At 40.0% G+C, this 144,179-nt stretch overlaps 5 protein-coding genes across 6 annotated transcripts; 2 read left to right on the top strand and 3 right to left on the bottom strand.

Annotated features, from left to right (window-relative positions):
• Nucleotides 1–7,980: 7,980 nt before the first annotated feature.
• LOC133530260 (vacuolar protein sorting-associated protein 35) lies at nt 7,981–32,271 on the bottom strand. 2 transcript variants are annotated; one of them, XM_061868136.1, is made up of 18 exons: nt 32,011–32,271; nt 31,762–31,842; nt 30,396–30,516; nt 28,989–29,182; nt 28,568–28,696; nt 27,231–27,316; nt 26,090–26,282; nt 24,582–24,710; nt 23,414–23,515; nt 21,933–22,081; nt 18,608–19,367; nt 18,270–18,376; nt 16,915–17,083; nt 15,492–15,589; nt 14,822–15,000; nt 12,827–14,265; nt 11,315–11,488; nt 7,981–9,520 (listed from the first exon to the last, which is right to left on the bottom strand). In XM_061868136.1, the coding sequence occupies exons 2-18, from the start codon at nt 31,834–31,836 to the stop codon at nt 9,374–9,376; spliced, it is 4,251 nt and encodes a 1,416-aa protein (XP_061724120.1). In that variant the 5' UTR covers nt 31,837–31,842; nt 32,011–32,271; the 3' UTR covers nt 7,981–9,373. The 2 variants fall into 2 exon arrangements, with proteins under 2 accessions (XP_061724120.1, XP_061724119.1); XM_061868135.1 differs by having other exon boundaries at nt 31,921–32,271.
• Nucleotides 32,272–32,384: 113 nt separating this feature from the next.
• On the top strand, nt 32,385–50,392 carry LOC133530271 (trafficking protein particle complex subunit 12). Its single transcript, XM_061868150.1, has 11 exons — nt 32,385–32,608; nt 32,703–32,944; nt 33,258–33,338; nt 34,291–34,371; nt 36,966–37,143; nt 39,649–39,812; nt 40,559–40,702; nt 42,658–42,804; nt 45,557–45,723; nt 48,210–48,333; nt 50,126–50,392. The coding sequence occupies exons 1-11, from the start codon at nt 32,479–32,481 to the stop codon at nt 50,372–50,374; spliced, it is 1,707 nt and encodes a 568-aa protein (XP_061724134.1). The 5' UTR covers nt 32,385–32,478; the 3' UTR covers nt 50,375–50,392.
• Nucleotides 50,393–52,025: 1,633 nt separating this feature from the next.
• On the bottom strand, nt 52,026–62,984 carry LOC133530262 (histone-arginine methyltransferase CARMER). Its single transcript, XM_061868138.1, has one exon. The coding sequence runs from the start codon at nt 62,613–62,615 to the stop codon at nt 61,032–61,034; it is 1,584 nt and encodes a 527-aa protein (XP_061724122.1). The 5' UTR covers nt 62,616–62,984; the 3' UTR covers nt 52,026–61,031.
• Nucleotides 62,985–63,052: 68 nt separating this feature from the next.
• LOC133530270 (ATP-dependent RNA helicase DDX24) lies at nt 63,053–87,824 on the top strand. The gene is made up of 14 exons (XM_061868149.1): nt 63,053–63,284; nt 63,497–63,884; nt 65,933–66,511; nt 69,351–69,503; nt 73,392–73,545; nt 75,238–75,415; nt 77,314–77,443; nt 78,459–78,591; nt 80,697–80,786; nt 81,989–82,100; nt 85,021–85,138; nt 85,999–86,176; nt 86,734–86,899; nt 87,704–87,824. Exons 1-14 carry the CDS (start codon nt 63,138–63,140, stop codon nt 87,803–87,805), a joined length of 2,628 nt encoding a protein of 875 aa, XP_061724133.1. The 5' UTR covers nt 63,053–63,137; the 3' UTR covers nt 87,806–87,824.
• Nucleotides 87,825–104,739: 16,915 nt separating this feature from the next.
• Nucleotides 104,740–128,682, bottom strand: LOC133530267 (uncharacterized). The gene is made up of 10 exons (XM_061868142.1): nt 127,219–128,682; nt 125,538–125,644; nt 121,186–121,305; nt 119,281–119,355; nt 118,890–119,000; nt 117,316–117,491; nt 116,034–116,191; nt 108,324–108,377; nt 107,020–107,115; nt 104,740–104,838 (listed from the first exon to the last, which is right to left on the bottom strand). The coding sequence occupies exons 1-10, from the start codon at nt 127,360–127,362 to the stop codon at nt 104,791–104,793; spliced, it is 1,089 nt and encodes a 362-aa protein (XP_061724126.1). The 5' UTR covers nt 127,363–128,682; the 3' UTR covers nt 104,740–104,790.
• Nucleotides 128,683–144,179: the final 15,497 nt, after the last annotated feature.

Below are 144,179 nucleotides of genomic sequence, written 5' to 3' on the forward strand. Positions count from 1 at the left end.
AGATGCCTAACAGGATACCTATCTGGTATGGTGCGGGCGTTCAATGCGCGATAGTCGCCGCAAGGCCGCCAGCCGTTGTTCTTTTTGGGGACCATGTGAAGAGGCGACGACCAGGGGCTATCGGAGCGACGTGCTATACCTGTACGCACCATATCGTCGAACTCCTGCTTGGCTATTTTGAGCCGCTCTGCGTCCAACCGTCTAGGACGACAGTACACCGGCGGACCAGGGGTGGTACGGATATAGTGAACCGTATTGTGCTTCACGGTTCGCTCCGTCGGGTCACCCACAGGTCTCGTAATTTCAGGAAACTGCTGCAGTATTTCGTGATACGCCGTTGTACCTGCAATCGACTTAATGCTGCTCACAGAGCAAGAAGAGGCTGAATAAGCACGAGCAGTAAGCAGAGTACAATAATCTATAAGCCGTTTATGCCTTACATCTATTACCAGATTATAGAAAGCTAAAAAATCTACGCCGATAATAGGCTTTGTCACTTCGGCCAAAATAAAACGCCAATGAAAAGCACGGCGTAAGCCAAAATCAAGCGTAAGACTAATTGAGCCATAAGTAGGTATAGGGGTACCATTAGCAGCAAACAATTGGTATTTATCTTTAGTGCGGTACTGAGGATTTACAGAAGTAAAAGGAAAAACACAAAGATCAGAACCACTATCTACTAAAAATGTCAGTTTAGTGTTCTTATCGGTGACGAAGAGACGACCTGGGGAAACCTGGCAATCACTCGTCGTCATTAGTGACCGCCGCTGGCATTTCCCTCGGTCCAGCTGCACGGCGCGCGACACTTAGTTGCACGGGGACCGAATCTGTCATGGTACCAGCATCTGCCGTTGTCCCCCGCGCGACTCCTTGAGCGAGAGCTGAGACGTCCCCTGGAGCGCGAGCGCGATGTAGCTCGCCCACGGGAATTTCCAGTCGTTAAGGCAGCTACTTGTCGCACAAGGTCATCTATACGGCGGTTGAGACGTTCCTCCATAGGGCTCGGTGCAGATGACGGCACGGGAACAGGAACAGCTGACCCAGAAGCTTCCGCAACGTGAGGTGTGTGTACCACAATGTCATTCACTCGGTCGGCCAGCGCGGCAACCTTGTCCAAACTGGCATCTGACATCGTAGCAATAACGGTTTGCACATGCGGCGGTAAACGTTTAGCCCATATGCTGCGCAAAAAGTCGTCCGATAAGTCGGTACCGGCCAGGTCACGTAGGTGTCGTAAAAACTGCGAGGGCTTACGATTACCCAGTTCAGCTTGAGACACCAACTCCTCCACTCGCTTGTCCTTGGACACGGACAATCGGTAAACTAGCTCAGATTTTAGTTTGTCGTATTTTTCCGTCGCCGGCGGCTTGGTAATTATGTCCTTGACCTCCGCTGCATATTTATGCTCGAGGTTGCTGACGACATGATAAAACTTAGTCGAGTCGGACACAATATTCGCCAAACTAAACTGTCCCTCCAACTGGGCAAACCACAAAGCCGGTTCCTCGGCCCAAAATGGCGGAACTTTAACGCCAACTGCACTAACGGTCGAATCCAATGTCCTCGGCAAACTAACAACCGGTGGAGTAGACGTAGTATTAGTATCACTTGCCGTCGTTGGCATGATAACTTATTCCGCACTTTATTATAGCGACCAAAGTTCACACAGATACTATAACACTGCACTGCACTCAGTTCTAACGTCGGAAAGTCACCAAATTTGTAGCTATGGGGCTATTAAATAATATGCCGTAGTTTAACATTTATAAAGTTTATTATAGGTTAAACACAGTCCACAGAAGATAGTCAGTACAGTACGGAAGAAAGAAAATAGCACAGAACACCGTAAAAGAAGAAATACAGAAAAGTACACATAAAACGTAATTAAAATGCAAGCGAGAGCGATCGGCCTGCGCGCAGCCTCCCGGCGTCAAGTATCGGATATGACTGAGTTGGCTAGGAAAACCGAGCGCGCACGAATGCGCCCGAAGATTGGACCGTTACTTTTGGGTACAACGCGCGGCGCGGAAGCGCGGCGCGCAGGCAACTAACATTGACAACAAAAACGATTTAAACATACATAATATGTGTTGCTACACTGTCTTTGCGTTCGAGCACCAAATGACCTCGACAGAAATGAGTGCCTTTCATCCCTTGGTTAACAATCTACTATTCCCCTAATGAGGGCGCCACTGGACGGTCTTATGAGTTTTCCTGGCTTAGACCATCGATATTATTTTATTCGGATTCTTAGGGAAATATTACTCAGGCATTTATAGTATAAATAAATAAATAATATAAATAAATAATACATAAATATTATAGGACATTATTACACAAATTGACTAAGTCCCACAGTAAGCTCAATAAGGCTTGTGTTGAGTGTACATCGACAACGATATATATAATATATATATATGTCGGCGTAATTGCTATTAGCGCCATCTGTGATTGCTTACTGTCATGTTTTTCTGCGCCATCTAGCGGCGGACGGTGAAATTATAGTAGATGATTTACGGTGACAAGCGGCTTAGCTTGTTACCTGTGTTTGTGCGCCATCTATTGGCGACTTTTTTAACCTTTCTGTGAATCAGGTGACCGTTGCCAGACCGGTTGGCTTGTTTTTGAACGGAGGAAGATTTACTTTCGCTCGAGCCGCCGGCCTGTCCACGCGTCCTAAGGGTGAGCTGTATCACACCTGAATCACTTTGTTTTGTCGCTCAGATTATGTGCTATTTTGTGTTTATGTATTTTGATTAAATAATTGCGTGATAATTGTATAAATAAATAGTGAGTTGTAAAATTAACTCAGCTACAACATGGAGAGCCAGAGCGAGCCAGATGATGACGGCTCGGCTTCTCCTATAATATCAACTTATAAATCCGACATCGGAAGTGGAAAAAGATTGCTTTACGCGTCCGCGACTCAGCGATACCCTGACATAAACCATCGTGACTTATCGATTTGTGCCCCGATAAATAACATGAATTTTTTTAATTATTATTTTTATCTATGTTTACAATAGCTCAAACTTTGTATATGGAATGTTATTTAATTGTTTTATGTTTTATTTACTATTATAATGTTATTATTATTATTCGAATTTTATATACACGAGACATATTATGTAGAAATGTTTTAATAGGTATTAGATATTTAGTTAAATTTAATATTGTGTGCCCTAACAGGGTGTCATGAACTGACTAAATTAATGTAACATCTTATTATGTAACTTCATGACTGCAATAAATAAATGATATGATATGATATGATATGAACCTGACGATATCGACTAACAATAATAACGAAAATAACGTTTTGGTGCCTGCTGTAACTATTCAAAATAACTTGCCGATTCCTACCGCAATAATCAATGAGCGCCTGATAATTTCAACGAGCAATAGCAACGTCTCGACACCTGCTAATACAATTCAAAATAACATACCGATTTCCGGTGCGATCATGCAAAATAATGTGCAATTTCCTATCGCAACAAATTACAATAACGTGTCGAATCCTGGCGCTATAAATGGCGAGAATATCGTGTCGTCTTTTGCTGCAATAAATAACCACGTACCAGTTTCGACCGTGATAAACAATAACGACGTGCAAACTTCTACCGCGACCAACGCTTCTAACAATGAATCCAGTCGAATATTATCGTCGTTAGCGGATATATTAGATAGGTTAACAAACCAAAATCAAACAAACATGAATACAAATAATCAACTGTTAGCTGGCATTTTGTCAAAAGCTGTTACTTCGTCACAACGCCCAAGGCTAAGCGATATTTATATTGCGCCATTCAACCCGGATGGTGAAGTTCCAGTGAGAGACTGGTGCGAGCACGTAGATAGGGCTAAACAACATTGGAATCTAACGGATTACGAGATTTGTACTAAAATTGCGGGACTATTACAGGGTCGAGCGAAGACCCTCGGAGATACGTGGCTTGTAAAATCCTCACTTTGGAGCGACATGCGAGATGCTTTAGTGCAGACGTTTGAACCTGAAGCACGGTATTCAAATGATATAGTGAAATTACGTAACTTCAAATTCGATGCGTCAAATCCATCAGAATCTATTACACGGGCGTGGACTATTTGGAAGAGAATTATGAGCGGTGATAGGGAAAAAGATGCTGTCGAAGCAATTATAGGTTGTATTGATAATGAATACCTGCGATTACGCCTGATATCGAGTAAATGCATAACCGTGCCCGAATTGATCTCTGTTGTGTCAACTACAAAAACCCGCGAACCCAAGAGTGTTGAACCACCAGCCAAACGGCCTAGGCTTCGTAACAGTCGAGACGAATCGCTCCTGTCTTGTTTCAAATGCGGCAAGGTTGGCCATGTGCAATCAAATTGTTTCAATAGTAAAGTTAGTGAACCTAAGCCTCTGTTAACCATTGATGACTCAACAGTGAGCACGAAACCCGTAGAAAAGCAACCATCAAAATGTACTTATTGTGGGAAATTAGGTCACACAGAAATGGTTTGCTTCAAAAAACTCAAGGACGATGGTGACAAAATAGCTTAGATTACAGTTAAGTCTGTCGTATACATTTCAATGCATATTGAAGCCAATGATCATAATCTTATAGTATGCATAATCAATAAATGCAATGCATAATCTGACAGCGGAGCAGATCGTTCCTTAGCAAGAAGACCATTAGACCAAACTTTACGCGAAAACGAGAAGATTACTTTTTAATGCCATTTGGAAGCGATCCCATTTTGTTTAGTCACTGTACAATAGTCGTGTGCGTTATCAACGTACTCATTAGTTTTGCAGCAGAACCTCACAAAACGCCATGTGAGCTTATAATTGGATCCGATCTGATGAGATGGACCGGTTTATATGTCAACATTACTGAAAGTATTACTATGTTAATGGGAACTGCTCAAGTACTAGTAACGGCGAGTTAAGACTTTATACAATTCATTAATACAGATTTGACTAACGTAAATGAATATCGGCAATTAAAAGCGGAATACCAAGACTTTAGTATCTCTTTGATTATATTGCATAGCACCTATAGAGTGACAAAAAAAAAACAGATTAGCTGATGACTCTTGTTTCATTTGTCATGATATGGCTCAGTATGGTTCAGTCAACACGTACGAGTATTAGCATACACTGCATACATGGACATGAGAATGATAAAACCGAAAAGTCAGTATCGAATCTTCTCGTCATTCTCGTCACTAGACTATCGTCAACGAAGCACACAGAATTCTTCAGTCGCGAGTTTAATAACTGTGGAGTGTCATAGTGCTGAAACGTGAGCATGACTTAGCCGCAATAATAAAGAAGTCAGAACCACGTTAAAGAAGTGAACGAATACAGCTCATATTCAAATATACTCCAAAGGTATGACCCAAAGGAGTATAATAAATAGCTACTACACCCTGTTTACGATCCAGAAGCATTTTGGACGGGAGAAGACACTGGTAAAATTATGTCAAGTTTATTTATTTGCCGCGATATCCAATACTGTCATGCAACTTGTGGATAACTGTGTCAAATGGAAAACCAGTAAAGGATCTTCAGGAGCAAAACAAGTACAAATGTAGGTAAATCAACGCCATTCCAAACAATAAGTGCAAAGATAAACATGAATATGTTGTGGTACCTATGTACATGCATGTTTCGAATACCTAATCAAATAATAAGTCATTAGGACACTGGTTTCGAAACTGAATTTAAGACGTACAGTAAAGAGAACGGCATTCAACAATATTTCATAGCGCCTAGAGTAAGTCGATTCAACGATCAAGTGGAGCGAATGATGGCAGTTTTGACAAGGCAATCCGAAATTATGAGTCTAATGGTTGGAAGAAAGGTCTTGATGCTCTCCAATTAGCCATAAAATGAAAAAAAAAATAAGACTACTCTTACTTCTTTAAAAGCCCTTACAGATATGTCATGTGCTGTACCCGCTAAACTAGTGTGCTTTATGAATGATGCTGAAAGTATCGTTGATCGCAACCAACCTGTACTTGAATAAAATAATTGAAGATCGTGGTGTTAAGAACAAACAGACATTTAACAAAGGAAAACACGGAAATAGTAACAGCTGTCAGGAACCCATGTCGGCGATAAGTCAAGAACCAATAAATAAATAAAATCTAACAACACAAAAAAAAAAGGATTTAAAGCCTGAGATTAATTTCGATTTTACTGAAAATTTAATAGTAACACTGTTGCAATTAACTCTTTTGATTTAAATTCAACGTTAAGTGGATGTGTAATCATTAACAACTTATTCAACATTAGTGTTTGTGTAATCAATAATTAATAACTCCTTCAACGTTAAGTGAATGTGTAATAATTGATAACTATTCAACATTAAGTCAATGTGTAATCATTACTAATTGCAGTAATTCTGATTAAAAATTAAGGTAATTGTTCATTCTAATGTTTAGCAATAAATATAATGTACAGGTCACTATGTAGGCCAAGTAAATGTACTTAAAATCACCTGTAAACGAGTCATTGTTTGTATTTGTCCAGTTGTTATATCTAGCAAGATTTCTTTTTTATGAAATATTTTATTCTAACATATTCACTGGAATATCAAGTAAATGATTAATGTTATATCTGATACTGTGTTACCGTTGTTACATAGTTGTCGAGGACAGGGGCCTCCACCTATGATAGTTTGTCAGTGGAACATAGTTGTAGAGGACAGGGGCCTCCATCTATGAGTTCGAATGCTTGAAAATGTAGAAGGACAGGGGCCTCCATTTTTAAGATTCGATGCTATCGCATAGTCGTTGAGGACAGGGGCCTCCTTCTATGAGATTTCTTACTGATGCATAGTTGTTGAGGACAGGGGCCTCCTTCTATGAGAATTTTGCTGATGCATAGTTGTAGAGGACAGGGGCCTCCATCTATGAGCTCGAATGCTTGAAAATGTAGAAGGACAGGGGCCTCCATTTTTAAGATTCGATGCTATCGCATAGTCGTTGAGGACAGGGGCCTCCTTCTATGAGATTTCTTACTGATGCATAGTTGTTGAGGACAGGGGCCTCCTTCTATGAGATTTTTGCTGTTGCATAGTTGTTGAGGACAGGGGCCTCCTTCTATGAGAATTTTGCTGATGCATAGTTGTGGAGGACAGGGGCCTCCTTCTATGAGATCTTATATTGTTGCATAGTCGTTGAGGACAGGGGCCTCCTTCTATGAGATTACTTATTTTTGCATAGTCGTTGAAGATAGGGGCCTCCTTCTGAGATTACTTGTTGTTGCATAGTCGTTGAGTACAGGGGCCTCCTTCTATGAACACTAGCTTACAATGTCGAATTGGCCGAGTGGCTGATGATTGGTTTTGTGTGATAGCTCCTGTAGAGCATGTCGAGCGCGACCTGCAGCAGGATGGTCGTGTCGGCGTAATTGCTATTAGCGCCATCTGTGATTGCTTACTGTCATGTTTTTCTGCGCCATCTAGCGGCGGACGGTGAAATTATAGTAGATGATTTACGGTGACAAGCGGCTTAGCTTGTTACCTGTGTTTGTGCGCCATCTATTGGCGACTTTTTTAACCTTTCTGTGAATCAGGTGACCGTTGCCAGACCGGTTGGCTTGTTTTTGAACGGAGGAAGATTTACTTTCGCTCGAGCCGCCGGCCTGTCCACGCGTCCTAAGGGTGAGCTGTATCACACCTGAATCACTTTGTTTTGTCGCTCAGATTATGTGCTATTTTGTGTTTATGTATTTTGATTAAATAATTGCGTGATAATTGTATAAATAAATAGTGAGTTGTAAAATTAACTCGGCTACAACATGGAGAGCCAGAGCGAGCCAGATGATGACGGCTCGGCTTCTCCTATAATATCAACTTATAAATCCGACATATATGTATAAATACTTAAATACAAAAAACGCAAAATTGAATTGATTTGACACCTGTCAGTGTACCCATCCCGCTTGAAAAATACTGTAGTACTTAATATAAAAAAAAAAAAAAAACATTTTTTAAATAAATTGTGTTTATTCCATTAACATTACAATATTGCTTTTACAAAACCATTTACATATATTTCTAACGTAATAATATTAATTACAGGTCAAATGCTTATTCTTATAAAATATTAGTCGATGTTATCCATGCCAAGGAAAACTGAATAATATAGACTAATATTTTCTCTCAAACCAGCTACAGATCTAAGGCTATTCACACATTGAGAACGCAATCTGACACGGCGGGCGGAGCGACATCCTGTCCCGCACGCCATGTCCCCAGTGTGTTTAACAAAATTAAATTATTGACAAACTAATGGAGCATACATTGCTAAATCTGTCGGTCCGCTCAGTGTGTGAACCGCCTAAACTTTGCCAAACGCATTGGCCTATTTTAGTCAGCTACATCTTAAGGCGAGGTATGCCCTGACCAGTTTTTGATATTTCCCATTAGATTTTCTAGAATACCTAGAAAATATAATCAAAAGCAACCAGAAATCTTGGGCATACGCATACATAATAATAATAATCTTCCAAAATACTGTTTAATAATAACTTGATCGTCAACAATCAAAGCATTTTATAAAATGTATAGTTTATTTAATTAATTAATATTGACATATTTCTATATACATAATTAGATTTTTTTATTTTTTATACTATGTCGGTGGCAAGCATACGGCCCGCCTGATGGTAAGCAGTCTCCGTAGCCTATGTACGCCTGCAACTCCAGAGGAGTTACATGCGCGTTGCCCCTAAACCCCCCTCCCCCTTGTTGAGCTCTGGCAACCTTACTCACCGGCAGGAACACAACACTATGAGTAGGGTCTAGTGTTATTTGGCTGCGGTTTTCTGTAAGGTGGAGGTACTTCCCCAGTTGGGCTTCCCCAGTATTTTCAAACTCGATGGGCAGGGTGACTGGTGTCATTTCCACCATTTAGTTTATTAAATTAATTAATATTGACATATTTCTATATACATAATTAGATATTTTTTAATGACAATGTAAAATGAAAAGCTCATGTCGACGTTGGTTACGAAAGTAGGATAAATATGTTGCTTTGCGTGAAAAATAAGCAGGACGCAGTTTATGGATGTCGCAGCGTGTTGTCTAAGGGTCTCGCTCTGCTCGGCCGCTAGCTCATCCCACTGTCTGGGTCTAAAATAAATATCTGTCTACTGTGTGGGTCAAAAACGAGTTACCGGTGTATCATATCGTTAACGGACTTCAAAGCCAAATTTTTCGTACTTTATGTTTATTTACAGGCATGTTAAAATCATAAATTATTAACTTTTGTAATGTGGAAAGGATCCTGTAAGAACGTAGAATATTGGGTATATCGCAGCGTGTTGTGACGACCTCGCTTCTTGCTCGGCCGCTAGCTCGTATCTCTATGTTTCTGTCTACTGTAAGAGCGCGTCGTCCAAGGCCGGCAAGTCGGGGGCCGAGCGCCGCAGGTGCCGCAGCGTGTTGTGGAAGTGCCTCGCTATCTGCTCGGCCTCCTCACTCGCCTCCACGTTGCCTAGTTCTTCGCGAATCTTCGCGATCACCTGAAAATACAAATGTAGGTAAAAACGTGGGCGTCAGGATGACGGGTCCATAATAGCTATTTCTAACGAGAGTTAGTCCAATTTTACTACCTTTTTTGTACGATTTGGTATGATCACGTCTGAAAATATAGATATACGGACGATAAAGTGCCAAAAATATGTATACACCTTAATATATGGGCCCTAAGGTCGTGAATACATATTTTTTTTGGACTTTGTATCGACATTTTCAGACGTGACATCAAAAAATTAGTACCTCGCTAAAAATAGAGAAATATTGAAAATAAAGTGGCCAGCCATTCTGACGTCAGGTTGACAGGACCAAGTCCAGTTCTCTTCATTGTAGACTGTATGTCAACCAGCTAGCTCGCAAAGGATCTCTACATTCTTCCAGAACTGATGGGAACTTGCATTTTATCCACAGGAGTAGCAAAGTTACAATCAAATTTTGAATTGTTTCCTCATGTATCTTACAATCAGAAGGATTTCATAAGAAATAACAACAATCTAATGATAGATAGATGAGAAACGAATAAATCGCTTGCCACAATACACATATGTACCCGTCCCGGACCCGGGTACGTCCTTACTACTACGTCCAAAAGAGAGGTATGGGCACTGTGAATGTCATCTCGCTTTGTGTGGTAGGGCACAGCACAGCGGATGTCGTCCCAGATCTAGAGCAGAGCCCAACTGGGGAAGTACCTCCACCTTACAGAAAACCGCAGCCCAATAACACTAGATCCTACTCATAGTGTTGTGTTGCTGCCGGTGAGTAAGGTTGCCAGAGCTCAACGAGGGGAGGGGGGGGGGGGGGTGTTAGGGTCGGCAACGCACATGTAACTCCTCTCGAGTTGCAGGCGTACATAGGCTACGAAGACACTTACCATCAGGCGGGCCGTATGCTTGTTTGTAACCGGCGTAGTATAAAAAATATATATAAACAAAAAATAATAGAAAGAATAGCAACACTAAAATAAAAATAAAGAACAAAGAGTATCATTAAAAGGTAGGCAGGTTTGCTGAGTGCGTCGCAGCAAAACAAAAGGGTTCTGGCTCAGTAATTGATAATATGCTCCACTCTTTCGGGTGAAGCACTGATAATTCTGCTAGAACCCAGATCACGAACAGATTATCGATGTACCAAAAGAATATAAATAAACAAAAATAATTAGTAGCTTGCCTATTAAATAATAATAATAAATGTCGTAGTATGAAGTATAAAAAACCGTGTTGGTGTATAGTACTATATCAGATATGGAGGATAAACGACCTACAATAATATAAAGTATTTGTACACATAGACTAGATTCGGTAATTTGCAACCAAGCACCCGTGCGGAATTCCTGCAATTTGTTTATTTAAAAGGTACATTTTAAAATGATACTTAAACGATTGTTTTGTTTTAAGGCATCTTAATGGTGGAGGGATATTATTCCAGCACTTGGTTGCGCCATACCGGAAGCAGCTCGTAAAAGCGACGGTTTTGTGTGGGTGTGTTTCTAAAAGACAACGCCTGGTGGATATAGTACCATGCCGTCTGTGGAATGAAAAAAAACCGGAATATTTATACTTAAAAATACATATTTCCATATTTTTGAGTATAAACCTTCCGGTTTCTTGTCATTCAGGACACCAAACAGAATACTTGCAAGGCGTAGGTGTCTGCGAGACGTCATATTAAGTATCGAAGCTTTATTTGAATGTGGGGTAATGTGATTTCTAGGCGGGACTGAATAACAGAAACGGCTACGGTCATATAAGGCACAGTATGTACGGTGAATGACATATTACCGTATGTATGAGTTGCGGGGTGAGGCCGGGATGCCTCCGGGTCCTGAGCAGCGCGTACCGGCCCAGCAGCTCGGCGAGCAGCTGCGCCTGCACGGCGCCGTCCATGCACTGCGCGGCCACGCGCGCCGCCTTGCGCAGGCACTCCAGCGCGCGCGCCGCGTCGCTCAGCGCCCACTGCAACCAGCACCACGGTCACTCCCGCCCGCGCGACGGCCCCTACCACCCACTACTGACTAACCCGACCGACGGCAGTCGAGTACTAAGTCGTATTTTTAACTCAAAAATTATCTAGGTCCGAAAGCGTTAAGGCGTGTCTCGATATCGCGTTGCGAGCGTTGTTCGACCGCGGCAAATATGTATTTTGGCTCGAGGGCCATTATTGAATCTTGAATTATACCGCGACGGCCGCGCGCGGCGAACGATCCGACGGTCGACCAGTTTTTTTTAAGGACATTATTACACAAATTGACTAAGTCCCACAGTAAGCTCAATAAGGCTTGTGTTGAGGGTACTTAGACCACTATATATTTAAGTATTTATAAATATTTATATAATATATAAATATTTATAAATACTTAAATACATAGAAAACACCCATGACTCGGGAACAAATATTCATGGTCATCACATGAATAAATGCCCTTACCAGAATTTGAGCCCGGGACCATCAGTTTCACTACCCACTAGGCCAAACTGGTCGTCAAAAGTTTACAGGCAGACCCATTGCTGCATTAATAGCATTCCATGCATCATTTCTTAATGATATGTTGCGATAATCACCACATATACTATTCCATATAAACTGTTTATAGCCGTGTAATTTCATTAAATTACGACACTTTCCATTATCCATGTCTGCGGCCGCGCGAACCAACTGAAATATATACACATCCGTCCCATCTGCGCGAACAAAACGCTGCGAGCGCTCGATTTTTTCGCCGCGCGATATCGAGACATGGATTTACACGATTTAAAAAAATACTGTCATTACAAGCTTTTATTTGGTTTCACCTGTCCCGTTGTCTGTGGGTCTGTAATCAAATTTTGCAAGTTAAATTTGATCCACTTCCCGGTTTCCGATTGAGCTCAAAATTTGTATACATATGTAAGTCGGGTGACAGCGCAATATTATGATACCATCGAGCTGATCTGATGATGGAGACAGATGGACATAGGAACTCTGTGATACTGATAAAACAATGCAACCTAATTGTGTTTGGGGTTTTTTTAGAATTGGCTCGATGAGTATTAGTTGCCTGTAGAAAGAAAAGTAGTCAGCGATAAAAGCTTGTACCAAAAATGAATTTTTTGCCAAAAACTTTTTTTTTAAAAATTTATTTAGGAAACAAACAGTTACATATATAAGCTTAAGCTTAGCTTAAGTGATAACAAACAGACCTTTAGTTCCATTGAAAATAAAAGAATCATTAACTACGCCTCCAGTTTTTGGCACGTCTATGTCAGCTTCGTAGAGCAGTCAAAGATAAACGTTATTAATAGTAGTATACCCACCGGGCCGCCGTCCTTGTCCCTCTTCCAGTAGAGGTGCGCGCACAGCGCGGCGGCGCGCGCCTGGTCGGGCTTCTTGAGCAGCTTGCCGGCCGCCAGCGCGCACGACGAGCGCAGCGGCTCCATGCTCTCCGCGCCTGGGGGGGGGGACATGTAGTATACCCACCGGGCCGCCGTCCTTGTCCCTCTTCCAGTAGAGGTGCGCGCACAGCGCGGCGGCGCGCGCCTGGTCGGGCTTCTTGAGCAGCTTGCCGGCCGCCAGCGCGCACGACGAGCGCAGCGGCTCCATGCTCTCCGCGCCTGGGGGGGGGGACATGTAGTATACCCACCGGGCCGCCGTCCTTGTCCCTCTTCCAGTAGAGGTGCGCGCACAGCGCGGCGGCGCGCGCCTGGTCGGGCTTCTTGAGCAGCTTGCCGGCCGCCAGCGCGCACGACGAGCGCAGCGGCTCCATGCTCTCCGCGCCTGGGGGGGGGGACATGTAGTATACCCACCGGGCCGCCGTCCTTGTCCCTCTTCCAGTAGAGGTGCGCGCACAGCGCGGCGGCGCGCGCCTGGTCGGGCTTCTTGAGCAGCTTGCCGGCCGCCAGCGCGCACGACGAGCGCAGCGGCTCCATGCTCTCCGCGCCTGGGGGGGGGGACATGTAGTATACCCACCGGGCCGCCGTCCTTGTCCCTCTTCCAGTAGAGGTGCGCGCACAGCGCGGCGGCGCGCGCCTGGTCGGGCTTCTTGAGCAGCTTGCCGGCCGCCAGCGCGCACGACGAGCGCAGCGGCTCCATGCTCTCCGCGCCTGGGGGGGGGGACATGTAGTATACCCACCGGGCCGCCGTCCTTGTCCCTCTTCCAGTAGAGGTGCGCGCACAGCGCGGCGGCGCGCGCCTGGTCGGGCTTCTTGAGCAGCTTGCCGGCCGCCAGCGCGCACGACGAGCGCAGCGGCTCCATGCTCTCCGCGCCTGGGGGGGGGGGACATGTAGTATACCCACCGGGCCGCCGTCCTTGTCCCTCTTCCAGTAGAGGTGCGCGCACAGCGCGGCGGCGCGCGCCTGGTCGGGCTTCTTGAGCAGCTTGCCGGCCGCCAGCGCGCACGACGAGCGCAGCGGCTCCATGCTCTCCGCGCCTGGGGGGGGGGACATGTAGTATACCCACCGGGCCGCCGTCCTTGTCCCTCTTCCAGTAGAGGTGCGCGCACAGCGCGGCGGCGCGCGCCTGGTCGGGCTTCTTGAGCAGCTTGCCGGCCGCCAGCGCGCACGACGAGCGCAGCGGCTCCATGCTCTCCGCGCCTGGGGGGGGGGACATGTAGTATACCCACCGGGCCGCCGTCCTTGTCCCTCTTCCAGTAGAGGTGCGCGCACAGCGCGGCGGCGCGCGCCTGGTCGGGCTTCTTGAGCAGCTTGCCGGCCGCCAGCGCGCACGACGAGCGCAGCGGCTCCATGCTCTCCGCGCCTGGGGGGGGGGACATGTAGTATGCACCTGGCTTTATAATTTTGAGTTGTTGTTTATGGTCATTTTAGATTGCATACAGAACTGTCAAGATTTGGCGGGATGCCGTCGCCCGATGTTATATTCCATTTGATGTTTCTAATCTTATTTAATACTTTGTATCGATATAATAAAAGGAATGTTACTGGAAGCTGTGATTTGTGTGCTAACCCCCCTTTCCTGCGCACTAAATCAATGGAAGATATTAACCATCAAAACTTACACCGTTAACTAGCCGTTCGAATGCCCATAAAAAGGTTCCTTTCCTTTGCATTTTGAACCTTCTCGTCCTCGTAGAGCGAGAAAACTTGCCCGAAATGAAATAAAAGGGATCATTAACTGTCAAAATATACATGTATTTCAGACACATTTTCATTGTTTATAAGTGTGACTAGTTTTGCAATAGCTAAGGTTTCAAAATAACAGCTGAAACCATCGCCAGCGATAATGTCTTTACAAATTGGTGCCTTGACCAGGATTTTTTCAAACTATCTTTTTTTTTAATAATTTTTTTAAATACCTAAGCAGCGGGCCTGTTCAGCCGTGGCAATGAGTAACGTTAAAGCCTGTAGCTGCGCCCGGGAGTCCGGGATCTCGTCCTCGTAGAGAGAGAAAGCCTGCGCGATGAACTCGTAGGCGAGCGTTTCGTGATTCGCGAAGCCTATCTCGCTGATCGCTAGAGCTCCTTGTAGGTACAACCTGAGAAATAAGAAAATACGAACTGTACAGCCTGGTACTGTCCACGAACCCCGAAATCATGTTTTTTCGTAAGGCCTCGTAGGGTCATGTTCTTCTCTCACTCTCACAGCGAAAGCGAGACGGATGTGCGTGCTAGAAACCGCAGATAACATGTTTATGAATTTTAATTTGTTGTACATTTTAAGAATAAATAAATCGATGAGGAACCTTAAACTTTAAATTGCGCATGTTTAGAAACAATTTTCATATTTTTAGCATTTGTGCATAAATTGTTACACATTTTAAAAGCGCGTTTTAGACCTATGTCCGTGATTTTTTTTTATCGAGCGAAAGTAAAAAAAACAGGATTCGAATAGATGTGGTCACTACAGAAAGGCCTCAAGATTGCTAATTAAATTTTTGGCAACTGTATATTGTGATCTAAAAAGTTTTCTGTACTTTTTTTCCGTAAATTGGTAGCAAAAGTTAAACGTATAAGATATTAAGCTCACCGCAGAGGCAACTCCGCCAGCTCGGCCTTCACCAACATGCTGATGCTCTGGTGGCAGAACTGGAAGATCTTTTGACACTTCTTCTCCCACATCTCGTCCTGCACAGAAACAGCATCCAGAACGTAGGATTTTAAATCGACAAAGGAATCCACTCTTACAGCCACCACACACTAGCGTCTCCTGAGCGTGGTGTGTATAGAAATTATTCTAGTTTTGTATGCCATCGGGTAGGGTATGATGATAATCATATTTATTTACCGTTACTGTAATCAGTTTGATACATACTCACAAATAAAAACCCGGCCAAATGCGAGTCGGAGTCGCGCACCGAGGGTTCGGGCACGCGTTCCTGAGATAAAGGGTCTTGACAGACAGACGGACGGACAACAAAGTGATCCTATAGGGACCGTGCGCGTTGGAAGATCTGCCATCTTGTGGCCTGAATCGGAACCATAAACATGCACATTTACACGTCACGTGTTTTCTTGTGCATAGTAGGTTCTGCCATCTTGTGGGCTACATCGGAACAATAAACATCACATTTACGCCTCGCGCCAAAAATCTGACGGCTCCTGTGCTGCCTCCTACAGTTCAGGCACGCTCCCTATAAGGGTTCCGTTTTTCCCTTTCGAGGTACGGTACTCTAAAAATGAAGTTTGATAGTCAAGCGTCCAAGAAACATATGGCTCAGTAAAACGTCTATTTCAGCTGTCGAACTCGGGGCGCGTGTTATTCTTAGACCTAACATCTCTGCTAAAATTAATAATTCTTTGTTTTCAGTATGGTGCCGTGACCAGGATTTCCTATAAGTTTTTTCACGAAAACATGTCGTTTCATTCTTTTTACGGTTCCGTTCCTCAAAAGGAAAGACTGAACCCTTTTAGGATCACTTTGTTTTCCGTCCGTCTTTCTGTCTGTCAAAATCCTTTAGCTAAAAAATTATAGCATACTTCCCGTCGACCTAGAACTATGAAACTTGGCTAGTAACATTATCATGCACCACAAATACAGGAAAATATCCAAAAAATTATAAACTTGTGTAAAATAAATAAATAAGTTGAATTAGTACGGAACCCTCGACGGAACGACTTTTTTTTTTAATACTACGTCGGTGGCAAACAAGCATACGGCCCGCCTGATGGTAAGCAGTCTCCGTAGCCTATGTACGCCTGCAACTCCAGAGGAGTTACATGCGCGTTGCCGACCCTAAACCCGGGGGCCTCGTTGAGCTCTAACGCGACGCGACTTTCACTTGTACAGTTATTTATTTATTCATTGTTCGGAGAACCAACAGCTATAAATTGCACAATAGTTATATATAGATAACAAAGAGCCAATTATAGGTTCCCACAGGTAGCAACAGGTTAACAGATAATTGGTGGTTAGCACTAGATTTTTTTTTTGTAGTTTTTTGAGTAGGAACCTGATCTTTCTCGTCTTTGTACTGCTCAGCCAGTCTGTACGCGTGGAACAGCAGCGGCGGGAAGGTGTGCTGGAGCCGCGCCGCGCCGCCGCCCTGCAGCGCGCGGCGGCTCGCGCTCAGGATCAGGTACTGCTGGTCCGCGCCCGGCGACTTGAACTGGTGGATCAACCTGTCAACACACTTTATCATAGAGACGGACCGAGATCATTTGCCAGAAATTTTAAATATTAAATATTACAGGACATTATTACACAAATTGACTAAGTCCCACAGTAAGCTCAATAAGGCTCGTGTTGAGGGTACTTAGACAACGATATATATAATATATAATAGTACATTACGATACAAGTGCGAAAAATAGGAAATTCGAAACGAGTGGCGATAAATTAAAACACGACTGAAGGGAGTGTTTTAAATCGACACGAGTTGCGAATTACCTATTCGCACATGTATCGTACAACGTTTTACAGTACATATGGCCCTTTAAATGTTCGATACAGTAACGTAATATGCTACTTCTCGCACTAGTGCTATAAAGTAGCCCCATATGTACTGTAAATATTTATAAATACTTAAATACATAGAAAACTCAGGAACAAATATCCATGCTCATCACACGAATAAATGCCCTTACCAGGATTTGAACCCGGAACCATCAGCTTCGTAGGCAGGGTCACTGCCCACTAGGCCAAACCGGTCGTCAAATCACGTCGATTTTGACAGCCCAGACGGTGAAAGTGTTATTTTAAACGTCAGACTTCTACGAAATTATAACGTTTACTAAACACTTGCACAAGCTCGTTAACCCTTTGACGGCCAAGAACACCTAAATGCGTCGTAAATAGTCGTGACCACGGCGCCAGACATCCGTAGGTGTTATGGCGGACGCTGTCAAAGTAACCTTCACATTTTCAAGTAAAATTTACATTAGCTCGCTTACGCCCGTGGCCTTGGCGTAGTAGTAAAATTTTTGTTTATAACGTAAAGCGTATAACGTGCTTAGATTCTAAAACGATATTGATGACATATTTAATAGTGTGAATCAACTTTACCCTTTCCCTTAGGCAACTTATAACACTTTATAGTATTTTAATTTAATAAGCATGCATTTTCGAGATAGTTATAGGCATGTCAGGCTAGTAGAATGCTCACACAACAATCGACGTTTAGAAATGCGACCAGGAGAGAATATGAAAGTGTTTTTACCCAATTTGAAACAGAGACGCTTAGCTCACACTTCGCACTCACTCGGTCAATAAATGTAACATAGCTATAAATGTATAATAACATATCTATGACTCTAAAAGATACTTGAATTTAATGGTTTTATTTATCATTTATTAATATTGTGTTACCTCGCTAGGAGCCACTGTTCCTCGGCAAAATCATCCGGGTCCGGGTTGGCGGGCTGGTCGGGCTGGTCGTGGACCAGCACGTCCAACATGGACAACACGGACTCCACCTGGGATAACATCAAGATAGGTATAGACAAGTTATAGAGTTATTGCCCACTATGACAAGTTACCCAATATGACAAGTAACCATTTAAATTAATTGATAATTTTAATTTCGGTTTAATTTAATGAATAATTTGAAGTAAGTGCGCGATGAGCGGCCGGTAGTGCTGCAGCTTGGTGAGGGTCAGCACGTCCTTGTGCTGCTCGCCGGGCAGCTGCAGGATCCTCGTACTTACGTCTTCAGGTGTGGACACGATGGTCCCAGCATCAATGAGCAGCGAGGCCAGGTGCGCCGCCAGACTGGCGCGGCCCGCGTGCGGCAGGTGCGCGATGAGCGGCCGGTAGTGCTGCAGCTTGGTGAGGGTCAGCACGTCCTTGTACTGCTCGCCGGGCAGCTGCAGGATCCTCGTACTTACGTCTTCAGGTGTGGACACGATGGTCCCAGCATCAATGAGCAGCGAGGCCAGGTGCGCCGCCAGACTGGCGCGGCCCGCGTGCGGCAGGTGCGCGATGAGCGGCCGGTAGTGCTGCAGCTTGGTGAGGGTCAGCACGTCCTTGTACTGCTCGCCGGGCAGCTGCAGGATCCTCGTACTTACGTCTTCAGGTGTGGACACGATGGTCCCAGCATCAATGAGCAGCGAGGCCAGGTGCGCCGCCAGACTGGCGCGGCCCGCGTGCGGCAGGTGCGCGATGAGCGGCCGGTAGTGCTGCAGCTTGGTGAGGGTCAGCACGTCCTTGTGCTGCTCGCCGGGCAGCTGCAGGATCCTCGTACTTACGTCTTCAGGTGTGGACACGATGGTCCCAGCATCAATGAGCAGCGAGGCCAGGTGCGCCGCCAGACTGGCGCGGCCCGCGTGCGGCAGGTGCGCGATGAGCGGCCGGTAGTGCTGCAGCTTGGTGAGGGTCAGCACGTCCTTGTACTGCTCGCCGGGCAGCTTCAGGATCTTCATCAGCTCTTTGAACACTGGGGTGTTCTGTTCCATGTGCGTTTTGCCGCTGGAAAAACAATATGTCTTAATAATTTATCCAATTATGATATAGTAAATACACTGAAATTATGCTGTACAGCGCTATAGAGACCGTGCGTGTTGAAGTTTCTGCCATCTCGTGACACGAATCAAAAGCGAAAACAATTGGCGCTTCTAAGCAGGTGCTGCCCCCTACACTTCACGCTGGTCTATTTCGCAGTAGGGTCTGCCATCTTACTAACTCAAATCTAAAAATGGAAACTTGACATAATGCTTCGCGCCAATGAAGGGCTTCTGTGCTGCCGTCTACAATTCATGCACACTCTCTATATGTGTTCTGGTCACTGAATTGAGAAACGTTAAGTTACCGCATTATGGACACGTACGGTCGGCAATACTATTCGACAAGCACCTTTGCATATAAACTTCTATGCAGGGGGGTCACTAGCTTCGGTCTGAAGCTGACTGCACAATGAATTTTCAGTGAAAATATAATAAAATTCCTTGTTACAATTTGGTGCCATGACCAGGATAATTTCTTCTTCTTCTTCTTCACTGGCTCAGTGACCCAAACAGGATCTTGGCCTCTGACACAAGAGAGCGCCAGTCTGCCCTATCCTGCGCCACTTCACGCCAGTTGGGTATTCCGAGGGCGAACAGGTCTTTTAGGATTTCGTCGCTCCAGCGGTATCTGGGACGCCCAGACGGACGTTTTCCACCCGGATGCCCCACATACGCTCTTCTTACGGCACGATCCTCTACCATCCTCGCTAGGTGACCGAGCCAGCGGAGTCGTGTGGCTTTGATTTCGCCAATTATATTGGGCATCGCAACCAGCTCCTCTAGCTCCCTATTCTTTCTACGCCAAGTTCCATCTTCATCTCTGATAGGTCCCAGAATCTTCCGCCAGATTTTCCTCTCCGCCACTAAGAGCTTGCTCTCTTCTTTCTGAGTCATAGTCCAAGCTTCACACCCATACATCAAAATTGGCCTAATTACAGTCTTGTAGACACGAATCTTGGTTGGTCTACTGATCAGCTTTGACACTAAAACTCGATGGAGCGCTGCCGAGCATCTTAAAGCGTTTTGGATTCGTAGATCTATCTCTTCCTCCCTTCGGTTGGTATCGGTTACTGTGCAACCAAGATACCTAAAATGATCCACACCTTTGTAGGTGGTTGCTCCGACTACTAGGTCTTCTCTATCAGCTCTGGTGTTCTTGTACCTTTTCATTTGGGTATATTCTGTTTTCTGGTGGTTGATTCTGAGACCTATCTTCTCCCCTTCCTGCTCCACAATTCTAGCCATGGCCCCCTGGTCCCCTTTGTTTTGCGCCAATAGCCCCAGATCATCAGCATATCCAATGACCTTATGCCTGCCGTTCAACTCTATACCCCCATCATGCATAAGGGGGCGTCCATAAATTACGTGAGATGATTAAAGGGGGGAGGGGGTCGAGTCAAATCTCATCTAATCTCACGTTGGGGAGAGGGGGGGTCTCGACAAATATCACGCAATTTATGCACTGATTGAAACAAAAAAAATATATACTATTTTGGTCCATTTAATCCAAATTGTATGTACATGCTTAAACTAGTCGTAAATAAAAGCACGAACCAAATTGTTTTTTCTTTTTACAATAAACAATCCAACGCGTTTACGTAATAAACCCACATTCTGAAAAATCTCACGTGAGATTGGGGGACGGGGGAGGGGGTTGAATAAAATCTCACGACATCTCACCAAGGGGGGAGGGAGGGTCAGAAAATTGAAAAAAACACCTCACGTAATTTATGGACGCCCCCTAAGTAATTTTCGGACGACGTATTCGAGTGCCAAGTTGAACCACCAAGTTGAAGATGACCAGGATAATTTAAAACAACAAAACGAAATCAACCTTACTTCCTTTCTAAATAGATTCTAATTTCATTGTCAACTATTGTCTTCGGTTACCATCATCTTCTTCGCGTTGTCCCGGCATTTTGCCACGGCTCATGGGAGCCTGGGGTCCGCTTGGCAACTAATTCCAAGGATTGGCGTAGGCACCAATTTTTAAGAAAGCGGCTGCCATCTAACCTTCCAACCTAGAGGGTAAACTAGGCGTTATTGGAATTTGTCCGGTTTCCTCACGATGTTTTCCTATTGTCTTCGGTTACCGCGATTAGTTTCGGTTATAGCGATTATACTTATTCATGAAATTAAGGAATTAACACGCAATACATCGCGTATAATGAATTTAAAATACATCTCGACGTTTCGAGCCCTTTACATTGCTCGTGATTCGTGATCCACGATCTATTTACTTCATTTCAAGTCTATAGGTATGTTTTAGAGATAAATTTACTTACTTTACTGCTGTGGCGCAGCGACCCGAAGTGGGTCTTGGCCTCCGAGACCAAAGACTGCACAATCTTCACCCCTCCGGACTGGCGGCTTTCATTTCTCCAATGATGTTCGGCTCGGACATCAGGTCTTCAATGTCCTGGTTCCAGCAGATACTGGGTCTTCGGTAGATCTTCCAGCTACCAGTAGCGCGCGCTCTTCTTTTTGTGTTAGGAAGAAGGAAGAGACAAATTAAGTCACAAAGAATTACCTGTTTTGTAAAATGTCTTTGCAGATGGTATCCGTATGTGCCAGAACTTTGTCGACGTAGTTGAGCCGGTCCGGGTGGCAGCGCTGAGCGAGCTTCAGCAGTGCCAGTTGGAGACTTAACGTGTCCTCTGGAGGCATGTCCGTGCGGCTCTGTTGGAGAGACGTATTGTTTAAACAAATTGACAACTTTATAACAAAATTATTGTAACACTTTAAACTCTCGCGTTGTACACATATTTAATGTTATTAACGGTTGTAATGCGATTTAATGTCATTATTTGACCTTTTATCCGACGTTTCAGCCACGTGGCACTAGCTGTGGTCACGGAAGACGGCCCAGCAAAATGGCAATGGAGATATTGGTAAGAGCTTGTGCACAAATCACGCGAGGTTTTTACGGCTACTATTGACCCCCCCCCCCCCCCCTGATGAGGTTCTTGGCTATCCTCCCCCCCCCCCCCCCCACATAAACCCACGTGTATTTAGAGAATTTTTTTATTAGACCTAATGTTAAGATAAATAGTATTGTGTATAGTAAATCTTGTTTATTTTACTATTTTCGTTATGAATGTGATATTTATTATAGGCGCTTCAAAATGTTATCTACTCATGTGTTAGTTATTTTTTCTTAGTTTCCTTCACTGTAGAAAAATACACGTGAGATCTTATACCGCCCCTCCCCCAACGTGATCTATCATGATTTTTTCGTGACCGATGGTTCTAGGAGACGAAGCCCGCGTTGTTGATCACAAACTGATTATAATAAAGTTAATTTCGTACTAAAATGGCAAACTGGTCGGACACACAGGTCATTTAGTATACGGTATATAAGAAAAGGGCTAAATAAAAGTTTTAACTCAAAAATAGTTAGATTACAAAATACAATAAAGAAAAAATACACAAAAAATTGTTTTCTCTCCCGTGCGCCTGAAATGTGTAATAATCAATTTTTGCATATAAACCCTTTTAATGTATCCACTTTAACTTTTAAAAACGAAATACGTAATTGCTTATTGAAATCCCCGATAATTTTAACGTTGAATGTTGTAAAACCTAATGATATACATATATATGTGTGTGTGTGAGTGTGTTGTATCAGAAGGATAAAGATTGTAAGAAATCATTTAATATTTCCTATTTACTGTCATTTAATTACACTGTTAACCGGATTACTTCGGCAACTTAACTGACAGCGGAAGGTTTCCAATATAAATATATTATATACATATGTGTATATAAAGTAAAGGATCAGTTTAAATGCTGTAAACCTATCTGTTGTGTTGCACGATGAATCTATTTACCACTCAGTATCAACTCCTATGTTTTCACAATATAACTTGAAAAATGTTTCGGCACTGATTGTCTTCTCCGTAATCCATTTATTGTATCTTTTCATGTAATGACTGTTATAAATAAAAATAAAAATAAAATAAAATAATGTTAGACAATAATTAGACAATGGTAGCGACGGTAAGGCGGTACCTGCGTGATGGCGGCCACCTGGTCGGAGAACACCTCGAACAGCTGCACCTGCTGCTCCTGCCCGTCCTCCGTCACCACGAAGTTCACTCCGTTCTCGCTCCGCTGCAAAATCATTTGTAACGTGCTTGTATAATTTGTAGCGCTGGTGGCCTAGCGGTAAGAGCGTGCGACTTGCAATCCGGAGGTCGCGGGTTCAAACCCCGGCTCGCGTACCAATGAGTTATTCGGAACTTATATACGAAATATCATTTGATATTTACCAGTCGCTTTTCGGTGAAGGAAAACATCGTGAGGAAACCGGATTAATCCCAATAAGGCCTAGTTTACCCTCTGGGTTGGAAGGTCAGATGGCAGTCGCTTTGGTAAAAACTTATGCCTACGCCTATTCCCGGGATTAGTTGCCAAGCGGACCCCAGGCTCCCATAAGCCGTGGCAAAATGCCGGGACAACGCGAGGAACAAGAAGAAGATTAAATATGTTTGACATATACCTACAATATAAAAGAACATTTTTGATCTGCGGTTATTAATAGTCGATTATTAACTAAAGGATGAAAGGCTTTCTATCGAGGAAGTTTGGCGCTCGAACGCAGTAAGGGCGCCAATAGTCCGAGACTGAAATGGTGCCTTTCCAAACACTTTACTTTTCATTTCGAATACGAGAAAAGTATAATACATGTGCATCTAAAAAACACTGCTAAGTATAAAATTCAGTAGTATTTCTTGAGGGTACTTTCAATTAACAATTACAGGTTAAATATCCATTTAAAAGCAAAATTTTAATTGCTTATCGTAAAAAACGTGCTCTAGAGCAGAAACGTATCATTTTCTGCACAGTTTTTAGAACGACAACGACCCACTTTCAGAGCATGAGAAAATATAAATTATTAGCTGAGAAGACGTTAAGGCAAGGGAGAAATTATAGGGGTTAACGGTACCACTTTTAAACCTGGCAACATCAGGTTTCTTGAAGCTTAGGAACACCACTATACGGATCATAAGTCAAACTGTGGTCTTATAATTATGCATACGACACAGTTCTAGAGATCCTGGACTATTTAACAGATTTAACCCCTAATTTCATGTGTCTATGTCTCAGCAAGATTTTATAATAGTATAAATAACACTTAACATATGTTAACTTGATATTATTGTGCTATTCATCATACCTGGCTATAATGCTGCAAGCGCTCAATAAGGGCTGTGATGATGTTTTTGATGTTGACTCCTGGCTGCAACTCGGCACAGGACTTCAGGAACGGCTGGAGAGTCGCCAGGTGGAACTCGTCCGGAAAAACCTGCATAAACAAGTAAACAATTAATATTTTGTGCTGATAAACTTCATAGCAGTTCAGCAGGGATCATCGAGGCATTTTGGAAACTATTGCCCCACGATGGCAGGCAGTCTTCAGCATTTGTGACGCATTCAATACATTTTCATTGCGGTCATCTAATGACATAATCACAATTTTTAAGATTAGGCAAGCTAGAAAATTCCCTTTTTGGGAAAAATATTCTTGTATCTTTTTTTGTGCAAACTTGCTTATGTGCCATACGTCATTACTTAATGTGATTTTTACTTAAAGTGTCTGGTGGGCAAGAGTTTAAAACCTTTACAACTGTTTGGTTTGACTTATGGGGCGTTACAATTGGTGCCTTGACCAGGATTCCTTGAAGCCAGGGATACACTAGGCGACAAATGCCCCACGACACGTGACGCCAGCGACTTCGGCTGAAGTGGCGCGACGTTGCCGGACTTCCTTCGACACTGTCACAAGGCGCGCGGTGTCGCCAGATGTCGCTAGATATGAGCACAGATATTTGTTCCCTATATCATTGATGGGTTCTATGTAAGTATGTATATAAGTATGTATTCAGCTATATACGTATGTATATCGTCGCCTAGTACCCATTAGTACAAGCTTTGCTCAGTTTCAGGCTAGGTCAATTTGAGTTAGATTGCCCCCAAATATTTATTTATTATTTATATCTCAAGCGAAATCGATCGACTTGACTTGTCGCCGTCACATGTCACGACACATTTGTCCCCTAGTGTATCCCTGGCTTTACTGTGTCTGTTAGGGTTCCGTAGCCAAATGGCAAAAAACGGAACCCTTATAGATTCGTCATGTCCGTCTGTCTGTCCGATTCTGTCACAGCCACTTTTTTCCGAAACTATAAAAGCTATACTGTTCAAACTTGGTAAGTAGATGTATTCTATGAACCGCATTATGATGTTTACACAAAAATAGAAAAAAAACAATAAATTTTGGGGGTTCCCCATACTTAGAACTGAAACTCAAAAAATCTTTTTTCATCAAACCCATACGTGTGGGGTATCTATGGATAGGTCTTTAAAAATGATATTGAGGTTTCTAATATCATTTTTTTCTAAACTGAATAGTTTGCGCGAGAGACACTTCCAAAGTGAAAAAAAGTGTGTCCCCCCCCCCCCCTGTAACTTCTAAAATAACGGAATGAAAAATCTAAAAAAAATATATGATATACATTACCATGCAAACTTCCAACGAAAATTGGTTTGAACCAGATCTAGTAAGTAGTTTATTTAATACGTCATAAATGGTACGGAACCCTTCATGGGCGAGTCCGACTCGCACTTGGCCGCTTTTTTTTGTGTGAATTAAGAATGTAGCATGTGTTTATTGAATATAAATACCTGTATACAACATTCTTGTAGGTATTCCTGCGCGATGGCGTCCCTGCAGGACACGACTTGCTCCAGGATGGCGGGCAGCACGCAGCGCTTGTACTCGGCCACCGTGACGCACTCGAGCTGGCTGAGCCGCACTAAATTAGTTCCGACGAGAATCCGCAACTCGGAGCGCTCGCGCTCACGCCGCTCCTTGTCCCTGTCAAATTTAAGTTATATCTTTTATTGTACATATGGTGCTATTTTTTAGCACATTGCGTAATTATGTTGAAAATTTAAAGGGTCATTTGTACTATAAAACGTTGTACAATACACGTGCAAATTCGTAATTCGTAGGTATTTCCTTCTTTTCGCACTTGTATCTTAATAGTACATTACGATACAAGTGCGAAAAATAGGAAATTCGAAACGAGTGGCGATTTATTAAAACACGACCGAAGGGAGTGTTTTAAATCGACACGAGTTGCGAATTACCTATTCGCACATGTATCGTACAACGTTTTACAGTACATATGGCCCTTTAAATGTTCGACACAGTAACGTAATATGCTAATTTTCGCACTAGTACGGGAAGTTAGCACCATATGTACTGTAAATAACTATTATACCAAGTCGGCAAACTGTACACAGTTAGTTACTGTATAGTGCACCGGGTGACGAAAGGTATGGGAGAATTAAAAATTCAAAAGTAAAAAATTAGTCAAAAACATTTAAAAATGTACCTTTTATGTAGATTGTTAGTGCAAGTTATTTTTTGAAGTAAACTATTATTTATATACTTGATGATGTTTAGGACCTGTAACGCCATCTGTTCGTGGGAGTATGTTCTAATACATAATATTGATACGTTCATATGAAAAATTAGGACTTTCAATTATTGTACATACAAATTAGATGGCATATACAACTTATCAATTAATTAACTTGAACAATATATAATCTAAAATATAAAATATATAATATAAAATCAAATGAGTTTTATTTTTTTGGATACAAATAATACGAAACATTCGACCGATTCAATTAGGATTCTAAAATTCGCAGACAATAATTTAACTTTCTCTGTTTTCAGACAACTCTTTCTGCAGTAAGAAGTCTGACAGAGAGAAGACTAGTTTTATAGATGATGTAGTAAACGTAATATTACCTCGAATGCCCCTGATGCTGCATACGGACCCACAGTTTGTTCATCTCCGCGAAGTTCATCAGGATGAAGTCGATCGCATCACGAACCTGAAAAAATAAGGCAAAAGTAGCTTACACTTTCTGTCACTGTATTTACGATAGTAAATTAATAGTTTAATAATATCAAATGCCGATTTAATTATTAAAACCGGCCAAGAGCATGTCGGGCCACGCTCAGTGTAGGGTTCCGTAGTTACTCTTCCGTCACATTAAGCTAAACTGGAGCTTAAAGTATAGTAAATTGTTAACCAAGGGATGAAACGGTACCTTTCACCCGAGTTAAACAAATAGGCAAATTTGCATAATCAGTACCTAATTAAAGTAAGTCTTTTTACTATGAAGGGAAAACTTTTTGCGATAACTCAAAAACAGCTAAACTGATCATGTCCGCTATAGTTTTCATTTAATGTCTTTCTTAAGCTCTACTTCCACGATTTTTTTCATATTTTTTGGACCTATGGTTCAAAAGTTAGAGGGGGGGGGGGGGGACACATTTTTTTATTCTTTCGGAGCGATTATCTCCGAATATATTCACTTTATCAAAAAATGTTTCTTGAAAACCCCTATTAGTTTTGAGAGACCTTTCCAACGATACCCCACACTCTAGGGTTGAAGCGAAAAAAATAATTCACCCCCACTTTACGTGTAGGGGAGGTACCCTAAAAAAAATTAAATTTTTAGATTTTATTGTACGACTTTGTCGGCTTTATTGATTTATATATCCATGCCAAATTTCAGTTTTCTAGCACTAACGACCACGGAGCAAAGCCTCGGACAGACAGACAGACAGACAGACAGACAGACAGACAGACAGACAGACGGACATGGCGAAACTATAAGGGTTCCGTTTTATGCCATTTGGCTACGGAACCCTAAAAAACACTAGAAAAACACGCTTTTATAAACCTGATTGTGTTTAAAGTCCATTAGGTGACCTTTCTCACAAGTGCAAACACGACTATGATACGATATTCCATCATGGAATGCCAGTGCCTATATTCCGGCTTCATCATCAGACCTTGAAACCTAATCGTGGTCAAAGTTCATTACAAGAAAAAGTAAGGTAAGGTAGGTAGTGAGTAAGGTTGCCAGAGCTCAACGAGGGTGGGAGGGGGTTAGGGTCGGCAACGCGCATGTAACTCCTCTGGAGTTGCAGGCGTAGATAGGCTACGGATACTGCTTACCATCAGGCAGGCCGTATGCTTGTTTGCCACCGACGTAGTATAAAAAAAAAAACAAGACTTTTCTAACAAATCCAAACACAGATATGATGCTCTAAGTATAGGTTATAAAACTTACAGTGCCCTCATTCTCGTTCTCAGGCTCGTGTGAGTCCGGCAGCACGTTGCGGGTGCACTGCAGCAGGTAGTTGCGGAGGAACAACCCGCGCAGCGGGTGCTGCACGCCGCGGCACATCTCTACCAGATCCTAGAGCAAATATTGTTGATATATGATGAATAGTGTCGGCCTCAAAACACTCCCTTGAGGGATACCAAATTCTAGGGGAAGTCACCAATCTCAGGTTCTAATTTCGTACAGGGAGATGGATTTGTCAACTAGTTATAAACCAAACCTATCCTTTTGTTTTAACTCCGAGATAATTAAGTTTTTTTAGAACTATCAAAAAGCTCACAGTGTCAAACGCTTTGGCTACGTCAAAACAGCCCGTGTCGACTTTATTGTCATCTATTGCTGGAAATCTGATTGAAAACAGACTTACCTTAAGCAGATCACGTCGAAGACTAGTATTCGTATTGATGTATACTAGACCCACAGTAATAAGCAAGTATAACCGCGGCACGATGTTGCCAGCGTATTGTACGAGCTCATATAGATCGGCAACTTTGCGACCGCGACGGAACTCTTCGAGGAGGTACAGCTCGAGGTGGCGGAGCTCATCGGTTATAGCCATGTCTGGGGTGGGTTAAGGATGTTATTTTTTATAAATGTAAATTTTGTTATGAAATTTTGAAATACAGAAAAAAAATCGTGCTTATTGACGTAGTCCTATAGTATAGTAAATTGGTCATTAATGCTTGTGTTGTGGATACTCAACCCCATTATGTAAACACTCACTATTGGCATGTAAACAATCACTGTTTTTAAGTGTTTTATATGAATGTAACCATGGAATACGTGTTTTTAAATAAATTATGTTTGTTTATGTTTATTATAAACATTGTTATTATACATATATAAGGGATCATGCATTAATTACATCACACGAATTTCTAGGTTTTTTGACCCCTCCCAAAACCTCCAAACACCTCCCCCCCTGGTGTGACGTCACATTTTTCGAATTAGGTATTATTAACCTTTTGACCGCCAAAGACGTCATAATTATGACGTGCGCGGCTACAGCCCAATATCACCCTTCATGCGTATCGACAAGGTTCACGATTACGCGCCGCGTACGATAGGCGTGGCGTTCAAAAGGTTAATATTTTATCAGAAAAGAAATATAAGTAACTTAATAACACAAAACCGATTAACCCTTTTCCAGGCAGAGTACGATTTATCGACCACATACGCGCCATTAGAATTTCAACTTTAGCATTCCGATTTAAGGTTCAAATTAAATTACAATTTCAGGAAATGTTACTTGTCTTCAAATGAATCATCAAAGCTGGATGATTTGGAATATATTTGGATTTTTTGGGAAAACCTTGTAGATTGGTGCGGCCTGGAAAAGGCTTAAGAAAAAAATTTAAACGAATATAAATGATTATTGTTCAAATAATTTGTTGTTTAACTTTACAAAAAATAAACAAATAAAAACATAAATTGAATACTGATGATCTTAAAGTGACGTCACAAGGTTTGTGGCTCCCCCTCCCCCTTTACACAACATGTCAAATTTTCCTCTCCCGCCCCCTAAACGTGTGATGTAATTAGTGGATGACCCCTTAAATATTGCAATTCATATCATAATATTTTTATCATGACATAGATATCCATTGAATTCACAATAAATAGCATTAAAGCATTATTTATGTTTTAATTAATATTGGTTTCTGCAATGTAATGTAATGCTTGGTTATATTAACTGTCCCTTCCAGTGTAAATAAATGTGTGTGTATCATATAAAAACTGCTCTAATTAATATGCCATTGTATAAAAAGGATACAGAGCTCATAGTAGCTCTTGGGCGAGAGCAGCGAAGTGCGCAGCTCTCCGAGCATGGTGGATGCATGCTTCAGCGCATCCATTAGCTTCGACTTGTCCAGGCATCGCTTCATCTGAAATGCCTGCAAAGAAACCATCATTCAATGACAACTGTAATCACAATAATTATTGGAAATGGACATAACTTCGAACTTGATAGGAAGGTTGATGGAAAGAGACCAAGAGGTTGCAGTCCAACTAGATGGTCTGACGAGTCTTGACACCAAGCTACATACATGATGCTCTTCATGACGCAAAGGAGAGATATAGATCTCCCATCTCTCTCAGAAATAAGGAATATGACACAAGGAGGGAATGGAGTAATCACAATATGAAGAAGTCTTTTATAAAGGTATATATAACTTTATTAGTAAAAATAAATATTGATTACATCAGATAAAACATAATTAAACTATAAAACTTAAAACCTAAATCTAAAAATAAATAATACTAAACTTAAAATAAAATACTAAAAAATATCCCCCTGCGGCATGTTGCCGTAGATACTGGCAGCATTTCCTCGCTGTATTGCAAGACTAATTCTTTGAGCGAGGAAGCTGCCAGCTCTGTGGTCGCCGGTGACCTCTGCTAACCTTTTTGAAAGGCCCTTCATGAGCTTAAGGGCACTTGGACCCCACGGGCCAAGGGTCTCGACGCCAAAAGGTATGAAATTGTATTAGGCGCCGAGACCCCTATATTTTGTCATTTTTAATTTTTTTATAAAGGTAAAAGTGAAATATGTGCTTTTAAGAGTGTCATACCCCATGGGCACAAGTTTATAATTGAGATTGCACTATCCACCTGTTATCATAGCGCTGTAAGTATTTGCAAGCAATATTGACCAGTCTGGTCGAGTGAGTGATTTGTAAGAATTTGAGGGAAAACTTCAAATCTGGTAGGCATAACTGCATAACATTAACTTATTACCTATACAAATCTATTTGAATAAAGTCACAATTAGTATGATATATTTTAAAGATATTGGGTATCATCATCAAGATGTTAACTAAACCATTTATGATTGTTTTATCGTATATTGCATTTTAGGTGATTCTGGAGATAAAAGTCTATGTTATTTTAGCAGGAAATTACAGACAATACGTGGAAATATACGGACCAGACAGATGCAAACTTGGATTTGCAGTAAGCAACATAGCTGATATTATAAGTACATTTTGACAATGTTTTGATAAACATAATAAAGTGCTATGATAACTTTGAAAGGTATATTTTATGGTTATAGAAGCAATATTTATGAATGAACGCCCTTCAATTGGTTCTACCAACCGTTTCCACTTAGTGCAATAGGTTTCAATAGAAACAATTACCTGGACTTTGACGACGTTCAGCGCCTCATCCAGCAGCTTCTCCTGCTCCTCCACCGGAGACGCCTGGTTCGTCATTTGCGCCTGCACACAATCATACAAGGAAATCGCTCATTAATCGGCAAACAACAAGAAATAACCATGTAACAGTGCAAAACTAACATTCGACCAAATGTACAGAAACGGGTTGTTAACAGTCATCATGCTGACTAGACTCGTATGGAATGCGGCCTAGAGGCATTATGAACGCACCTGCAACGTGTATCAATAATAAAGTCGTCAATTAAATATGCTGATAAGAGATTTTTGATGGGAATTCTTGTGGGTGTTGTTGACTTTTTTTTTTATTCAACTGACAGCTGCGTTTAATAGGGTGACCGGGGTAATATATTTGAATGTATCAAAATTCATGTAAATTAGTAATGTAGCAAGTTAAAACAAAAAATGATCATTTATATCTGCACTAAGCATTTTATTTTATCATATTTTAACCATTGTTAAATAAAAAATTATATTACTTGAAAGGAAACCAAAAAATAATGTTGTTGTATTTTTGTGCTAGTAACACTGATAAAGGCGTTCATAGTTTTATAACCATGTAAGTGTTTTATTTTTCAAAATGTATGAACCATGTATTAGGTTAATTTATGAAAAAACACTCCAAAACCGTCAGATGATGATAATTTTTGAGATAAGGGCAGATAAGTAAATAATCAAAAAATGGACAATAAGCCGTCATTAAGCCAGTATTTTGGCGAGACGGAAGTGCCGCCCGCCTCCCAGTTCTTCGACGAAATCGGGACATCGCCCTCTGATATGATACAGAGCGTTTACCTGGGCGAAAGTGAAGGTAACATTTCGGCTGTTTTTACTGTTATTTAAAGCGTAATTACCATATGTTATATACGCCACAGTGCATCTAACACCCGCTTTGTTGATTACAGTGAGTCAACCAGCAGCATCTAATATTTTCCCCACAAATATGACAGCCTCTTTCTCTCAGTTGAAAGTGAGTGATGAGATGAAGTTTGGAAGCGTTGTGCCCACTGTGAGTGGTACTACGGCTCTACCAGCGACTAGTCTGCCGGACCCTTCGACGTTTTTCGACACAATTGGCCCAGAGCCGCATATGGTGATGGCTACTCCCAATATATTGATTGAGGCTATGGATGTTCTTGCTGTTAAGGTAAGGTATTTTTTTTATTGTATCTTATAGGTAACTTGAGTCAATTTATCTATTCAGTGTTAGTTTTATTGGGCACTTTACTGACAAAATAGAGGCTAAACACGTGTCAAGGTTTATATTTTTGCGGTGGGAGGGTGGAAACATTAATTGATATATTAATATTTTTGATTTAATTAATTATTCATTGAAAACAACCATTGTAAACCATTTAGGTTAAATGTTAAATGCTAACAAAATCTGTCATATTTGTTTACATTATTTTCAATTTCTATGGAACCTGACTTCAGATTACAAGCTGTTGCCTTTTTCATAGGACCAACCAGTAGACAAGGAAGCAGACAGACGCCGAGACGCCTGGATACCAAGTGACGAAGCTAAGAAGGTCTTACTTAAGGTGGGTGCCATGTGAATTCATGACAATTTATTAGACATATTAAAATATACAATTAGTCTCAATTAGGGAACAAATGAAATATTTTATTAAATACCGTCACCCTAGGGACAGCTGGCATGAATAGGGACAACTGGGGTGAATAGGGACAAAACTTAAAATGTGATTTAAATGACAATCTCTTAAAAAATACTTACACAAATTATATCATTACACTGAAAAAAAAACATTAGATTTTGTATGATACAATTTGTGTGAGTATTTTCTAAGAAATGGTCTGGTATTCACTCCAGCTGTCCCTATTCACCCCGGTTGACGATTTTTTTAATTTGAAATTTTAAGTAGTCACACTTCTATATATAAATTATAAGTATGAAAGATGTCATGTAGTAAAAAAAGTGACCACCTAGGTCATTGGCCACCTAGCCCGCCAGTGGTTTCTTTAGTTTTACAAATTATTCAATTTATTCATGTTTAAGAAAAAAGTGAAAATTTAAAGAAAAATCCACACTAGATTTTCTTTTGTATGAGACATTTAAGTCTAAAATGGTGTTTTTAGGGTTCTGTACCCAAAGGGTAAAACGGGACCCTATTACTAAGACTCCACTGTCCGTCCGTCCATCCATCTCATCTGTCTGTCACTAGGCTGTATCTCATGAACCGTGATACTTAGACAGTTGAAATTTTCACAGATCATGTATTTCTGCTGCCGCATAACAACAAATACTAAAAAACAGAATAAAATAAATATTTAAGGGGGCTACCAAACAACAAACGTGATTTCTTTTTTCGTTTTTATGGATAATGGTACGGAACCCATCGTGCGCGAGTCCGACTCGCACTTGGCCGGCTTTTTTTAACCTGTGTGTCGCGATACAGGCGAAAAAATTTTACGTTCGGGAGGTGACGTACTAAGAAAATATTATAATATTAAATGTTCTTTCTTGTTTACTAGGCTCAATCCTGTCCAAAAGGAGCATTCTTCCCGGAGAGGGAAGCCCTCACATTGCCCGGCGTCATCTTTGACGAGGAACTGGTTGGTAACATACTAATTATTCGACTATTATAACTAGTCAGAGTGACCCTGCGTAAGAAGTAACGAAGCAAAGCTTTGTACTATGGGTGCTAGTCAGCAATATACTTAAATTATATAGAACAAATATTTATTTATTTATTTGACCTTTATTGCACAATACATGAAGGTACAAATGGCGGACTTAATGCCTTAAGGCATTCTCTACCAGTTAACCAATGGGTTAAACCAGAAAGATTAAGTAGGTACAGTGTCTTTTAAAGTAAAGTACCTGGGCGACCGAGCTTTGCTCGGTTATAACTATTTATTGTAATATGGTGGTCTATAGGTGATAATCTTAACTACGTTTTTTTACTAAATTAAACTTGTCTACAATAAAAATTAAAAAATTATATATAAACTTGAACATATAAAAAAAAAACAAAAGTTAGTCACCGGGCGAGATTCGAACCCGTAACACTCGTTTAGCAGTCCGCGTCTTAACCCGCTGGACCAGACCGACAGTGGCCGGCAACACGAAATTAGCGACCATATTCTGTGTCGGAAGAAAAACGCATGAAAACTCGAAAACACGCGTTTTCCCAAACATAAGACTAATCTAGATAGATTGTATACCCCCAAAAACCCCCATATACCAAATTTCAGCGAAATCCTTAGAGCCATTTCCGAGATCACAGAAATATATATACAAGAATTGCTCGTTTAAAGGTATAAGATGAATTTGTAACCGAGACTACACATGAATATAAACTATATATTAATAGAATACGGAATAATTATGTACGTTGCGTCCGAGTTATTCGTATTTGAGGCGCGAGGCCCCTCGGACCGCGAGGCTGTAGGCGGTGCCCCACGTCGAGCGCCGCCCCTGGGCGTCCGGCAGGGTGCCGAGAACGCCTTGCCGCGTTGAACGACAACGCCAATGTGCTGGGCGAGGTATGCCACAGCCTTCCGGTCCTGGTCCGGTCCGCTCGGAGTAAGTTTATTGGTAGTGGTGCGTCAAATATATTTGTAGGCAAGCTGGAATTGACATATTAGTATTTTATGCAACAGTTGTATAAGAAGGGTCAAAAAAGGCGAGTGGCGTGAGTTACAATGTGAGCCGGAGCCGAAGGCGTAGGCGAACATTGTAAAGGAATACGCCACGAGCATTTTTTGACCTACTTATACAACGTTGCATACAATATTTTTCCTACGAGTCAACAAAAATAAATATTAATTTAGGTAAACAAATTACAGCAAAAGTATATAGCCAAGACGCGCGAGCATACCTTGTTACGCGCCCGGCCCGCCCCGGGCCGCGGCCGGCCGGTCGGCGACACCTCCTCGTAACTCATGAGGCCCTGGTACTTGCTACTTGCTAAATTAAATTTTTGGACAGTTTTTACTCAATTTTGGCGACCGTAGCCTACGGAGACTAACAAGCAACGCTAAGCGGTCTTCGTAGTCTATGGATGTTGCTATATTACGGGTGTCACATGCGTGTTTCTGACTTATGAAGTACTTAATTATTTTTACTATGCAACCAAATGAATATTTTGTAAGTTGACAGCAATGCACTTAGTTTAAAACTGTATTCGTTTTGGTTTTGTTAGGTTGGTAGCCATTAATCGCAGTAACGTTATAGCGATTAAAAGCACTAGAGCTTTTATGAGGAATAGACAATATAGACTTTTCTTGAAACCTTTTATGTATGTTCTTATATTCGTGTTAATGAATGCATAAATGACAGATAACAGTAGAGGAGTAGGAAAAAATATAAATGGATCTTCTGTCTGAAAACTAGCAAATGGCAATCGAGTTCTATGGACGCCCTGCGACTGATTTTATATTGAGTTTGGAACAATGGTTAAAAATCGGCGGAGGAAACGAAAATGCGTCAGAATCACTCACGTCTTTACTGCATGTTTGGCCCAGGCAAATTAAACCGAAGAAAAAGATGGATTCTCGTATACACGTTGTCTTTAAAGTCACATCTAAAATGTTGTGTGCGGGTTGAAAGTTATTCAACGCCGAACGTCATAAATCTCGGTTTGGCGGATACCATGGTTTTTAAATTGCCTGGATTAGTTGAGCAATGTTCGACTTGAAAACGTAAGTGATCCGTGTAGTATACACGGTATAACATGAGGAAACGGAAGCTTTTAACAGTGTATTCCTGATCACATTTAGAGAATAAATGTCATATAAACTTTTCCGGAATTCGCCTAGTTGCAGAGTTAATACCATTAAAAAACATCTCATTATTATAACTTAGTGTAAAACGCCTTTTTGGTGGCCATGATGTCATTATGGCGCGTAGTTTAAATACACTTAATGATAGATGTCAAAAAGTGACAAGTAACCTTTGCAAAAACTAGGTTTTACAAAAACATGTAAATATTCATTTTCAGTGTCAGTTTTAATATAAAATTAACTTTTAACGTACTTTCAAAAATTAGAAAATAATTGTTTTTGGCGAAATTTACTTAAAATCTTATAAGTAACATTTTTTTCTTCTTTTGGCCTTAGAAGTGCGTGGTTAAAACCTTTCAGTTTTCTCGTGTTACACCGTGTATGTTTAATAAGATAGGTAATCGTTTTAACTGTCATTCCAGCCCGATTCGCTGCACGCCGTGGCGGTGAAGTACCTCGGCGTGAGCGCGGCGGGGCGCGGCGGCATGGCGCGCGCCGACGCGGCCCGCGGCGAGGCGGGGCTGCGCGAGCTGCTGCGTGCGGGCTGTCTCCGCGCCGCCATCAACCTGTCCGCCACGCTGCTGGCGCAGCACAAACAAGGTAACGTGAGCGCGGCGAGGCGGGGCTGCGCGAGCTGCTGCGTGCGGGCTGTCTCCGCGCCGCCATCAACCTGTCCGCCACGCTGCTGGCGCAGCACAAACAAGGTAACGTGAGCGCGGCGAGGCGGGGCTGCGCGAGCTGCTGCGCGCGGGCTGTCTCCGCGCCGCCATCAACCTGTCCGCCACGCTGCTGGCGCAGCACAAACAAGGTAACGTGAGCGCGGCGAGGCGGGGCTGCGCGAGCTGCTGCGTGCGGGCTGTCTCCGCGCCGCCATCAACCTGTCCGCCACGCTGCTGGCGCAGCACAAACAAGGTAACGTGAGCGCGGCGAGGCGGGGCTGCGCGAGCTGCTGCGTGCGGGCTGTCTCCGCGCCGCCATCAACCTGTCCGCCACGCTGCTGGCGCAGCACAAACAAGGTAACGTGAGCGCGGCGAGGCGGGGCTGCGCGAGCTGCTGCGCGCGGGCTGTCTCCGCGCCGCCATCAACCTGTCCGCCACGCTGCTGGCGCAGCACAAACAAGGTAACGTGAGCGCGGCGAGGCGGGGCTGCGCGAGCTGCTGCGTGCGGGCTGTCTCCGCGCCGCCATCAACCTGTCCGCCACGCTGCTGGCGCAGCACAAACAAGGTAACGTGAGCGCGGCGAGGCGGGGCTGCGCGAGCTGCTGCGCGCGGGCTGTCTCCGCGCCGCCATCAACCTGTCCGCCACGCTGCTGGCGCAGCACAAACAAGGTAACGTGAGCGCGGCGAGGCGGGGCTGCGCGAGCTGCTGCGTGCGGGCTGTCTCCGCGCCGCCATCAACCTGTCCGCCACGCTGCTGGCGCAGCACAAACAAGGTAACGTGAGCGCGGCGAGGCGGGGCTGCGCGAGCTGCTGCGCGCGGGCTGTCTCCGCGCCGCCATCAACCTGTCCGCCACGCTGCTGGCGCAGCACAAACAAGGTAACGTGAGCGCGGCGAGGCGGGGCTGCGCGAGCTGCTGCGTGCGGGCTGTCTCCGCGCCGCCATCAACCTGTCCGCCACGCTGCTGGCGCAGCACAAACAAGGTAACGTGAGCGCGGCGAGGCGGGGCTGCGCGAGCTGCTGCGTGCGGGCTGTCTCCGCGCCGCCATCAACCTGTCCGCCACGCTGCTGGCGCAGCACAAACAAGGTAACGTGAGCGCGGCGAGGCGGGGCTGCGCGAGCTGCTGCGTGCGGGCTGTCTCCGCGCCGCCATCAACCTGTCCGCCACGCTGCTGGCGCAGCACAAACAAGGTAACGTGAGCGCGGCGAGGCGGGGCTGCGCGAGCTGCTGCGCGCGGGCTGTCTCCGCGCCGCCATCAACCTGTCCGCCACGCTGCTGGCGCAGCACAAACAAGGTAACGTGAGCGCGGCGAGGCGGGGCTGCGCGAGCTGCTGCGCGCGGGCTGTCTCCGCGCCGCCACCAACCTGTCCGCCACGCTGCTGGCGCAGCACAAACAAGGTAACGTGAGCGCGGCGAGGCGGGGCTGCGCGAGCTGCTGCGCGCGGGCTGTCTCCGCGCCGCCACCAACCTGTCCGCCACGCTGCTGGCGCAGCACAAACAAGGTAACGTGAGCGCGGCGAGGCGGGGCTGCGCGAGCTGCTGCGCGCGGGCTGTCTCCGCGCCGCCATCAACCTGTCCGCCACGCTGCTGGCGCAGCACAAACAAGGTAACGTGAGCGCGGCGAGGCGGGGCTGCGCGAGCTGCTGCGCGCGGGCTGTCTCCGCGCCGCCATCAACCTGTCCGCCACGCTGCTGGCGCAGCACAAACAAGGTAACGTGAGCGCGGCGAGGCGGGGCTGCGCGAGCTGCTGCGCGCGGGCTGTCTCCGCGCCGCCATCAACCTGTCCGCCACGCTGCTGGCGCAGCACAAACAAGGTAACGACTTCATTTATACTACGTCGGTGGCAAGCCTGATGGTAAGTAGCCTCCGTAGCCTATGGCCGCCTGCAACTCCAGAGGAGTTACATGCGCGTTGCCGACTCTAACACTTGGCACCTTCGTTGCGCGGCAGGAACACACTATGCGTAGGATGTAGTTTTATTTGGCTATGGTTTTCTGTAAGGTGGAGGTAACTCCCCAGTTGGGGAAAGAACTCGTCTTTAGATCTGGGATGACATCCGCTGTGCCCTACCACACAAAGCTAGATGACATTCACAGTGCCCATACCTCACTTTTGGACGTAGTTTAAGGACATACCCGGGTCCTAAGTCCGGGTTTATTCTAGCTTGTTATTACATGGCCTCGGGTCACCCGCACCCACGGGTCACTTGTGCTCACATGTCACTCTTACGGGCTACTTACGCTGACATGTCACCCCACTCTCGCGAGTCACTCGTCTCGGGGCTCGATATAAGCGCGGCGGACCGAAGAGTTTACCCGTACGAACGACGTAAGGGGTTCGAAATGTTAGGACGTATTTTAAATTCATCGTTCACGATGTTATGTTTACGTAAAAATTAAATTGTAACCGAAGACTTAAACAAATGACGAATTAATATCGTTTTCCAGGGCCAGGTCGCGCCGGCCGGCTGCCGGGCGCGCGGCACTCGGCGCGCTCGCTGCAGCTGTGGCTGGCGCGCTTCTGCGCCATGCTGCGCGTGCGCCTCGCCGCGCAGGCGGCCCAGGAGGCCGAGGCCTTTGGGGACTGTGGCCAACCTGATATGTACTACGAAGTAAGTTTTCTGTACTCAGAAACAATGTAATAATTTCTTTCTAAACCATTTTATAGCAAAATCCTGGTCAAGGCACCAAATTGTAATGACCTTGCCTAAGAAACTGCATCCGTCTGAACACAAAGGCGTCGGTCTGTCTTAAACTGTGTCGTCAAAATGATTTTTATACTTTAATTTTTTATTATTGTATGTATGTTAGCTTGTAAGGTATGTATATATGGGCCTTAGTTGCCTGAAAATAAATGATATTTAATTTAATTACGGGCCCATCTCGCCACACAACAATTTTGACATCAGTGATTTTGACATCAATTTGGCATTTCCCCACCTTGTCTTTGTAAATGCCGTGCAAACTTAGCTTGATCCGACTAAACTAGTGGATCTTGGAGCTCCCAGACCTATGTGTATATGTGGACCTCGCGATGAATCTTTCGTAAGATAAAACAAACGTAAAAAAAAAACTTCGTCGAGTCATTATGACAGCGTACTCACAATGGTTTTAAGTGTCATGGACTCAATGCACTTAAGTCCTCTATGCCAATTTCCACCATTTTGAACATTACCCAAAAATCTTAAACGACAAGAAAAGAATGTAACTACTGAACCTGCTCACAAATTGTACGGGAATCGGTTAAGAAATGCGACCTGTAGGAGAGAACATCCGGACATACGAAAGCAGATTGCCCATGTCAATATGTATATTATTTTTGTATTATTTTATTAATTGGTATAATTTTGGTATATAGTTCTACCCGGACCAGTACGAGAACCGAACAGGCTCTATGGTGCCGTTCGCGCTGCGCCTGCTCATCGCAGAGATGCCGGCGCACGCGGGGCGGCCGGAGAAGGCGCTGCCGAGTCTCTACGCGGTGCTGGCCGTCGTGCAGCAGGTAACTCAGCGAGGGAATCGGGAAATTACCGACCATGGGCCTATTGCATAACAAAGCACAAGCTAATATTATTAGCGGTTTTGGTTGTAACTTGTACTTTTATGTTGCATAATAAAGTACAAGATACAAGTATCTAAATTACAAGCTAATAATATTAGTAACTCGACTTGTAATTTATAATTTGTTGTTGCATAATAATGTAGTAGTAATAAACTACAAGTTGCAAAATATTAGTACTAATAACTCATATAATTAGTGAATTTTACTAGTTTTTGTTGCAAAATGAAAGCAAAAACACAAATTATTAGAACAAACTTGTAATTATTTCTACGTACGTCAGGGGCACCATATTTTTAAAATATTAGTATACCATTGATGAACCGTTAAACCGTTATATCAAAAATGAACCATTTATTAAATTCATCTGATGACGAAGATGCTGAATTTATTCTACAAATAAGGCGACAGCGGAAAATGTACAGTAAGCGATTAAATTTAAAAAAATCAATTATAATTAACTTTAACTTCAATTATATTTTGTTAAATAGCTGTCGCCGAAAATATGTCAATATTCAGTATTCAAATTGCCGCCTAAATGTTACTTTTGAGAAAAAAAACATGACCTAGGCAAAGGTTTAACTCATTCAGCCAACAAATTTACTTATAATTTGTATAATTTGCTGATAATATTAGCACCAATGTTACAAGTTCCAATAAATATATTATGCAACAGAATATATTAGTACTAGTAATTTGAGATCTTATAACTTGTAGTTTAGAAATATTATTAGCAATTTATGCAACAGGAATATTCTTGTATTATTAGTAAAATCAAAAATGGTTATGCAACACAAATAAGTACGACTTGTAAATCATTGACTTGTAACTAGTATTATTTCCTAGTATTATAAGTAAACTTATGCAATAGGCCCCATTTTGTGTGTTCCAATATCTTGACTTTAAAAAATACGGGGTGTTTCTCAACTCTTAGCAAAGAGAATTTGAAATAGTAGTGGATTGTCAACTTATAAATCAAGGGCCATCGGTTAGAGCGATGGCGCCATAACCTTTACGTAGTGCCCGGTAAGTGAAAGAATAAGGATCAAAGTCAAATGGCGTTCTAAAAGTTTTAATTACGTGTCGAAAGTTTTAACGTGTACTTAGGACTTTTTAGAAGTAAAGTGAAAAGTGAAACTATAAAAAATATACAATAATAGCGGAAATAGTTTTGTTTTGCAAATTTTGAAAAAAAAGGAAAACCTATAAACCTACTTTCTCGTTGTGTTAATAACATGCTAAACAAATCATGGAAAATACATATTTAGAAGTGGAAAAATGTTTTCTCTTTTTGTATGACGATCACGTAGTATACTTTTCTCTTAAGTTTTTTGCCTTTGTACATTGCCAACATTTTTTTTTCTTTTATTGTATCTATACCTGTCCCTTATGTACAATAAAGTGTTTACATACATACATACATACATATTGTGGTAGATCACGTACAAATGTATAATTAAAATTGTAATTCATATTCCTCCGAGTTTCTTATTAAGAAAATGTCCCCTGGAAGTGTATAAGCGCTAAACTTAGATTCAGCAAGTATTTTCTATAACAAGATGTATTTTTTCCGCAAAGATATCCAGGACTTTTTTGTGTAGAATTTAATAAGCTTTAATGTTGCCTTACACTATATTTTCATAAAGAATGTAGATTTAGAGTAAAACGTGAATTTCTTCTGGATGGTACACATTTTCCAAAATGGCTGCGATTCCTCGAGGTCCCCAAAAGTCAAATGGTGTGGGCATGAAAAAGGAGCCTTAATTTATATACATACCATGACTGTTCAAGAGATTTCGAGGTTGGTCTTAATCCGATTGTGTTATTATACTGATAGTCGTTATCGAATCGATCGGTGATCTGAAATAAACGGTTTTTATTGAGTTATTTAATGTCAGATGTTGGCGAACCTGAAGGCTGGCAAGACGGAGGACGGCTCGGCCGTCCTGGCCGCGGAGCAGGACCGCGCCGAGTCGCTGCGGCTGTGGGCCGGGAGGGAAACCCGAGTGCAACACTCCATCGTCAACTGCGCTATCGCCCTGAAGGTTTGTATAACTTGACTTAAAGTCCTACGTCGCCTAGGCGGGGCAGAGGGCGCCCACAGCGTGCGTGCTTCGCTTTAGACCATGTTAGCCCGATCGCTGTCAACTCGGATGCCCCTGAGCGCCGCCAGGCCTTGCGGGGTCCATTCTAGGGCTTGCCTAGGGATGTGGGGGTTTGTATAAACTAACCTAAAATTCATTAGCACCTATTTTTGTAAGAACATCAATACATTGGGTACTACAACTGCTAAAATACGAGTACAAACCATTAGGAGTAAGGTAAGGATTTTGCGACAAATCGTGGTCACGGCACCAAATTGTGTGATTATGTTTTTGAAGTGAAAACTTCTTTAGCGGCGCTGTGCACTTTGGAAAAAATGTTAAACTCGCGTCAGGTGTCACGTGACCGTCAGATTGAAAATTCGTAAGACGGACACGTGACATCATGGTGACGTGCAAATTGAATGTCATCGAAGCCTGGTTACTTTTGGAAAATCGTATCTCATTCAATTGTGACATTTTATTTTCTTCATAATCAAAGTGCTGTCATAACGGTTAAAGAGGTTTAATCTGTGTTAATTGTGTTGTATTGTATCTTTGTGTTGTTGGGTGTCCATGATTCTCAAATTAATTAGAACTAACCATTAATCAATTGCAATTAATGCCGCAATTAATCAATTGCATTACGCATAAATTGAATTATAGTTATTTACATAGAATTTAATTTTTGGCTCAATTGCATTAACGTTTAATGGAATAAAATTGAAGCGCTGGTGACCTGGCGGTAAGAGCGTGCAACTTGCAATCTGGAGGTCGCGGGTTCAAACCCCAGCTTGTACCAATGAGTTTTTCGGAACTTATGTACGAAATATTATTTGATATTTACCAGTCGCTGTTCGGTGAAGGAAAACCTCGTGAGGAAACCGGACTAATCCCAATGAGGCCTAGTTTACCCTGTGGGTAGCAGTCGCTTACGTAAAAACTAGTGCCTACGCCAATCCTTGACATTAGTTGCCAACCGGACCCCAGGCTCCCATGAGCAGTGGCAATAAGCCGAGGCAACCGCTAAGAAGAAGGTCAATGGATTTTTTTTTTCATGTACTAATATGTAATGATTTGTTACTATTTCTTGGAACTAATAAAATTATTAAAAAATAAGCATATGAATACAAACTTCAGTGAATTAAAGATCGTGATATTTTAAAATGAGACTCGACAAAATAACCCTGAACCCTAGTGGAACTCAGATAAGGAGCAACATAGATGCTGCACCAAATCCGAGTTCCATTATTAGGTACTGCCAGGGTTCAGCATCAGCTCTATCTTGGATACTGCTCTACCATGTGCTCATCAAGACGAGTCGGATGACCAAAACAGCGTGTGCCTATGTCACACCAAACCTGCGTTCCACTAGATACTGCCAGGGTTCAGCATCAGGTCTATTTTGTGTACTGCTCTCCAAAGTGCTCATCTTATACAATTTAGATGACCAAAACAGCGTGCTCCTATGTTGCACCAACCTTGAGTTCCATTAGGTACTGCCAGAGTTCAGCATCAGCTCTATCTAGGATTCTGCTCTCTCAACTGCTCATCAAGGCGAGTCGGATGACCAAAACAGCGAGCTCCTATGTTGCACCAACCCTGAGTTCCATTTGGTACTGCCAGGGTTCAGCATCAGCTCTATCTAGGATTCTGCTCTCTCAACTGCTCATCAAGACGAGTCGGATGACCAAAACAGCGTGTGCCTATGTTGCACCAACCCTGAGTTCCATTAGGTACTGCCGGGGTTCAGCATCAGCTCTATCTAGGATTCTGCTCTCTCAACTGCTCATCAAGACGAGTCGGATGACCAAAACAGCGTGTGCCTATGTTGCACCAACCCTGAGTTCCATTAGGTACTGCCGGGGTTCAGCATCAGCTCTATCTAGGATTCTGCTCTCTCAACTGCTCATCAAGACGAGTCGGATGACCAAAACAGCGTGTGCCTATGTTGCACCAACCCTGAGTTCCATTAGGTAGTGTCAGGGTTCAGCATCAGCTCTATCTTGGCTACTGCTCTTCCAAGTGCTCATCGATACTGGTACTGACTGCCAGGGTTCATAAGGAGGATGACTAATATGCACTCAAAACATATTCTTCGGTCTTGCATACCTTTGATTCCTTAGACGCCTTTTATATAATTGCGATATTTATTATTGTTAATTATCAATCAGATTTTTAGTTTTCATTATAAATTAATTTAATTTTTAATGGTTTGTTAAGCAATAGCCATTAATTATCTTTAATTGTTATGTGTTCGAAATAAATTGATGTTAATGCAAATTAATGTTCAATGCAATTGATAATTAATTTTCCTTCAATCGTTAATGGTTAATTTAATTAACCTTTTCAGTGTTTAATTTTTAATGGTTAATTGCATTACTGCTCGGCCAACACTGGTCGTGAGACAGGCCTCTTCTAACTTGAATAGTGCTAATGATTCTCTTTTGAGAAAAAATGCAAAATCTCAGTTAAAGGTAATGTCGACTGTGCTTCCTGTAGAATTGAACAGAAGTAGCGCGACAGTATCTCGCCCGCGAGATAGACTATTCGTCTTTTTGTAATTGCATATTAAAGAGGGACGGGTAGTCTGTCTCGCGCGCGAGATACTGTCGCGCCACTCCTGTGCTAGCTCGGCTCTTACCAATTGAAGGGCTAAAGAAGTTTACTCTCATTAAAGGTATTATTGTACTACAGGATATTGTATGTATTTCAGGACTACCGCCTCGCCAGTAAGATCATCTCCGGTCTACAGGAGGCCGCGGCGAGCGCGGCGCAGAAGAGGGCGCTGGCGAGCGCCCAGTGCCGCCTGTGGCTGCTGGCCGGGCACTGCCTCGCCGCCGCCACACACCTGCAGCAGGCGAGGGAGCTGAGGCAGCAACTGTAAGTGAAGCGGGCCTGGCGAGCGCCCAGTGCCGCCTGTGGCTGCTGGCCGGGCACTGCCTCGCCGCCGCCACACACCTGCAGCAGGCGAGGGAGCTGAGGCAGCAACTGTAAGTGAAGCGGGCCTGGCGAGCGCCCAGTGCCGCCTGTGGCTGCTGGCCGGGCACTGCCTCGCCGCCGCCACACACCTGCAGCAGGCGAGGGAGCTGAGGCAGCAACTGTAAGTGAAGCGGGCCTGGCGAGCGCCCAGTGCCGCCTGTGGCTGCTGGCCGGGCACTGCCTCGCCGCCGCCACACACCTGCAGCAGGCGAGGGAGCTGAGGCAGCAACTGTAAGTGAAGCGGGCCTGGCGAGCGCCCAGTGCCGCCTGTGGCTGCTGGCCGGGCACTGCCTCGCCGCCGCCACACACCTGCAGCAGGCGAGGGAGCTGAGGCAGCAACTGTAAGTGAAGCGGGCCTGGCGAGCGCCCAGTGCCGCCTGTGGCTGCTGGCCGGGCACTGCCTCGCCGCCGCCACACACCTGCAGCAGGCGAGGGAGCTGAGGCAGCAACTGTAAGTGAAGCGGGCCTGGCGAGCGCCCAGTGCCGCCTGTGGCTGCTGGCCGGGCACTGCCTCGCCGCCGCCACACACCTGCAGCAGGCGAGGGAGCTGAGGCAGCAACTGTAAGTGAAGCGGGCCTGGCGAGCGCCCAGTGCCGCCTGTGGCTGCTGGCCGGGCACTGCCTCGCCGCCGCCACACACCTGCAGCAGGCGAGGGAGCTGAGGCAGCAACTGTAAGTGAAGCGGGCCTGGCGAGCGCCCAGTGCCGCCTGTGGCTGCTGGCCGGGCACTGCCTCGCCGCCGCCACACACCTGCAGCAGGCGAGGGAGCTGAGGCAGCAACTGTAAGTGAAGCGGGCCTGGCGAGCGCCCAGTGCCGCCTGTGGCTGCTGGCCGGGCACTGCCTCGCCGCCGCCACACACCTGCAGCAGGCGAGGGAGCTGAGGCAGCAACTGTAAGTGAAGCGGGCCTGGCGAGCGCCCAGTGCCGCCTGTGGCTGCTGGCCGGGCACTGCCTCGCCGCCGCCACACACCTGCAGCAGGCGAGGGAGCTGAGGCAGCAACTGTAAGTGAAGCGGGCCTGGCGAGCGCCCAGTGCCGCCTGTGGCTGCTGGCCGGGCACTGCCTCGCCGCCGCCACACACCTGCAGCAGGCGAGGGAGCTGAGGCAGCAACTGTAAGTGAAGCGGGCCTGGCGAGCGCCCAGTGCCGCCTGTGGCTGCTGGCCGGGCACTGCCTCGCCGCCGCCACACACCTGCAGCAGGCGAGGGAGCTGAGGCAGCAACTGTAAGTGAAGCGGGCCTGGCGAGCGCCCAGTGCCGCCTGTGGCTGCTGGCCGGGCACTGCCTCGCCGCCGCCACACACCTGCAGCAGGCGAGGGAGCTGAGGCAGCAACTGTAAGTGAAGCGGGCCTGGCGAGCGCCCAGTGCCGCCTGTGGCTGCTGGCCGGGCACTGCCTCGCCGCCGCCACACACCTGCAGCAGGCGAGGGAGCTGAGGCAGCAACTGTAAGTGAAGCGGGCCTGGCGAGCGCCCAGTGCCGCCTGTGGCTGCTGGCCGGGCACTGCCTCGCCGCCGCCACACACCTGCAGCAGGCGAGGGAGCTGAGGCAGCAACTGTAAGTGAAGCGGGCCTGGCGAGCTCCCGGGGCCGCGTCTGGCTGCTGTAATACTCCCTATTAATCCTGCTTTGATGATTCATTTCAAGACATGTCACTTTTCCCGAAAATGCAATCTAATTAGAACGTTAAATCGGAGTACTTAAGCTGAAATCTATTGACAGGTATGTGGCAGTGTTGACCGGACGTTCATTGCAATTAACCATTATAAACTGAAACGTAAACTGTTACTGTCTTGGCCAACGGCATTAACGTTTCTGCCAACACAGGTATGTGGTCGATAGATCGTACTATGCCTGGAAAAAGGATAGAGGACCATAAGAGCTATTGATTTGACACAGATGGGAATATGTACTTCATATAAATCATTCCAATTTGTCCTCGCCTCATATTACTCATGTATGACACCGATCACGTAGGGGGAAAATAAACTGACAATTTTCGCACTCTTCTCCTAATTTAAGGGTCTGTTCTATTTCAATTGTATTATTATATAATCTTTGTCAAATTATACCAAACGTAGTTTAATAACAGATTTTAAACCTGTATCTATGTCGGTAATATATTTGTATCATGTGTTCCACTGCAGCGTTAAAATTACTGAGCCGATTGTGATGGTGACTGAGAAGTCGTGTCTTTAAACATAACCTCTACAGCCCATTATACAAGAAAAAATAGCAGTCAAATTTAAATCAATCTTATTAAAAAAGAGAATTGTTTGGTTTTAAAATCAAATTCTGTTCCATATTGAAGTATCATTAAAAATAATAAGTTTTGTAAAAAACTTGTTTTTACAAAAACAAATGTTCTCTTAACATTGAATTGAAACTTTACAGATGTCCAACGCCCGACGTGCGAGAGTATGTGGATTTAGGCCTCCTCGAGGTGGCTCAAGGACGGTACAAGGAGGCCTACGAGAACTTTATCAAGGCGAACGACCAGGAACCCACTAACATCATGGTAAGTTTATTTAGAACTTAGGCCTCTCGAGGCCTACAGTCGATACAGGGAAGCCTACGGGAACTTCATCAAGGCGAACGACCAGGAACTCACCAAGGACACACCACCACGAGGAATATCATGGTAAGTCTATATAGAATTTAGGCCTCTGGAGGCCTAGGGCCGGAACAAGGAGGCTTACAATCAATCAATATTTTTATTTGTTAAACATACGTACATTGATGTTACAATTTAGTACTTAGTATCACTATGTGTTATTTATTTATTTTATACGAATTTTGTTTTGTGTTGGTAAGTTTAACAATAACTTACATGCTTAAATCTTATCTTACTCTAAACACTATATAATTTTTAGTATTGCATAAAATTAAAGTATTGTCTCTTTTATATTCGCCAATGGAGTAATACGCTTTGTTTGATAAGAATGCAAAGAGACGTTTCTTAAAAAGTCTTATGTTGTCTGTATTTAAAATGGCATTCGGTAAAATATTGAAAATTTTTGAAGCCATTCCAAAAACACTTTTAGATAATAATTCCGTTTTAAATGAGATGGTATTGCTAATCTTCCCTTGTTGACGTACACTATTAAATTGTAATTGATTTTTATTTTGCTTCACATAACATGCGATTTCATAAATATGTAGGCATGGGAAAGTCAGTACACGTAGTCCAATGAAATGTTCTTTACAAGAGTCAGTTGGTGGGATACCACATACGGCGCGAATACATATTTTCTGGCTTTTGAAAATTATCTCACAATCAGAACAATTGCCCCAAAACATAATTCCGTAACTTAATGTTGAAGTTACATAGGGATGATATGATGTGAGAACCGTTGATGATTGATTTACCAACTTGTGTAAATTATACGAGCATAAGAATATGAATTAAGTTTACTACAAAATATTTCTACTTGATTTTCCCATGTCAACTTATTATCTACTCTTAATACTAAAAAGTTTGTCGCATTCGTTTCCTCTATTATATGGTCATTATTAGCTACAGTTAAATTATTTATTTTGTGAGTCCGTTGTTTAAAGTTCCTTATTTTAGGTTTGTCAAGCTATATTTTTAAATTATTAGAAAATACATTTATTTATGACAAAACGAACACGGATGACAAAAACATGTTGACATGTATGTGTAACATTTAGCGCAAAATGCCATAAAAGGGTCACAACTCAGCATGTACCTGGCAAATCCAGCGCTGTTCTTCCGTTGTGCATATTCGGATCAAGCCATGCAATAACCGTAATAACCGATAAGTGCTTATATCTATATTTGCATTTTCTGCCGAGAAAAATATTGGTTATATATATTAAAAATAGTAGAGGCTCCAGGATGCTTCCTTGTGGTACCCCGTACTTTATTTCTCTGATATCTGAAGAATATGTAACTTCAGTTTTGGACTTGACGCATAATTGACTGACTTGCGTTATTTGTTTTCGATTGTCTAGATATGATTTTATCAGGTCATGCATATTTCCGCGTACTCCATATTGAAATAGTTTGCCTAGAAGGATATTGTGATCCACGAAGTCAAAAGCCTTTGACATGTCCTTACGAGAACTTAATCAAGGCGAACGACCAGAAACCCACTAATATCATGGCAAGTCTATATAAGACAGGCCTGTCGAGGCCTAGGGTCGATATAAGAAGGCCTATGTGGACTTCATCAAGGCGAATGCATTCCCTAAGATGCTCAACATTCCATTTTTTTAAGAGTCGTTCGTTTTAGGTAATATGTAACAACTTAGTTTCCTTATTAGTCAAATACCCCGTGTCCTGGTAGGTGGCCAACAACCTGGCGGTGTGCCTGCTGTACCTGGGCCGCCTGAAGGAGGCCATCGCGGCGCTGCAGGCCGCCCTGCGCGCGGCGCCCGAGCGCGCGCTCGGGCCCCGCCTGCTGCTCAACCTGTGCACGCTCTACGAGCTGGAGTCTTCCAAAAACATGGACAAGAAGCTGAATTTGTTGAGGATGCTCTGCAAATATAAGAGCGATACTATTCCTAATGTTATGGAGTGTTTGAAACTTAGTTAAATATACTAATGATTTTTATTGCGTCCTTAAACTACTGAAACCGCTTACATGCGAGCGTATTGTTTGCCACTAACAAACATACATAGGTATACGTCGCGGCAGAAAGTCATGAATATCACCAAATATAGATTGAGTAAGATGCGTAAAATGTCAGACAATTTCGTGCTTCGAATATGACAGGAAAACGAGATGACGCTGTACAGCTCCATACATTTTCTGGTAACTCTGTCAAAAGTTGACGGTTGACAATTCAGTGACCAAAAAACAGTGTTGGCCGAACGTTAATTAGAATTGAAAATTAACCATTACAAATTGAACCGTAACTAATGTAACCATCTGTTACGCTTTACGGTTTAATTTGTAATAGTAATAGTTAAAACTGCCGAAAAACATATGGCGCAGTACAACGCCATCACTTTTGGATGTCAAACTAAAGGGCACGTTTTTTTCTTAAATTTAACCTCTTTATGACAATCTCTTTGATATTACTATAAATATGCTCATGGGCGTAGGCAGGTAGGACGGGGGGTTCAGATGCCAATTGAATATTCTATTCAAATCACTAGCAAGCTGTAGCAGGCGTATGTTGACGTCAATACCCGAGCACGCGAAATATTCCAAATTTGTAAACTAGAATCAAACTTTGCTCTCAAGTGAAATACATTTTTTCGTCATCGCGAGGTAAGTATTAACATGAAAACTTTATGAATCTTATTAAATGTTTATGATTCAAAATCATCTCTTAAAAGTAAATAAATTGTATTAATCGTAGTATTATTCTACTACTCGTATTTATATTCTACGTGGTTAAATTGTTAGATAATTATTTACATTGTATTACTTTGTAAATTAAAAGAAATTTATGTTATTCAAGGTATATTCCATAATATTATGTAAATATTATATATAATTATCTATCTACACTCCGTTCTACTATCCGCACTAAATATAAAATAAAACTATGTAATTCGGTCAATAAAGGATAAAATAAAAACTGCCTTTCCTTGCATAGATTGAATTGATTTAATTATCCAAAGTCACGTTCGCATAATTGTCATTTTATTATAACTAAATTATACAGAACTTAATGAAATGATAAACTTCCGTGAAACTCGAACATTCAATTTATTACATCGAGTCACTCACGTTTTTGTCGAAAATTGTTCTACTAAAAGCGTGAGTGCCCCGATTTAATATATTTCACAAATGAAGTGCACAGGTAAGAAAATTCTGTGTAGTTCTTTTCAATGCTATACACCATGGAGAACCGATAGAAAAGGCGAATGGATAAAGAACGAAAGACACAGCAACATATAGTAGTCCACACGCACAGTAAAAATAACCTAGATGCTTTAGAATAAGGTTTATTTTCGGATTGCCACAAATTGAGCCGTTTTATTAAAAAACGTATATTTCCTAGGACTAGTACATACGTTTAGAAAACGTTTCTAAAGTTTACACATTTTGCTTTACCCATTCCCTTTTACTGAGAAACAAAAATATACAAACACGTTTTGTCGTTATCTGTCAAATTACCCAGGGACTGAAATTGTATTGGAAATGGCATGTTATCTCATTTTAATTTTGCCTATTATGAAACTATCACGATACGCTTAAGTATCTCAATATCTATGAACAAAAACCAAACAAAGATAGTTACATATTTTTATTCAGTAACTAGTAGATTGTCTCTTAATTTTAGAACATGCATTTAAAGTGCCATATTGTGCAAGACATATTTCACATTAAATTGAAAGGCATACCATTTCTAATACGTTCATAGTACTTTAGTAATACTGAAATCACTGTAGTTTACCAAAATCTAGTCACTCGCATCGCTCATCGCATTTGCCTCTTTTTTATAGCTGCTAGAAAGACACAGTTGCTAATAACGCGAAAATTATAGGCGTACCGTGACAAAATTAATTTTGTGACTAGATTCTGATACAGATAGTGTCTATTACATTAAGCAATTTACAAATATTGTCTATGAATTCGATCCTAATCTAGCCCTAGGTGTTATATTTATAAGTTCATATCATAATCTATCCATAGATTAGACCCTCTACCATCATGTTATACAAAAAAAAACTAATGTGACCTCGGAAACTAATAGGATTCTATTAAGGCATAGACTAAACAATACTAGACGCGTAAAGGAGTACAAAATGGTCTAGTCGCAAATACAGCTGAAAGAGATAGCGCAATATGGCCACGAACTTGACAAGATTGAGTTACAGCTCAATCTTGTTAAGTTCTAACGTTTGACACCGTACAGCCCATCTATCACAGCTCAGTGTGTGGCTACGATACTTTACCTCCTAGTACTGCTTTTTCTTTGCTATAGATATTGGATAATTTATTGAACATTGTTTAAAAAAGATCCAGACAATTTCACTATAGTTTTATTTGGATCTTTTTAATTTAATTACATCCAATAGAATTGTTTCTAATATGCTTGCACAATGCAGTATAAAAATGAACCTTATCGCTTGGACTTAAGGTCTAATCGTAGGTAACTGACTGAATATTCTATACACAACCATATTGCTCTTGATACATGATTAACTTAAAAAAAACTAGTAAACTACCCAATGAGTACCAGTTATTAGCACCTAATTTTTAAAGTTTTTAAGCCTTAAATTAAGGTGCCAAGTATTGGTGGGATGCCATCAATTGGGTATTTTACCCTATGATAATATTCTAATTATGTTGACAAAACTAATGCAGTAATATGTAAAATTGTAATTTTCAATTCAATTACATTTTGATATTCACTTTGCCATTAGTCATCTTAATTCATAATCTTGAAACACTTTAATAAAGTCAATGTTTGAATAAAATATAATATGCAAAACATGTTTCGACATGATCATGTAATTATAAAACTATCACCAGACTCAAACATATCAAGATATTCAAATCGGGTCACTCACGTGCACTGGTATCAGCTGGGCTATCGTCGCGAGTCACTCACTCACAAACTGTGTATCGAGCTATTCAGACCTGAAAAGCGTGAGTGACCCGACTTTTCAGTATGGATCGTTTTTGCACATGAAAAATGAAGTCAACGATTTTTCATAGGTTTATAAAGCCAACAAAAATTATGGCAAATGATTATTTAGTCTACCAAAACACGGGCATTAGCCACTTTATTTACACAGTAAACTTATTATGTGGAGCGGTAAGTGTAAAACAAATATAAATAAACACAGTCAAGAACGATAAAACTCGCACAATTTAGACCAAGCTCAGTTGGCAGCAATTTTGATGACATACTGTGCAACGTCAAACTTCTATGAAATTATGACGTTTTAAATAACACTTGCACAGTCTGTGCTATCAAAATCGCTACCAACTTAGCTTGGACTATCTCTAACCGCCTGGATTAATCAACTTTTTCTTATCGCTTCTTGCCATGGTTACGCTGTCCTGGATAACTCTAATTCTCTATTCTAAATTCACTAAACGCTTTTTTTGTGTAAAAAGGCCAGCTATCAAGCGTGTTAGTAAAACTTGGTTTTTCTTCTAACAAACTGCTACTTTTGTCTCCTGGCTGATGGTACAGAATAACAAGAAACAGTTGAACCACCCACCTATACCTGAGTACGTCACTAATTGGTAAGTTTGCTAAAACCTATAAAATGTGTCTAGGCTTTTCGCCAGTCAATGATAAAAATAACATAATGAGTTGGCAAGTTTATTAGTTTGATGTGGCTTGTCATGTAAAAAAAATTACGAGTACTTGTGGTTGTTGGCTAAAAAAAGTGTCATTAGAATTTTTATGAAAACTTGTTTAATGTATTTTCTAGCAAGTTTTCACTCACTGCACGACCTCGAGGTCTAACATGCAAATTAATTAAAAAATGTAAACCTCTAAAATATAATTTAAGGTGACCTTTTCACGTACAAAACTGAACAAACAACACATAAGTTAACTCTGCAGAGCATTTGGGGTGACAAACCTCCTTCATAAAACAAGTCTAATTAGTTAATTTATGTTTTATCTCTTTCTTGCAAATACACAAGTCAAAATTATAGATAAAGACAAACGATTAATAACGAAATGAGACTTGTAGCCCGTTTATGAATAAAGCCATAGTGTGGAAGTGTGGATAAACATATTTTCATAGCAATTTACTTTATCACTTCAAAGTCTATGTAACATTAAGTTGGTATGAGTCTCTCGATATTTTATTCAAAATTTACAGTTTTTTTTTTCTTTTGACCCCCGACGTAAAGGTAGCCAAGAGGAGAGAGGGGCGTATACTTTTGACGCCAATGGTTGATAAAAATCTATCCAGAAGTTTGAAGAGAATCAGCTCTTTTCCAAAATGATGTAAGTAAGGATTTTTTTGGCATAATTGCGTAGAAGCTTTTTTAAAAGAATAATTTAATAGTTATTTGGGGATTATATCTTTCTAGCCAACAACCAAACTGCCAAAATGAGGTAGTCATGTTATTGTAACCTAGTTGTGCGCAGAGACAGCACCAAATTATTATATTACAAGATTTTCAGTTAAAAAAAATCGGCACAGTGACATCTATTGTACATATACATTGGTTGGTGCATAAAAGTTTTTCTAAAAAAAAATAGATATGTGAGGCAGCTTTCAGCACCTATTTTGCTCAAATCTAAAACATAACGGACAGCCAAAGAATGTGCCAAGATTCTATATTTGAATGTTCAAATGTTCTTAGTTGCAAAACTACACGTGACCTGACTTGACCTCTAGTAAGGTCTAGTCAAGATGAATCTATGAAAATGTAATCTTACACTTCATTATATCAAGCTAATTATTATTTTATCCCCATCATAGTATGAGTTGAGTTCCAGCACATTTTCTTAAGTGACAATATGCATACTTCTATATAGAGATTATTATGAAATAAAATTTAGGTGATTAAGGTATTTGTAATATAGGGCTTGTTGCCTGAATCAAAATATTAAATAAATAAATTTTAAATATATGATACATAGAGTGTTATTCAAAATCCAACGTTTTAACCTTACTAATGTACACACATCCCTAATATGTAGATCGTACTATAGGACCAATCCTGAAATAGAGAAAAGAAATTTGGCTCTTTCATACCTCGTTCTGCTGCCTCGTTCGTATAGGGCGGCCATTTTTTATGATTTCAGGGTTGATATTATAGTAAAAGTATATTGCTGACAATGGATCTTAATAAAAATGTACCTTTAGGTTGTTACAGATAAATAATATTAAATGTTAACGCGGGTCACTCACGTTTTTAACGAGCAAAACATGTCGACCAATATTCGACTAAAAATATGAGTGACCCGTTTTAATGTATTATTATTCAGCCTATATACGTCCCACTGCTGGGACAGGCCACCTCTCACACGCGAGAGGACTTGGACGTATAGTCTCCACGCTAGCCCCATCGGGTTGACAGCTTCACATGCACCTTTAAATTTCTTCGTGGATGTATGCAGGTTTCCTCGCGATGTTTTCCTTCATCGAAAAGCTAGCGGTAAATATCTTATGTAAGTTCCAAAAAACTCATTGGTACGAGGTTTAAGCCCTCGACCTCCGTATTTAAATTCGGCTGGACGTCAGTTCCACTCGTCCACCACCGCTTAATATACAATATTAATGTATTATTAAGATTCTTCCCAAATATAAAATTGCTTAAAAAGTAAAAAAAACCGGTCCTACTGTAAATCTTTCCAAAGGCAATTTATGAAAATGTGCCACAACCTCGGTGGGTACATACATACATGCTATAATATTTATACTATATTTACACGCGGTACCGAATACGAACATGGACAGATTCCTAATTCTACGTTATTGCTTGAGGTGGCAGACAGAACTGGAAACATACCTTAATCCTGAATTTTTCGTAAACTCTATTGTAATTGTAACTTGATGTTGACTTCATGCATGTACCTACTCTTTTATGGTAACGGCTGAGTGGACGCTAGAAGCGGAGTTCGGCGGGGCGTGCAGCGTGGCGTCGGGCTCACAAGTGATGCGAGCAGCGTGCACTAAGGCCGCTCCTATACGTTTGCACGCCCAACTCGAGCGTCCACTCAGGCCTTACACTTAGCCTTTGACAAGTTAATACTAAGGTGTGTAAAGTAATAGTTCAAACATATTGTAGTAGATGGCGTGTCATGGCGCCGTGCGATTTGTCGTAGCTCGAATTGTTACCTATAATAAATAGCGCTTCGTTAAATGCTTCATATACCTTACTTAATTCATTCGTCCTAACTAGGGTTCTAAAAATGTTCCTAGTTCGTGGAGTATTACTAAACGCGGTTACACCTTTACCGTTTAGAATTTAGGATTCTAAATCAAGTATGTGTGAAGTGTTTTAGGGTGGTATACCACCTGTCGAATTTCTTGGTCCAATGTGCATTGCGTCTCTCTCTCTCTCATTAAGGAAAATGCGAGACGCAAATACACATTGGTCTAAGAAATTGGACAGGTTGAATACCACCCTTACCGAGATATCGTATAGCAGACATGACATACAGCGCCATCTACATTAGCTGACAAAGCGGGTACAATATGTGACTGCGGCCGGCAAAACGTCCCACTTTGTCGCTTGCAAAAAGGACGACTTGTCAGTTTATTTATAAAAACGATACAAGCAAATCTCGTCCTTATGGCAAGCGACAAAGATGGACGTTTTGCCGGCCGCGGTCTATAGATATCCAGAAATAAAGTAATTGAAATCACTTTGAAAACTGTGAATTATTGTTAGAAAATAGTTTCAGAATTATGGTAGGTTACCAGCAGAGCTACTGCCATTGTAAAAGGAACAACAGCTATATAGGCGTTTTCAGAAAAACGTACCTTAAACTTAAAAAAAAAAATTGCCAAAAAACCATAGTGATTTTCCGGTCAATTTTATGGCATTTCTTATATACATTTTGTATGGATCATCACAAAACGGATTCCAATTTTGTATGAAAAAATGTACATTTATTTCAATTAAAGGAACTTGTAATGACGCAAATATTTCAAAGTTCCTTTTCGGAAGTATAAGATATACATTTTTCTGGAAACGTCCGTCTTCCTCATAAGCTATGTCCGCGTTTAGGACGGCAGGCTTACTGTACACATTCTACCTAATGATAACTTGAACCCGTAGGATTTGTTGGAGAAAATTGATACCCTGAGATTCACTACAATTACAAAATATGAATAACAGGTATAATTACTGCAGAGTTCTGCATTAATCTTGGGCAAAAGTAACCTTGAACCCTTGATTACCTACTTTGTCGCTTATTCGATTGATTACAGGATGTTTATTTACTCACTTGCAATAATTTACGGAGTTGCGAAAAAAAATGTACTCATAGAAAATGTCAAGGCTGTCACTTGACATTCATTGATGAAACAGCAAATTTTTTTTTCGCGATTGATCCTATAGTATAAGTTGCTCAGATGACCTATTATATATAAATTGTTGCAGGTTACTAAAACGACCCTGTATATATTCCAAAATATAATATTGTAGGCAGCCGTCTTACCAGTAACGACTAAATAGGTATTTTAATTACCAAACTTCCCAAGTATCAATCATACGGGTCACTCACGTTTTTCAAGTCGAAAATTACTCCACACGTTTCACTCCATAACGAGAACCTTAAACTCGAGCCCTACGCTATTATAGTCATGAAACTCGATCAATTTTCGACATAAAAAACGTGAGTGATCAATTTAATAAGAATATTTTGTTTTAAAAAAACTTCTTGCCGTTAGTATGAAGATATCTCTATGATCAATTATTAATATGCATCTCTTGTTTAACGCCCAACTAACTATAGGTTACACATTTTTTCACCTTTCTTAACCCATTGAAATAGGGTGAAACATTACACTACTCGCTTCGCCGGTCTGACAGCCAGTGTTGGCCAAACGTTAATCAGAATTGAAAATTAACCATTACAAATTGAACCGTAACTGACGGTTACAGTTTGCGGTTCAATTTCTAATGGTAAATTTTCAATTCTAGTGAACGTTCAGCCAACGCTGCTGACAGCCGCCTAAGGAAATAAAATGAAATATTGTTGTTTCATAGTTTTTAATGAAGTCATACAAAAATCAAGTAGAATCCGTCACATAATTAAATTTTGGGCTGAATCATCTGATCAATGTAATTTTTGTCATAATATTAGTACATAATGGCAGTGATTTATTAAATGATTATTATTTATTAATTTTATTATACTCGTAAATTGCACACGAGTTTCATGCTATTGTGTTAGTAATTGCAACTATGGGGCCAATGTACAGTCGCCATCAGATATATCGGAGCGGCCGCGGTGCTCACAAATATCTGAACACGCCTCTATTGCCAAAGCGCTAGAGATAAAATAATTTCAGTTACTGGTCATGTTAAAGTGACGTCACAAACTTTGAATTTTAGTTTCTTTAACGTGTGATTAATGGATAACCCCTTACCATAGATATAGATGTGTAGGTACTGTACCAAAATATTTGGCCACTTTGGCAGTCTATCTGTTCGATACCGACTGTACTTCTATCCATATATTTTTAGTTACTCTCTATCAGATATATAGGAGTTCCCCAGGTCACAAATATCATGTGCATGTTCAGATATTTTTGAACACCTCAGCAGCTCCAACATATCTGATGGCGGCTGTACATCCAATAGTTGCAATTACCAACTAGTCAGGCCAAACTAACTTTGCAGCGATTTTGTTAGCCCAGCCTGAGTGTTAAGTAAACATCATATTTTCATAGAAGTTTGACATTCAAAATAACACTTGCACTGTCTGGGCTGTCAAAACTGCTGCCAACTTATCATGGTCTGACTCTAAATATTCATTTCTATCAGGTATCTTTAGTAAGAGTGAATATATTACAGAACAGGTGCACCTTTGCCTGTATCAACGGAAAATACTATTAAAAAAATTGTTCTTCCTCGTAAAGTAATTGTTACAAAATATCAATGTTTCTCCAAAAACTCCCACCAATGAGCCATGAGTATTGACAATGAAGCCTTACACTATTAGCTTACTGCACTAACTTTAGTGTTGCAAGTCAAGCCTCCAAGTCTTTAAGGCTCGAGTCTTCCAGTGTTGCTAGCTTTCTTTAGGGCATTTTTAGAATACAGTGTAGCATTTATTTATAAAGTTAAGGGTTATTTCTGATGAGAATAACAAGTACTATTTGATTTAAGTGTCAAATCTTTTGTCAAGTATGTGACGTCATTTCACGTACGGTCAAGGAATTTAATTTTAGCACAATTTCATACCTTGTCGCAGAGACAATAGTTTGAGGTCTCTAGCGACTTTCAATCAATCAATTTTTCGTGTTATGGCTCCATCAAGGTGTTGATGATTCTGAAAATGTCGACTCTAGCGACTTCCAAATTGATTGTCACTTTGACAAGGTACGAAATGATACAGAGATTAAATTCTCTGACTGTAATTTTTTTTGTACCATCCCAAAGTAACCCTTTAATTATTTTAGGATGAAAAAGTGGTCTTTATAATCACTAGTCCTCAGAATTCTACGTAAAAATGACCCAATTCGTGATTTATTAAAAATAAATGGCACACTAATTTCTTAGAACACAAAAAACTTATCTCAAGCCTTCAAGGCTTAGGCCTGACTCGTAACACTAATAACTGTACTTGCACTATCTTATCTAGGCTGGAGCTGCCTTTCGCCCTGCAACGGGCCCCCACAGGGTATTTACAAGCTGTTAAAGCATCAGACTTTAACTAAAGCATACTTTATGAAAGACATAAGTTGCATTTTGCCCATGGGGAATTTTTCAACTTTTAGCCAGATTTTGCTAGGTGAACTATAGGTCATACTGAGAAACTTACTATGGGACCAAACTCGAAATCATGAATATTTTCTTGGCTGTCTCGATCATCATTATCCTTACCTTATCCCATTTCCTTGGTCACTTCTAACACTGGCGCCATTTTTGGCGGTCTTTTGTCATATCCGGCATCAAGCCTTGTGTAAGTAGCTCTTTTTCCCCTTGTGACCGCAGCACCTTCAGCGGTTACACTCTTTGTTATATGGTATACTATACTGTATACTACACTTCTTGACATATACAATCAGCCAATTATATTGGGACTGGTTAGTCCCATTATAAAAGTTGCTCCGTAAGACCTCATATTCACCTGCCAAAATATGAAAAATGGTTGAAATAACACCCTGTTTTAAGTTGATAACATGCTTATGATGATAATATTACAATTCTTTGTCAAAGTCTAATGAAAGTAACATTTTGTCGATTTTAGTGAGTCAATTTAATTGATCAAGAAAGAACTTATTCTGAGATTTAGATATATTTTTGTGTATTAGAGTGTTACTGTTGGTACAATCAGACTTTATTTACTTGGAATTAGGCATTTCACAGAGAAGTATTGGACTCTATATGGTAAAAATCTCAGCATAAGTCATTCTTCTGATTTCGTCAAATAAGACTGTACAACTAACACAATTTATGTTACACAAAAGTGAAAAACATAGTCTTCCAGAACCAAACCCACAAAGACCAGCTCCAGGTCAAATCGGCCGCACTGTGATGTCTTCGAAATAAATAAGTCCGCTTACACACTAGAGCGTCCGGATCACAACCGACGCCGCCTCAGGGCCCGCAGGCGCTCCCGGCGCGACCGCGCGGATTATATGTCCCCGTTCTGACTAATCCCGATCCTCTTGATGAACTCCTCCTGCAGCATCACTGTCTTAATCATGTTTGGGTGCTGGGGGTAGGACATGTCGGGCGCTGCGCCGAACGCAGGCGTTTCTAGCAGAACTTGCTGACCGTTGCTGAGCGCTCCTGTGTCTACAGTACTCCAATATGCTTCACTCGGAGAGGTGGTGTTCACGCCAGGTGGAGGCGCCGCTGGCGCACCCGTATACCTGAAGTAAGGGTTCTTCAAGTCTAATGTGTTGCAGGATGTTATATTTGTGCCTTCTAGGTTTAATTCCATCGTCACATCATAGCTCTGTCGTTTATTTGCCAGTAACAGCACTCGTCCAGTTAAAGCTTGGCCTTGTTTTGCGAATATGGGAGTTTCAAGTAGACAGCGCACCTGGTACCAATGTGTGAGAGGCTCTGTTGGTGCTGTAGACAGCCAGATCGGCTGTGTGCTGCCAGCAAATAACACATCAAACCAGAAGGCAAGTCCATGGCATGTACCTGATTGTGTCAATTCAAATCTGAATGGTACCTCGATGCGATGCAGATCTGTCTCATTAGCGTTAAGGAAGTCAACTACATGTCTCACCGATCTTGCCATGCAGATGCGGACATCAAATGTATCAACAATTGGCTGTCTAAAGTACTCCTTCATTGCTGCAGTCCGGAGAGCACTTAAATCTACTCCATGGAAGCAAGTCTGGTACCAGAAGTTAGCCTTATTGTATTGTTCCATGAAGAGAGCATCATCGGTGAACGGAGCTATGTGTAAGTCACCTCTAGTGGGGTACATGTTTCCGTTTGGTTTGAGCCACTTCTTAGCATGCAAATAGGTTTCTAACATCCGTTCATTGTACAGCATATAGCCCATAGGTTCAGAAATTATCACATCTACAGTCTCAGGAAGCTCTATCTCTTCAATCTTTCCGGCTACGACCGTAATCCGGTCGTGGAGCGCGTTCGCGCGAACTAAAGCTTGCGCATGGTGCGCCATGTTACTAGCCTCTACCGCGTAAACCTTACGAGCACCCGCCTGAGCGGCAAAGAACGATAAAATACCTGAACCTGCTCCAACGTCCAACACCACTTTATTCTTAAAGTCGTTAATATTCGATAAAATGGCGCGCTGATATGTACTCGTTCGTACGTAATCCTGCATCATGTTTTGCTGCTGACTCAAGTAACCATAAAACTGGAAATACTGGAGCGCCGAGGAGTCTTCCGTCCGCACCGTGAACACCGACGACGAGCGGCCAGCTTTGATTTTGCTGACCAGCAGGTGAAAATTCTGGCAATCGACGTCCGATGCGAATTTGAAGAACAGCGTTTCATTGTCTATCGTGAAGATGTAACTTTGGCCCGCCACGCGCGAACACTCGCTCTGGCTGTGCACCGGGAACTCCAGGACCTCCTGCGCCAGCACCGGGTCCGCACGGATCACTTTAACACTCAACCCTTGAGGATCGTAATCCACGTTTACGTTTGTCGGAAAATTGAAACGCGGCGTCAGGGCGCCGTCATTGTTGACGGCAGAGACCGTCACGGCGCGAAACATGTTCGCCATTTTATTACAACTACCGCGGCTACTGTTTAGCTTATTGTGAACAACACAAGCGTCCGGACAAACAAAGAAAATGCCCGTGTCGTGAGTTTTGGGAGGCCGGTGCAAAATCGATCACTCACAAACTTCCTCCCTCCTTCGATTTGTCTATGGACACAGCGGCGGCAGCGTGCACTTGCTTTTTTTCGTCTGCAGTAGGGCAATGAAAATGTTAAAACAGCCATAAAATAGCCATTTATTTCAAAAGAATGTGTTTCTAAATAACTAAAATTAATAACAATGAAGGACATAATTAAAGAAACGTAAATTATTTATAATACAATTTTTTTTATCATAACAAATTTTCATAGATAATAAAGCTTTCCTCACACTATCAAGATGTTTTTACGATAACCGGTTTTCAGTTGTTTTGGTTAGACTCTAGCTAGGCACGTCAATCAAACATCAAACGTCAAATTCACACTGTTGATTGAGGTTATGAAATCAATTTCAGGTGCATATTAATTTAATAATTTTAATATAACCATGAGTAAAAAGTTAAAAGATTTGAAATGGCAGTCTGTAACTTTAGACGGCTTTCCAGCGTCTATGGGAGACAAATTACAGGGATTTATAGGCTTGGAAGAGTGTACAAGCTACAGTCTTGATAAGGAAAGACCACGCAATAAAAAGGTATGTTTTTGGTTAATTTAACAGGCATTGATTGGGAAATCCTACTGAAGATTATTAAATCCTCTATCTAAATTAGATGTATTATGCTACAAAGTCTCATATGCTTCAGGTTTGTGGTAAAAAAAAAAACAATCAGCCGATAACCTCTTCAGTCATAATGAAAAAACTATTATAAATCATCATTTAAACACGTTCTTGTCACAAATTTCCAGAAAAAGGAGCAAAAGAAGCGCAAAAACACTAAATCCGTAGAAGAAACAGCTCAAACACAGATTCCAAATAAAAAAACGAAACTTAGCAATGGTTTCATAGTGGAGTCCTGCGATACTGTCACCCCTTCTCTTAACAACGAGGATAATACAAACAGTAAAGAAAACAAAAATAATACAACACCAGACACTAGCAAAAAGGGCAGAAGTTCAAAAACTATAAAGAAACTTGGTGAGAATATAGCAGAGGTGGAATCACAGTTGACGCCTGAAGATATGCTGTCATGGGCGGAGTTCAAGCTTCCTGAGGAGATCACGAGGGCTCTTATGGAGCTTGGCTTCAAGCAGCCTACTAAGATACAGCAGCTGTCATTGCCTGCTGCTATTCATGGTATGTTCATACATTGTCATTAGTATGGGGTCTATTCAATCCTGTACATGTATGGTTAATCATTGAGTTAAGGGTCCCCAGCAAGCTCAGTTGTCCATATAAACGTAGTTACGCTCTCATTTTAAAACAACTAGCCATATTGTTGTGAAACTTTGTACTGACAATAGGATGAGGTATATCTAGGGCTGTAATTAGTTTATGTAGCCTCAGATACCATAGTTTAAAAAAAATCAGTGAATTTGAGATTTTAACACAACACTTGTTTTTGCTCTATTTCGTTTGTTTTATAAGGTGTACCAATACCCACCCAAGATGACACTCCCTGTCTAACCGCGTAGTGAAAGTGTGGAACAGTTTGCCCAAATCCGTAATCAGTGCACCCGGAGTGAATTTTTTTAAAAGCAGACTCGACAAACATTTTATAAATGGACGAAACAGAAGTGCAGGACATTGATGTGCACGTATCAGCTATAAGCTGCCTGTGCATTCATAAATAATAATAAAATAATATATAATAATAATAATATAAACTTATTTTAGCCCTAGATAGACCTCAGGTCATGGTATGTGTAAAGTTTCATTACAATCCAACACAATAGTTTAAAAATTAGAACAAAACTCCATTTGTATGAGGAGGTGAAATTCGACTGAGCTTGCGGGACTCTTTAAGTGAATGTCCTCAGCAAACAGGGGTACAATAATATAGAGATGAAATGGGGAAGGGGGGAGATGACCGAACTAGATGCTCTTATGGAACTCTCAGTAGGAGTAGCAGAGAAAGCGCTATTATTGATTGTCCTTGTCATAGTCTCACTTGTCCTTTCTACATACTTCAAAAAAGTCCTAAGTGACGTGAAGGCGTTTTTTGTTGCCCACCATTTTTAGGGTTCCGTAGCCAAATGGCAAAAAACGGAACCCTTATAGATTCGTCATGTCCGTCTGTCTGTCCGATTCTGTCACAGCCACTTTTTTCCGAAACTATAAGAGCTGTACTGTTCAAACTTAGTAAGTGGATGTATTCTATGAACCGCATTAAGATTTTCACACAAAAATAGAAAAAAAACAATAAATTTTGGGGGTTCCCCATACTTAGAACTGAAACTCAAAAAATCTTTTTTCATCAAACCCATACGTGTGGGGTATCTATGGATAGGTCTTCAAAAATGATATTTAGGTTTCTAATATCATTTTTTTCTAAACTGAATAGTTTGCGCGAGACACACTACCAAAGTGGTAAAATGTGTGTCCAAAGTAGTAAAATGTTGATCGAGATCTAGCAAGTAGTTTTTTTTAATACGTCATAAAGGAACCCTTCATGGGCGAGTCCGACTCGCACTTGGCCGCTTTTTTATGGTAAACTGAGCCACTTTTTGATAAATATTCTGTCAATAATTCATCTTTTTTTTTTTAATCTTTATTTATTTATTGAGGGTTTTTAAACAAATGCCACCCTCATAGTGGCTCTCTAACTACACCAGTCTAATTGTCTCCGCATAAATTACAATTGGGCGAGTCAACTTTACGCATCAAAAACGCAAAATTATTCAAAGGAATGTGGCCAGATCGCAATCTAAAGGCAACAATTCATCTTGTTATCCTTGGTGACAAGCCTACATTTTTGACTAAATTCCAAAAATGTTTGTTAATAGGTGGGTTCACACAGAGCGAGCATACGCGCATGACAATTTCGTCGCGCACAAAACGGCCAGAGTAGACGTGCTTCGGCCGAGGCGTCGCGCGCGTTTTCCTCGCTAGGCGAGCTAGGCTCGCCGAGGCATGTCTACACTGGTTGGTTTGTGCGTGAGTATATTGCCTCGAGCGTGTGCTCGCTCTGTGTGGACCTAGCTAATCAAAAAGGTCAAAATATATTATTTTAAATATCTTATAGATCGTGTCATTCACGAAGCCGCGTGCCTTGACTCTTATTGTCATGTTATTAAAGGTTAGATTTGACAAATCTGTGCGTCATCGTGGATGACACGAACTATAGGTACTTGCTTACATTCATATTACATGGTTTTTGTCACATAAATGTGTTTATATTTCAGGTCGTAGAGATATCCTCGGCGCAGCTGAGACTGGCAGCGGTAAAACCCTAGCTTTCGGCCTTCCCATCCTCACCGGCATCTTGAAACTCAAAGAGAAAGCACAAGCTAAAGGTCTAGACGTCTATGAGATCCCTTACAAAAAAAGCAGTAGAAAGAAACCAGAACCTGAACCTCCAAAGAATAAATTTAAAAAGAAAAAGAATAATAAAATGAAGAATAAGAAAATTAAAAAAGAGACTTCTTCAGAAGATGGCTACAGTAGTGGAGAAGATGAGGAAAAGGAAAAAAAAGATAAGAATGAAGAAATCAAAGATAAGGGACTGAAAGATGATGATTTTATAGAAGAAATAGAAGTGCCAGTTAGAAAGAAGGATTTATCAACAGATGAAGGGAATGACAGTGATGACAGTGCGGATTATGTACATCTTTCGGACATCTTTCATGGTGATGATTCTGATGAAGATGGAGACCAGGAAGAGGGTGATGAACAATCAGAGGACAATAATGATGATGGAATTGAGAATGATGGAACTGGTGAAGACACAGACAGTCAAGATGAAGTTGAGGGGAATGAGGGAGGTAAATGTTTTATATATTTTAGTATTTTTGACTCTACATTAAACTTTTTGACACTAAGGTACCTTTGGCTCTCCTGGTTACTTTTTATAGTCTAGTAAATTTTTGGTAACACTTGGACTATGCTAAGGATATATAGCGCGTGGTTCATAGTTCATAAAACTTAATGTAATAAACGCAGCGTTAAACGCATGCGATCGACGGAATATAGGACAAATGACAATTCGATTATCGCTACGTTTACCGCGTAAAACAATACAGTGTGTATTTTTGATGTAACCACAAATGTAAACTAGATGTAGCTTTTAGTGCTATAAAACGATTCTGAAATATTTCTAGGGTTCCGTACCCAAAGGGTAAAACGGGACCCTATTACTAAGACTCCGCTGTCCGTCCGGTGTCTGTCACCAAGCTGTATCTTATGAACCGTGATAAAAGACAGTTGAAATTTTCACAGATGATGTATTTCTGTTGCCGCTCAAATAACAAATACTAAAAAGTACGGAACTCTCGGTGGGCGAGTCGGACTCGCACATATCCGGTTTTTTTTAAAATTAGTGTCAACTACCAGGGTATACTATTTTTTTTAAGTTTTTAGGGTTCCGTAGCCAAATGGCAAAAAACGGAACCCTTATAGATTCGTCATGTCCGTCTGTCTGTCCGATTATGTCACAGCCACTTTTTCCGAAACTATAAGAGCTATACTGTTCAAACTTGGTAAGTAGATGTATTCTATGAACCGCATTAAGATTTTTACACAAAAATAGAAAAAATAACCGGCCAAGAGCATGTCGGGCCACGCTCAGTGTAGGGTTCCGTAGTTACTCTTCCGTCACAATAAGCTAAACTGGAGCTTAAAGTATAGTAAAGTGTTAACCAAGGGAAGAAACGGTACCTTTCACCCGAGTTAAACAAATAGGCAAATTTGCATAATCAGTACCTAATTAAAGTAAGTCTTTTTACTATGAAGGGAAAACTTTTTGCGATAACTCAAAAACAGCTAAACTGATCATGTCTGTTATAGTTTTCATTTAATGTCTTTCTTAAGCTCTACTTCCACGATTTTTTTCATATTTTTTGGACCTATGGTTCAAAAGTTAGAGGGAGGGGGACACATTTTTTTTTCTTTCGGAGCGATTATCTCCGAATATATTCACTTTATCAAAAAATGTTTCTTGAAAACCCCTATTAGTTTTGAAAGACCTTTCCAACGATACCCCACACTCTAGGGTTAAAGCGAAAAAAAAATTCACCCCCACTTTACGTGTAGGGGAGGTACCCTAAAAAAAATTAAATTTTTAGATTTTATTGTACGACTGTCGGCTTTATTAATTTATATATCCATGCCAAATTTCAGCTTTCTAGCACTAACGACCACGGAGCAAAGCCTCGGACAGACAGACAGACGGACATGGCGAAACTATAAGGGTTCCGTTTTATGCCATTTGGCTACGGAACCCTAAAAAAACAATAAATTTTGGGGGTTCCCCATACTTAGAACTGAAACTCAAAAAATCTTTTTTCATCAAACCCATACGTGTGGGGTATCTATGGATAGGTCTTCAAAAATGATATTTAGGTTTCTAATATCATTTTTTCCTAAACTGAATAGTTTGCGCGAGAGACACTTCCAAAGTGGTTAAACTAACTACCCTTTGGTTTTGCGGTCATATCAACAATTATATTATATTTATATTCCTTTAATCGCATGCGTTCGCACGCAATAATCTAGTACCACTAACGCCATCCAGTGGCGAGCGCTTAAACTAAAGTACCTGCCTGAGTATTTGGTGTATTGTCAAAGAAAACTTTGTAGTCACAGTAAATTTACTGCCATCTCTCGGCACATGATTAAAACTTTTAGAACGCCATTTGACTTTGATCCTAAATCATATACTCCCATGTTTATAATCCCATGAAGCTGTGAAACGTCAAAAAAAGATACGGCTGTTTATGCCGCAAAAATAGTACATTTCGATGCTAGTGCGGAAAGTATGTCATTACTGCACGAGTACCGAGATGGCAAGACTCGGGAGTGAAGAATGACATTTCCACACGTGTATCTAACGACGTTTTTTAATACAGTAGCGAAAAAATAAGAAAAACAACAAGTACTTTTTTATGCTTGTTCTATAAGACAGAAACAATTGTAAATATGAGATATTATACTATTATTACCTAAGTATCGTTATTTACGATTATTTGTGTATTGTATATTTAAATTGTATGAAAACAATATCGAATGTTGCCTTTGGAAACTTAATACATACTTTCAGTAAGAAAAAACGCCTCTGCTTTGACAGGCGTTTCGGCAGCTATTCCGTTCCATTCAGACAACTTATTAAGAACGGTTTTTCAATATTCAATATTAAAAAATAAACGTGTTATAATGATGAAGAGGTAATAAAATATGAAATATGCTTATATTTATTATTTTTTACATTAACAGTAGGTTTTTATGTTGATTACGACTTTTAAAGGAAACTAACATTAACACTCATCAATAAGTAGTCATGAATTGGAACAAGTGGAAAAGTAAAAAGCACTAGTTCGCGAAATCCAACTTTCCGCACGCTAAACAGCTACGGAAAGTAGCACTTTTTGAGCAACTGTATTAAAAACGTATATTTCGACACACTCAAGGGAATTAAAATGTATAAGGTACTGCCCGTTGACCTGGAACTATGAAATTTGGCAAATAATATCGTTTTACACTACACGTATAGGGAAAAATCTAAAAAGTATAAATTAGTAAAAAAAAAATTGTACGGAACCCTCGGCGGGCGAGTCCGACTCCCACTTGTCCGGTTTATTTTACTAATATCAACATTTTTTTATTCAGGTATAGGCTGTGTGAAGGTGATAGATGACATCGAGCTGCCCGGGACAGAGACGGCGCGCACCGGCAGCCCGCTCTACGCTCTCGTTCTAACACCGACGAGGGAGCTGGCCATGCAGATATCCCAGCATTTAAAGGCTGTCGCTAAATATACAGGTATTTTATAGTTATTTTATTAATAGCGTACTTCCATCCAGCCGGCAACGCACTTACAACTCCTCTGGTGTTGTGAGTGTCCATGGGCGACGGTATTCGCTTCCCATCAGGCGATTTGTCTGCTCATCTGCCTCCATTATGAAAAAAAACCTTTTTCTATAATATAGTATATAATTTCACCTTTTCCCATACTACACCTTTGCGATGAAATTAGAAATTTAAATTATTTATTCATATAAACATTATTGCATATGAAATTAAACTTGAGGCGTTCTCTACCAGGCAACCACTGGGCTAAGCGGGGTGTTTGTTCCGCAATAATCTAGTACCACTAACGCCATCCAGCGGCGAGCGGTTAAACTAAAGTCCTGAGGGTGATATTTCACTTGACCAATAGGGAGAGTGCATAAACTGTAGGGGGCAGCACAGGAGCTCCCTGTTTATAAAATATACCGAATTTCCTTAGAACGTAATTTCTTTACTCTCATACAATTCATTTTTAAATGTTCTGAAATAATGCCACATCATTTTATTGGAATCCTTTTTTTAACATTCACTGCCAGGGACCCGCTAGGCGGGTTCTATATTCGTGGGCGTTTTTCGCTACAAATGGCAAAAAACGTGTTATCGACTACTGTAATCTAACATCGAAAACGAGATACTACTAACTCCATCCGACGGCGAGGAGCGGAACTATGGTTACTGAAGTGGTCAGAAGATGGCGCTGTTCTGACTATTTATATATAATATTGCAATACGTCGTTTATTTTAGCATTTGAAAAATACTAATAGGGAGCGTGCATGAACACAGGACCCTATAGGAGGCAGCACAGGAGCCGTCAGATTTTTGGCGCGAGGCGTAAATGTGATGTTTTTTGTTCCGATGTAGCCCACAAGATGGCAGAACCTACTATGCACAAGAAAACACTTGACGTGTAAATGTGCCTGTTTATGGTTCCGATTGACACCACAAGATGGCAGACCCTCCAACGCGTCCCTATAATCTTGACGTGCCTTTTTTAACCGACTTCAAGATTTCAAAAGGAGGAGGTGATCAATTCGGAAGTAACACACATAATATTTTTTTTATTTTATTATGTGTGTTACTTCATAACTCCGTAATTTCTGGACCGATTTCAAAAAATATTTTTTTGATTTAATCTAAATACATACAGATTCATCCCGTTTTTGTCAAAACTCAGTTCTGATGATGGGATCCATGAGGAATCGAGGGAACTCTTCAAATGTGAAAGGCATACATATAGTGATTTTTGTATTTTCATCAACAAATCAAACATTTCCATTTAAAAAATAACCGGCCAAGAGCATGTCGGGCCACGCTCAGTGTAGGGTTCCGTAGTTACTCTTACGTCACAATAAGCTAAACTGGAGCTTAAAGTATAGTAAATTGTTAACCAAGGGATGAAACGGTACCTTTCACCCGAGTTAAACAAATAGGCAAATTTGCATAATCAGTACCTAATTAAAGTAAGTCTTTTTACTATGAAAGGAAAACTTTTTGCGATAACTCAAAAACAGCTAAACTGATCATGTCCGCTATAGTTTTCATTTAATGTGTTTCTTAAGCTCTACTTCCACGATTTTTTTCATATTTTTTGGACCTATGGTTCAAAAGTTAGAGGGGGGGGGACACAATTTTTTTTTCTTTCGGAGCGATTATCTCCGAATATATTCACTTTATCAAAAAATGTTTCTTGAAAACCCCTATTAGTTTTGAAAGACCTTTCCAACGATACCCCACACTCTAGGGTTGAAGCGAAAAAAAAATTCACCCCCACTTTACGTGTAGGGGAGGTACCCTAAAAAAAATTAAATTTTTAGATTTTATTGTACGACTTTGTCGGCTTTATTGATTTATATATCCATGCCAAATTTCAGCTTTCTAGCACTAACGACCACGGAGCAAAGCCTCGGACAGACAGACAGACAGACAGACAGACAGACAGACAGACAGACAGACAGACAGACAGACAGACAGACAGACAGACAGACGGACATGGCGAAACTATAAGGGTTCCGTTTTATGCCATTTGGCTACGGAACCCTAAAAAGTGACATTTGATGAAGTGGAGCTGCTGATGCTGATCAGAATGGAACTCTTCAACGACGCATAGTTCCCGCTTGGCAACTTGTCGTCCTCTTTATGAGTGTTAGACAAATTAGATTTTCAAGATACATTTTTGCCAAGCTCGTGATCTGATGATCGAGAGCATATATTTGTGTGATGAACACGGATATTTGTTTATATATCTCTTATCAGGATTTGAACCCGGGACCATCAGCTTCATAAGCAGGGTCACTACCAACTAGGCCAGACCGGTCGTCATTTATTCATAGTTACACGAGATAATTAAAAAGTTGGTACGGAACCCTCGGTGCGCGAGTGAAACGAACTCGCACTTGATCGGTTTTTAGGGTTCCGTAGCCAAATGGCAAAAAACGGAACCCTTATAGATTCGTCATGTCCGTCTGTTTGTCCGTTTATGTCACAGCCACTTTTTTCCGAAACTATAAGAACTATACTGTTCAATCTTGGTAAGTAGATGTATTCTATGAACTGCATTAAGATTTTCACAAAACAATAAATTTTGGGGGTTCCGCATACTTAGAACTGAAACTCAAAATTTTTTTTTCATCAAACCCATACGTGTGGGGTATCTATGGATAGGTCTTCAAAACTGATATTGAGGTTTCTAATATCATTTTTTTCTAAACTGAATAGTTTGCGCGAGAGACACTTCCAAAGTGGTAAAATGTGCCCCCCCGCTGTAACTTCTAAAATAAGAGACCGATAAACCTAAAAAAAATAATGATGTACATTACCATGCAAACTTCCACCGAAAATTGGTTGAACCAGATCTAGTAAGTAGTTTTTTTTTTAATAAATGGTACGAAACCCTTCATGGGCGAGTCCGACTCGCATTTGGCCGCTTTTTTATTTCTTTCTAATGCTAAAAAACTTAAATAAAAAAGAGTATAAATATTTTATTTTAATAATAAATAATCTTCTTCGCGTTGTCACGGCATTTTGCCAAGGCTCATGGGAGCCTGGGGTCCGTCCGCTTGACAACTAATCCCCAGAATTGGCGGAGGCGCTAGTTGTTACGAAAGCGTCTGCCATCTGATCTTCCAACCCAGAGGGGAAACTAGGCCTTGTTGGGATTAGTCCGGTTTCCTCGCGATGTTTTCCTTCACCGAAAAGCGACTGGTTAATATCAAATGATATTTCGTACATAAGTTCCGATAAACTCATTGGTACGAGCCGGGGTTTGAACCCGCGTCCTCAGGATTGAAAGTCACACGCTCTTACCGCTAGGCTATCAGCGCTTCTGATGAATCAATAAATAAATTATTTTAATTTAATGTAATCCACAGTATATGAAGAAACCATGATTAAACATTTTTTACGCATTTGATGATTATATATCGGGATAGTGATGATAGTTATTTACAGTACATATGGTGCTACTTTACCGCACTAGTGCGAAAATTAGTATATTACGTTACTGTGTAAAACATTTAAAGGGCCATATGTACTGTAAAACGTTGTACGATACATGTGCGAATAGGTAATTCGCAACTCGTGTCGATTTAAAACACACCCTTCGGTCGTGTTTTAATTTATCGCCACTCGTTTCGAATTTCCTATTTTTCGCACTGGTATCATAATGTACTATTACGATACAAGTGCGGAAAAGGTGTGTTTTAAATCGACACGAGTTGCGAATTACCAATTCGCACATGTATCGCACAACGTTTTACAGTACATATGTACCCTTTAAATTTTCGACATAGTGCGGATAAGTAGCACCATATGTACTGTAAAAGCTAGTATCAACAATAATTTTGTGGAACTTATTTCATCAGGTCTTCGCATAGCGACGGTGGTAGGCGGTATGGCGTCGGTCAAGCAAGAGAGAGAATTGAAGCGGAACCCTGAAATAGTGGTGGCCACTCCGGGGAGGCTGTGGGAGCTGATATCTCGGGGGGAACCACATTTACAGCAACTGTCGAGCGTCAAGTGAGTGTATAACACACAGGCAGACAGACAAACAGACAGACATATACCCTGAAATAGTGGTGGCCACTCCGGGGAGGCTGTGGGAGCTGATATCTCGGGGGGAACCACATTTACAGCAACTGTCGAGCGTCAAGTGAGTGTATAACACACAGACAGACAGACAAACAGACAGACATATACCCTGAAATAGTGGTGGCCACTCCGGGGAGGCTGTGGGAGCTGATATCTCGGGGGGAACCACATTTACAGCAACTGTCGAGCGTCAAGTGAGTGTATAACACACAGACAGACAGACAAACAGACAGACATATACCCTGAAATAGTGGTGGCCACTCCGGGGAGGCTGTGGGAGCTGATATCTCGAGGGGAACCACATTTACAGCAACTGCCGAGTGTCAAGTGAGTGTATAACACACAGACAGACAGACAAACAGACAGACATATACCCTGAAATAGTGGTGGCCACTCCGGGGAGGCTGTGGGAGCTGATATCTCGGGGGGAACCACATTTACAGCAACTGTCGAGCGTCAAGTGAGTGTATAACACACAAACAGACAGACATGAACACGAGCATAAAGTAGTGAAATCCCATCAAAAACATTTTCATGTAAAATGTAGCCAAGACGAGACCATATGGCTCATTTTATTTTCTTCATAATCAAAGTGCTGTCATAACGGTTAAAGAAGTTTAATCTTTGTTAATTGTGTTGTATTGTATCTTTGTGTTGTTGGGTGTCCATGATTGTAGATACTCAAATTGTTTCCTTACCAAAAAGTTAAATAACAGAAAAGAAGCGTGATTGTTTTACTTAACATGATGGTGAACGATTCATTAACATTTACTGATTGTGTAGGCTGTAGTCCTGCTCACGTATCATGAATTACTCTGTACATAGATGTTATATATTAACACTAAAATTCGCATTTCAAAATGTCTTCCACACTCAAATTTATTTACGTGGGTATAATAGAGAATTGTCTCTTTTTATAAAACTGCTACTGAACAGCCAAGCCACATATTTTGACTAAGAAGTAGAGTTTGTGAAGTGAGGGCTGGTAGAGTTAGAAGCTTGGCTCTACAAGAGATCTGATAATTTTTTGGCAGTACGAGCCACATGGTCTCGTCTTGGCTACATTTTACATGAAAATGTTTTTGACGAGATGTATCATTTCATGAAATTTTTATTCCCCTTTGAACCCCCGAAATAATATTTATCAAACACAAAAAAGAAAAAAAAGACAAAAAAAAATTTCGTTCCCCTTTTAATAACCCGTAAGTAATAATAACATTCATCATCATAATCCTATTTTTATTATTATTTCATTGCAAGTTTGAGAAAAGCACTATACAAATCTCGGCGAGAAACGGGGTTGCCGGCCGCGTCTCCCTGTCCGACCTCGCTACGCTCGGCCGTCTATATCTACTTGGCCTGCAACCCTTCGTTTCCCGTCCTCTATAGTAATGTACTATTACATTAGGGCATTTATTCATGTGATGAGCATGGATATTTGTTCCTGAGTCATGGGTGTTTTCTATGTATTTAAGTATTTATGAATATTTATATTATATATATATCGTTGTCTAAGTACCCTCAACACAAGCCTTATTGAGCTTACTGTGGGACTTAGTCAATTTGTGTAATAATGTCCTGTAATATTTATTTATTTATTTATTTTATTTATAATTACAGATTCTTAGCAATCGATGAAACGGATCGCATGATCGAACGGAACCACTTCGAAGAGCTCCACCCGTTGCTCTCGAGGCTCAACTGCGACGCGGCACAGCGGAGCTGGCGCCAGAACTTCGTGTACTCGGCGACGCTGACCCTGGTGCACGCGCTGCCGGCGCACGTCCGGGGGAGGAAGGTGTGTACACGGGAACCTGTTGTCAAAGAAAGAAAGAATTTGAAATGTGTTCTACATGTTTCTTATAGAAAATTTTATGGTAATTATTTATGTATAAGACACTTTTCTGCTCATACTTTACAAATTATTTACGAAAAACTAAAGAAAAAAGGAACATTAGAATTGATTTTAATTAACTTTTTCACTTTAATATACTGTGGCATCAGTGTACTGGATCTTTTTTGTAGAAAATTTTGTGTAAATTATTTAGATTAAACAGCGTTTTTTGCTATTGGCCACCGTTTACGAGTTATTTACGAAAATATAGAAAAATGGACCATAAAATAGATTTTTATTAACTTTCCCGCTTTAATATCTTTTTAAGTGTTGATCCCAGCGAAAAAGTACACTGATTCTTTCTTTTAGGCAATTTTATATAGATTATTTGCGTGAAAAAGCATTTTTTGCTATGGGCCACCGTTTACGAGTTATTTAGGAAAAACTAAAAAAAGGGATCTTTTAAACACTTAACTAAACAAAACTTTAATGAAATGGTTCGAGCCCTACACCCCAGCAGGGGGTAACAGGATGAAAAGAAGAAAGAAGAAGAAACAAAACTTTATAGCCGCTGTAAATTTACTGCCATCTTTCGACACATGATTAAAACTTTTAGAACGCCATTTGATTTATTCAGCGGTGGCAGTATGGTTCCATTTTTATCACTTGTCACTATGCCCGTCACTTTCGCGCTTACATACTTGTTAGAACGTGACAAGCATGGTGACAAATTATAAAGAGCCGACCATCTTAGCCCTACGGCAAATAAACTACAGGGACACTTTTACATGTCCATTTTTTACAAACAATAAAAATAACAAAGTACAATTACAAATATGGATTAAATGAAATAATATATACTTTATTAGAGATGTATACAGTCTCTAAATGTCGAATTACACAAAAACCTATGGTAAAAAATAAAACCAATCAATACTAAAATTATTTAGAGGTGTATAAGTCTCTAAATGTCAGAAATAAAATATAATTTAATTTAAATTAATTTTAACATGAGTGGCACCCCTTTACAGTGTCAATTTAGTTTAGTTTAGTTTTAATTTAGTAATAATAACTTTGTATGCACTATGGGTACTGACTGCCTGAAATAAAAGCCTTTTATTATTTATTTATAATTTAAAAAAACATTAAATTATCCTTAGAGATGTAAAGGGTCTCCAAGACTTGAATTCATGTATAAATAATTAAAAGACAAGAAATTAAATCAGACAAGAACCGAATGAAGTCTCACGTTCATGCCACTCAAAAGTAAAATTACATACGTAAAATTAAATTTGTTAAATATCAAGAAGTGGCGCCATCTTAACGGGCATCGGCTAAAGATGTCGCCATACCTTTCGCCTTTGACCTATTAGATGGCGCCACTTTTTGGTATTTAACAAATTTAACACATATCAGTCAAAGAATAAGGATCAAAATCAAATGGCGTTGTAAAAGTTTGAATCATGTGTAGAAAGATGGCAGTAAATTTACTTTGGCTATACAGTTTTCTTTTAAAATCCACCTCTATTTCAAATTCTCTTTAGTCTAATCATGTAAGAAGTATGTTTTACATTTTTCTAACAATTTTTGTTATTATTCCTTGATTTGACAGAACTCGTATAGGGAGCGTGCATGAACTGTAGGAAGCAGCACAGGAGCCGTCAGATTTTTGGCGAGATGTGAGGTTTATTGTTCCGATGTAGCCCACAAGATGGCAGAGCCTACTATGCACAAGAAAACACGTGACGTGTAAATGTAAATGTTTATGGTTCCGATTCAGGACACAAGATGGCAGGCCCTCCAACGCGCACGGTCCCTATAAATTGGTTGTACGAAAATTCGTTTTTTTGTTGTTTCTACAGGTAACGAAACGAGGCAAGATTATAAACAGGAAGATAGAAAAAATGACTCCGAAACAAAAAATCGCTCGACTGGTCTCACTCGTCGGCATGACTGAACCCAAGGTCGTGGACATCACCTCCGACAATCTGGGTGAGTGTGCGACGATCATTGAGTATTCACCGTGTTTATATTGAATTTCGTAAACTTCGAAGTACGTTTAAGAGGAATTCCTTCCTTCCTTCCCTGGATTTTTAACCTAGAGAATTATTTTTTTCAAATAAGATCAATATCTGTTCCGCTATGTATTGCTTTTTTGGATTATTTAATTTTGAAGAAACATAGAGCGCCTCGAAAATCGCACAAACGGCTCAATTGAATTGGCTGCAAAGGCGCAGTATACAAATATGACAACAAATATCCAAAAAATCAAAACATAGCGGCATAGATTATTTCTTCCTCTTGCAGTTTCCAAAAATTCATAATGATTGGTTGCGTTTTGGAGGAGACAGTCGAGAGCGGAACCTCGACTTTTGAGTTTTTGCGTCGGAATTTTAGTCTGAGCTGCAGTTGTCCTTGTCGCACGCGCGCACTCCCGCCCACCGCAGCGCGACAGCAACATAGCTTCAAAAATTTTAGATTTGAAAAGTTGCTCAACTAGGAATTGCTATTAAGGAAACTAAACTGCATAGTTAATTTAAAAAAAAATGTTTTTTTGAAGTGAAAACTTCTTTAGCGGCGCTGTGCACTTTTTGTGATGGGGAAAAAATGTTAAACTCGCGTCAGAGCGTCAGGTGTCACGTGACCGTCAGATTGAAAATTCGTAAGACGGACACGTGACGTCATGGTGACGTGCAAATTGAATGTCATCGAGGCCTGGTTACTTTTGAAAAATCGTAACTCATTCAATTTGCGAATTTATTTTTGTGGAGGGAACATTAATTGCATGTAAAAATACGCAAGTAAGTATACCGGGTTAGCACTGATTGACAGCACGTTATCTTTTCGCGGATTAGGAAAGTAATATTTTTGTTTTAATTATAATGGATTCCCGCAAAAAAACGGCTGATTCTATTCATCATTCTCGCATGAAATTTACAGACCTTGAATATTAAATTTTTTGTCAATTTATGAATGTTTTAGTCTGAAGTTTAATTTAATTTGACAGGCACTGCGGAGACCCTCACAGAATGTAAGATAGCGTGCGCCTTCGAACACAAGGACGCCTACCTCTACTACATCCTGAACCGACACCCCGGGAGGACCATCGTGTTCTGCAACGCTATCGGCTGCGTGCAGCGGTAAGTGTATTTATTTGACAGTATTTGACAGCACGGAGGAGACCTTGACAGAATGTGAAACGACACCCCGGGAGGACCATCGTGTTCTGCAACGCTATCGGCTGCGTGCAGCGGTAAGTGTATTTATTTGACAGTATTTGACAGTACGGAGGAGACCTTGACAGAATGTGAAACGACACCCCGGGAGGACCATCGTGTTCTGCAACGCTATCGGCTGCGTGCAGCGGTAAGTGTATTTATTTGACAGTATTTGACAGTACGGAGGAGACCTTGACAGAATGTGAAACGACACCCCGGGAGGACCATCGTGTTCTGCAACGCTATCGGCTGCGTGCAGCGGTAAGTGTATTTATTTGACAGTATTTGACAGTACGGAGGAGACCTTGACAGAATGTGAAACGACACCCCGGGAGGACCATCGTGTTCTGCAACGCTATCGGCTGCGTGCAGCGGTAAGTGTATTTATTTGACAGTATTTGACAGTACGGAGGAGACCTTGACAGAATGTGAAACGACACCCCGGGAGGACCATCGTGTTCTGCAACGCTATCGGCTGCGTGCAGCGGTAAGTGTATTTATTTGACAGTACGGAGGAGACCTTGACAGAATGTGAAACGACACCCCGGGAGGACCATCGTGTTCTGCAACGCTATCGGCTGCGTGCAGCGGTAAGTGTATTTATTTGACAGTATTTGACAGCACGGAGGAGACCTTGACAGAATGTGAAACGACACCCCGGGAGGACCATCGTGTTCTGCAACGCTATCGGCTGTGTGCAGCGGTAAGTGTATTTATTTGACAGTATTTGACAGTACGGAGGAGACCTTGACAGAATGTGAAACGACACCCCGGGAGGACCATCGTGTTCTGCAACGCTATCGGCTGCGTGCAGCGGTAAGTGTATTTATTTGACAGTATTTGACAGTACGGAGGAGACCTTGACAGAATGTGAAACGACACCCCGGGAGGACCATCGTGTTCTGCAACGCTATCGGCTGCGTGCAGCGGTAAGTGTATTTATTTGACAGTATTTGACAGTACGGAGGAGACCTTGACAGAATGTGAAACGACACCCCGGGAGGACCATCGTGTTCTGCAACGCTATCGGCTGCGTGCAGCGGTAAGTGTATTTATTTGACAGTATTTGACAGTACGGAGGAGACCTTGACAGAATGTGAAACGACACCCCGGGAGGACCATCGTGTTCTGCAACGCTATCGGCTGCGTGCAGCGGTAAGTGTATTTATTTGACAGTATTTGACAGTACGGAGGAGACCTTGACAGAATGTGAAACGACACCCCGGGAGGACAGTGTTCTGCAACGCCATTGGTTGCATCCAACGGTAAGTTAAGGACTTGGTAATTTTTTTCCTATTTCCTTAAATTACTTTAAAATTCTAAACTATACATATTAATTTTATTAAAAAAAAAATATTTTCACAAGCCTCTTCATTTGATATATGACACGATATAATTAATTAAACTTTCATTTAGCCCTCAAAATTGCTGCTATGTTTGAAATACATTTATTTACGCTACATATTCGTTTTTGGATCACTTATGTGTACCAAGATTCAACTTAATTGGTCCAGTAGTCCGAGCAAATAGGCTGGGCAAGACAAACAGAATAATTCTAAAAGGGTTGTATTTTTTCCTCAGGTACGGAACCCTAATAATGTGTGGAAACATTAATTTGTTTTCACCACACCAACTCGTAAAGGCCCTCTTGATTGTTCAAAAACTAATGAGAAAGTTGCATTTTATCCACATGTGGGGCAAAGTAATCAGATGCAAATTTTGAGTTGTTTCCTTATGTTAGCTGGTGGAATTTACTTTTAAATAATGATTTTGAATGTTATATTTATATTACCTTAATTTAGATTTGATTTGGTTTAATTTGTTTGGTATTTCATAGTTAGCATTTTCCTCGCGTTGGTGTGGTGAAAATTTTTGTGTTTAACCGTCGTTTCTTAATACCCTCGCAACGCTCAAGATTCAATATCTAGAATCACTCGCTACGCTCGTTGTTCAATTTTGGAATCTTTCGCTTGATCGGGTATCAATATTAGCACCTTGTAAAACAAATAACTATTGTCGTCTTGCAGGTTGGCTCAGCTCCTGTCTCTACTGAAGTGCCGGCCTCTGCAGCTTCATGCCAATTTGCAGCAGCGTCAGAGGCTCAAGAACCTGGAACGGTAAGTTCATTAGAGTTGGACCAACCTAATTTCGCATGACATTAATTAGAAAGTGTAGTCTACGAAAATATGACGTAATAGGGCAAGATTTGTCCGCCCGACTCACGGCTCATTGTGTGTGTGTTTCTTCAACCCAAAAAAACCGGTCAAGTGCTAGTTCGTTTTACTCGCGCACCGAGGGTTCCGTCCAAGCTTTAAATTATCTCGTGTAACTATAAAGGCGAAAGAGTTTTGATCAGAAGTACCTATACAAGTATAAGTGTGTACAGCGCCATCTGTCGGCAAATTGTTTAACTAATTTGCGCGATATAATTGACGTATGTTGGTTTTTCGAGGATAATTCTCTATCATGTGAACCGGTTTCAAAAATTGTTCTTCTATTTGAAAATAAACAAACTTAAAGTTGGTTAAATTGCAAACTAAATTCGGAAATGTATTTTTTTAATTAAAAAAAAAGTATCAAGATAGAGGTTTGATTATATTTTTCCTGTGAATTTATAGTAATGTTAATATTATGTAAAAAAACATATTTTTTCTTCGCCAAACAGGGGGTGTGTGTGTGTGTGTGTGTGTGTGGGGGGGGGGGGGGTGGTATTTTTTTAATTATTATCATAAATATTATTTTTTCCACTACTAAAAATAAAAATAAAAATGTTTTGGATTACTTAGTCAATTTGAGCTCTTTAAAATGATAGCCCACTTTACCTACTCACTAGACTGAAATTTTGCCCCCTCTTCGTCTACATATTGGGCATTTCCCATAGTTATTAAAAATAAAATAAAAATTGTTACTTTCAATATGTCTGGGTTAGCGTTGTTCATAACTATTCCAAATTTCAAATCGATAGCTTAAGTGGTTCTCGAGATATCTAGCGATGTGACAGACGGACAGAGTCGCACTATAAGGGTTCCTTTTGTACCTTTTTGTTACGGAACCCTAAAAACGTCACCTTTGACACTGACAGGTCGGTGTCGTACACCGCTGAAGTATTGTTCGAATCGGGCCGCCTGTTTTTGGGTGTTCGAAAATCCCCGATGGAGTCCTATTTTAGGTTTTTAAAGTTATAAGTGAAAATCGTTTTATATAGTTTAAATAAATACATATAAAATGCACTTTTTCTTTCGCGAAAACACATATTTCTTTTTCGTGTTCTACTTTATTTCGTGAATTGGCCGCATTTAATATTATTTGTCGTTTGTAGGTTCAGAGACGACCCGCATGGGGTCTTAATAGCGACCGACGTAGCAGCGAGGGGGTTAGACATACCGAATGTAGACCATGTCATACATTATCAAGTGCCTAGGACCGCTGAGGTAAGTTCATTCATACATTTTGTAGGTCCAACACACGGGGTCTAATAGCGACCGACGTAGCAGCAAGGGGGTTGGACATACCGAATGTAGACCATGTCATACATTATCAAGTGCCTAGGACCGCTGAGGTAAGTTCATTCATACATTTTGTAGGTCCAACACACGGGGTCTAATAGCGACCGACGTAGCAGCAAGGGGGTTGGACATACCGAATGTAGACCATGTCATACATTATCAAGTGCCTAGGACCGCTGAGGTAAGTTCATTCATACATTTTGTAGGTCCAACACACGGGGTCTAATAGCGACCGACGTAGCAGCAAGGGGGTTGGACATACCGAATGTAGACCATGTCATACATTATCAAGTGCCTAGGACCGCTGAGGTAAGTTCATTCATACATTTTGTAGGTCCAACACACGGGGTCTAATAGCGACCGACGTAGCAGCAAGGGGGTTGGACATACCGAATGTAGACCATGTCATACATTATCAAGTGCCTAGGACCGCTGAGGTAAGTTCATTCATACATTTTGTAGGTCCAACACACGGGGTCTAATAGCGACCGACGTAGCAGCAAGGGGGTTGGACATACCGAATGTAGACCATGTCATACATTATCAAGTGCCTAGGACCGCTGAGGTAAGTTCATTCATACATTTTGTAGGTCCAACACACGGGGTCTAATAGCGACCGACGTAGCAGCAAGGGGGTTGGACATACCGAATGTAGACCATGTCATACATTATCAAGTGCCTAGGACCGCTGAGGTAAGTTCATTCATACATTTTGTAGGTCCAACACACGGGGTCTAATAGCGACCGACGTAGCAGCAAGGGGGTTGGACATACCGAATGTAGACCATGTCATACATTATCAAGTGCCTAGGACCGCTGAGGTAAGTTCATTCATACATTTTGTAGGTCCAACACACGGGGTCTAATAGCGACCGACGTAGCAGCAAGGGGGTTGGACATACCGAATGTAGACCATGTCATACATTATCAAGTGCCTAGGACCGCTGAGGTAAGTTCATTCATACATTTTGTAGGTCCAACACACGGGGTCTAATAGCGACCGACGTAGCAGCAAGGGGGTTGGACATACCGAATGTAGACCATGTCATACATTATCAAGTGCCTAGGACCGCTGAGGTAAGTTCATTCATACATTTTGTAGGTCCAACACACGGGGTCTAATAGCGACCGACGTTGCAGCAAGGGGGTTGGACATACCGAATGTAGACCATGTCATACATTATCAAGTGCCTAGGACCGCTGAGGTAAGTTCATTCATACATTTTGTAGGTCCAACACTCGGGGTCTAATAGCGACCGACGTAGCAGCAAGGGGGTTGGACATACCGAATGTAGACCATGTCATACATTATCAAGTGCCTAGGACCGCTGAGGTAAGTTCATTCATACATTTTGTAGGTCCAACACACAGGGTCTAATAGCGACCGACGTAGCAGCGAGGGGGTTAGACATACCGAATGTAGACCATGTCATACATTATCAAGTGCCTAGGACCGCTGAGGTAAGTTCATTCATACATTTTGTAGGTCCAACGCACAGGGTCTAATAGCGACCGACGTAGCAGCAAGGGGGTTGGACATACCGAATGTAGACCACGTCATACATTATCAAGTGCCTAGGACCGCTGAGGTAAGTTCATTCATACATTTTGTAGGTCCAACACACGGGGTCTTATAGCGACCGATGTAGCAGCGAGTGGGTTAGACATACCGAATGTAGACCATGTCATACATTATCAAGTGCCTAGGACCGCTGAGGTAAGTTCATTCATACATTTTGTAGGTCCAACACACGGGGTCTTATAGCGACCGATGTAGCAGCGAGTGGGTTAGACATACCGAATGTAGACCATGTCATACATTATCAAGTGCCTAGGACCGCTGAGGTCAGTTCATTCATACATTTTGTAGGTCCAACACACGGGGTCTAATAGCGACCGACGTAGCAGCGAGGGGGTTGGGTACATAATTGGGACAAAGGCACTAGGTACTAAATTGGCGAATTGAACTGACATTTTTGGATCTGGAATATAGTTCCATTCCAAAAATGTCAGTTCAATTCGCCAATTCATAATTAAATACAACAGTACCTGGGCGACCGAGCTTTGCTCGGTTATAACTATTAAACTTGTTTAAAACAATAAAAATTATATATAAACTTGAACAAATAAAATAAAAAAAACAAAAGTTTAACCGGGCGAGATTCGAACCCGTAACATTCGTTTAGCAGTCCGCGTCTTAACCCGCTGCACCAGACGGACAGTGGCCAATAACACGAAATTAGCGACCATATTCTGCGTCGAAAGAAAAACGCATGAAAACTCGAAAACACGCGTTTTCCCAAACATAAGACTAATCTAGATAGATTGTTTACCCCCAAAAACCCCTATATACCAAATTTCAGCGAAATCGTTAGAGCCGTTTCCGAGATCACTGAAATATATATATATATACAAGAATTGCTCGTTTAAAGGTATAAGATACCATTCTTAATTACATGTGCCATGACATTCCGCAAAGAAAGAAAAAGTTTCAGACATGTTTGAGTTGCGTATTAGTCGCGAATTATGGACGGACTCGCTTTAGCTCGGCCGTATAACTCACTCTCGTTGTAGTTCTTATGTCTTCTGCATTTGCGTGCCCAATGTTCTATTTACAATACCTGCCGAATATTTTAAATTAGTCGTAATGTCGTATATTGAAGACGGACTTGCTTCCCATTGGTCATCTAACTTACCCTTTTTTATACCACGACGGTGGCAAACAAGCATGCGGCCCGCCTGATGGTAAGCAGTCACCGTTGCCTATGGACGTCTGCAACTCGTAACCTATAACCTTTTATCTACATAGTTTGCTACATGTAAATGTGTGTCTGTCTGTCTGCAGAACTACGTCCACCGAAGCGGGCGCACTGCTCGAGCCAACAAGGAAGGCCTGACCATTCTCATGATGGAGCCGCAGGAGGCCTTCAGATATGCCAAGCTGTGTATTACACTTAATAAGAGTAAGTATTCAAACATTTAATCAATTAACTAGGAAGGTATGATTATGTCCATAAAATTATTATTATTATTTTTATACTACGTCGGTGGCAAACAAGCATACGGCCTGCCTGATGGTAAGCAGTCTCCGTAGCCTATGTACACCTGCAACTCCAGAGGAGTTACATGCGCGTTGCCGACCCTAACCCCACCCCCCTCGTTGAGCTCTGGCAACCTTACTCACCGGCAGGAATACAACACCACACCACACCACACAACACCACATTTCGTCGCGTCACGTTTATTTTGCAATAGCCATCTTACTCATAGAGACGATTTTAACCCTTTTAGTGCCAAAGGCATTAACTAATGCACGACCATTTTGACGAGGTTCGTGATGACGCGTCGCATACAATAGGCGTGGCGTTCAAAGGCCTATGAACCTATAACCGGCAACGCGCATGTAACACCTTTGGAGTTGCAGGCGTCCATAGGCTACGGTGACTGCTTACAATCAGGCGGGCCGTATGATTGTTTGTCACCGACGTGGTAAAAAAAACCTATACATGTACGGGTCAAATCTTGAAAGTTAAATTTGACCAACTTTCTGAAATGAAGCTGAAAATTTTCATACATTTATGTCAGTCAGGTGACAATGCAATATTATGGTACCATCGAGCTGATCTGATGATGGAGACATAGGAACTCTGTGATAAAACAACGCAACCTAATTGTGTTTGGGGTTTTTAGATTTGGCTCGATGAGTATTAGTGGCCTGTGGAAAGAAAAGTACAGTCAGCGATAAAAACTTGTACAAAAAAAAATTGCCGAAATCTTTTTAAATTTTGGTAAACATTTGAGAATGTAGTTATTTTTTTTTCAGAATCCGAGCTGCCAACGTTCCCCGTGCCTCCTCTGGGCCTGGAGTCCCTGAAGGCGCTGGTGCGCGCGGCGCGCGAGCTGGACGCCCTGCTGCTGCGCCGGCGCCGCGCCGCGCAAGCGCTGGGCTGGAGGGAGAAGGCCGCCAGGGACATGGACATGATCGTCGATGATGATGATGCGTCAGTATACCCAATCATCTATACTCTTCTTCCTCCCGTTGGCCTGAGATTATGCCATGGCTCATGGGATCCGCTTGGCAACTGATCCCTAGAATTGGCGTAGACGCCAGTTTTTTACAGCGACTGCCATCTTACCTTCCAACCCTGAGAGGAAACTAGGCCTTTTTGGGATTAGTCTGGTTTCCTCGCGATGTTTTCCTTCACCGAAAAGCGACTGGTAAATATCAAATGATATTTCGTACATAAGTTCCGAAAAAGTCATTGCTACGCCGGGGTTTGAACCCGCGACCTCCGGATTGCGCTCCTACCGCACTCACAATTTAAAGTCAAAGTCATATCTTTATTGCAATTCCTTTGTTGCATATAAAATGCTCAAAGTAACTACGAATATGTCTATCTGTCTGTTACCTCTTTATGCTGAAACCGCTGACTCGATTTACACGGAATTTGGTGTGGCGAGTTTAAAGTTCCAGGAGGAACATGATAATTATTATCATCGTTCCACCGTTCATTCCTATATCCTAAGTTTTTTACGTATTTATACAAAATACTCTCAGACCCGTGAAAGACGTGGAGCCAGGCCTCGAGAAGGCGGTGAAGATCAAACAGAAGCAGCTGAACGCCATGCTGGCCCGGCCCGTGTTCCCCAGGGGGTTCTCCTTCAAGTACCCCACCCTGAACGAGCCTACTGCACTTTTGGAGACACAGGATAATGCCTTACAGGTACGTAACTCATTTTTTGGGTGAATATTGCTGTTTAAATGACGGTAAGTATTACCCCAAATTATAAGGCCGTAGCGAAATATTAAAGAGACATAACCACGATAGGTCTGGGTAAACAGAAGCATCTGAACAAGATGCTATGGGATTCTCCTTCAAGTACCCCACTCAGAACGAGCCCACTGCACTTCTGGAGACACAGGATAATCCTTTACAGGTATATAAGGTGGGTCTTGCAAAATTCTTACCCCCGCAGTTACACATAATGTTTTTCATTACACTTGCGAGCAAAAAACTAAATTTTAAGGGTAATAATTCTTAAATACGGTGACATTTCAAACATTCGTCCGCCATATTATCATTATTTGTCAGGTGAGGCATCGAAGGCACAGACCTATTTGGCATTCAGCCACGATTGAAAATTGTGTAAAAAAAAAGTAAACTGCTATTAAATTAATTAAATTAAATATTTTTTTACATAAAAAAAAATGAAATACAAACGTCAGTATTTTAAAAGTAATATATACCTACATATAAACAACTCGGTTCATATTAATTAGTGACACAATAAAAAAAACTATAATAGGTCCTTTTTATCTGAAATTCCAACAGAAATAAGTACAGGACCCTTCTTCTATGTAAAGCCACCTTTTTTAATATTAATTTTTATTTATTTATTGAAAACTTTATTGCACATCCACAAAAGGTATAGAAAGCGGACTTAATGCCTAATGGCATTCTCTACCAGTCAACCATAGGGCCAAACAGAAAAAAAACGAATTATTATAATTTATGTTTGTCCACCAGGTTATGAAGAAAGCGCTAGAATCAGGGGAGCTAAAACGAGACAAGAGGAAAAGCAAGAACGCTCCGTTACTGAAACTGCAGAAAACTTTTAAGAGGAAATAAACGCTGCTAATTAAACCTACGTCTTTGTATTATTCCGGTCCGTACTTTTTAGTATTTGTTGTTATAGCGGCAACAGAAATATATCTGTGAAAATTTAAACTGTCTAGCTATCACGGTTCATGAGATACAGCCTGGTGACAGACGGACGGACAGCGGAGTCTTAGTATTAGGGTCCCGTTTTACCCTTTGGGTACGGAACCCTAAAAACGAAGTTGTGATTTTGCACAATGTTGTGACAGGGTGCCAGCCCATCGCCCACAACACACTCGAAATATATTCTTACAGTCGACTTCTACAACACCCATTTTGACCCAACACGTGAACTAAAAATTGTGCATATTGAAAAAAAACGGGTTGCACTCCGGGAGTGCCGGCAGAAGGGAAAACTTGATTAACGTTGTGCATTTTTGATATTTTGGAGAAATTGAGTAGCAGTTTTATAAAGAGATAATTCTCTATTATACCTACGTAAATAATTGAGTGTGGAAGGTATTTTGAAATGCGAATTTTAGTGTTAAGTAATATATAACATATACAGAGTAATTCATGAGACGTGAGCAGGACTACAGCCTACACAATCAGTAAATGTTAATGAATCGTTCACCGTCATATTAAGTAAAACAATCACGCTTCTTTTCTGTTATTTAACTTTTTGGTAAGGAAAAATTGAGAATCATGGACACCCAACAACACAATTAACAAAGATTAAACCTCTTTAACCGTTATGACAGCACTTTGATTATGAAGAAAATAAAATGTCATACTTGAATTAAATTAAGATTTTTGTTGATCTAAGAAAAGAGCAGTATGTACCTCTTAACACAGGTAATGATTTACTGAAAAAGAGGTACTATATGTTATCTGTAAATTACTCTTGTTGAATAAATAATTTTTAATTTTTTTTTTAGAATGAGATACGATTTTTCAAACGTAACCAGGCTTCGATGACATTCAATTTGCACGTCACCATGACGTCACGTGTCCGTCTTACGATTTTCAATCTGACGGTCACGTGACACCTAACGCGAGTCGAGTTTAACATTTTTCCCCATCACAAAAAGTTCACAGCGCCGCTAAAGGAGTTTTCACTTCAAAATTAACAATATTAACTACACACTTTGTATTAAGCGTTAAAATTAAATAACCAGTGCCTGTGTATGGACAGGACACTGTATTACAAAAATAGAGAGTACTAATAACTCTTTTCTTGAATGGACTTTAAATATGATTAGTATTAACTTGTAGAAGCTACGTCGACATATCGTTCGCTAGTTTGCGGGCGGTACAGCGCCATCTCTCGGTGAGAATGGAAAACGCTAAAGACTAGCGGTAAATTTTTATTATTCTTATATCTTATATTTAGGAAATATTCAACTTATTTATCATTTAGCCATATATGTTTACTATTTATAGTACCATACAATTATATTGAGTATAGTGGTAATCATGAAATAAAAACATTTTCATTATTGCCATTAGGTATCCCTTTATGATGAGTAAATGTTAAACGTCCAATGTATGACATGAGTTGTCCGTATCGGTTATCGGTTTTTTGCTCATTAATATTGTTTAAAGTGTAATATCGATAGCTTATTATACAGTAAACTAATGTAATAGTGTGAGTAAATGGAGAATTAATCTTGAAACACGTTTAAGCACCATTTTGGAGTCAACGGCCCGTAGTCCACGTGCTACTTGTAAAGTCCAGCTATCACTTTACAAGGGGTACCTAATGATTCTCCGAAAATTGATTCGCAGATTATCGATTCGCAGACAACGATTCGCCGAATATCATTTCGCAGAGTGATTCATTTGTAGATGTAACTTTCGGTCGACTAACGTTACGCAGACTCTTGATTCACATACAGTTCAGGGGGCCTACCGCGAAAACCGAAATTCGCAAATTGCGGGGATCTTTCTCTTTTACAATCACTAAGACGTAATTAGAGTGACAGAGAAAAATGCCCGCAATTGACGAATTACGATTTTCCCGGTAGCCGCCCAGTTCGCTTCTGTGTAAATTAGCAGAACGACGACGATTGGACGATTTTCATTTGGCAGAGTAATCTTTTCGTTTAAGGAATGTTTAGTCGATTAACGTTTCACATTTTATAGGTATATCGTTATTTTCGAAATAAAGTCTTTACTTACAAAAAAACTGACTTCAGAAAGGATGAAATTAGTTATTTATACAACAAGAGAGCAAAGTTTGATATTTCTTCGAGTGCTTGTTCTGAGTCCCGTGCAAGCGAAAGATTCTATAATAGATTCACGAGCGTAGCGTAGCGAGTGAATATAATTTAGAATCTTGAGCGTAGTAAGGGACTCAAAAGCACACGAGATGTAAATAACTTTGATCTCGTGTAGTACACAAAAATTTTCACGTCAGTCAGTCATCAAAAAATACAACCTGAAAAAATGAAACCCAGACGGACGAATCACTATTTCACTCATGTTTTCTGAAGGTATTCTCATAATTAACTTTAATTACCGCAATAAAACAAAACGAAAGATATTTCAATAAAATAATACGAAAATAATGAATTAACGAACATCAATTGACAGTTCAATCGACAACTTTTTTTTGTAAAAAAAAACTTTGTAAGTTACGGTCTGAATTGCGGATACTACTAGTTGTCAACTATAGTAGAGATAGTTAAAAGTAGTTAAGTAGAATTATTTACTGCGTAACAATTGCGTAAGTTTGTACATATAAGTTCATTGTTTTGATTGTATAATAAAATACGTAAAATATGGTGTTTTTTAATATGTTTTTTAAAACAATATTTAATAAGATTATTAAATATTGTTTTAAAAATATATTATTCAGAGTTGGCAAATACATGTGGAACATAATGTCTCACATACGTCCACCTCTAGCAGCATATTTTCGCAAATTTGCGGCGTTATCTCAGTAAATTTGTGTCAGATAGTGGGTTTTAGCTGTTCAAATTTCATCAGCTTTTTAGCATAGATACCTACGTAATTTTAGAGAGCCCCACAGAAATAATCCAGGAGCTACTTTTCTCAGCAAGCGGAATTTTCACTTTTTCTCAAAATTAATCGAGTGTTGTGTTGTTTTAAACAACACAAACATTTAAGAAAAAATTGCTTGCTGCTAGAGGCAGACATTTGGCAAAAATTATCTTCCGTATACAATTGCCAACTCTGAATAATATATTTAATAAATTTTACACTTATTATAATTAAAACAACGTGTATTCTTTCTAATCAGTACCTAACGAAAATAACAACTACATATTCCCTAACATGCGAATGCATTTACGAAAGTGAAGATACCGACATTCGTGACAACCCTGATTTAGACGGTGCGAGAACCAGTCACGTGACTTCGACCCCTTTCGCCCTGGCCAGCAGCTTAAACCAACATTTCAGCTGACTGCCTGTCCGTCTGTTTCAAACGAAATAAAAGTTAGAAGTATCCTGTACGGCTCTAATCGGACACCGCACAGGATCAAATAAATTATTCTGTTGAAATCCTGTCGGGGTCGGGCGTCAGAACGAATCTAGCACTTTTAGTTTGATCGCCACAGATCTCCTCGACAAGGTGGAGCATACGAGCGAGGCTCGCGCGCGCCCGCTCCATCCTCCGCCCACGGTATTGGACGCCCTAATAGTGCTTGTTACTAAGCTAACTGGAACAATGATTCCACCAAAAACATTTCTAAAATGTTGCCAAGACGAAACCATAAGGCTCGAACTGTCAAAAAGTTTTCTGAACAATAGAGCCGAGCTTCTAACTCGACAAGCCCTAACTTCACAAACTTTACATTTTAGTCGAAATATGTGTCTTGGCCGTTTCGTTACCTATCGGCCCGATTCGAAGAATGAGATACGATAACGATAAGTTCTCATTTAGATATCATTTGTAATAGCAGCTCGATTCAGGCAACCAATGTCACTTAGTCGTTAGAAATATCGTAGATAGATCTTATTGAGATCACAGCGGAATCGAAATAAACGTCAATTTTGACATGTCGTTTAGTTATCGATCTTTTAAAGACCTTAAACGTGTCTTAATCATTCTTCGAATCGGGCCGTATAACAAAAAGTAATGAATAGTGGTGTTACTCTTGCGCTTCGCTTGGCTCGTCTTGGTCCCGAGCACTACCACCCCCAAATATTCTGGCATGACTTACTGACAGCACCATTTACTGCCGCAATATTGTGGTGCAGTGGAATAGGCAGACTCGGGGTAGGAATTGGGACACCAAAACTCCGTATCAGCGTTTCATATTTGTATTAACTTATGTATGTACACGCTATTGATGTGTAATTTTTTTTATTTATATTTATTGTAAATATTGTGTTACGCTTCGTGCTGTACACGGTCATGGCCCCGACGGAAGACCAGCGCTAGCCCAGCCAGGCTAGCACCATGCTGAGTCGGGACCATTTCGTAGCTTATATAAATATTATTATAGGACATTATTACACAAATTGACTAAGTCCTACAGTAAGCTCAATAAGGCTTGTGTTGAGGGTACTTAGACAACGATATATATGATATATAAATATTTATAGATACTTAAATACATAGAAAACACCCATGACTCAGGAACAAATATCCATGCTCATCACACGAATAAATGCCCTTACCAGGATTTGAACCCGGGACCATCAGCTTCGTAGGCAGGGTCACTACCCACTAGGCCAAACCGGTCGTTATATGTTATGTTACTTGTTGTTTTCTTTTTTATTTTGCCACGAATAAACGCTCTCTACTCTACTCTAATCACGATCTCTCCCATGAATACAATTCTTAACTATACTATATGTATGTATATACTTTATTGTACATATAAATAAAAACACGAAAAACACAGTTACAGAGTAAATTAAATACAACAAAGGCGAACTTATCCCAGGGATCTCTTCCAGTTAACCTTTGAGGAAATGAGTAAAACAGAAGTAACGGTGAATGAATGACAAACACAAACAAAAGTGTACAATCACTGAAATTAATGAAATGCACTATATATAATTAACATACGTGTCAGAAGGGGGATACGTGTCTCTTATCGAGTGAAGGCGCCCTAACTTATCTAATATGCTGACCAGGTAAGATCTACAGACGTGTTGATACGCCGACTGCATTGTTGCAGCAATCCAGGCGGCAATTACAGTATCGTAGTATTAAGTACACGAAATTCAAAATTGGACTTTAAGTCCAAGAAAAAAGACCAAGGCAACGGTAAAAATGTGGCTTGTGTCGTTAACATATCACGAAACGGAGGCTCTTCTTGTACCAAGTTAACGCACGCGCACACGCACACGCACACACACGAACACACACACACACACACACACACACACACACACACACACACACACATATTTGTATAGTAGTATCCACCGTTTTGTAATGTATTTTAGTGTGTTGTTATATTTTAGTTTTTTAATCTTCTCTTTCTGATTTGTAACGTCTGTACCTATTTGTAACGTCTTTATACTTATTGCCAATGTATTGCACTCAAGGGTCCCGAGATACAGGCTCAGCCTAGTTTGGGGTCCGCCAGTATACCAATTATGTTTTTCTGTGTTCTGTATAGAAATAAATAATTTTTAATTTTTTAATTTTTTTTAATTAATGCGGTGTCTATGTTATAAGCTTGGTAGATCTAGCAGCCACGTTTTTGGGAGTACGGTTTATCCTAGCTGTCAAAACTTGCCGCTGCTAAAATTTCGCCTGTCTAATTGTTCTGAATGCATCAGTGTTGCCAGGAAAAACAATCAGCGGGCGATCTGGCGATAACTAGACATACGCTAGCTACATATTCAATACTTTGCCCCTATTATAGTCCTTTTTAGGGTTCCGTACCAAAAAGGTACAAAAACCCTGGTGCGCAGAGTACGGGCCAGCTCCAACAGCATCCTGACCATGCTTGCGGACAGGGCTTTTTAATACTACGTCGGTGGCAAACAAGCATACGGCCCGCCTGATGGTAAGCAGTCTTCGTAGCCTATGTACGCGTGCAACTCCAGAGGAGTTACATGCGCGTTGCCGACCGTAACCCCGCCCCCCCTCGTTGAGCTCTCCGACCTCCTTGTGTGGTAGGGCACAGCACAGCGGATGTCATTCCAGATCTAGAGCAGAACCCAACTGGGGAAGTACCTTCACCTTACAGAAAACCGCAGCCAAATAACACTAGACCCTACTCATAGTGTTTTGTTTCTGCCGGTGAGTAACGTTGCCAGCACTCAACGAGAGTGCGGAGTGTTAGGGTCGGCAACACGCATGTAAGTCCTCTGGAGTTGCAGGCGTGCATAGGCTACGGAAACTGCTTACCATCAGGCGGGCCGTATTTTTGTGTGCCACCGACGTAGTATAAAACAGCCATTTCCCTATCGAAATATTTTCCTGCAGTATTTCCGGACTGATACGACCTCCAAACATTCAAGAAAATGCCTGCCATCTCAAAGGCCGACAACGCACTTACAACCCCTCTGGTGTTCCGGGTGTCCATGGGCGGCGGTAATCGCTTACCATCAGGTGATCCGTCTGCTTGTTTACCTCCTGTATCATAAAACACAAATCATATTAGTCTAATTTTGCATTAAATTTAATGTTTTTAATGTAGGAAAGTAATCTTCGAAGGGTTAATTATATTTGAAGTACTTAACTTCTTTATTTAACGCACTCATTAGCTTCCCAAAACTCGTTAGGATCAGCCATATTGTTTTAATTATGGCGCTAATCTTTTTAATTAAGCTGTAGGGTTGTGTCTAATGATAATGTTCCTTTCACACGTGTAGCGTATGACATTATTTCTGAACTTGAAACATCTCTGAAATATAAATTAAATAAGGGAAACGAACATACTTTGTTTTTAACTTTAACTTGGAAATTGTTGACTTTATCCAAACAGCAACTCAGCGTCAAAAATATCGGATCAGACTACGCGTCAAAACAGGGTCCATATTGGGTTGCATAAAAGTTTAAGTCATATCTTTGATACGCATAACAACTTGTGTCATAAAAGTTGAAGTCATATCTTTGATATGCATAACAACTTGTGTCATAAAATTTAAGTCATATCTTTGATACGCATAACAACTTGTGTCATAAAAGTTTAAGTCATATCTTTGATACGCATAACAACTTGTGTCATAAAAGTTTAAGTCATATCTTTGATACGCATAACAACTTGTGCCATAAAAGTTTAAGTCATATCTTTGATACCCATAACAACTTGTGTACATAACAAGTTGATATTTATTTTTATTTTGACAACCGGTCTAGCCTAGTGGATAACCCTGCCTATGAAGACGATGATACTGGGTTCGAATCCCGGTAAAGGCATGTATTTGTGTAATGAGCACAGCTATTTGTTCCTGAGTCATGGAGGTTTTCTATGTATTCAAATATTTGTATATTATATATATCGTTGTCTGAGTACCCACAACCAAAGAGAATTAAGAAGACCAAGAGTGCTCACTTCATACAACGGTTTTGTCAGTTCCAGGCGTGCATAGGCTACGGAGACTGCTTACCATCAGGCGGGCCGTATGCTTGTTTGCTACCGACGTAGTATAATAAAAAAAGTGACTAATAATATGCGAGTAAAAACCGTAAAATGAACCTACTTGGCGCTCACTTTACCCGGCCGTTGCATATGTATTATGCACTAATACTTTTCAATTGTCATGCTCTGAAAGTGGGTCGATGTTATTCTAGAAAGTGCGCAGAAAATGATACGTTTCTGCTCTAGAGCACTGTACTTTCCAAGTCCGTTTAGGTAAGTTTTTTCTTTTTTTTTTACGATAAGCAATTAAAATTTGGTTTTAAATGAATTTGTAGTACAATTTCCGTTCTGATAATTATTCTCGTGGTAGTTTTTAAGCCATTATGATATGCAAATGTATGTTTTTCATGATATTGTACGATATCTGTTTAGTGTACCTACTCGTACCTAATAAAGTATTAGCGTGAGACACTTCATTCGGTTCTTGTCTGATTTAATTTCTTGTCTTTTTATCCGACTTCAAGATTTCAAAAGGAGGAGGCTATCAATTCGGCATGTATGTTTTTTTTTTTATGTTTGTTACTCCAGAACTCCGTCATTTCTGAACCGATTTAAAAAATTATTGTATTGCTTGAATCTATATATATACAGATTGGTCCCGTTTTTGTCAAAACTCAGTTCTGATGATGGGATCCATAAGGAATCGAGGGAACTCTTCAAATGTAAAAGGCATACATATAATGATTTTTGTATTTTCAAGCATTTATATTAAAAAAAGTGACATTTGATGAAGTGGAACTGCTGATGATGATCAGAATGGAACTCTTCAACGACGCATAGTACACGTTTGGTGATTTGTCCTCTTCGCTGTGTTTGTTAAGTAAATTAGATTTTCAAGACAAATCTTTGTCAAGTTCGAGTTCTGACGATGGGGTCCATGAGGAATCGAGGGAAGTCTTCAAATGTGAAAGGCATACATATAGAGACTTTTCTATTTTCTTTAACAAATCAAGCATTTAAATTTAAAAAGTGACATTTGATGAAGTGGAACTGCTGATGATGATCAGAAAGGAACTTTTCAACGACGCATAGTAAACTTTTGGCGATTTGTCCTCATCGCTGTGTTTGTTAAGCAAATTTTTGTCAAGTTCGAGCTCTGACGATGGGGTCCATGAGGAATCGAGGGAACTCCTTAAATGTTAAAGGCATATATATAGTGATCTTAGTATTTTCATCAACAAATCAAGTATTTACATTTGTAGAAGTGACATTTGATGAAGTGGAACTGTTGATGATGAACAGAACGGAACTCTTCAACGATGCATAGTTCACGTTTTGCAATTTGTTCTCTTTGCATGTTTGTCAAGCAGTTAGGTGTCAGGCGAGGACTGAGGGCCTACCGCGAACCACGTTCGACATACTGGTTATCTGTCGCACTTGTGAATTCGTACGTAAGTGTGACAGGGAGGTAACACGTCGAAGACGCCCTCAAGACATGATAGTGTCTACCCATATAGTTACGTCAAACGTACAACCAACACACAGTCAATCTCTGCAAAGTTTATTCGTTCTGTTTTAACATCCTAAGATTAGCTTCAGATAAAATATATGCATACAACTTGAATAAACTATTTTGAATGAACTGAATTTAATTAAGAATAGCAAGTACTAACCGTCTTCTTAATAAAAGTTGCTTCATAATCTCACAACATTCAAACGAAAAAAATAAAAAAAAAATAAAATAAAATAAAAATATTATAGGACATTATTACACAAATTGACTAAGTCCCACAGTAAGCTCAATAAGGCTTGTATTGAGGGTACTTAGACAACGATACTTAAATACATAGAAAACACCCATGACTCAGGAACAAATATCCATGCTCATCACACGAATTACCCCTTACCAGGATTTGAACCCGGGACCATCAGCTTCGTAGGCAGGGTCACTACCCACTAGGCCAAACCGGTCGTCAAACAATATAAATTAATTAATTAAGATTTATTTCAAAAGAAACCCGTCCGCCTGGTTGAATTCTAAATTACAAAACTACCCTCGTAAATAAAGTCGTCAGTGCATAAAGTTTCTACGCAACATACGCCCTTCTTCAAAGTACCCTCGTAAATCCAAAAGTCATAAGTGCATGAATGTCTCTACGCGACATACGCTATTTTTCCTTCGGTGAGATTTGATGAATATATTTAAATTCGGCGCCATGATGAATCGTCGTTCCATTATTTTAAACCTAACCGTCGCAAAATAACAGTTTGCCAACGACTTTAGGCGTATGGACTACCATAGTTACTACTAAAGTCAATTTTTTAAAATGTATTATTTATTTATTTCTTTATTTCAAAATATATTTTATGACTATATACAAAAGCTTCGTTAACTAAAAAGAGTTTGTTGGCGAATAGTGGTACCTAGTTAGTTGTTGGTAGAATCTTTTTATATACTTTTTTTTACTTTTATTTAACTTGGACTAGCCTAGTGGGTAGTGACCCTGCCTATGAAGCCGATGGTCCTGGGTTCGAATAACCGTAAGGGCATTTATTTGTGTGATGAGCACAGATATTTGTTCCGGATTCATGGATGTTTTCTATGTAATTAAGTATTTGTATATTATATAATAAATAAATATATCGTTGTCTGGGTACCCACAACACAAGCCTTCTCGAGCTTACTGTGGGGCTTAGACAATGTGTGTAAGAATGTCCAATATGTATTTATTAGACAGTTTGAACAACTCAACCAAAGAGTAGTATAATAACCCAACCCAACACTATAAGGTTGCGTTGTTTTATCACAATGTTCCTATGGCTACCTCCTGTGACCGTCATCAGATCAGCTCGATGGTACCATATTGCACTGTCACCCAACATAGGTACATATAGATATATGTATGTAAAGTTTCAGCTCAATCAAGTAATGGGAAGCGGGTCTAATTAACTTGCTAGACTTGATCTGAACTCTGAACATACATTAATATAAATATTAAATAAATATTATAGGGAAATTCTTACATAAATTGACTAAGTCCCACGGTAAGCCATGAAGACTTGTGTAACCAGACAACGATATATATAATATATAAATACTTAAATACATAGAAAACATCCATGACTCAGGAACAAATATCTGTACTCATCACACAAATAAATGCCCTTACCGGAATTCGAACCCAGGACTATCGGCTCCATAGGCAGGGTCACTACCCACTAGGCCAGACCGGTCGTCGAATTAATATTAGTTGCATGTTGAAAGAAAAGTACAGTCAGCGATAAAAGCTTAAAATGAATGATTTGACTAAAAACGTATTTATTCCAATTTCGAGTCCATAATAATCTGTCTCGTTCTAAAACGAATTGCGGCCAATTATACCGAACACTTTGTACCAATTACAAAATTCGTTCCTTTTTCAAATTCAATCCCCGAGTTTGAATGTTTGATTAGCTGCATTCATTAATTTGTGATCATAGACCACCACACCCAGACACCGCTTTTATTTGTACTACCTCGGTGGCGAACAAGCATACGGCCCGCCTGATGGTAAGCAGGCAGCCTATGTACGCCTGCAACTCCAGAGGAGTTACATGCGCGTTGTCGACCCTAACACTCCGCACCCTCGTTGAGCTCTAGCTTAAACCTATAGCGTCTAGTGTGTCACATAGCGCCATCTAGTGGTGTTAGCGTAACTTCGTTGTTTCTTTTTATTTCTCTTAGTGTTATATTTTTTTTTAGAAATATGAAACATGATTTAATTTAATTAGTTTAGTTACAAATATAAATAGTTGTATTTTAGCATTTTTTTCTGGGTATTGTGTCGTTAGGTAATGAAACCTACATGTTTTAAAAGGTAGCACAATTTGACTGACAACACACAGTTCTGGCTGAAAAGAGCACTAAATTTGAAATGTAGGGAAAAAAAAGAAGGAGAAGAAAAGACGGCATTGGTTTGTGTCAGAATACTGATTGTTACAAAAATTAAAATAGATATTTATAAAACTCAGCGTGGAAATTTATTGTCGCCATACGAGTATATAGTTCCGGAGATTCAGATTTTGGTTTCTGGGTAAGCAATTCCCACAAAGTGTTTTCATTGCAAAACAGCTTAATCCAAATTCGGAAGACTAAGTAATTTATTCTTTCCAGATTTTAATAGGTCGAGGCAAATGTTGCATTCCTTTGCCAAGTTGCTGAGGAAAGAGGAGCGTGCCCTTGAGCGTGGCAGGCTGATGTAAGAGACGGGTCTTCTCTTCATCCGGTTCGGGACGCCTTCACGGCCATTGTTACGAGTTCCAACCCAAATGCTATTTTTGACTGCAGCAGACTTTTTCTGTCGTCTGTCTTGTTCGTCAGGCGGAATGCAGAGGAGTTAATTCGGAGGAATAAACATCGTCTGTGGCAGCAGGTATGTGTTGGCCCTTTGAAAACCTTAGGAAATCCTTTGGAAACCCTTAGGTAGCCTTTGACCTCGCCGAAGCTTTTCAACCTGTACATCAACGCACTTATCGAGGAGCTCAGCAGTGTCCGTGTCGGCTGCTATATTGACGGAATATGTGTCAATAATATTAGCTATGCAGACGACATGGTCTTGCTGAGTGCCTCTGCTTGTGGCCTTGAAAGACTACTAGGAATTTGCGAGAGGTATGCTGCGAGTCACGGCCTAGTATATAATGTGAGTAAGAGTCAGTGCATGGTTTTTAAGGTGAGAAACAAATGCTTGCCTGATGTCCCTCCGATCAAACTAAATGGCACACCGCTAAAACTAGTTTGCCAGTTTAAATATCTCGGACATCAGGTAACTTCTGGCCTTAAGGACGATGCAGACATCGAGCGGGAGCGCAGAGCATTGTCTGTACGGGCTAATATGATCGCCCGCAGGTTTTTACATTGTTCCGCTGAAGTCAAGGTCACCCTGTTTAGGGCCTATTGTACAGCCTTTTATACCAGCAGCCTGTGGAGTGATTATACCCAGAAACAGTACAATGCTCTGCGAATCCAATATAACGATGCGTTCAGAGTGCTGATGAGGTTGCCCCGATACTGCAGCGCGTCAGGGATGTTTGCTACAGCCAGGGTAGACTGCTTCCATGCCACCATGCGGAAGCGCTGCGCCTCCCTGGTGCGCAGGGTGAGGGGCAGCTCCAACAGCATTCTGACAATGATTGCGAGCAGGTTCGACTGCGCATATATGAATCATTGTTGCATGATCCAACTTAATAAAAATGTTATGTATGATATTTATTATTAATGGGTATTTTTGTGTCAGTTATGTGTAAATGGTGTAATATAAATAATGTGTGTATAAGAATAGTATTTATTTGTGGTATAATTTGTAATTGTGTTTTTTAATTTTATTTTATTTTATTTTATTTGTAGTTTTAACTGTAAGATGTATATGGACCCTGTCTGAAATAAAAGAATTTTATTTTATTTATTTTTATTTAAGAAGCTCATAGTTTACTTGTAGAACAAGTTTTGTCATTGTCATAGATCGGTAACCTTTTGCTTTTGTCACATTTATAATGAATAATTTTAATATCATAATCAAGGTTTACTAAGGTCTGATGGACAGTGTTGCTCGCCAAATTTAATGCTTAGGTATAACTTTTCATATAATATTTACCAGAATAAAATTTAATTAAACAACTAGTTTGTTGGTGATTTATCCTATAGTGTAAGAATACAGATATGAATGAACCAACAGCTCTACCGTTAGCAGTCTGAGCTAGAAGTTGAATTTTTAGGGTATGTAGGAGTTTTGAAAGAAGAAATAAAACAACTATCAAGTGAACTCTTGTGTTTTCTTTCCTTTACTACATCCCTAGGTATTATGTAACCAGCCGGGTACATTTCATAGATTTACAGGTTACAAGTGTAGTGAATGCAATAACCAGTCAAATTTTATAACCTGTTATAACTCAGGTTATGATTGAAAAATAACCGATAACCGGTTATAACCAGTTTCGGAAAAAAAACTGACCATTTTAGTCATGAAATCAGATAACTACTAAAATAAGTGTTTAGTGAATTTAAATGTGTGAACTTAGGAAATGTCATCTGTACATGAAAGGTAAACAAATGTGACACTATCAGTTAAAAGGGCTCTTATTATCGGTTGTTAATAAGGCTCTCATAAAGTTTCAAAACTTTCAATTTGAAATCAACCTTATTGATAATCGACAATGTGGTACCTTTTAGTTGAAAACGTCACAAATATATATTTTCTGAAAAGCTAAATTATTAGAAACTTAATTCAAAATTTCAATTAACAAAACATACCCTTAAAAATAATCTAATTTGTATGTGAGATATCCGCCACACGGCCTTCGTCAGGTGGCCACATATGCAAATAAGTAACATAATGTATTATTCTTTGCCTTTCAGTTAAATATGTGTTCACTTTATCTCTTAAAACTGCATTCGTTTTTGTGTAGCGTTTTGTGTGGCGTTGAAATATTATTTATTTATTTATTTAACCTTTATTGCACAATACGAAAAAAGTAAAAATGGCGGACTTAATGCCTTAAGGCATTCTCTACCAGTCAACCATTCGATATAGTACCTATCTTAATAATATAAACGTTAGACATTTACTTTTTGACTCTTGCGGGGTACAGTTGACCCCAAACCGCTCACAAGATATTACCCATACAATGTCAACTTAATAAATAAATATCTGGGACCGCTGGGAGCGTTGCTCGAAAAACATGAATTATAAATTATATAAATTAGATTACAATTAAAAAATAAATATTTATTTACTTATATGCGGACTAGATGGTATGCAAAGTAAACAATGTTGCAAAGGTAATTTTTCAGTATGCAAAGTAAACAATGTTGCAATCAAAATATTTCATATATTTATTAAGGATAAAATTTGATACACTAATTACTAAAATTCAGTAATGGTTAAAAATATAATTACAGACAAAAATGCATTATTTTGTAGTTGATTATAACTGAAGTTATGGACAAAATAACATAAATAAATTACCGAAAATAACCGTAACGAGTTTAAAAAATTTCCAATAATCGGTTATGTAATTTTGTTGAAATTATCGGTTATAATTGGTTCGAAAATGAACTGTCATAGGGACCATTTGACGTGACTGGCATGAAAGGAAACAGACGCCAATGCTAATTATTAAAAGCTCCGTCTATTCGGTAAATGATCTGTGTTTGAGAAGTCTTCGAATTCTTCAAAATGGTTTGTATCATTTTAAATTGTATAAAGTCTCCAGCGCTGGGATTTAGACATTAGACATTAAATTAAACTTAATGAAAGAGCGGGTCGGCGCGAGTTTTCGATACCAGTAAGTGGTTTTCTAATTTTAATATTATACTTTAATATTATATTTATTATATTTTTATATATTTTAATATTATATATAATTTTGACATTCATATGATAGGCTCGTGCTGATTGGCGCGCGCGAAATGCACTGCGATTTATGTCAAGGTCGTATCATATATTTATATATATATATATATATATATATATATATATATTTATTTTTTCTTTTTCTTTTTGTATATGTAAATAATTTATTTACAATAACAATATACATAATAGATATATACGGAGGATTACTTTAACTAGCGTTCAGAACAATATCAATACTAAATATTAAAAAAATGTATAATTAGATTACCGCTTGTTGTTACGTGTTTTATTTGGTTTAAGTGTATTTATGAGCAATGGGAAATATTACGCAAAACTCTGCGTAGGGTGCGCCACTAGCAAAAACCGTAAACATACCGTCTTGGTGCATCAATGTCATATTTATTCGAATTATTCGTAACAAATAATCTGTGATAAATTGTCAAAACACTGTCGGGGAGTCTAAATCAACCGTTATACAATTTAAAGTCGTATTTTTTGGCGAAAAATGTGCTTGAACCATACGACCCGATTCGAAGAAGGAGATACGATAATGATAAGTTCTGGTTTAGATACATTCTCATTTAGATATCGTTTGTATGTCGTATAATTGACAGAAGCAGCTCGATTCGGGCAAACCATGTTAGAAATTCCGTAGATATATCTTATTGGGATCACAGCGGAATCGAAATAAACGTCAATTTTGACATGTCATTTATTTATCGATCTTTCCTAGATCTTAAACGTATCTTAATCATTCTTCGAAACGGGCCGAGAGGCGGCGTTAGTAAGTAAGTAAGTAAGTAATCATTTATTGCATACCATGGTACAATACAAGTTGTTACAAGTGATGAAAGAGTTCACATGGCACCCCGGTGGGGTATGGCAATTTCCTTAAAATTATATTTACACAAGGCTACTTATATCTAAAATATGATTTTTCTTAACTAATTTGTGTAACAATTGTGAAGCTACCACTATATAATATCTATATCGTTGTCCTGCATGAATTCGTCTATGGAATAGTATGATTTTTTTATAAGGATAGTCTTGAGTCGATTTGCAAATAAATGTACTTTTTGTATGTTTTTTAAAACCTTTGGTAGCTTATTATATATTTTTATCGCGCGGTAATATGGGCCTTTTTTAAAAATATCTAAAACGGATTCTGGGAGCATTAAGATGTCCTTACGGCGCTCACTTTTATTATATTGGAAAAGATTTATATTGTTTTTTACGAAGGTCGTTATTTTCAGAATGTATAGTGAGGGGAGGGTCAATATTCGAAGATTCTGGAAATGAGACTTACAATTTTCAGTCTGGTGGGGAGTGTTAATTAATATGCGGATGCATTTTTTTTGCATGATAAAGAGGTCATGTGCGTTGCTGGTATGGCCCCAGAGCAATAGACCGTAGCTCAGCCAGGATTGCACATATGCGTAGTAAGCAGACAAGGCGCAATTGGTGTGTGTGTTAGACTTAAGTATGCTGAAGGCGAACAGGAAAGAAGATAATTTTGATTTTATTTTTGCTATATGTTTTTTCCAGTTGAGATGGGTGTCTATAGTTAGTCCTAGAAGGTTGCATTCAGCCTCTTCTTGGATGTTCAGGTCCTTTAGAACTGATGTTAGATCAAGAGGTCGTTTTTGATATGGTCTAAATTGTATTGTTTTTGTTTTGGATGTGTTTATTTTTATTTACCAAGTTGTGGTCTCGTAGCCACTCCGATATATTAGTCGTGGCCCACGCTGCGTGTGGGCGACGTGGGCCCCCGCCTACGGCCTCGCGGTCCGAGGCTCCTCGAGCCTCAAATAAGTATATCTTGGACACAACAGAGGGCCTCGCTAAATATACCTTGCCCACATATTTAAAAGTATAATACATAATAATAATCTAAATCAATGTGTTTATGTAGGCAAATAAATCACTTTTATAAGATTTTTTTTCATTTTTTACAATATTATCATAAGCATATTACATTGAACTTTAGACTATAAAAACAATTCTGATTGAACTAAGAACTATTAACTAAAATATATTTAAAATAATAAGACTCACGATCATTGAACTTATCACTTGTATTCATAAAGGGCTTAGGAACACTGCAAAATTACCGCTTGTGTGTGTGTACGCTGTGTACGTAAGGGAAATATAAAAACTGAAACAAACATACAAAATATTATAATACACATGTAACTTTTAGCATAATTAATTTTTTTTGCCGTCATTAACTTGATATAAAGTCCGTACATTTCGTGCGCCACATGCCACGACTTCATATCAAGTCGTGGTTTTGGTCAGGTTTGTATGCGTGCAAGTTTTGACGTGGCGTGGCGTTGATGACACTTTCTCCTTCACGTGGCGGCGAAGAGGTTGAATATATTAAAACTAGTATAGTATTTTTCAAACTCGATGGGTACGCTGACCAGTGTACGTTCAATGTGACACTTAACGCCATCTAGTTTCCATATTAGGCAACAGCGCATTTTCAGTGACGCCATCTAGTAACGGAGCGCTTTTAGGCGGTCGCATTTTAATGTATAGGGTGGCCATATCTTATATATATCTGATCTGTGGTTCAATACAATTTTGCGAGATGTGGCGTTTTAGGTTATAAATTGTATGGAGATGACACCTGTCACCCTACTCATCGAGTTAGAAACATACTGTAACGTGCGTACCAATCCATAACGAGGTCTAGTGAGTGACTCGTTTTAATATATTTCATATTTATTTATTTATTGTTTGTCAGTCTCGTTTTTTTTCCTTTAAGACGATTCATCTATACAAATATTATCACAGAAATTACAAGCAAATTGTACAAATAAAGATTCTTTAAACCGAAATTGTGCCAATAAACTAAGTTCTGCGCTGTACATTGACATATTGGGCGTATACACGGGGCCGATTCTATCTTAACAATTTGATGAATTTGATTGAATTTAAATATATACCTAACTTGACATGAAAAAGGATCTATATGTAAGTGCAAACAAATGGTTGTAAAATATAGATAATAAGTGTGACATAATATATAAAATTAAGACTAGATATGGGATTATAAAAATATATGCATGCATAATAAGTACCATATAAGTAGATTCACGAATAACGATTGGGATAATTGTAAATTAAAATATGTATGATATTGCAATGCCCTGCCAGCGCCCATACGACTCTGAATATACTTAGTTATTAAGATCTGTACTAAACTATGGTTGCAATAAATAAATGACTTAATGATGTTTTCATCTTGTTTTGATTCGACCTTGAGCCATGCCATTGGGAATCTCTCGCGCACTAAGACCAAACACCAAAAAGAATGGGACAATCTGACGGGTCTAAAGCACTCAAAGCTTTATATGCAAGGAGTAGACTCCGGCTGGAGCATGAAGCTATGGAAACGTAGCAAGAGACAACTCCAAATTATAACAGGGTTAGCTGGCCATTGCGGGGTCAAAGTAGTCAAATCAGTGCACATGCACGTTCGCTGAAATGTTGAAACCGTGCACGCCCACGTCACGCAAGCGGTGTGCTGTCTCTCATAACTATCTGCAAACACGTTACAACGTGCACGAGCACGTGCACATCTACGCACCGGACACGCATCCGTTGTTCACAGAATAATAAATTGGTGTAAATAGAATAGGCCGCCATTTTGTTTCGATTGAGCTGTCATAAGTGTCCATCAACACGCGCGGCGAAAACCTTTCATATTTCATGTCATATTGACTTAGCTAGCGGAAACAATACAAGACAGAAAAACGTTATTTTTGAACGCTGACGTGGTTTGTGGATTGGATTTTTTCGCTTGACTTGCTTGGAATTGGAACAAAATCTTTTTTTAATTATAAACTACCCTCTCCATGCGACTTTGAATGCGACTGAACGTGGAGGGTAAGTGAAATATTGGTAAGGAGGGTGTTAATTCACGACTGACTGGCTGCCGTGAATTAAAGACCCGAGTTTGCAATATTCTTACCCCCGGAGTTACACACAATGTTTTTCATCACACTTGAGAAAAAAAAAGCTAAATAATACTTAAATACGGTGACATTTCAAACATTCGTCCGCCATATTGTCATTTTTCGACAGGTTAGGCAATTATAAACGTCAGTATTCTTAAAATAAAACTCATTTATACGTATGTATGCATTAGTAACATAACATAATAAAACTATAACTCCCTAGGGAGTCATAACTTTTTTAATTCACATTCCATAACTTTCACGGGAACAATACAGGTCCTGTCTCTGTATGGTCTCTGTAGATCTTTTTCGAGCAAGTGTGAGGAAAATGCAATAACTCCCCCCCCCCTTTTAAGTGGTAGACAACTTACCATGTTTTTGAAATACAGTCGTTCTTTAGGTACTCCGCACGGAGGCTTCTTAGGAGCATCTTGGGAGAAGTCTGCGCGTACTCTCAGTTGTGGAACCTGTAAAATTGTAAATCCTTTTAATATGAAAAATACTTTCAGAATACACGGTGTTTCACGAGGAACTCCAAAGATTTTACTAGTATTCCTGATCATATTTAAAGGACAAAATGTCCTATAATTTTTTGTGGTTTTCACGTAGTTTCAGAGTTAATGTCAAATGAAAAAAAAAAACATATTTTTATTGTTACTTACCGCCCGATTCGAAGAGTGATTAACACACGTTTAAGAACTTGGAAAGATCTTTAAAACGACATGTCAAAATTGACGTTTATATCGATTTCGCTGTGATCCCAATGAGATCTATCTACGATATTTCTAACGTCTAAGTGACATTGGTTGCTCAAATCGAGCTGCTTCTGTCAATTATACGACATACAAATGATATCTAAATGAGAACTTCGAATCGGGCCGTTAGTGCTAAACGCCTTTTTGATGGCGACGTCCTAATTGATAGATGTAAAAAAGTGATAAACAACACCTTGTAAAAACTAGTTTTTACGAAAAAAAGTAAAAATTCATGTAAGTGACAGGTTTACCAATAACATTTAATTTTTATATACAAATAGATTTAAAAAACACAACCAAATAAAAACAAATATTTTTATTTGCTAAATTGACCTTAAGTCATTTTTTTTCCCTTCTTTATGCCTCAGAAATGTGTAGTTAAAATCTTTCGAGTTCTGCGTGTTACACCGTGTATAATAAATAATCCTTATCAAAGATAAATAATAAGTTCAAAAATAGTAGTAGTTTATACAACTGACACACGAGTGTGGTATTGAGGTAAGAGGAAAACTTGTTGGCCGAGCGTTAGCTAAGGTCTCCGTTCAGCTTGGGAAAAAATGATTTCGTATGTCCGCATCTCCTCTTCTACAGATCGCAATTCTCAACCGATTGTCACGAAATTACCAGCCCGCGTAGCCAACATGCATATCGTTCACGCTCCGTGGCGAACGAAACGCATCACAGTCGCACTAATATGGACGAGTGATAGAGAGAGATGACTACGCTACGGAGCGTTAACGACTGTAACGTTGGCTACGCGGCCTGAGCAAACTTCATTTTTTTTTGTCGATTGATGATGATGATCTTAATTATACCACGTCGGTGGCAAACAATTATACGGCCCGCCTGATGGTAGGCAGTCACCGTAGCCTATGGACGCCTACAACGCCGACCCTTGATGATAAGTAAATCAGCGTAACCTGGCGTTGCAGCGGACGGCTTGAGAGCTTGTCAGAGCCGCACAGCTGAGGGGCCTAAAAAAAACAATAATTTATAGTTATTTGTATAACAGTTATAATTGGGCCATGCTCAGAGTAGGGTTCCGTAGTTACTTTTCCGTCACAATAAGCTAAACTGGAGCTTAAAGTATGGTAGATTGTTAACCAAAGGATGTACTGTGGGTGTACGTCTTTTTACTATGAAGGGGAAACTTTTTGCGATAACTCAAAAACAGCTAAACTGATCATATCCGCTATAGTTTTCATTTAATAGACATTAAATGAAAACTATAACTTAAGCTCTACTTCCAAGATTTTTTTCATATTTTTTGGCCCTATGGTTCAAAAGTTAGAGAGGGGGGGGGGACACATTTTTAGGGTTCCGTAGCCAAATGGCAAAAAACGGAACCCTTATAGATTCGTCATGTCCGTCTGTCTGTCCGATTCTGTCACAGCCACTTTTTTTCGAAACTATAAGAGCTGTACTTTTCAAACTTAGTAAGTGGATGTATTCTATGAACCGCATTAAGATTTTCACACAAAAATAGAAAAAAAACAATAAATTTTGGGGGTTCCCCATACTTAGAACTGAAACTCAAAAAATCTTTTTTCATCAAACCCATACGTGTGAGGTATCTATGGAATGCTATGGATAGGTCTTCAAAAATGACTAATAATATTTGTCTTATACCGTTCGAGAATTGGGCCCCAGAAATCTAGCATGCGTAACGAAGGGAATAGAAGGGGTTTAGTTATTTAAATTCCACAAGATCCACACAAAATTTGCTTCTTTCTGTCCCTCCTTCCTCCACAAAATTGTATAATTGCTCATTCACTTTTCGGGCTGTTCGGTTATGGAACTCTCTCCCTGTCGTACTAAGACGCGCTCAATCCCTTGCTGTTTTCAAATCCCATCTTAAAGACTATTATCTGTCCCTTCCTTAGTGTTTCTGTCCGCGTTATTGGTTATCACTTTTGGCAAGAATTATATAGTATTGTATATATGTATATATGTAGGTATATAATTATGTAAGTTGTATGTATGTATATGTATTATCTTACTGTTGTTGACTTAAATTTTAAGGGTATTTTAGTTTTAATTTAGTTTGCTATTTAGTTTTTTTTTGCACCTCCTAATTAGTTAATTTAAGTTTCATTTCTCCACTACCTAAAGGTTGTCTGGAAGAGATCGCTCTGTAGCGATAAGGCCGCCTGTTGTTTACCTCTATCTTCATGTATTATTTGTGTTTCCATGTACATTTTTTCAGAGGTTGTGCAATAAAGTGGATTTGTATTGTATGGTAGAAGGATCTTTTGAATGAATTTTATTATCGTGTCCAAAATAAAACTTCCAAAGTACAAACACGACACGCTTAAAAACAAAACATGGAGCGGTCACTAGTGTATGGGAAAAACATCGATGCCGCCTAATAAAATAAAATAAATAAATATTATAGGACATTATTACACAAATTGACTAAGTCCCACAGTAAGCTCAATAAGGCTTGTGTTGAGGGTACTTAGACAACGATATATACAGGGTGATTTCGGGGTCGTGGAGCAAGAGAACAATATATCACACAGAATTCAAAGATGAGTCTAATGATGTTGCTCATTATTTATTATCACCAATAATTATGATTATTTTTCAGATGACAAGTAGAAAAAAACATGTTTGCATACAGTTTGGTCACCCTACTCAATGTGACGTCTTGTCGCTTTCCATACAGCGTATGTCAAAAGTCATAGGGTGACCATGATTACTTCACATAAGATTAATTTTAATTGAAAAATAATAAATATCAAACTAATTATCTTTCAATCAAATACTATCGTATGATAATGTAAATCATTTATAGATTCAGAAAAAGTGGTTTTGGATCACGACCCAGAAATCACCCTGTATAATGTATAAATATTTATAAATACTTAAATACATAGAAAACACCCATGACTCAGGAACAAATATCCATGCTCATCACACGAATAAATGCCCTTACCAGGATTTGAACCCGGGACCATCAGCTTCGTAGGCAGGGTCACTATAGTTAGGGAGGCGAATAGGGGAATTTTCGGTAATACTCGAGCGTGGCAGTTTAAGATATGAGAGATACCTTAGACCTAATAGAACAACCTTGTAAAGTATTTAGCTCTATATGTAGTGACGCGCGCCTAGGATAGACGATCAGATTAGTAAAAAAAAATTGACAGTCTGAAATACTCGAGCGCGTCAGATTAAGATATTGGGGGTTGATTTTAGTGTTTTAAGACTAAATTTAACTAATCTGACGATAAGTCCTTGACGCCGCCGAATTATAGGGTCGCGAACTTGTAAAAAAAAAACGGTAATCCGGCATTCTCGAGCGCGATTTTTTTTATTTTTTATTTTGAAGAATATAATCTAAAACTTACTAAAAATACAAAATCTGCCGGTTTCCGCATGACCGGAAGTGTGGAGGAGCCATTTCGTCTTCCGAAAAACGCGTTGCGGCATATAAGTCGCGAACGATACATTTTACAAAAAAAAAGTTTAAATAAACAGAAAAGGTAATTTTATTTTACACAAAAAAGGTCTCTTTGGGAGAATCAACTTTTTAGCGTCACTCGTTGCCATGGTTACGATTAGTTGTCCAGGGGACAAAAGTTCATTGAAATACTGATTTTATGGTACTTAAATGAATTAAACTTGCGTTTTTGTGGTCGTTATAACCAATGTCCATAATGGGCCCCCTACTAAGCATGTTAATAGAACGGCATACAACGTCTCTTCAAACAAACTGTGCCACTGTTGTCCCTTGGACAACGGGACAGGATAACAAAACAAAAAAAGTTGATTCACCCCTTTACATTTTTGTCCAAAGTTAAAACTTTTTGACTTGAAGCATCATAAAAACTCAAACTCCCGGTTTTTAGGGTTCCGTAGCCAAATGGCAAAAAACGGAACCCTTATAGATTCGTCAAGTCCGACTGTCTGTCCGATTATATCACAGACACTTTTTTTCCGAACTTATAAGAGCTATACTGTTCAAACTTGGTAAGTAGATGTATTCTATGAACCGCATTAAAATGTTTACACAAAAATAGAAAAAAAAACAATAAATTTTGGGGGTTCCCCATACTTAGAACTGAAACTAAAAAAATCTTTTTTCATCAAACCCATACGTGTGGGGTATCTATAGATAGGTCTTTAAAAATGATATTGAGGTTTCTAATATCTTTTTTTTCTAAACTGAATAGTTTGCGCGAGAGACACTTCCAAAGTGGAAAGATGTTTGCCCCCCCCCCCCCCCGTAACTTCTAAAATAACAGAATGAAAAATCTAAAAAAAATATATGATATACATTACCATGCAAACTTCCACCGAAAATTGGTTTGAACGAGATCTAGTAAATAGTTTTTTTTAATAAGTCATAAAATAAAAATATATTTTTTTTTTCATCAAACCCATACGTGTGGGGTATCTACGGATAGGTCATCAAAAAACCTATTGAGGTTTTTAATATCATTTTTTTCTAAACTGAATAGTTTGCGCGAGAGACACTTCCAAAGTGGTAAAATGTGTGTCCAAAGTGGTAAAATGTTGAACGAGATCTAGTAAGTAGATTTTTTTTTAATACGTCATAAATGGTACGGAACCCTTCATGCGCGAGTCCGACTCGCACTTGGCCGCTTTTTGAGTATATCTCGAAAACTGAGGGTGTTAATAAAAATTGATATGAAATAACGATGATTAAATTATGTGACTTTTATTATATCTCAAAATTTATTAAAAGAAAAAAAAAGAAACCAAAAAACCTTTTTCGGTCAGATTAAGAGAACCCACCAACATTTTTGTCAGATTAAGAAAATATGCTTTCAGGATACCGAGATAAACCTCCCCTATGAAAATCTGACGCGCTCGAGTATTTCAAAAAAACTTTTTTTTTTAGCATTTTCAAAAATTCATCCTAACTTATCGTCACGCCGAAATCGTCAGTTTTTTTAAAGGGAGCTTCCTTGGGGCCTACTTAACACCCCTTCCGAAAATCTGACGCGCTCGAGTAAATTTTTTTTTTTTGCATTTTTGACTACTTTATATTCCTACCCCCACCACGAAAACCGGCAGATTAGTATACCGTTGTTATCAGAGGCACTTGGGGCATACGTAGTATGAATATCTGACGCGCTCGAGAATGCCCAAGTAACTGTTTTATTTAACATTTTTGAAAAACCGTACACGCCAAACCCACCGCTAAAATGGTTTTTACCATACGAGCTTTTCTTTTCGAAATTATTTTATCTTTCGATTTTGATAGGTCTCGACGGCGCCGTTGAATTACGCCATTTAGCTACCTCGCCTCCCTAACTACTACCCACTAGGCAAAACCGGTCGTCAAAAAACCGGTCTAATTGTCAGTACATTTTGCCATAAAATCCGATACCTACACGTAAATATACATTACAAGTCTACGGTGGCTGTAAAGAGCGTTTAGCCCCCGTATTCTTTCAACACCCGTGTACAGGTCCTCAGGGAACCGTAAAAAGTGACTCCCAGCAATAACCTCTGATACTTGTCGGGATAGTTCAGGATGTTATTCCAGTTTTTTAACGAGAGCTAGGGAACAAACTGAATTGTTTTATCAAATTAAGTACAGGCCAATTCCAACAATATAATGTCATACTGATTTGATGATTTCATATGTATGTATGTATGTATGTATATGTATTTGTACCAATATTCTTCTTCCTCGCGTTGTCCCGGCATTTGCCACGGCTCATGGGAGCCTGGGGTCCGCTTGACAATTAATCCCAAGATTTGGCGTAGGCACTAATTTTTACGAAAGCGACTGCCATCAGACCTTCCAACCCAGAGGATAAACTAGGCCTTGTTGGGATTAGTCCGGTTTCCTCACGATGTTTTCCTTCACCGAAAAGCGACTGGTAAATATCAAATGATATTTCGTACATAAGTTCCGAAAAACTCATTGCTACGAGCCGGGGTTTGAACCCACGACCTCCGGATTGCAAGTCGCACGCTCTTACCGCTAGGCCACCAGCGCTATATTATTTATATATATGTATGTTTATGTTTGTGTATTTCTTATGATTGTATTATGTTCGTACAGGTTCCTTATTTTATATTATAGGAAATCATGGAAAAAGTTACGTTTCCGGCAGGACTTGAACCCGCAATTATCCGTGCGTTTTGCTCTTAACCAATTGAGTTACGGAAGCCTACCACTTCGCAAATCTTTCCATTCCTTCCCTTATGTATACACGTCTGGGGTGGTTTGGGGTGGGTGGGGGTTGGGGTTCTGGTAGACTTTACGTAGCTCAATTGGTTAAGAGCAAAACGCACGGATTGCGGAGGTTGCGGGTTCAAGTCCTGCCGGAAGCGCAACTTTTTCCATTTTTAGGGTTCCGTAGTCAACTAGGAACCATAATTAAATCTAAAAATTAAATTTTTTTTAGGGTACCTCCCCTACACGTAAAGTGGGGGTGAAATTTTTTTTTCGCTTCAACCCTAGAGTGTGGGGTATCGTTGGAAAGGTCTTTCAAAACTAATAGGGGTTTTTAAGAAAAATTTTTTGATAAAGTGAATATATTCGGAGATAATCGCTCCGGAAGAAAAAAAACCAACTTTAACTTTTGAACCATAGGTCCAAAAAATATGAAAAAAATCGTGGAAGTAGAGCTTAAGAAAGACATTAAATGAAAACTATAGCGGACATGATCAGTTTAGCTGTTTTTGAGTTATCGCAAAAAGTTTTCCCTTCATAGTAAAAAGACTTACTTTAATTAGGTACTGATTATGCAAATTTGCCTATTTGTTTAACTCGGGTGAAAGGTACAGTTTCATCCCTTGGTTAACAATTTACTATACTTTAAGCTCCAATTTAGCTTATTGTGACGGAAGAGTAACTACGGAACCCTACACTGAGCGTGCCTACATCGGTTTTTATTTTCTTTAATATAAAATTTGGAGTATCGCTCGCAGACGTATCTGTTTGTTAATAATTACTTTAGGTACCTAATTGTATCATCTATTTCTATACCACATGTTTTTGCAACGCCTACAACTTATCTGCTGTGCCTAAAGGTAGACTGGTAGAGAATGCCTTATGGCATTAAGTTCGCCTTTTGTACTGTGTTTTCTTATGTGCAATAAAGATTAGATAAATAAATAAATACTGAGTGAACATGGATCTGGCATCATTCCAATATAAGATGGTTCCAACCTCCTTTATGGGACCTGCTGAGTTGCGCATCCAATGTCAAGTTGTCAACGTTCAACTTATGGAGGGTAGAGGTAAGGGCAACACTCTTATGATGAAAGGGGACGGCCGATTCTCCATACAAACGTAGTCCCCATTTTCCTCCCTGGATATTGACATTATGGAAAATATTTATACATAATTTTTATGATATTTTTTAAAAATTTATATGATATTTTTAATTATTGTAAAAATTAGGAGCGAAAAACAGGTTTCATCGTCTTCCTCACGTTGTCCCGGCATTTTTGACATGGCTCATGAGACCTTGGGGTCCGCTTGGTAACTAATCCCGAAAATTGGCGTAGGCATTAGTTTTTACGAAAGCGACTGCCATCTGACCTTCCAATTAAAACCTAGCCTTATTGGGATTAGTTCGGTTTCCTAACTCCTTCACCGAAAAGCAACTGGTAAATATCAAATGATATTTCGTACATAAGTTGCGATAAACTCATTGAAATGAGCCGGGGTTTGAACCCGCGACCTCCGGATTGCAAGTCGCCCGCTCTTACCGCTAGGCCACCAGCGGTTTGAAGAAACAGCATTTTGTACCTGTGTTTCATTCCTAAAGATCACCTTACATTGGTACGCATAAACCCGCTGGTCCTCGCGTATCCTATCGTAACACATGGTCAGATCTCGGACATGGATCCCCGGGGAGCGCTCGGGACGTGGGTTCGATTCTCCGGCGATAATTTGGGCTTATCGATGCGGAGGGATTACGGTGCATTTCTATATTAATATTGTTCTTCAAAAAATATTTCAGAAACTAGTTGTTGCCCACGACTTCGTCCACGTGGCGTGGGTTTATTTCCCAAATCAGACTTTCAACTCCCTTTTAACCCTATTAGGGGGTGCATTTTCAAAAGCACAAACATGTATTTTCGTGTTTTCTGTCATTTTTTCTTCCTACTAATGTCAAGTCCCTACTCACTCCCGTTAAAAACTTTCAACCCCTTTTTAACCCTAATAGGGGATGAATTTTTGAAATTTCAATTAAATATCTTTTCACGAAGTTTCAAGTTACTACCTTAAAATAAAACTTATTCCCCATAAAATGTTCACCCCCATTTTAACCACCTTAAGGGATGAATTTCCAAAATCGCTGAAAATGGTATTCTTATGTTTTAAAACAATACCGTTTCACGAAGTTTCAAATTCCTAATTAAAAAAAAACTTGGTTGCCATACAAACTTTCATATCCATTTTAACTCCTTTAGGGGATGAATTTCCAAAAACGCTGAAATTAATTTTCTTTCTGTTGAATATAATAAGTTCCTCCTTTTCCCGAAGTTCTTATGAATTCTTAGTTGGAAAAAAAACTTAAACCCCATACAAATTTTCGTGTAGTCATTTTGAGTCGAAAAAAATTTCTTCTCGTTTTCCTAATCAGAACTTGTCAGCTCTTGAATGTTTGTCTGAGATGGTAACAATTACTCACGCTGGACATGTTAGAGACGCTGGAAAGCCTGGAGTCGTCATCCGACGCGTCAGACACGGACGGTTCGGACGGTTGGTCCGGTTCGCCGGACGACGCGCGCAGTATCAGTCGAGCTGGTTTCCGTTCGAGGCTGGCGTCGTCTTCTGAATGCTCTGACGCTGAAATATAATAAGGTATAATATTATAGTTACGGCCCGATTAATAAGATGTCCCACCGATACGATACCGATCTCTCAGTATCAAAAGTGACGTTTTGGTTGATGAAATGTCACCATTTTTGAGCAACGGTGTGGCCGATGCTTTAGTACGGAATAAATAAAATAAATTAGACTAAAATACGATTCACACCAAACGAGTGGAGTCGGAGCGCATTTTACATTTGTACGGCCGCAAACAGGTCGGCACCTCGCGGACGCGGACAGCTCCGGGCGGACTCTTCATCGCGTCTGACATACATAATGTATAAGAACATTGAAAATGCGCTCCGGCGCGGCGCTGCCCGAATCCAGCCGGTCGGTGGGAATCGTACATAAGTCTACTCACCAAAGATACATTTTACTTTGCCGCTGCATCTAAAATAGTAATTAAAAAGTAAAACACACATCCCTAAGGTTATCTAGAAGAGATCGCTACTAGTGATAAGACCACTTGCTGCGCTTATTTCCAGTAATTTTGTTTGCATTGGCAGTGTAATAAAGAATATTTATTTACTGATCACTTCAATTACAAGATGGTTTATAACTTATTTAAAAACATACTTTTTCTTGGCATGAATTTCTTATGTAAGGGAGAAAATACTGGTTTCTAGTCCATATACATACTAATGTGTCATTGTTGTCATTTGAGATATGTTATTTAACGCATTCACTGCCAGCAACCCGCCAGGCGGGCGCTCAGTCCGTAGTCGCTTTTCGCTAAATACGCATTTTACCATGTTATCGGCTACGCTCGTAGCGCGTAGTACGCGCTGGCACTGAATGTGTTAAGATAACATCTGTATGTATCATGGCATGCAATTAATAAATGAAATAAAAGACTTGTTCATTTATTTCATTTATTAATTGCATTCCACGGAAATATTGTATGGAATCCTGGTCCCTCTTGATAAAGTAAGAGAAGGCTGGTTTCTTCTCTATATACTCACAGTTGTCATTCTCATCCGAAGGTGGGAGGCTCACTTGCTTAGGCCTCTCGTTTTCTGAGACCTCGTTTAAAGAGTGTACGGAATCCTAGTCCATCTTAGTAAAGTAAGAGAAGGCTGGTTTCTTCTCTATATACTCACAGTTGTCATTCTCATCCGAAGGTGGAAGGCTCACTCGCTTAGGCCTCTCAATTTCTGAGGCCTCGTTTAAAGACTGTACGGAATCCTGGTCTCTCTTGGTGAAGAAGAAGGCCGGTTTCTTGTCCATGCGTACGCGTTTCTTTTTTGATTTGCAACTTTTTGAGTATTTGAGGAAGCTGGAAAATGCATTTACAATTTACGTTTTATTATCCTGTTAGGTCTAAAAAAGTGCCCATTTTTTTAAACTATCAACTATTGGGTTATTTTTACACAGAATCACAAGGTACATTTTGAATGAAAAGTATTGTATGAAAAACAGAGACAACTATTTTCTTTTCTTTTAATCAACCGTCTTTACGATTCTGAGTCAAAATAACCCAAAAGTAGTTCGTTTTTCAAAAAAAGTGCACTGTTCTGAAAATAGAGGTTTTAAATAAATAAAATCAGCTTTTATAATTGGAAATACTTGGAAAGGTAAACTAACAATTTAAAGACTTTACCTACACATCATATCATAAACCCTCTATGATGCCTTCAAAATCCGTAAATAATGGCCAACATTACGATAAACTGTTTTGTTACAACAAATTTCTTATTTGTGATGATGTTGTAATTGCTTCATAACTACATCAAAATCGATGTGGTTATTGTGTGGTTATACATTCAAATTTGGAACATCTCGGAAAAAAAAGCAATTCGATTTGACCTCTATTTTAATATCCGTCGAGATGCCTTTTTGTTCGAAAAGAAATGTCAATTGCTACAATTTTGACATATCTCGCATGTTAGTTTGTATCAAATACGGAAATAGGCCCCCAACTCTAGTTTGTCTGTGAATTTAAAAAAAAAACTACGAATGCATGACATGCGTGAAAAAAGTTTTCATTTACCGCCATTTGACGTACAGTTATCTTTTAATTAGTTTTAAGTATAAAATGAATATGTTTTGTTGTTTTTAAAGTAACAAAGGTGCGTGTAAAATGAGCGATAAAAATATTTCGGTGACGCCACCACATATCCGCAAGTTCCGCCAGGAGAGCAAAGATGCTCAACGTTGGCTGTAATTTGGGTTAGTGAATATATCATAGAAAGTTTATAATATGTGTGTAGATAAAATAGTGTATGTACTCTACATAATTACGCATTAAAACACTCGTGTGATCTTTTTAAGAAACTCACTTCGTTCGTTTCTTAAACCCACACTCGTGTATTTTAATGCCTTTAATTATGTAGCAGTCACATAAACTACGTCCAAAAGACAGGTAATATGGACATTGGGCGCGGTGAATGTCATTGTCATCTCGCTTATTGTGGTAGGGCACAGCACTGCGGATGTCATTCCAGATCTAGAGCAGAGCCCGACTGGGGAAGTACCTCCACCTTACAGAAAACCGTAGCCAAATAACACTAGACCCTACCCATAGTGTTGTGTTCGTGCCGGTGAGTAAGGTTGCCAGAGATCAACGAGGGTGCGGGGTGTTAGGCTTGGCAACGCGCATAAAACTCCTGAGCCTGCTTACCATCAGGCGGGCCGTATGCTTGTTTGCCACCGAAGTAGTATAAAAAAAACTCACATGTGATTTTCTTTCAGTATCCTGTCAAGAGTGGGTTGTTTCTTGTCAGTGGTGGTGCCCGTCGAGCACATCCCTTCCAGCGTTACATCTTCTAGAACCTTCTTTAGGATACTGTAAACAACATAAGGGTTTAATAAGGTTTAATAATTGTTACTCCTATTCCTAAAATTGAATTTTATCAAATTATTTTTTGACTTTAATCAATGTGTATCGATAGGTGGATGTGGTGGATGCAGATCTGCGGGAGGTCCAGGTTGAAGACTGGCGAGAAACTGCACAGGAACGCGAGCAGTCGTGTTGGAGGCCAAGACACACTTTGGTTCGCTGCGCCAGAGGAGTAAGTAAGTAAGTGAGTAAGTATTTAAATTTCAATATGGTCCATTTTTCTTACCCGCGTCGTCGCTTGACTTCAGGTATTTCTTTCATAGAATCCTTGGCGAGAGGTATCTTTTGCTGTTTGTCGTTTCTGTAAGAAATATAACAGATGTACACGAAAACCAAAAAGAAGCATTTTATACAAAAATGACTTTACAAATTTATCCGTTTTCATTGCAGTTGAGTGTATTTATTGACTAAAACTGTTTAAAAAGATGTCGCTCTTGTAAGTTTTCCACTGATTAGAATAGGGAATATAACACTTTAAAATCATTTTATATACATATTTAATGATATTTAATCGCAGTAGATCCGTTAAAGTCATTAAAAACCGGCCAAGAGCATGTCGAGCCACGCTCAGTGTAGGGTTCCGTAGTTACTCTTCCGTCACAATAAGCTAAACTGGAGCTTAAAGTATAGTAAATTGTTAACCAAGGGATGAAACGGTACCTTTCATCCGAGTTAAACAAATAGGCAGCATAATCAGTACCTAATTAAAGTAAGTCTTTTTATTATGAAGGGAAAACTTTTTGCGATAACTCAAAAACAGCTCAACTGATCATGTCCGCTATAGTTTTCATTTAATGTCTTTCTTAAGCTCTACTTCCACGATTTTTTTCATATTTTTTGGACCTATGGTTCAAAAGTTAGAGGGGGGGGACACATTTTTTTTCTTTCGGAGCGATTATCTCCGAATATATTCACTTTTTTAAAAAATGTTTGTTGTAGACCCCTATTAGTTTTGAAAGACCTTTCCAACGATACCCCACACTGTAGGGTTGAAGCAAAAAAAAATTCACCCCCACTTTACGTGTAGGGGAGGTACCCTAAAAAAAAATTAAATTTTTAGATTTTATTGTACGACTTTGTTGGCTTTATTGATTTATATATCCATGCCAAATTTCAGCTTTCTAGCACTAACGACCACGGAGCAAAGCCTCGGACAGACAGACAGACAGACAAACAGACAGACAGACGGACATGGCGAAACTATAAGGGTTCTACTAGTTGACTACGGAACCCTAAAAAGGGAATGTTATGCAAAAGTTTGCGTAGAGGGCGCCACTGGCACAAACTGTAAACTAACCGCCTTGAATCTTGATGCATCAATGTTATATTTATGTTATATTTATTCGTAACAAATAATCTGTGAAAACTTGTCAAAAACCTGTGTAAGGCATAGTGTATATTTTATAAGCAAAGATAATTTTAAATAGAGGTAGATAGGTAAGTAGATAAGATAGGTAGGTAGATAAAGAAAACTTTGTAGCCACAGTAAATTTACTGCCATTTTTCGACAAATATTTAAAACTTTTAGAACGTCATTTGACTTTGATCCATATTCTTTCATTGATATGTGTTAAATTTGTTAAATATCAAAAAGTGGCGCCATCTTACCGGACACAACATAAAGGTTTGATCTATTAGATGGCGCCACTTTTTGATATTTAACACATATAAGTGAAAGAATAAGGATCAAAGCCAAATGGCGTTCTAAAAGTTTTAATCACGTATCCTGTCTAAGTCGCCTGGCTATCTCCACATAGGGGCTCCGAGTCGCCAGGATAGCCTCCTTAGATGGTTACCCATGTAAGGAATCCTTCACAGAAAAAGACCTGTTTTAAGTGTATTATAACAGCAACTCACGTATCCTGTCTAATTCGCCTTGCTATCTCCACATAGGGGCTCCGAGTCGCCAGGATAGCCTCCTTAGATGGTTACCCATGTAAGGAATCCTTCACAGAAAAAGACCTGTTTTAAGTGTATTATAACAGCAACTCACGTATCCTGTCTAATTCGCCTTGCTATCTCCACATAGGGGCTGCGAGACGCCAAGATAGCCCGCTTAGATGGTTACCCCATGCAAGGAATACTTCACAGAAAAAGACCCGTTTTAAGTGTATTATGAACAGCAACTCACGTATCCTGTCTCAATCGCCTGGCTATCTCCACATAGGGGCTACGAGACGCCAGGATAGCCCCTTTTGCTAATGCTGTCGTACATCTGCTCTTCAACTTGCTTTTTTGGCTTTCCACCATCCTGAACAGAAAGAACGTTACTTGAATCCAAGTTAGGTATTGATTGGAGAAGAGTTTTAAAGAGCTGTTGTCTTCCTTCTTCTTCTTTTCATCTTGTTACCCTCTGTAGGGCTGGAATAATGTTCTTCCACTGACTCCGGTCCTGAGCAGTTTGGGTAACCTCCTATACCCCATCCCCAATACACCCAGCTCTTGTTCCACAAAACGGCGCCAAGTAAATTTAGGGCGACCATGTTTCCGTTTGCCGGGAATCTTCAAGGTCAGGCAGGGCTGTTGTCTTTCAGTGCGGATTAAATGGAAGCCAATGATAGAGGACCTTATCCTTGTGTTACGCACCTTACAAATTTATAGCTAAGGAAAATTGAATTTAGTTGCATTTTTACAAGCTTTTATTTAACTTGTCCTGAGGAACCATGCTAGGTTCCAATTTTATCACTCGTCACTATGCCCGTCACTTTCGCGCTTACATACTTGTTAGAACGTGACAGGCATGGTAACAAATGATAAAGAGCCGACCATCTTAGCCCAACTGTTAGTATATATGTTTGTGTGGGTCAAATTTTGGAAGCTAAATTTGAGTCACTTCCAGATTTCCGATTGAGCTTAAAATTTGCATACATATCTAAGTCGAGTGACAATGCAATATTATGGTAACATCGAGCTGATCTGATGATGGAGACAGGAGGTGGCTATAGGAATTCTGTGATGAAACAACGCAACCTAATTGTGTTTTGGGTTTTTAGAATTCTTTTGATGAGTTTTAGTTGCCTGTAGTAAGAAAAGTACAGCCAGCGACAAAATCTGGTACCAAAAATGTTTTTTTTGCCAAAAACTTATTAATTGGATTGAATATTCTTTGTTCGAAAGTTTTAAGAGCAAACAAAACGCTACTTTGAGTACCGGGAACCCGCTCGGCGGGTTCTCTGTTCGTAGCCGCTTTACTCGACAATGCGGGAAAACGCTGGGATCGGCTACGAGCGTAGCGCTACGAAAACGTTGGCAGCGAATGTGTGAAGGTTGTTATTCCATTGAAACGGAGTGTACAGTCACGTACTTTAATAGCTGAGCCATTTAGGGTTCACTTTACATTGGGATGTCATAGCGTTAGTATTGACAGCCAAATTAGCTTGAACCGCAGATGGGTCAACTATTAAAGTCTGTGATCGTCAGAGATGTGACTTATTTGAAATACTTGTATTTAAAATGCAAATACAAAATGCAAAATACCTATTTTGTATTTTGTATTTAAATACCTTTTAAAGAAAACTATTTTGTATTTTATTTTAAATAGTTTTGGGACCTATTTTCTATTTTCAAAATACAAAATACTTTTTATTAGGTGAAGTAAGTAGGAGTTACAATCTTTTCTGACGTTACAATCCTTGCAACTCTCATTCTTTTATGGCGACCGGTCTGGCCTAGTGGGTAGTGACCCTGCCTATGAAGCCGATGGTCCCGGGTTCAAATCCTGGTAAGGGCATTTATTTGTGTGATGAACACAGATATTTATTCCTGAGTCATGGGTGTTTTCTGTTTTTTTTTGTGTATTTATTCACTATGAAATTTTTGAAACAGGGTTTAACACAATAAGCCACTATTGAAAACCTCTAGGGTTTATGTAATAGTTGGCAAGATCGCGCGGACCGATCCGCGTTTGCTTAATACTATTATTACATACTTAGTTATATTTTCCTGTTTAAGCTGTTATTGTATCTATCGTTTAAATATCGACCTTATGTATGTGTACTTAAGTATTTATAAATATTTATCATTGTCTAGTACCCACAACACAAGCCTTAACGAGCTTATTACTGTGGGACTTAGTCAATTTGTGTAATAATGTCCTATAATATTTATTTATTATTTTAACATAGAACTGGTGAATCTGTTTAGTAACGCCGCAAATGACCACAAGCGTAGCGAGAGATTAAAAATGTTGAATCTTAAGCGTTGCAAGGGTTTCAAGGCACGAGAGGTAAACAAACTTTTCTGCCCTGGTGAAACACAAACGAGACGTTTTCACCAACCAACGAGAGGTATATACTAGCTGTAAAACAATACAAATCTAAATTAATGCTTTTAATAATTGACTGTTAAAAACCGTCACTTAAAAGTCCATTCAACCGGTAAACATGAGGAGACACAAAATTTGTACTCTAGAGGACTGATATACACACTATTTTTAAAGAATAAAGAAAGCCTTTCCAACTTGTAAATTCCGAGCAATACTAACTTTTTAATTCAGACTAGGTATTCACTATTTAAGAGTATCTTTTATCGCAAAGTATTTGTATTTTAAAAAAGCATTTTGAAAATACCTATTTTGTATTTAGTATTTTAAATACAAATTTGAAAACTATTTTGTATTTTGCATTTGAAATAGTATATCAAGGAAGTATTTGTATTTTGTATTTAAATACTTTTTATAAAGTATTTTTCACATCACTGGTGATCGTACATCCTAATGTAGGCACATTGGGCGGCACCAGGTCAAGAAAGAGCTACCGACTTGATACCCTTATAAATCTTCCATACTTTCCCGGATCATCTTAAACTATCTTCCCGATTGATGAGATACGATACGAGTTCTGGTTTAGATATCGTTCGTATGTCGTATAATTGACAGAAGCACCTCGATTCGGGCAAGCAATGTCACTTTGACGTTAGAAATATCGTACATAGATCTTACTTGGATCTATACCTTTTGGGCTGTGCTCTATTAGATGGCGCCATTTTTAGGGTTCCGTAGCCAAATGGCAAAACGGAACCCTTATAGTTTCGCCATGTCCGTCTGTCTGTCTGTCTGTCTGTCCGAGGCTTTGCTCCGTGGTCGTTAGTGCTAGAAAGCTGAAATTTGGCATGGATATATAAATCAATAAAGCCGAGAAAGTCGTACAATAAAATCTAAAAATTTAATTTTTTTTAGGGTACCTCCCCTACAGGTAAAGTGGGGGTGAAATTTTTTTTTCGCTTCAACCCTAGAGTGTGGGGTATCGTTGGAAAGGTCTTTCAAAACGAATAGGGGTTTTTAAGAAACATTTTTTGATAAAGTGAATATATTCGGAGATAATCGCTCCGAAAGAAAAAAAAATGTGTCCCCCCCCTCTAACTTTTGAACCATAGGTCCAAAAAATATGAAAAAAATTGTGGAAGTAGAGCTTAAGAAAGACATTAAATGAAAACTATAGCGGACATGATCAGTTTAGCTGTTTTTGAGTTATCGCAAAAAGTTTTCCCTTCATAGTAAAAAGACTTATTTTAATTAGGTACTGATTATGCAAATTTGCCTATTTGTTTAACTTAGGTGAAAAGTACCGTTTCATCCCTTGGTTAACAATTTACTATACTTTAAGCTCCAGTTTAGCTTATTGTGACGGAAGAGTAACTACGGAACCCTACACTGAGCGTGGCCCGACATGCTCTTGGCCGGTTTTATTTGATTATATTATTGTTATTATTTGGATCCTGCCGTATCCCACTGCTGGGCAAAGACTGATCTCTGTCCAGTGCTGTATCTGGCCACTCCTTCAAGAAGGAGATCAGTTCATCCCGCCATCGCCGGTGAGGTCTGCCTGATCCCTGATTCGAGTTTTCGGGCTCCCACTCTGTAGTGACTTTGCCCCACAACTCATTCGGCAGACGTGACCAGCCCAACCCCATTTTAGCTTGGCCGCCTTCCGAGCTACATCGACGACTTGTGTCTTGGAGCGCGGACTCGATCCTTCACCAATTTGGCACCTAATATGCTACGCTCCATGGCTCTTTGGCAAACTCCGAGTTTGGACTTCTGAGCTACTGAAAGACCAAGTTTGTACACCTTCTCGCAGTTCTAACCCACTTTTTGATATTTAACAAAAACACATATCAGTGAAAGAATAAGAATCAAAGTCAAATGGCGTTCTGAAAGTTTTAACCATGTGTCGAAAGATGGCAGTAAATTTACTGTGGCTACAAAGTTTACTTTGTCAATCTACCTCTATTACAAATTCTCTTTGCTCCATACCAAATTTCATCTAAATCGGTTCAGGTTAACAGACAGACAGTGTTATTTTCGCTTTTACTATATTAGAGTAAGACCAAGATAAGTTGGCAGTGATTTTGATAGCCCAGACGGTGCAACTGGTAACGTCATAAATTCATAGAAGTTTGACGTTTAAAATAACACGTGCCCCATCTGGTCAAAACCGCTGCCAACTTAGCTTGGTCTGATCTAGGAGGGATTTCAATACTCACGAGAAACGGGTCATCTTCGTATTGGTCTCAGCGTCCAGAACATCTTTAGTCTGCGTCCTCTCGCTCACCACAGAAGGCTTCGGCGACGCCCTCTCTTCTATCACTACCTGGATCAATTACAAGATTCATACAACAATTTCCCCCACTACTACTTATGTAATTCCACTCTTTTGTTCTTCTCGTTCAATGTTTAAACTCAGTCTCACTGTTAGCAACACAATTATAAGCATAATAGTTATTATTAATCCTGTGGAAACTTGTAATTGGATTACTGTTTTTATTTCGAAACCTATTTTGTTACTTTAGCTGTAAGTTTTCCTAAGAAAAAAAATAAAACAATATTCTCTGTCAATGGATAAGTCTCAGTTGCTCAGTTGGTAGAGTGACCCTGGTATCCCGGAGTGGGTTCGAGTCTCGCGCGAGACAGTGAGTTATTCCACTTTGCATTTATTTCTAAGCATCGCACATTGTGGTATCATTTGCAGACATTTCTAATTAAGAGGGAGGTATACTACATACGCATCCATACAAAAAGAGACAAAAAAAGAAATAGAAAAAAGCGAATAAGGGGGTATTTTGAGGAAGTAGTCTACAGCCTACATCGACTGCGATGACTGTATATATATTGTATGTTACTGACATAATGAAAAACTAGGTTTATAGGTTAAAGTTAAGTAACTTACAAACTAAATAACTTTTCTTTTTTTTACGGCGTTTTGTACAGTGCGGATGTCTACCGTCTCCAATTCTCCCTCAATTGCTCAAAAGATAATTGGAAGAGATCCCTTAAAGGGTAAGTTCGCCTTTGTACTAATGAAGAATATGTTTTTTCCTGTTTTTTCATTTTTGTACAATAAAGAGTTTTACTACAATTACTTATGTTTTTGTATTGTATTGTATCATTTTTGTACAATAAAGAGTTTTACTATAATTACTAATGTTTATGTAAAGTGATTTCTTAAGATTGAGTAAGTGGAAACCGTTTTCTTCCGAAATGGAATTTCATAAAAAAATATTATTTTTATATTTATATATTTCAGTTATTTCGTTACAATCACAAAGTTATTCTTCCCTCTTAATACATTTTTTTTCAATTTCCCAAGCTTTTATTTATCTTGCAATGTTTGATGTTCGGATCAAATATTGCAAGCGGATTTAGACCCACTTTTCATTATTCGATTGAGCTGAAACTTCGCATACATATGTTAGTCGGGTGGCAATGCAATATTATGGTACCATCGAGCTGATCTGATGATGGAGACAGGAGGTGGCCATAAGAACTCTGTGATGAAACAACGCAACCTAATTGTGTTTAGGTTTGTTAGAATTGTCTCGATGAGTATTAGTTGCCTGTTGAAATAAAAGTACAGTCAGTTATAAAAGCTTTTATCAAAAAACTTATTAATTAGTTAAATTTTCGTCACATTTAAGCATTTGGATAAGATTTTTTGGATTTGAGTAAGGTTACCAGAGCTCAACGAGGGTGCGGAGTTTTAGGGTCGGCGACGCGCATGTAGCACATCTGGAGTTGCAGGCGTCCATAGGCTACGGAGACTGCTTACCATCAGGCGGGCCGTACGCTTGTTTGCCACCTAGGTATTATAAAAAAGGAAATCTATCTATTCACCATATATCAAAATATGACGCAAAAAATTCGACATTAAAATAAAAATATTCCCACCTCTTCTTTACGTTGTGGCCGTTCACAATAATTAATATTCTTTATGTACTGCTGGGGGTTGGTCAGTAGGGTTTGGAGGGTCAAACGTTGCCGAATAAAGGAGGGTAGCGGCTTTATAGGGGTATCTTTTAATGGTTTTGACATGACTGAAAATTGGTGATATTTCAACCTTTCATTTGTGTGTGGTGGTCAAAATCATGGGGTCAAACCTCGGTGTGCTTGTTTTTTTGTCTTTTTGTATCGGGTGAAATTTAGTTTTTAAATACACTCATGAGAATATTAATCTATACCGAGAAAGACATGCACTCAACTGTTTTTATTAATTTGATAAAAGACAAAAATAGAAGCATGGTCAGAAACAAGACAACGAAAAGAAATTTAATCCAAATATCGTTATCGCAAAAAATAGTTAAAAGCTGACTTTAAATTTGATCAGGATCCTTGTGTTACACGGACAAGAAGATAATGTTGATCAGACACTTTGGACACTTCAGACACAAACACACAGGAACTAATGAGGAAGAGAGCTTGTTTCCCAGCAGCGAGTCTCTTTGAGGTTGCTTGAGTGTTTTGAGGTGTTTTGAGAACGAAAAAGAAGACGAGGTGGATGATCTGAAGATTGGTGCAGTTGGATGCACGGCTGTTTGTTGTACAGATCCTTAGGCTTTAGAGAAAAATTTATCTGATTGAGGTTAGGTTCGTTGTGCTATGTTTTTGGCTATGCATTATTTTAAATATTTGAACACTGCTTAATAAGTAATATTATTTGCACACGGTTATTTTGTCTGCATTTTGTATGGTTTGTTTGTGTTAGTTTAGTTTTGTATACATTGTGAAAATCATAACAGTGTATGACGTGAGTTTTTGACAGCTGTTTCTTTAAAAAGTATTTGCGAAAGAGGTTTTAAGCGGTCAGTTAAATGGATGGAAAGATTAAAGTATGTGTAAACCTGATTTAAATCCGTTATTGCTTATAATTAATTAATAGATTATTTTCTATTAAAATGTCGTTGTTATTTGAAATTCCCTGATCAAATCGGGGAAATCCTGAAGAAAGGCCAGGTCAAGAGCACCCTAAACCGACGAGCGTGTATGAGGAATGTCATGAAAGTGAAGGAAGCGAAAGAGGTATGTCAGGATCGTGGCAAGTGGAAATCCGTGGTCTCTGCCTACCCCACCGGGAAATAGGCGTGATTATATGTATGTAGGTATGTATGTTATTTGAAAACTTCATAGCAAACTGACTAAAGACAAAAAAAAAACAAAAGTCTATGAATTTTTCAACAAACGTGCTCTCGGAATAGTACATTACGATACAAGTGCGAATAATAGGAAATTCGAAACGAGTGGCGATAAATTAAAACACGACCGAAGGGAGTGTTTTAAATCGACACGAGTTGCGAATTACCTATTCGCACATGTATCGTACAACGTTTTACAGTACATATGGCCCTTTAAATGTTCGACACAGTAACGTAATATGCTAATTTTCGCACTAGTGCTATAAAGTAGCACCATATGTACTGTAAAAACTGTTAAATAATTGTTTGGTTGGTAAAACATCTTATTTGAAATAACAGTATACATAATGGATATGTATCCTTGAGGCATTGTACCAAGGATGCTGGCGGCATTTCCTCATTGTATCGCAATGCTGATACATTGTGCGAGGAAGCCGCCAGCTCTTCGGTCACCAGTTACGTCAACCAGGCGCTTCGCGATTTCTCCAAAAAACTTGTGCGCGCTGGGACCCCATGGACCTAGAGTTTCAACGCCAAAGTGTTTAGTGTTTAATATTCTTAACATGATGTGTTACATGTAAATGAGGTGTGAAGTGTGTGTTAAAATTTTTGATCTTGCTTGATTTTTTGTACCTACATTATGTGATTAGTGTAAATAACATTGAAGATTTTTTTTTTTTAATTCCGCTACCTATAGGTTGTCTGGAAGAGATCGCTTTTTAGCGATAAGACCGCCTGTTGTTTACCTCTTCTTTATGTGTTGTATTATTTGTACTGTTTCTGTATTGAGGTGTGCAATAAAGAGTATTTGTATTGTATTGTATTGTATTGTATTGTAAGAATGACGCGGCATTTAAAGGGGTGTAATTGTGTTTGTGTTCAAAAAAGCCGTTAGGGCATGTAATTACCAAATACACTATTATTATAATTATGACTCACACTCACAATTGCCGAAGGTTTCGTTGTCCTCTGAAGCTAACCAAAATGTTTGTTTTAAACAGATCTCACAAACTAAGAACTATGGAGGGCGGCGGAAGGTGTGTTTTAAGGAAGGAGATCAGGTGTTAGTTAAACATACATTTAGTAACGGAAATAAGCAAGTATGGAAAAAAGGTTGTGTACAAAAATCTGTAGTAAATATGTTATACTTAGTCCATATAATAGATTTAGATATTATTATTAAGAAACATGTGGATCAATTACTGTTATACAAAGGAAGTCAAACTGTATGTACTACTAGTGATAACCAAGACATTTCAGATCTGGAAAATAACAATTAATGAGTCTTTACCTCCAGATCATGAATCGGTGGCACAACCAGCGATTGAAGGCCAGAGCCCTGAGTCAACTTTACTCGAAATTGGGAATGAGCCTTGCCAAACGGGAAAGCGCACCCCCCGCCTCCACAGTCTCGCCTGCTGCCAGACCGGTGTCTCATGATGATGTTATTTTGGACTGTGAGACGGAGGGTACCGAGGCCACCTTGGATCCTACGATGAATGCGGGTCGTCGTAATATCCGGGCCACTCGGAACCCTAATCCAGTGTATAAATAAATACCGATATCCATTTTAGTACATAAGTGTTCTAAAGTATTAATTAGTTTATTTTAATTTTAAGAAACTTTCTATGCTATTGGTGGAGGGATTGTTATGTTTTAATATAGAGGGTAGATGTAACTTATGTCAGTCTGTATCTGAACATTAAACGTAGCACATTAGTGTCCTATAAATTTGGAGTTTTCTTTGGAAACCTAGGTCTAGGACACAACAATACTCGTAAAATTATACTTTTGGGTTCATTTTATTAGACAATTGAAAACAAAAAAATGCAAAAATAATAAATATATTACACACAAAAATCGGTTCAACAGTGGTGAAGTCACGTCATGTGAACATACATGAAGTCGAAAAACACAATCACATTTTTTCACGCCACTTCTCGGAAATCTGGCAACAGACGATGGTCTGATGTTGACTAGCAATAAAAAGTAGCGTTTATGGAGCCCACTGATTACCAGTTCGCCGGACGATATCGGCGTACAGTCACGTCTGAAAATATCGATACGGAAAAAGTGCCAAAAATATATATACACGACCTTATTGCCCATATATTAAGGTAGTGTATACATATTTTTGGCACTTTGTCCGTAACGATATTTTCAGACGTGACCGTACTTCATACTAAGCTTTTGCTTTCCATTCACTGATTTATAAAATATATCTAAGGTATACGTTGTCAGTTAACCGTGTGTACGATGGTAAACTTTACCCTCACCTAACGCACAAGTAAACCATGGAAGTATTTACATGCTCGACCTAAAACTTCGCTATCACCAAAGGGCTCGGCCCGCAGCGGTTAAACAATGGATAGCACTTTGGCAAGTCAATCTGCTGCATGCGGGTGTCGCAGTTATGTTATGTTAACCAGTATTTTGTCATCTTCTTCGTGCTCTCACTCACTGTTGAATGCGGGTGTCGCAGTTATGTTATGTTAACCAGTATTTTGTCATCTTCTTCGTGCTCTCACTCACTGTTGAATGCGCTCTTGACATCAGCTACTAACTGTGATATGTGACGTAACAACGAACAAGTTAATCATGGTCGTATTTGCATACTTTTAAAGTTCGCTGTCAGCAAAGGGCCCACAGTTAAACAATGGATAGCCAAATTTTTTTGAAAATATTTATTTATTTAAACTTTATTGCACATTAAAAATAAGTACAAATGGCGGACTTAATGCTTTAAAATAATAATAATAATAAATAAGCTAGCTACCGTCAGTCTCCTTTAACGGACCATACATTTTTCGAAGTACTTTATAAATGTGTCTTTGACTAAACCGTGTAAAAAGTCTATAAAAACTACAAATACAAAAGCTATTGCGAATAGCTAATAGTTTAATTCCTCAAAGCTTGAAGGGTTAAAGTATATTAACTGTGCCATTTAGATTCCTTAAACGTACTTACCCATACCCGAAGTTAACGGAATACTCAGGAAAAATATCTGTTTTCATTACACAAATAAATATTCGCTACCGCTATTACCGCTCGCTACCGGGATTCAAATCCAGGACCGTCGGCTTCCTAGGCATGGTCACTATCCACTAGGCCAGGCCGGTCATTCAGTTTATTTCCGTGTTGGTCACAAATATTTGTTCCTGAGTTATGTATGTTTCGTATGTATTTAAGTATTTATCCATATCGTTTATCTATTTATCTATTATATATATATTAATCCGTCTACTCACAAAACAAGCCTTATTGAAATTACTGTGGGACTAGATAGATCTGTATTAAATTAAATCAGTAGCAGTTAAAAGACTGCTTTAAATATTATGACCGTTCTGTCTTATTAGCAAACATGGACTTTGGTGTAGATAACTCGTGCGTCCGGCTCGGTGATGTGCATTAACATCTAGACGAATTTGAACTCACTTAGACCTTATACACTACTCCGAGAAATTTTAGAGGACCCCGGCATTGCAGCTCCACCATAGCAAGGATCGGAAACCGGTTAAATTTCCAAACCGTTATCATGTACTTGGCGCAAAACCTTTTATTTTCGGTTTCGCTCGAATAACCGTTATTTTTAAACCGGTTTTTATTAGAACAGTTCTTGTCAAATTATCCGGTTTAGAGCAATAAAAACCGGTTTCTTCCTGTGTCGATGTCTATGTTTATGTGACACGCCACCAAGCTGGCTGGCCGTTTCGTCACTACTCGAATAAACTGTGGTTACAATAAAGTTCTTAAAACGTTCGCGTTCTTATAAAAGTTCGGAGGCAAACCCAAATAAACCGGTATTTATCGGTATTTTATTAACCGGTTTCGAGCCTTGCGCCACTGAATAAATAGTACAGAATGACGTAAAATAACTATACAAGTCTGAATAGAGTTCTAAAACGCGAGCGACTCAACTGTACTGCGCGCAGCTCGTCAAAGTCAAATATGGTAATGCAGCGAAATATGTTTGACATAAAAAAGTTTATCTTAGCCATTCAAAACTTTTTTTAATAGTTGGAAACTGTGTGGATAATATTCAAAGCTGCGGGCGGGATATATGTGTGGAGAAGCCATCAGCGTGATAAAATCTTATACCAAACGAGCAATTCTTGTAAACCCCGTACATCTAACTATATTTCCATACAATAACCGGCCAAGAGCATGTCGGGCCACGCTCAGTCTCGCGCGCGCGCACAGCGGTGACACACGCATCTGCATATTTGTTTTGTTAATTACTTTTAACCGGCGCGCAAGCGTTCGTAAATATGTCGAATACAGTGAAGTGTAGTGTTTGTAATATTGTTATAGACGAAATGTTGTCGTATATACAGAATAAATTGTCATCTATTAGTGAAGACACTTTAGTTCGTCTATGTACTTCGGCTTTTACCGCTACCGAAATTCAAAACTCGAAATCGTTACTCTTTGATGCTGTTACAACGGCCAAACAAAATGTACAGCGGCGAGGTGATGGAAAGGAGCAACGCGATATACACGACATAATTGGCGTCTTCAGAACAGAGGACCCCAGTTCGATGCCTGTGTTTGTGGCAAGACAATTAGAAAAATTGCCACCAATAACTTTCGACCATTTGGACTGCACAAAATTGTTGAAGGATATTGTGCGGTTGCAGAACGACGTGGCCGCTATTAAAGCGAATTACGTTTCCTCGGATGAGCTAGAGGGCCTAAGAAAGGAGGTTCAGGCAACGAAAAATGTCGATGTCGCACCATCGCGATTATCGATGTGTAATGTCAACGCGAGACGGGGTGCTTGGTACTTGGATAGCGGACCTCTGGGCATATCGCATCAACATAACTCGACATTAAATGATACAACCAATATCAACAAAGAACAAACATTGTCAAGCTTAAGTACAAGTGAAAACATAACTTATCGCTCAACTGTTATGTCGGGTAGCCAGCCTACCGCGGAGAATATTGTGTTGCCGCCGGCGACCGTTATGACTAAGATGAGTCATCGCGCCGAGCAGCTGATTGCACCAGCCGAGCCAGCGCATAATAAGGGCTCTTCTATTCCGGTCCCAGATCCGCAAAACATTGAAACAATGCAAAATGATAAGGATAACTGGCAGACCGTGCAATACAAAAAGAAAAAGTCTAATAAACGATTTGAAGGACAATTTGGTACGTCGATTACGACCCACGGAAACTTTAAGGCGGCGGAGCGCAGAGTTCCCATGTTTATTACGAGAGTAGATAAAAATGCGATAGTATCGGAAATCGCGGATCACATTAAAAGTGAAACTAAAGAATCAGTGACACTGGAAAAATTAAAAATAAGAAACGAAGAGTACTACAGCGCCTATAAATTCTTTGTCACTGAATCGAAAGTACCGTTGTTTTTAGACAATAATTTATGGCCGAAAGGTATTATTTTCCGTAAGTTTGTTCATTACAAGCCCAAGGAACCGCGCAGAACTAATTTTGCTGACGGCAGTAGCAAACTAATCTTATAAGTAAATGGCAAGCGGTTTGTTTACATTTGCAAGTCTCAACTGTAGAAATGTTAAGCGTTGTGTTGACGGTGTCAAACACTTATGCAAAACATGTGTTGTAATTGCTCTCCAGGAGACATGGCTGTTGCCGGACGAGATTCCATTTTTGAATGGCATTGACGACAATTTCTGTGCGACGGGAACATCGGCTGTTGATACGACAGTGGGCATGTTGCGCGGGCGACCACACGGCGGCGTCGCGCTGCTGTGGAATAGTGCCGTTTTTCACGACGTCTCGGTTGTGCAGTGCGATAATCCGCGTTTATGCGCAATTAAGGTAGTGACGGACGACCGTCCGATTATAGTTATTAGTGTGTATATGCCAACGAATAGTGCGGACAACCTAACGGAGTTTACGGATTGCCTCGGTGCGGTGAGTGCTATTGTTGATGAATACGGGATTGAATCTGTTTATATAATGGGTGATTTCAATGCCCATCCAGGTGAACTGTTTTTCCGTGAATTAATGAATTACTGCAACGATCTGGATTGGTGTTGTATGGACACACTAAAACTAGGTATTGACTCTGGAACTTATACTTTCATAAGTGACGCTCATAAGTGTAGACGGTGGTTAGACCACTGTGTTACGACACAGTCTGCGCTTGCATCTGTGCATGATGTTTACGTTAATTATAATGTGACCTGGTCCGACCATTTTCCACTTATGTTACAGTGTAATTTAAAACTACTTACACCCAGGTTAAACAGATTAATTGGCGTATCTAATCAAAACGTAATATGGGGACAGAGAGGGTCGGAGCAAATAAGCCGTTATAAAGAAGAGTGCAACAGTTTGTTAAAATGTATTGACTTTCCTATTGAGCTTACACATTGTGCCGATAAATATTGTAGTGAAATAAGCCATAGGAAAGTCCTAGACACTCTGTATAAGAATATTGTGTCTGCCCTCTGTGTGGCTGCGACGCGAACCGCAAGTAGGAAGCGTAAGTCCAAGAAACAGATAGTGGGGTGGAATAGGCATGTCAGCGATGCGCACAGGGCTGCGAGAGAGAAATTTCATGAGTGGACACTTTGTGGTAGACCGGAAGGTGGCAGGTTATTTAATGAGATGTGTGAAACGCGACGAATATTCAAGTCTCGCTTAAAGTGGTGCCAAGACCATCAGGTCCAAATAAAAATGAATATTCTAGCTTCACAGCACTCCAAAAAGGACTTCCGGTCATTTTGGAAAGCCACAAACAACATGAATTTCCGACCTTCATGCCCTGTGAGTGTTAATGGCAAAACTGACACCAAAGACATAGCTAACACTTTTAAAGATCATTTTATTGTTAAATCGTCTCTAGGACTATCGCAGGATGAGATGAGCGATGCTGAGATCAACGCAGAGCCTGGACCGGGGTACCTTGCTAAAGATGTAGCCAAGGCTATCAAATCTATCTCCCGAGGCAAATCTCCAGGGCACGACGGCCTCAGCATCGAGCATCTCCAGAATGCGGGTCCCCACATCTCAAGAGTGTTAGCTTTGTTTTATACGCTTTGTGTGAGGCACTGTTATTTGCCAGAGGATATGATGAAGACTATAGTTATCCCTGTACCTAAAAATAAAACTGGAGATTTGTCCGACACCAATAACTACAGGCCCATATCCCTTGCGACTGTTGTTGCTAAAGTATTTGACAGTGTGATTAATGTACAGTTAAATAAGTGCGTGAGCCTTAACCCAAACCAGTTTGGTTTTGGTTCCGTGGGACAACTTGACGAGAATGTCCATTTTCTGTCATAAATTATGCTGTAAAGTTATGTAGGGAGTGAACTTGTTACTTTTGTAAAGGCTCGTTACACGAGAACGTTTCTTAAGTAGCTAATAACGTGGGCTTTATTCCCAAACAGTACACAGACTATCGCTTCAAAAACACTTATCTTATAAACAGGCTTCGGAGTATTTTTAGCATGGTAAGATTAAAGTGAGCTATGGAGTTGTTAACATTAAAATGAGAGTCATACGACCCAAAGAACTCAGAAGTGGGATTCACAACTTACAAAAGTGGGCGACCCAGAAAAGTACAGGAAATAGACAGTGTCGGCTGTCAATTGTAAAGTTGGAATAGACATTTTGTTACGCCTTAAACGTTAAGAATAACATTTCAGGCACTAAGGACCAACTCAAGCCTACTCCGGGGAAATCAAACCACGCTTCTAAATTCTTCTAAAAAGGTCTTAAGTCTTTTTAGACACATCTATATTCAATCTTAAGCTATTCAAATAAGGTTCACTTTAAAATTAACATATTACGATGTTAGGAGCTTATCATAATGATTTAGAAACGTCTTATGTATTTTACAACGGTTCTAATTTCAACCTTAAGCCATGAAATTAAGGTCTATTTTAAAATTAGTGAACTGCGCTTATGATTAAAATGTATGAAAATTGCAACGGCTGGGAACAAGTGTCATGTTTGCGTGTTTGTGATGGTTATGGGATTAAAAATTAATTATTAATATGTCAAGGCGCGTTTTGGTGTTTTTTCTTGAGTAACGATAAGGCGTATTCTAATTGTAGTAACAGGTTATGAATTTGATTTGGATATATTTTGGACCGGTCAGTGTCAAAACTGACATTTCTGGTTGAAAACGTCACTTTCGAAAACTGACATCATATCCATAACAAATCCAGATCAGTTCCGGTTCGAGCGCAATCTTGATAGTCACTGTAATTAATACCTTTGGTTTTTGCTCATGAATATTGTGTAAAGTATATAGAGTAAACTAATGTGGTAGTGTGCAGTGAATGGAGAATTAATCTCAAAACGCGTTCAATTGCCATTTTGTAGTCAACGGCCGGTAGTCCACGAACTACTTGTAAAGTCCAGCTATCGCTTTGCAACGCCGCTTGCTACTCCAGAGGAGTTACGTGAGCGTTGCCGAACAGGCTACGTAAGTTATCTTTCTAAGGTCAATGTGGTGAAGACCGCCTGTTAGGTAAGATCGCCTACCAACTCGAGCAAACAACGAGCAAGAATTAGAAGCGACAAAACGCTTCTAATTCTTGGTATTGTACACATACAACTATATATTTATGACTGTGTTGTTTACTCTTCTGTGATTGATCGCGGAAACAGCAGACAATATTCTAATAATAGAATGCAATTATAAAATTAATTTTCTCCGTCATCTTGCTTATATTTTTTCTACGAAGCGTGGCTTCCCTGTAGAATATTAAAGCGCGTTCCGCGGCGGTGTTTTTCTTCGATATCGCCACGTGCGCCGATTGTTATGAATGAGGTCATGCAATAATGCACAAAGAAAAAAATAATTCAACATTTTAATAAAAAAAAAATCACTTTATTATAATATTATTACTATATCATGTATGTTTATGGTTAGAGGTATTTAATTGCGTATATTATTATTAATGTTTTGTGTTGTTTGGTCATTTAATTCGGTTTTTAATTTTTTTTTCTTTGCGCCAACTACCGTATATTCTAATTTTATTGTCTCCGATACCCAAAAGTTGTCTGAAAGAGATCGCTCTTAAGAGCTAAGACTACCTGTTGTTACCTCTATCCAATTGTCTTTGCTTATGTTTATGTACATTTATTATAAACTATGTGAGGTGTGCAATAAAGAGTATTGTATTGTGTTGCTTTTTGAAAGTCCTTCCAATAACCTGTCAAAACTCTGGCAATAGAAAAAAATCGAAAGAGAATGGTAATGATGTTAACTCGAATCACGGCAACTTTTACCTGTTATTGATTGCAGAAACTGCAGAAAATATTGTAATAATAGAACAAGATTAATTTCCTCCGCCACCTTGCTAATATGTTTTCTGCGATAAACGTGGCTTGAGGCTTCCTTGAAGAATATTAAAGCGTATTCTGCGGCGGTGTTTTCCTTCAATATCGTCGCGTGCGCCGATTGTTTAGAATGAGGTCATGCAATAGTGCACTAAGAACCAATGTTATTTGTTTGAAAAACCTTCCAATAGCCTGTTAAAACTCTGAGAATAGAACAAAAAGGGTTACGTAAAGCAACATCGAAAATGTTATGGTGTCAAATTTACATTTCATACAAAACGATTTATTCAAAAACCGTTAAATTTCTCAGAAGGGTCCCAAATCTAAGCTAATCTAACTAAGTCTTACCTAACGATTTCTATGGATACCTTTTACAAAATTTAAAACTTAAAAGAGTTTTGAAAAAATCGCGTTCGGTTATATAAACTTTTGGTAAATGAAACATCGGATAACCATTTGATGTAACGATAGAATACAAACAAAAACTTTCATATTTCATATATCTTTTTGATTCCACTTTCCTGGACACTGTCACTTATGATTCCTTGCAACTTGGCAACATATAAAAAGTTTACCAAAATTTATTGTGTTAACAGGTTTAGGGACAAGTATGAAACACAAAGAGATTAAAAACATGTTCTTAATTTACCCCATCGCAAATGTAAGTTTATTAGTGTAACAACAATTAAATAGACACACTATGTTAAAAAAAAAAATTGTTTACTTACTTCTGCTTAAGAGATACGGCCCGCTGAGGCGGAGGAGTGCGGAGGAGTTTTTCTTCTATTCGATCTATTTCCAATATGATCCGGATCGGTCAGTGTCATAAGCGACGTCTTATGTTGAAGAAATGTAATTTTTTATTTCCACTAACACATCACTTTCCACTCATATTGGAAACTTATTAACTCGAATCGGCCTCTGCGATTAGGAATATGAAACAGTGCAACTCAAATAAAATATCTAAAGCGAATAAATTAAAAAGCGTATAGTCAAATTAATAAATAAGTATACATACATTTCCTTGCCTTAACGCATTCACCGCTGAGCTACGGTTGTAGCCGATTACATGAGTTTTTTTATACTACGTCGATGGCAAACAAGCATACGGCCCGCCTGATGGTAAGCAGTCTCCGTAGCCTATGAACGCCTGCAATTCCAGAGGAGTTATATGCGTGTTGCCGACCCTAAGACTCCGCAGCCTCGTTGAGCTCTGGCAAACTTACCGGCAGGAACACAACACTATGAGGAGGGTCTAGTGTTATTTGGCTGCGGTTTTCTGTAAGGTACTTCCCCAGTTGGGCTCTGCTCTAGATCTGGAATGACATCCGCTGTGCTGTGCTCTATCACACAAAGCGAGATGACATCCATAGTGCCGATACCTCTCTTTTGGACGTAGTTTAAGGACGTACCCTGGGTCCAACCGAGTTTACCGGTATGTTGCGAAAATACTTCGTGTCACGATTAGCGCTGAATGTGTTAATCCATCCTTATGGTGTAAAAATGTATAAATATTTATGAACTCGCCTATACAAAATCAATCCCATTACACGTGTATTTGCAAACAATCAAATCCCTCTAACCTAATTAAAATACACATATTATTGAAATGGATTCAATTTGCCGACCCGCGGGGGTCGTTTTTCATCCCTCGGATTTGGGGTTTAATCAGATTAATAGTCTTGGCTCCCTTCCGGTTGTAACCATCCTCGTACAGGGAGCGGGTGGAGCGAGTTAGAGGAAATAGCGATAATCGAGTGTAAACTGTCATAAGTCATACTAACATGAAACTAATTATTAGATTCAGGCGTTACTGTAAAGGTTTGCTACTTTTACAGCCTTTTTTGTCGATGGGCGGTGACTGGCAGTAGATTTATTTAAATTTAGAACTGACAGTCATGTCAGATGAAAAGGATGTGCGGGCCGGCATTCCTATAGAGGTAACCATCAGTATTTGTCGATTTATGATTTAGCTCAACAATAAAGAAATATAAATAATTTACAGTTAGTGTAAAAATATGAATCCAAGCAATTTACTCAAAAATATGTCCCGTAGCTCTTAATTTGCCAACGTCAAGCTTTGGGACATATTTTCGAGGAACTTGTGTGCATCCATATTTTTACACTTGACTGTACCACAATTGCTTTCCTATTGCTTTAGACTGTGCGCTCCCTAATACTAATACATTACTTTGTGGAGATATATGTTATGTAAAGCGAAAATAAGGAAATATGCTGCCTATGGATGAGGTCTTGGTGGCTCAGATGGCAGAGCGCTGGAGTATCGATCCAGAAGCCGTGAGTGCCTCACCCAAGAAAAATAGAAATTATTCTAAGCAGAAAATAAGGAAGTCGCAGACATAGCTCATTCCGTTGCCGGATGCCAGACCGTCAACATCTCCAGCATCTCCTGATGAGGGTGTGTATGGAGGCGAAACATGTGTCGAGTTTTGTACTTTTGGTGGGAGTTTGTTTTATGTATTTGCGTATTAATTTTCGCGTGGGTGGGTGGGAACATTAGTACGCTCTTCATTTAAGTCTTTATTTAGGTACGTACGGTTACGTCTGAAAATATCGATACGAAAAAAAGTGCCAAAAATATGTATACATGACTTTATTGCCCATATATAAAGGTAGTTTATACATATTTTTGGCATATTTTTCGTATCGATATTTTCAGACGTGAGTGTACCTATTTCTATACCCTATACCTCCTCTTTGTTAATATTACAACACACAAAAAATTCAAATTCAAAAACATGATACCGGGAGTCTCGAGCCCGCACATCCATCTCGCTCAGAACGCTTACGCTCTGTGAACGAACGAGAGTGAGAAATGAACAAGAACTTACTGGGCCTTTGATACATAGTTTACGTATCAAAAACAATTTTAAATAGCAAAAAATTCTAATCGCTTCCTGCTACGACTTGCGCTGTATATATTAATTCAAATAGCATCAGATCGGCGGGTAACGAGGTGCGACGATGCAATGTGGCGACATACAATATTGACGATATTACAGCTTTTCATTATATTGGATACGATACACTTAAAGCACATAACATGTACATTTATAGCTTACGTTGCAACCTAACTCGATTGACTCGATTTCTTATTATTCTTGTCCTGTATTCTGTAAAACCCATTTACAGTACATATTTACCGCCCTAGTGCGGTAACTATTAGCACTACACCGTACGTATATCGAAAATTTTAAAGGCCATATGTACTGTAAAACGTTGTACAATACACGCACGTTCCTATTATTCGCAATTGTCGTAATCTTATACCTTTAAACGAGCAATTCTTGTATATATATATATATATATATATATATATATATATATATATATATATTTCTGTGATCTCGGAAACGGCTCTAACGATTTCGCTGAAATTTGGTATATGGGGGTTTTTGGGGATATACAATCTATCTAGATTAGTCTTATGTTTGGGAAAACGCGTGTTTTCGAGTTTTCATGCGTTTTTCTTTCGACGCAGAATATGGTCGCTAATTTCGTGTTGCCGGCCACTGTCCGTCTGGTCCAGCGGGTTATAACGCGGACTGCTAAACGAGTGTTACGGGTTCGAATCTCGCCCGGTGACTAACTTTTGTTTTTTTTTTTTATATGATCAAGTTTATTTTTTAATTTTTATAATTATAACCGAGCAAAGCTCGGTCGCCCAGGTACTAAACGTCTACTAAGTAATAAAAGTCTTTCCAAGAAATAGTAATAAAAGTCTTTCCAAGATCTTAAACGTGTCTTAATCATTCTTCGAATCGGGCCGTTTGTTTCTTCGGCGGGAGGTGCGGTGATAAAAACGCGATGCGAAGGTGGCACCAATTCTAAAATTTTTTTTCAGAACCTTCCCCATTGTACAGACATATCGTATGGTTGGCCACGTTTGAAACAGATTATACCTGTACATGTACCCGTAGAGCGTACAAAGGGAAACGGGACGGACGGACGGACCGATTTAATAATGTAAAACACAGGGTAGGGCGATACAGAGGGTTTGTGTTGACTTTCTGTCACTAATTAAAGATAACTGTACTACGTCGGTGACAAATAACGTATGGCCCGCGTGATGGTAAGCAGTCTCCTTAGCCTATGGACGCCTGCAACTCCAGACGCGTTGCCGACAATCCGCACCCTCGTTGAGTTCTGCCAACCTTACTCACCGGCAGGAACACAACACTATGAGTAGGGTCTAGTGTCATTTGGCTGCGGTTTTCTGTAAGGTGGAGGTACTTCCCCAGTTGGGCTATGCTCTAGAGCTGGAATGACATCTGCTGTGCTGTGCCCTACCACACAAAGCGAGATGGCATTCACAGTGCCCATACCTCTCTTTTGGTCTTAGTTCAAGGACATACCCGGGCGAAGCTAGATGATTTATCTTAAAAAATAGGAGACAGAGGTTTAGACATACTTACTGATAGACATTAAAGTAATAAAAGTCTTTAAGAGGGTTGAGGAAAATGGGCACCACGGCCTTAGTTGCCAGAGGTGTGCTGGGCGGTTCCCGAGGCATCACTCAATTGACGAGATCTTGCGGCAGGCCTTGGTATAGGCTAATGTGCCGTACGTTTTGGAGCCACAGCGGTTGAGTCGCACAGACGGTAAAAGGTCTGACGGACTAACCTTAATTCCATGGCGAAGGGGGCGCTGCCTTTTATGATATGCAACTTGTGTCAGCACTTACGCTGCATCCTATTTGAGGCACACCACAAGTTGTGCTGGCTCAGCAGCGGAGTCCGCGGCAAAGTCTAACCACGCAAAGTACTCCGCTTATGACTTTGTGCCGGTGGCTATTGAGACAGCGGGGGCTTGGGGTTCAGAGGCTCGCTTCTTTTTTAGGGAGTTAGGGCGAGAGAGGGGCTGCGATCCTCGCTCTGGGTCGTATCTGGTTCAGCAGGTCTCCATTGCGGTTCAGCGAGGAAACGCAGCGGGAATAATGGGAACCTTTGAGCCAGGTACAATCCAGGGGGGATTTTAGATATAGTTTTATAATTAGTAGATTAAATGTTATTTTATTTCTATTTAATTTTAATGTGACATTTTTGGGAACATTTTAACGACTATAATGTAATGTTTTTTTTTCTCACCAAGATATAAAAAGAAATAACGTGTCGTGTGCAGAAAATACACACACAAACACACACACAATTTTTTTTGCCAAATTTGACCACAAGTCATGTAAAATTTTTTGCTCCTCTGATGTGAGGACTCACATCACAAAACATTAACTTCAGAAAAGCGTGGTTAAAATCTGTCGGGTTACTCGAGTCCACGGTGTATAACAATTTAAAGTTGGATAGCTAATTAACCACAGTACAAGCTTTCTTGGGCTTACCGTGGGCCTTAGTCAATCTGTGTAAGAATTGTCATAATATATACATTTAAGTAAAAAGCGCTGGTGGCCAAGCGGTAAGAGCGTGCGACTTTCAAGCCGGAGGTCACGGGTTCGAACCCCGGCTCGTACCAATGAGGTTTTCGAAATATCATTTGATATGTACCAGTCGCTTTTTGGCGAAGGAAAACATCGTGAGGAAACCGGACTACTTCACTACTCAATAAGGAAGGTCTGATGGCATGACTGGGTTGGAAGGTCAGATGGCAGTTGCTTTCGTAAAGACTATTAGTGCCTTTGCCAATTCTGGAGATTAGTTGTCAAACGGACCCCAGGCTGCCGTGCTGTGCCAGGAGCCGTGGCAAAATGCTGGGACAACGCGAGGAAAATCATCATTTAATTTTTTAATAATATCTCTGTCTCGCAATTACTCTGTCCCAACTAATGAGGGTAGTTAACAAACAAACAGCTTCACTAATAACACCAACTAATGATCACGCACTCTGGGAACAATGGGCATTGTGCATTCAAAACTATGCTTTAAACGAACTACTTAGAGTTTAAATTAGCGTGGCCTTTATTTGGAGTTAGTGCTTCATGCTACTGGGTTTGGTATGCAAAATAAATAGGGTGCAGTAGGGTAAATTCGAAAAGTTGTAATAAATTCAAGTTTTCAAAACACGTTTTATGTTATCTTCTGAGCCTTACAAATTTTGATTTAATAATTTTGATGTTTACTATTTTCTTTCTTGAACACAGAAATATTTTTTCATCACACAAAATCAGACGGAGAAAATAAAGTTCTTTATGCAATACGATTATTATTATTGTCAGAACACTTAAAAACTAAATCAAAGTTTCATCAACGTCCGCCCTCCCTTTTCCCGTGTGACGTCACAGTTCCAATATGGCCGATATTTCAATATAGAGCGGTCTGTAACTTGCGAAACATTTAATAGACTTCGTCTATTTACCGAAGCGTTTTCTTTGAAGTTTCGATTCAATAAAATATTTAGATATGTTATTGATAGGCACAGTCAAAAGATTTAAATTTGTGACCCATTTGTCAACCTGTCATAATGACA

The sequence above is a fragment of the Cydia pomonella genome, chromosome 22 (assembly GCF_033807575.1).
Source record: "Cydia pomonella isolate Wapato2018A chromosome 22, ilCydPomo1, whole genome shotgun sequence".
Classification (NCBI taxonomy): Eukaryota; Metazoa; Arthropoda; class Insecta; order Lepidoptera; family Tortricidae; genus Cydia; species Cydia pomonella.

What these genes read in the sequence shown, in the direction of transcription:
- LOC133530262 (XM_061868138.1), bottom strand. Translation starts at nt 62,615, where the DNA reads ATGGCGAACATGTTTCGCGCCGTGACGGTCTCTGCCGTCAACAATGAC.
- LOC133530267 (XM_061868142.1), bottom strand. Translation starts at nt 127,362, where the DNA reads ATGTCAAAACCATTAAAAGATACCCCTATAAAGCCGCTACCCTCCTTT. An exon ending in ATACTGAAAGAAAATCACAT is followed by an intron (nt 117,492 to 118,889) that starts GTGAGTTTTTTT and finishes TGCATTTTCCAG; the next exon opens with CTTCCTCAAATACTCAAAAA. An exon ending in GACTGTATTTCAAAAACATG is followed by an intron (nt 104,839 to 107,019) that starts GTAAGTTGTCTA and finishes TGTTTGTTTCAG; the next exon opens with TTTTTATATTTCCCTTACGT.
- LOC133530271 (XM_061868150.1), top strand. Translation starts at nt 32,479, where the DNA reads ATGGACAATAAGCCGTCATTAAGCCAGTATTTTGGCGAGACGGAAGTG. An exon ending in ACTGCGCTATCGCCCTGAAG is followed by an intron (nt 42,805 to 45,556) that starts GTTTGTATAACT and finishes TATGTATTTCAG; the next exon opens with GACTACCGCCTCGCCAGTAA. An exon ending in AGGAACCCACTAACATCATG is followed by an intron (nt 48,334 to 50,125) that starts GTAAGTTTATTT and finishes GTGTCCTGGTAG; the next exon opens with GTGGCCAACAACCTGGCGGT.
- LOC133530270 (XM_061868149.1), top strand. Translation starts at nt 63,138, where the DNA reads ATGAGTAAAAAGTTAAAAGATTTGAAATGGCAGTCTGTAACTTTAGAC. An exon ending in CATCACCTCCGACAATCTGG is followed by an intron (nt 77,444 to 78,458) that starts GTGAGTGTGCGA and finishes TTAATTTGACAG; the next exon opens with GCACTGCGGAGACCCTCACA. An exon ending in GCTATCGGCTGCGTGCAGCG is followed by an intron (nt 78,592 to 80,696) that starts GTAAGTGTATTT and finishes GTCGTCTTGCAG; the next exon opens with GTTGGCTCAGCTCCTGTCTC.
- LOC133530260 (XM_061868135.1), bottom strand. Translation starts at nt 31,962, where the DNA reads ATGATGACTGTTAACAACCCGTTTCTGTACATTTGGTCGAAT. An exon ending in AGAACGAGAATGAGGGCACT is followed by an intron (nt 27,317 to 28,567) that starts GTAAGTTTTATA and finishes TTATTTTTTCAG; the next exon opens with GTTCGTGATGCGATCGACTT. An exon ending in GCTTGCAGCATTATAGCCAG is followed by an intron (nt 23,516 to 24,581) that starts GTATGATGAATA and finishes ATGATTTTGCAG; the next exon opens with CGGAGCGAGAACGGAGTGAA.